General features: G+C 43.7%; 3 protein-coding genes and 2 pseudogenes across 6 annotated transcripts in view; 2 read left to right on the forward strand and 3 right to left on the reverse strand.

The window, feature by feature from the left end:
• Nucleotides 1–24,847: 24,847 nt before the first annotated feature.
• Nucleotides 24,848–82,892, reverse strand: LOC116892414 (zinc finger protein 780B-like). Of its 4 annotated transcripts, none has more exons than XM_032894094.1 (5): nucleotides 82,853–82,892; nucleotides 40,025–40,077; nucleotides 38,894–39,020; nucleotides 36,831–36,929; nucleotides 24,848–26,591 (listed from the first exon to the last, which is right to left on the reverse strand). In XM_032894094.1, exons 2-5 carry the CDS (start codon nucleotides 40,055–40,057, stop codon nucleotides 24,907–24,909), a joined length of 1,944 nt encoding a protein of 647 aa, XP_032749985.1. In that variant the 5' UTR covers nucleotides 40,058–40,077; nucleotides 82,853–82,892; the 3' UTR covers nucleotides 24,848–24,906. The 4 variants fall into 4 exon arrangements, with proteins under 4 accessions (XP_032749985.1, XP_032749983.1, XP_032749984.1 ...); XM_032894092.1 differs by lacking the exon at nucleotides 82,853–82,892 and adding an exon at nucleotides 82,812–82,852; XM_032894093.1 differs by lacking the exon at nucleotides 82,853–82,892 and adding an exon at nucleotides 42,501–42,570.
• On the reverse strand, nucleotides 63,097–73,907 carry LOC116892417 (zinc finger protein 60-like). The gene is made up of 3 exons (XM_032894098.1): nucleotides 73,814–73,907; nucleotides 63,490–65,058; nucleotides 63,097–63,236 (listed from the first exon to the last, which is right to left on the reverse strand). The coding sequence occupies exons 1-3, from the start codon at nucleotides 73,848–73,850 to the stop codon at nucleotides 63,097–63,099; spliced, it is 1,746 nt and encodes a 581-aa protein (XP_032749989.1). The 5' UTR covers nucleotides 73,851–73,907.
• Nucleotides 80,493–80,853, forward strand: LOC116892415 (annotated as a pseudogene).
• A 3,925-nt stretch (nucleotides 82,893–86,817) lies between the features above and the next one.
• Nucleotides 86,818–89,222, forward strand: LOC116893384 (annotated as a pseudogene).
• A 22,588-nt stretch (nucleotides 89,223–111,810) lies between these two features.
• The window catches only part of LOC116892416 (zinc finger protein 60-like), an 18,704-nt gene continuing 4,146 nt past the window's right edge, over nucleotides 111,811–126,368 (reverse strand). The window contains 6 exon segments of the mRNA XM_032894097.1: nucleotides 111,811–114,482; nucleotides 121,549–121,571; nucleotides 121,573–121,617; nucleotides 121,619–121,640; nucleotides 123,848–123,974; nucleotides 124,906–124,958. Of these exon segments, the coding sequence (XP_032749988.1) occupies nucleotides 112,735–114,482; nucleotides 121,549–121,571; nucleotides 121,573–121,617; nucleotides 121,619–121,640; nucleotides 123,848–123,974; nucleotides 124,906–124,938 (1,998 nt within the window). The 5' untranslated portion in view covers nucleotides 124,939–124,958 and the 3' untranslated portion in view covers nucleotides 111,811–112,734.

Genomic DNA, 126,368 nt, shown 5'->3' on the forward strand with positions numbered 1-126,368 from the left:
ATTACAGAGGGTCAGCGTGGGATTGTTTGTTTAGTTGTCTTTTGAGATAGGATCTTGTGTACCCCAGGCTAGCCCTGAACTCCTAAAGCTCCTTCCTCCATCCCCCATGCTGGGATTACAGCCATGCAATAGCATGGGCCCCTCTCAAGTACACATCTGATAATCTTATAAAACTATACAGCTTTTTTCTGCCCACAGTATTCACATACATATTTTTCCTTCTATCTTTACCCTTCCTTCCCTCCTGCCTCTGCATACACCGGGCTAGCCAGCCTGCCAGGGATTCTCTCATCCCCTCCCATCTTGCCATAGAAGGGCTGGGACTGCAGACGTGCACTGCAGCATCTGGCACTGCACAGCTCCATGCTTGTGTGCACTGCACCCCCTGAGCCATCTCCACCACACACATTTATGCATTCTACGATATTTATAATATCTATACATTGTACACACGTCCAGGAGACATCTACACTCCCGCCTTCCTTCCAGCATCATCCCACAGCTGTGATCTGCGACCCCACCAACAGACGAACGGACAACGCACATGGAGAATGAGGGTCACACAGTGAAGCACTTACTACACTATGGATGCACACGGAGAACAACAAGTGCAATGAGGTAAAGAGAAAGACAAACGCTGGGGCTGGGGCATGGCTCAGGGGCTGAGAGCTGCTATGGCTTTTCCAGAGGACAGAGCTCAGTCTCCCGAGAGCTCACAGCGCCTGCAACTCAACACCAGGGGATGCTGTATCTCTGGTTTCTGAGGGCACCTGTGCTCATGGACACATAACCCAACACACACAATTGTGAAGACAAATACTTCATCTTTAAACAAAAAGACAACACCCATGATCTCACTCACTTAGGTTTTCTCCTAGGAACAGTAAAATGCTGGTTCCTGGGGTTTGAGTGGTGGTGGCTGGGTCTGCAGCATCGGGGTGGAGAATGGAGACGTAGATCCATAAGGAGGAGACTTAGGATGATAATGATGATGATCAAGGGCTACAGGATTTTAGCTACACAAGGGAAGTTCAGAGATGTATCTTCAGACTTGGTGACTGATTAATAGTTTGGAAAAGACTAAGAGAATAGGCAGTAAGTGTATTCACTACAAAAATGTTATAGATTTAGCCATTCCAGGGTACATAAAAACTCCAAATTATCACACTGGACACAATACAAAAAAATCATCTGAAAATTGAAAAATTCTGCTCTACATTAATACATTAATCTTGTTTCCTTCTCACTGTGTAGCCCAGTCCTTCTGGAACTTGCTATGTGGATCAAGCTGACCCTTAATTTACAGGGATCCTCCTGCTGCTGCCTCCCAAATGCTGAGATTACAACGTACACTATACAGCCTAGATCTTATGAGTCATTTTCTTAAATATGCAACCAGTAGTCGAATTATTTCTAACACTCCCTTGTCCTGCAGAACACTGAAAAGAATGAACCCAAAATAACCACTATGTATAACGTAGGAAAAAGAAGTGATTTTAGGGAGAAGATATCAATGGTCATTGAAATGATAGTGTGAATACCAGGAAAGGGTAGGGACAACACAAGGGACACAATGATGAAGGTATGAATTTGCACGTTCCTCCTTCGTTTACTGACAATTCCATATTCTAGAACTGAAACCTCATTTCTCAAACAGAAGAGGAGGGCAAACTCATTCTTGAATCTTAGATGGGCAGAAATAATGTTCCCGTCCTTCTCCAGCTCTCCTTTTGAATAACAACCTATTCAGGGAGCCTGAGCCAGCATGAGATCCCAGACTGTATCAGAGAGCACCCTCACTGAGCACTTTCCTTCACTTCCCTCAACACTCACATGGGGGCTCTGAGAAAGTCTTGGAATTCAACAAGTAGCTGCCCTCTCAGGCGACCCTCAGAGGCACTTCCAGCCTCAAATGCTCCTCCCAAGCTCAAGTCTGAACCTCAGGAAAAGCTTCCCTTCAGACTCCGCACCTGACCTATCCTTACTGAAACTTGGTCCTCTGCTTCAGTCCTTGTGGCCGCGAGAGAAAGCAGGAGCAGAAAGGGACAAGTACAGAGATACAGATAATGCAGAGAGCTCAAGGTGTGTATACAGACAGACAGACACACACACACCCCTACATATACAGTCACCCTATGCCACCGTCAGCACACGCCCACTTCCAGCCGGCTGGCTCTGGCCTTACTCTGTGGAGACCTAAGCCAACCTGAAATTTCTTCCTCCGACCGGAAAGATCGGACCTTCCGGCACCAGAACACCAAAAGCCTAAGCGTTCGTTTCGGCGCAGGGGCCCTAAAAATACAGTTGACACAAGCGAAGCCCGGCTCTTCAGGGAAACCTGAAATCTGAGAGCTGCGCCCAGTGGCTTGTGGGAGTTCCCACGGGGGTGCGCGCTTAAAGGGGAGGCTCCCTCCTTTGATCAAAAGGAACTTCCGGTTCTGCGCGTAACTGAGTTTCTCTCCCCGGAGCGGGACACGGGGATCTAAGTGCCCTGTTATCCAAATAGAAAATGTGACTGAGGGCCACATCGCTATGTATCAACAGAACTGTGTGCGTTAGACAGGCTAGACGATCCTCGTAATAAAACCAATCGCATTAAAAACTCAGCTATGTGCTAACTACAGAAAACATGTTAAAGATACTCTTGCGGATTCAAAGTAACCATCTTCGCATAATCAAAAGAAAACTCAAGTCGATTATAAAATGCAGGTAGATTAATAAAGAGGATGTCATCAGGTGACAATAAGCATAGTGGAATGTGGTAGCACAGGCCAGGCACAGCCTGCTGCATGTCTGTGAGAAGAGCCACAGAGGACTCCACAGTGAAACCCTGTCTAAAAATTAAAATACACGCAGATTATCGTGGCGCACGCCTTTAACCACCGCCCTAGAGTGGCAGAGGAGGCGTCTCGAAAAACCAAAATAATTAGAAATTAACTCACAGTATACCAATACTGTCTCGAAAAAGAATTAATAAACCAAAATTCAGAGTATACTCCTAATGTCTCAAAAAACTAAATAAAAAAACAAACTCCTTTAAATATGCACACCTTTAAACATGAAAAGGGGAGAACCTGCTAGAGCAATGAGGAAGGGCAGCCAAATCCACCATCACATTCAACTGTTTTCAATCTCAGGAACTTATAAAACAAACCCAGAACAGCAACAGGCCATAGTTGATTTGGACAGCATCTCGATATGAACGCAATCAGAATAAAAAGGGAGACAGCTAAACTTTAGAGAAATCAGGGGGCCTCGCAGGAGGTCATTACCTTGAGATATTTCCGCTCAAAGTTTCCTTTTTATGATTTTTTTTGAAAATTAATACTTTATATATTTTCTACTGTACTTTTGTTGAGTTCTTCTTTTGTCTTTATTATTACCATTACAGCATTGTAAAAGCTATCGGTGAGTGTGTATGTACTTCTTTTTATAGCTCTCCATGAAATTTTTTCTCTTACTTTTATTTTTTTACAGTCCAGTTGTTATCTGCCTCCCGGTCTGCCCTCTCACAGTTCCTCATCCTATTCCTCCTTCCCATGGTCTCCAAGAGGATGTCAGATTAAAGTTAGATGTGACAGCATGGCTTGTGACCTTTCTAAAGGAGTCCGGAAGACAGCAAGCTCCATCTTTAGTCACAGGGCTAAGGCTGTTTGCTACTTCCCTGTCGAGGAGGAGTTGCGGTGGTGTCGAGCAATGCCACTCGGGCCTTGTATATCATCACAAACATGTATGCACTGTGACCTTCCAAAGAGAAAGCCCAAATGTATGAGTATTGTTAAGAGAAAATTTGTGATGACAAATTCAGGGGCCATGTCCCTCACCAGCTACAATACTCAGGGGTGGTGAAGGTGAACCTGCCTGACAGTGTGAGAGCACGAAAGCCTACAGGCTGAGCAGCTCAGATACCTCTAATGCCCACTCACCCCCAACATCAGATACCTCTAATGCCCACTCACCCCCAACATCAGATATCTCTAATGCCCACTCACCCTCAACATCAACCCCATCGATAAACTGCTGGAGTGCATGAAGTGGCCAGTCCAACAGACCCAGAATTACAGAATCTTCATGACACAGGTCAACAATGGGATATCAAAGAGGAGTCTGAGGGAGGCTCCAGTATTGACAGAGTAGCAGAAACCAGAAGCCTCAAACCAGACCAACCAGTCACTGAAACGAACATTTACAAGTGGTAAGTCTAAAAGTGCCTTATGGAGACCACCACTCACATATGCAATTGGCAAGACTGTTTCTATTTGCAAAAGCAAGAAGCCTGAATGCAGGGGTTGGCTACATACAAAAATGGTGAGGACCCCCCCAAAAGAGCACAGATCTTTATAGGGCTCTAGGGGAATTTTAGCTAGAGTTAAGTAATCTAAAACTTCATTGAAGGGTACCAGGGATGTTACTGGGGTCGGTTTTTGATTGCCTTGTGTCGAGGTGATCAGTGGACTGCTTTCCTGTGTCACAAACATTTAACCACAGGATAAGATACAAAACCATGTAAGACCACCCAACACTGAAGGCCCATCGTGAGATAAGATATTTCTGCATCCTTGTGATTATCTTTAGGGTTTTCTCTGGGTGGGGGATTTTATGGTCTTGTTTCTGGAATTTATGGTCTGTTCCTGGATCTGGTGACATATGGCCTATTTTCTGAGTCTGATGGCTTAGGAGAACTTATGACCAGTTCCTAGAAAGGAAGATTTTCCCTTTGAAGGCAGGCCTGGTGTTAAAATGGACTTTATGTCATCCTCTCATTCTCCCCCTGAGGTTATACCATGGGGTAAATTATACACCTGTTTGGGTGTCTGTCTCCTGGGTGACAGGATCGAGATGTTTCTATTGAGGCTGTAAGATCTTCAGTTGGACGATGGAGATCCGTTCTCGCACAAATCTGACTAGTACATTTACCACACAAGGTCCATAGGTGAGGACAGTGAGCAAAAGGAGGACTGGTCCTACCAGTGTTGCTATTAGCATAGTCCAGGGGACCAGGAAAATAATGATTCATAGCAGTTCTGATTCTACTATCTGAGTTTAGCTCTTTCCTCGTGAACAGCAACAAGGCCTCTCTCTGCCAAATTGACATGAGTCAGCAGGAGTGCCTAGGACCAGCCAGGACACCATGGAGAGGTTCTCTGCCATGAGTCTCTCAATGAAGCAAAGACCAGTGAAGACAAAATGCAGAATCAATGAGCAGTTGCACAGCTAGTTAGGCAAGCCCACCATCGCTGTCTGTTGAGTCCCATCTATACTTTCTCCAAACATCAAGTGTACTCCCATGGGTCTTGACTCTGATATATCCAGAAAGTTCTACTTTATATCCCCCATTTTGTTTAAAACTTATCTTTCCCCCAAATACTAACCATCTATATGCAATAAAAATAATAAGAACCATAAAATTAGAACTTTATATCACATTTTAAACAGCTTATGTACAATATAGTCTTACAAAAAATCTTAAATTTCCATTAATATTCAATAAAAGCAGAACAACCTTAAATTCCTATCAGTATTCAGCAATTTAAGCAAAACAACCTTAAATTTCTTTACTACAGGATAATTTAAAACTGTGACTCTAGATGATAACAACCACAACACATCAAACAACCAAAACCACCCATTCCAAATTCAGGGATCGGGGCAGCGGTCTTCTTATAATTGCTTCATGCTGAGTCATGAAGGAAAAAAAATAGTTAATCAAAAAAAATAGCTATGGCATTTGTTGCCCAATCTCTGTTTTTTGTCGTTGCTCTTTTTTTTTTTTTTTTTTAAGATTTCTTTCTTTCATGTATAGGAACACACTTTCGCTGTATTCAGACACACCAGAAGAGGGCATCAGATCCCATTACAGACGGTTGTGAGCCGCCATGTGGTTACTGGGAATCGAACTCAGGACCCTCTGCAAGAGCAATCGGTGCTCTTAACCGCTGAGCCGTCTCTCCAGCCCCCAATCTCTGTTTTCATCCAGTCTATGATGTGTTGTCCATTCAGTCTATGGGTTGTCTGTCAAGTCTATGTGTTGTCCAGTTTCTGTGTCATCTATCGTTTAGGCTGGCCATTTTGAAGTTGTTATGCATACATATTTTAGAAAAATCAGTAACTGAGACAGTCTGTGAGAGTGATGAAACCAGGCTTATTTCCATTATGAAGACATTCATGTCTCAGCTGATAAGAGGTTTTTCCCTGGTCAGATCTAATCTTTGTAAGTTTTGTTGGTAACCGTATTTTCTCCCTCCTTATAGATACATAAACATAACCACATCCCCAGCTTAAAACTATTGCATGTTTCCATTCTAATGTTAACACATCCTTATATCGGTTGGCCCAGTTCCTCAGTTGTTTTTCAATAAGCCAGTGTCCCTCAGCTACTGTTGTTTCTTTTTCACCAACATTAAGATAATTTAGATTTAAAAAGGCATTATTTAATCTGTCCCTAGGGTTTTTTACTCTTCATTTTTAATAATCTTCTCTTTTAAGGCACAATTGGCTCTTCCTATGACTGCTCGTCTTGTAGGATTGTGTGGTATACCTAGCATGCCTTCTATTGCAATATGTAAAGAATTGTTTCGTTTTATTGGATACATATGCAGGAACATTATCAGTTTTAGTTTGGGCTGGTATCCACATAACTGTCCTGATTTCCAATAAAGGTGTAATAATACAGTCGGCCTTTTCAGAACTTGAAGCAGGTGCCCATTGAAACCCTGAGAATATGTCAATGATATGGTGTATATACCACTGTTTTCCAAATACTGCAAAATGGGAAATATCCATCTGTCAGATGCAATTTCTTTTGGTACCCCTAGGGTTAATACCAGCAGGTAAAAGAGTTTGGTTGTATAAAGAATATGTAGGACATTTTTAAATTATGTCTTTGGCTTGTTGTCAAGAAATGGAAATTTTTTCTTTAAACCTTTCCCATTAACATGATGTTTCTCATGAAATTTGGAAGCTCTAACATGTGTTCTCTTAGTGATTGATCTTTTTTTCATTTCCTTGAGCTAAAGGACCCGGAAAATCTGTATGAGGCTGAATATGAGAAATCTATAGTGGATGGTTTGTACTTCTGATGGCCTGTTGCAATTGTATGAATAATAAGGTAAATTCTGAGTTATGAAGAACAAATTCAGCAATCTCTATATGTGAAATATCTTTTTTCCTTATCTGATACATAATTTTTAATTTTTATTAAATATTTTATTTACATTTCAAATGTTATCCCTTTTCCCGGTTTCCCATCCATAAACCCCCTATCCCATTCCCCCTCTGCCTTCTTCTATGAGGGCGTTCCCTCATCCGTCCACAAACCCCTTCCTGCCTCCCTGCCCTGACATTCCCCTACACTGGGGAATTGTGCTCTCAGATATGTAAAAGAAATGTGTTGGAATTTTTATAGAAATTACATTTAATCCATAGATTACTTTTGATAAGATGGCCATTTTCATTATGTTAATTCTACCGATCCATGAGCATGGGAGATCTTTCCCTTTTCTGATATCTTCCTAAATTTCTGTCTTCAGATAACTTGAAATATTTTTCTTTCCCTTGTTTGGTTAGAGTTATACCAAGATATTTTACATTATTTGTGGCTATTTGCAAAGTGTGGTGTTTCTCTAATTTCTTTCTCAGCTTGTTTATCATTCATATAAATGAGGGCTACTGGTTTTTCTTTTAGTTAATATTGTATCCAGCCACTTTCTTTTTTTTTATTATGATTATTAACTTGAGTATTTCTTGTATACATTTCCAGTGTTATTCCCTTTCCCGGTTTCCAGGCAAACATCCCCCCCCCCCCTTCTTTATGGGTGCTCCTCCCATCCTCCCCCATTGCCGTCCTCCCCCAACAATCTAGTTCACTGGGGGTTCAGTCTTAGCAGGACCCAGGGCTTCCCTTCCACTGGTGCTCTTACTAGGATATTCATTGCTACCTATGAGGTTAGAGTCCAGGGTCAGTCCATGTATAGTCTTTAGGTAGTGGCTTAGTCCCTGGAAGCTCTGGTTGCTTGGCATTGTTGTACATATGGGGTCTCGAGCCCCTTCAAGCTCTTCTAGTTCTTTCTCTGATTCCTTCAACGGGGGTCCTATTCTCAGTTCAGCGGTTTGCTGCTGGCATTCGCCTCTGTGTTTGCTGTATTCTGGTTGTGTCTCTCAGGAGCGATCTACATCCGGCTCCTGTCGGCCTGCACTACTTTGCTTCATCCATCTTGTCTAATTGGATGGCTGTATATGTATGGGCCACATGTGGAGCAGGCTCTGAATGGGTGTTCCTTCAGTCTCTGTTTTAATCTTTGCCTCTCTATTCCCTGCCAAGGGTATTCTTGTTCCCCTTTTATAGAAGGAGTGAAGCATTCACATTTTGATCATCTGTCTTGAGTTTCATTTGTTCTAGGCATCTAGGGTAATTCAAGCATTTGGGCTAATAGCCACTTATCAATGAGTGCATACCATGTGTGTTTTTCTGTGATTGGGTTACCTCACTCAGGATGATATTTTCCAGTTCCAACCATTTGCCTACCAAATTTCATAAAGTCATTGTTTTGATAGCTGAGTAATATTCCATTGTGTAGATGTACCACATTTTCTGTATCCATTCCTCTGTTGAAGGGCATCTGGGTTCTTTCCAGCTTCTGGCTATTATAAATAAGGCTGCGATGAACATAGTGAAGCACGTGTCTTTTTTATATGTTGGGGCATCTTTTGGGTATATGCCCAAGAGAGGTATAGCTGGATCCTCAGGCAGTTGAATGTCCAATTTTCTGAGGAACCTCCAGACTGATTTCCAGAATGGTTGTACCAGTCTACAATCCCACCAACAATGGAGGAGTGTTCCTCTTTCTCCACATCCTCTCCAGCATCTGCCGTCACCTGAGTTTTTGATCTTAGCCATTCTCACTGGTGTGAGGTGGAATCTCAGGGTTGTTTTGATTTGCATTTCCCTTATGACTAAAGATGTTGAACATTTCTTTAGGTGTTTCTCAGCCATTCAGCATTCCTCAACTGTGAATTCTTTGTTTAGCTCTGAACCCCATTTTTTAATAGGGTTATTTGTCTCCCTGTGGTCTAACTTCTTGAGTTCTTTGTATATTTTGGATATAAGGCCTCTATCTGTTGTAGGATTGGTAAAGATCTTTTCCCAATCTGTTGGTTGCCGTTTTGTCCTAACCACAGTGTCCTTTGCCTTACAGAAGCTTTGCAGTTTTATGAGATCCCATTTGTCGATTCTTGATCTTAGAGCATAAGCCATTGGTGTTTTGTTCAGGAAATTTTTTCCAGTGCCCATGTGTTCCAGATGTTTCCCTAGTTTTTCTTCTATTAGTTTGAGTGTGTCTGGTTTGATGTGGAGGTCCTTGATCCACTTGGACTTAAGCTTTGTACAGGGTGATAAGCATGGATCGATCTGCATTCTTCTACATGTTGACCTCCAGTTGAACCAGCACCATTTGCTGAAAATGCTATCTTTTTTCCATTGGATGGTTTTGGCTCCTTTGTCAAAAATCAAGTGCCCATAGGTGTGTGGGTTCATTTCTGGGTCTTCAATTCTGTTCCATTGGTCTATCTGTCTGTCTCTGTACCAATACCATGCAGTTTTTATCACTATTGCTCTGTAATACTGCTTGAGTTCAGGGATAGTGATTCCCCCTGAAGTCCTTTTATTGTTGAGGATAGTTTGAGCTATCCTGGGTTTTTGTTATTCCAGATGAATTTGCAAATTGTTCTGTCTAACTCTTTGAAGAATTGGATTGGTATTTTGATGGGGATTGCATTGAATCTGTAGATCGCTTTTTGGTAAAATGGCCATTTTTACTATATTAATCCTGCCAATCCATGAGCATGGGAGATCTTTCCATCTTCTGAGGTCTTCTTCAATTTCTTTCTTCAGAGTCTTGAAGTTCTTATTGTACAGATCTTTTACTTGCTTGGTTAAAAGTCACACCGAGGTACTTTATATTATTTGGGTCTATTATGAAGGGTGTCGTTTCCCTAATTTCTTTCTCGGCTTGTTTCTCTTTTGTGTAGAGGAAGGCTACTGATTTATTTGAGTTAATTTTATACCCAGCCACTTTGCTGAAGTTGTTTATCAGCTTTAGTAGTTCTCTGGTGGAACTTTTGGGATCACTTAAATATACTATCATATCATCTGCAAATAGTGATATTTTGACTTCTTCTTTTCAATCTGTATCCCCTTGACCTCCTTTTGTTGTCTGATTGCTCTGGCTAGAACTTCAAGAACTATATTGAATAAGTAGGGAGAGAGTGGGCAGCCTTGTCTAGTCCCTGATTTTAGTGGGATTGCTTCAAGTTTCTCTCCATTTAGTTTAATGTTAGCAACTGGTTTGCTGTATATGGCTTTTACTATGTTTAGGTATGGGCCTTGAATTCCTATTCTTTCCAGGACTTTTATCATGAAGGGGTGTTGAATTTTGTCAAATGCTTTCTCAGCATCTAATGAAATGATCATGTGGTTTTGTTCTTTCAGTTTGTTTATATAATGGATCACGTTGATGGTTTTCCATATATTAAACCATCCCTGCATGCCTGGGATGAAGCCTACTTGATCATGGTGGATGATTGTTTTGATGTGCTCTTGGATTCGGTTTGCCAGAATTTTATTGTGTATTTTTGCGTCAATATTCATAAGGGAAATTGGTCTGAAGTTCTCTTTCTTTGTTGGGTCTTTGTGTGGTTTAGGTATAAGAGTAATTGTGGCTTCATAGAAGGAATTCGGTAGTGCTCCATCTGTTTCAATTTTGTGGAATAGTTTGGATAGTATTGGTATGAGGTCTTCTATGAAGGTCTGATAGAATTCTGCACTAAACCCGCTGGACCTGGGCTCTTTTTGGTTCAGAGACCTTTAATGACTGCTTCTATTTCCTTGGGAGTTATGGGGTTGTTTAACTGGTTTATCTGTTCCTGATTTAACTTCGGTACCTGGTATCTGTCTAGGAAATTGTCCATTTCCTGCAGATTTTCAAATTTTGTTGAATATAGGCTTTTATAGTAAGATCTAATGATTTTTTTAATTTCCTCTGAATCTGTAGTTATGTCTCCCTTTTCATTTCTGATTTTGTTAATTTGGACACACTCTCTGTGTCCTCTCATTAATCTGGCTAAGGGTTTATCTATCTTGTTGATTTTCTCAAAGAACCAACTTTTGGTTCTGTTGATTCTTTCTATGGTCCTTTTAGTTTCTACTTGGTTGATTTCAGCTCTGAGTTTGATTATTTCCTGCCTTCTACTCCTCCTGGGTGTATTTGCTTCTTTTTGTTCTAGAGCTTTTAGGTGTGCTGTCAAGCTGCTGACATATGCTCTCTCCTGTTTCTTTCTGCAGACACTCAGCGCTATGAGTTTTCCTCTTAGCACAGCTTTCATTGTGTCCCATAAGTTTGGGTATGTTGTACCTTCATTTTCATTAAATTCTAAAAAGTCTTTAATTTCTTTCTTTATTTCTTCCTTGACCAGGTTATCATTGAGTAGAGCATTGTTCAATTTCCACGTATATGTAGGCATTCTTCCCTTATTGTTATTGAAGACCAGTTTTAGGCCGTGGTGGTCCGATAGCACGCATGGGATTATTTCTATCTTTCTGTACCTGTTGAGGCCCATTTTTTGACCAATTATATGGTCAATTTTGGAGAAAGTACCATGAGGAGCTGAGAAGAAGGTATATCCTTTTGCTTTAGGATAGAATGTTGTATAAATATCTGTTAAGTCCATTTGGCTCATGACCTCTCTTAGTCTGTCTACGTCTCTGTTTAATTTCTGTTTCCATGATCTGTCCATTGATGAGAGTGGGGTGTTGAAATCTCCTACTATTATTGTGTGAGGTGCAATGTGTGTTTTGAGCTTTAGTAAGGTTTCTTTTACGTATGTAGGTGCCCTTGTATTTGGGGCATAGATAATTAGGATTGAGAGTTCATCTTGGTGGATTTTTCCTTTGATGAATATGAAGTGTCCTTCCTTATCTTTTTTGATGACTTTTAGTTGAAAGTTGATTTTATTTGATATTAGAATGGCTACTCCAGCTTGTTTCTTCCGACCATTTGCTTGGAAAGTTGTTTTCCAGCCTTTCACTCTGAGGTAGTGTCTGTCTTTGTCTCTGAGGTGTGTTTCCTGTAGGCAGCAGAATGCAGGGTCCTCGTTGTGTATCCAGTTTGTTAATCTGTGTCTTTTTTTTGGGGGGGGGTTCTTTTTTTCGGAGCTGGGGACCGAACCCAGGGCCTTGCGCTTCCTAGGTAAGCGCTCTACCACTGAGCTAAATCCCCAGCCCCAATCTGTGTCTTTTTGTTGGGGAGTTGAGGCCATTGATGTTAAGAGATATTAAGGAATAGTGATTATTGCTTCCTGTTATATTCATATTTGGATATGAGGTTATGTTTGTGTGCTTTTCTTCTCTTTGTTTTGTTCCCAAGACGATTAGTTTCTTGCTTCTTCTAGGGTATAGCTTGCCTCCTTATGTTGGGCTTTTACCATTTATTATCCTTTGTAGTGCTGGATTTGTAGAAAGATATTGTGTAAATTTGGTTTTGTCATGGAATATCTTGGTTTCTCCATCTATGTTAATTGAGAGTTTTGCAGGATACAGTAACCTGGGCTGGCATTTGTGTTCTCTTAGGGTCTGTATGACATCTGTCCAGGATCTTCTGGCCTTCATAGTTTCTGGCGAAAAGTCTGGTGTGATTCTGATAGGTCTGCCTTTATATGTTACTTGACCTTTTTCCCTTACTGCTTTTAATATTCTTTCTTTATTTTGTGCGTTTGGTGTTTTGACTATTATGTGACGGGAGGTGTTTCTTTTCTGGTCCAATCTATTTGGAGTTCTGTAGGCTTCTTATATGCCTATGGGTATCTCTTTTTTTAGGTTAGGGAAGTTTTCTTCTATGATTTTGTTGAAGATATTTACTGGTCCTTTGAGCTGGGAGTCTTCACTCTCTTCTATACCTATTATCCTTAGGTTTGATCTTCTCATTGAGTCCTGAATTTCCTGTATGTTTCGGACCAGTAACTTTTTCTGCTTTACATTATCTTTGACAGTTGAGTCAATGATTTCTATGGAATCTTCTGCTCCTGAGATTCTCTCTTCCATCTCTTGTATTCTGTTGGTGAAGCTCGTATCTACAGCTCCTTGTCTCTTCTTTTGGTTTTCTATATCCAGGGTTGTTTCCATGTGTTCTTTCTTGATTGCTTCTATTTCCATTTTTAATTCCTTCAACTGTTTGATTGTGTTTTCCTGGAATTCTTTCAGGGATTTTTGTGATTCCTCTCTGTAGGCTTCTACTTGTTCTCTAAGGGAGTTCTTCATGTCTTTCTTGAAGTCCTCCAGCATCATGATCAAATATGATTTTGAGACTAGATCTTGCTTTTCTGGTGTGTTTGGATATTCCGTGTTTGCTTTGGTAGGAGAATTGGGCTCTGATGTTGCCATGTAGTCTTGGTTTCTGTTGCTTGGGTTCCTGCGCTTGCCTCTCGCCATCAGATTATCTCTAGTGTTACTTTGTTCTGCTATTTCTGACAGTGGCTAGCCTGTCCTGTGTGTCAGGAGTGCTGTAGACCTGTTTTCCTGTTTTCTTTCAGCCAGTTATGGGGACAGAGTGTTCTGCTTTCGGGCGTGTAGTTTTTTTCTATCTACAGGTCTTCAGCTGTTCCTGTGGGCCTGTGTCTGGAGTTCACCAGGCAGGTCACTTGCAGCAGAAAAGTTGGTCTTACCTGTGGTCCCGAGGCTCAAGTTTGCTCGTGGGGTGTTTTCCTCTGGCGTCAGAGATGTGTGCAGAGTGCCTTCTCTTCTGGTTTCCCAGGCGTGTCTGCCTCTCTGAAGGTTTAGCTCTCCCTCCCACAGGATTTGGGTTCAGAGAACTGTTTATCCGGTAGCTCCCTTCAGGTTATGGCGGTGTCTCAGGCGCAGCGGTCCTGCTGCTCTTGGGCCCTCCTCTATGGGAGCCCAGATCCAGCCACTTTCTTAAAGGTGCTTATCAACTGTTGGAGTTCTTTGGTCAAATTTTTGGCATTGCTTATGTATATTAATAAATCACCTGTGAATAGCAATATTTTGATGTCTTCCTTTCCAATCTGTATCCCTTTGGTTTCCTTTAGTTTCCTTATTGCTTTAGTGAGAACTTCAAGTACTGTATTTAATAATTAGGGAAAGAGTGGGGAGCAATGTCTTGTCCCTAGTTTTAGTGGAATTATTTAAAATTCCTCTCCAGTTAATTTGATGTTGGCTATAGGCTTGCTATATGTTGCTTTTATTATATTTAGGTGTTTGTCCTGTATCCCTGATCTCTCCAAGACTTTTAACATAAAGGATGTTGGATTTTGTCAAAGGCATCTAAAGAGATGATCATATAATTTTCTTTTTTTTCCAGTTTGTTTATATGGTGAATTACATTGATAGGTTTTTATATATTGAGCCATCTCTGCATCCCTAGGATGAAGCCTACTTGATCATCATGAATGATACTTTCGATGTGTTCTTGGATTTTGAGTATTTTATTGAGTATTTTTTGCATCAGTGTTCATAAGAGAAATTATTCTGAGGTTCTCTTTGTTGAGTCTTTGTGTGACTGAGGTATCAGGGTAATGATGGCCTCATAGACTAAGTTTGGCAATATTCCTTCTGTTTCTATTTTGTGGAACCCTTTGAGGAGTATTGGTATTAGCTCTTATTTGTGTGTCTGATAGATTTCTGCACTAAACCCATCTGGCTTTGAGTTTTTTCTTGGTTGGGAGACTTTTGATGACTACTTCTATTTCCTTAGAGGTTATAGGACTGTGTAAGTAGTTTACCTGATCTTAATTTAACTTTGGTAAGTAATATCTGTCTAGAAAACTATCCATCTCATTTAGATTTCCCAATTTTGGGAGTGCAGGCTTATGAAGTAAGACCTAATCACTCTGAATTCCCTTGGTGTCTGTTGTTATGTCTCCCTTTTCATTTCAGATTTCATTTATTTGAATACTGTTTCTCTGTTATTTAGTTAGTTTGGCTAAGGGTTTGTGTATCTTGTTGATTTTCTCAAAGAACCACCTCTTGGTTTCACTGATCTTTTATATCATTTTATTTGTACCTAATTGATTTCAACTATGAGTTTGATTATTTCCTGCAATCTAATCCTCTTGGGTGTGCTTGCTTTTTTCCCTAGAGCATTCAACTCTACCTTTAAACTGCTGGTATGATAACTTTCTAATTTCTTTGTGAAGGTGCTTGGTGTTATGAACTTTCCTCCTAACACTGCTTTAATTATGTGCCAAAAATTTGGGTACATTGTGCTTTTATTTTTACTAAATTATAGAAAGTCTTTAATTTCTTTATTTCTTCCCTTACCCAGTGATCATTGAGTAGAAAGTTGTTCATATTTCAGGATTTTATAGGCTTTCTGTTGTTTCTGTTGTTAGAGTCCAGCTTTAATCCATGGTGGTCTGATAAGAAAGAAAATATCTTAATTTTCTACTATTTGTTGAAGCTTTCTATGTGGCTGAAAATATGGCCAATTTTGGAGAAGGTTCTGTGAGCTGCTAAGAAGATATATTCTTTTGAATTTGAATAAAATGTTATGTAGATGTCTGTTAGGTACACTTGATTCATAACATCAGGCTCATTATTTCTCTGTTTAATTCTTGTCTGGATGTCTTGTTAATTGATAAGAGTGGGTGTTGAAGACTCCCACTATTAATGTATGGGGTTCAATGTGCAATTTAAACTTTAGCGATGTTTCTTTTACGAATACTCATGCCCTTGCATTTGGGCATAGATGTTCAGAATTGAGATGTCATCTTAGTGGACTTTTCCTTTGATGAGTATGAATTGTCCTTCCCCATCTCTTTTGATTAATTTTGGTTGAAAGTCTATTTTTATTAGATATTGGATGGTTACACCAGCTTGCTTCTTGGGTCCTTTGCTTGGAAAATTTTTTTCCAACCCTTTACTCTGAGGTAATGTCTATCTTTGTTGTTGAGATATGTTTCTTGTATGCAGCAGAAAAAGGAATCCTGTTTTTAAATCCATTCCATTAGCCTGTGTCCTGTTCTTAAGGAATTGTATCCATTGATGTTGAGAGATATTAATGACCAATAATTGCTCATTCCTATTATTTTGATGGTGGTGGTGTGTGCTTTCCTTGTTTTATTTTTGACTGTATGGAATTACTTATTTCCTTTGTTTTCTGGGGTTTAATTAACTGCCTTGGATTGGAATTTTTCTTCCAGCATTTTCTGTAGGGCTGAATTTGTGGATATATATTGTTTAAATTTGGTTTTGTCTTATAATACCTTGTTTTCTTCATCTTTTATTGAAGAGTTTTGCTGAATATAGTAGTCTAGGTTGTCCATTGTGGTTTTTTAGAGGCTGCAAGACTTGCAGAGTCCTACAAGTCCAGGACTTTCTAGCTTTTCAAGTGAGTCATTGCTGTAAAGTCAGGTGTAATTCTGATAGTTCTGTCTTTGTAGTATTTTTTTATTGGTTCTAGTTCCATGTTCAGATATTGAACAATTTTATTTCTTTCACATGTTTAACTGTATTTTCCTGTATGCCTTTGAGGGATTTATTTGTTTCCTCTTTAAAGGCACCTACCTGTTTGATTTGTATTTTCCTGTATTTCTTTAAGGAACTTATTCATTTCCTCTTTAAATGCCTTTATCATCATTATAAAGATTGAGTTTAAGATCATTTTCTTGTGTTTTGGTTAGCATATCCAGGGCGATATAAAGTTGTCATTTTGCCTTGATTTTTGTTGATTATGTTCTTATGCTGGACTTCAGTGATCTCGTTGTTTCTGGATGTTCCTGATGTAGCAGCTGTTGGGAAGGGAAACCTAACCTCAATGTTCCTGGTGCAGTAGACCTGTGGTGGATAGCCTTGGGACTCAGAGGGCAGTGCAAGTCTCCTAGCAGCAGACTGTGCCCTTGGAGACATGGCAGGTGAGGATTTGGGGCAGGGGAGACTAGTAGAGAGAGGGCAGAAAAATGGAGCTCCTTGGGAGGGGAGAACAGCATGCTGGTCTTAGCAGGTGGGCATGTCCCAAAGGACTGGGCAGCCAGGGGAATGACTGCAGAGAAGGGAGATCCCATCTATCCTGTATGCTTCCAGATCAGTAGGTCTGATGAAGGTGGGTGGAGAGGTGACAGATGAGAATATCTGGGTGTGCTGCTGGCTGTGGGAACCCAAATTAAGGATGTCAGGACTTTCTAGCTTTTCATGTGGGTAGGCTAAAGGGTGGTATAAAACCCAAGTAGAGTGAAGAAAAAAGACATGTGAGTTAGGGGGTGACAGCAAAGGATGAGTTTGGGGTTTAGGTTTAGTTTGATTTGGTTTGTTTTTTGTTAGAGAGAACAGGAATTGTTCCTGTTGTTACTGATCCAGGGATTTCGATATGAAGGCAGTAGGAACCAGGCTTCTCTGGCATAGCAATAATTATACCCAAAGAGGGGACAGTTGTGAACAAGCCTTGGGATGTCAGATTAAAGCTAGATGTGACAAGATGGCTCATGGCTATCTAAATGAGTCGATAAGAATGTATCCATGGCAGGTCCAGAGGACAGCAAGCTCTGTCTTATACTCACAGGGCTCTGGATTCTAAGGCTGCCGTCTCCTGCTGGCTGCTTCCTTGGTTAGCAGGTGTTGCCGTGCTGAACAACCCCACTAGGGCCTTGTATTCTACCACATTGAGTAGTGCCCACCATGTAGTCTCAGGGACTCTGTAACATGGCTGTTGTCCAGATGAATTAACCCATGAGGCAGAACAGCAGGCATCAAAATAAGGGGAAGCAATTAGATGAAAGGTTTTGGATATTAGACGAGATCTAGCCCCTTGTGAGTCCTTTATGTAACTAATTTTTTTCAAACCTTATTATTAATGATTTTTAAATGCTTTAAACCTCCCTTTTAGCCCACCACCCACCAGAGGTAGTGGAAAAGAAAGGATATGGGGGAAGTAGACCTGTTTAGAAAGGTTCTTTGGAGCAGCTCCTGTCGGTGTTGTCTGGAAATCAGCAGTTCAGTTCACAGGTCAGCAGCGGCAGCTCGATCCCCTCACAAACACTTCACAGATCTATCGGTTGTCTGGTCTAGTAAAGTCAGGATAACAAACAGGAATCCACAGCAGTGGGGCTACCTAGCAGGAACAGTTAGGAAGGAGGGATTTGGACCAGCAGGGACATCTGGAGTAGCTCTCGGCTGTGCCTCTCTCAGCAAAGCAAAGATCAGCAAAAATGCAAGAGCAATAAACTTTGCACAGCTAGCTCTATACACTTAGCCCAGTCTCCTCCACTGTCCATGCAGTCCTTTTTACCCTCCCTTCAAACACCACGCGTCCTCCATGGGTCTTGTCTTAGCATGTTTCTTATTTCAGCATCTGTGTCTGTCTCAACTGACATCTCTACCAATCAGCCCGAGTCTGAGGAAGCAATAAGAAATTGCAACACACCACCAGAAGGTTTTTTTTTTTTTGGTGCATTTCTCTCTGTGGAGTCCTGACAATGGAACTCAATATGCAATGTAAGGTGGGCCAATACATGCATGTGTTAGGGAAGAATCCTTTACCACAAGTCCTTTCATGTGCTTGCTTTAGTAGAACACCCTTTCTCCTGTGTCTGCTCCAGTGAGGCATTTCCTTCACGAGTTTTTCACCTGTGTCCACTTTGATGACACATTCCTTCATGTGTTTGCCCCAACAAAACAACATCCACAACTGACTTTCCAAAGAACCCCTCAGTTTCCACTTCACTCTAATGCTAATTTGGGATGTCCAGTCACAATAAGTTTTGTCAGTCAATGGGCCGACAGTCTAACTACTTCCTATCCCTGTGTAGTATGGGGACCAAGGGTCTAAGCATAGTCAGCAGCCCTGTCTGATTACTGGCTGCAAATACGTATTTTGGTAGTGGAAGAACATTTCCAAGAGTAGAAAAGAAGAATGAGGATCCCTTAAGCTTCCTTGAAAGTGGGAGGCAGGACTCTGGATCCAGGTGTGATAGGTGCTCGGAGCCTTGGTATGGGTAGGATAACTTCATAAGGATCCAAAGGTCTGGTGACCAAGAAGAGGGAGCAGTTTATTCCGGATAGAAAAGTCTATTTTAAGGGCCTTCCTGTGGCATAGAGCCTGAGTAGCCACATTTTCTGTTTCTTATATCCAGAATTTTTTTTTTTTATGTTCTTGGAAGTGAAGCATAGCACTTTGAAGAACAAGCCAAATAGCTTCTAAAAGGACCAGGATTTTGTTTTTTATGTCCTTTTCCTCTAGCATTGAGAAGCCCTCTTTCTCTATACATACCGTGGATATGCGTGGTAAGGAAGGGTATGGCCATTGGCTGTCTATGGGGTGGCAGACTTCCTTTTTCCCACATGAGAGACCAGGTAAGATGAATTAGCTCTGTTGCCTGGGCTGAGGTCCCTGGCCCTAAGGCGTGGGCCCTCATTCCAGTTAAAGCAAGTATTGAGGGCTCCACATACCCGGTATCATCTTCAAAGAAGCTGCTACCACAGGGGATGCCATCTTGAGATGATCATGGACGAGCACCCTGTAGGTCCTCATCAGACAAGAGGGTAGCAGGGTTGACGCAAGTGACATTTTCCAATTGGACACAAGGCTCCCAACATAGGGCTTGGTCTTGGGTCACACAGGCATGAATTAGACAGCCAGCATTCCGATGTTCCTCAGAGGAAGGCCTCAACCATTTAGGGCCCTATGAAGATAAGATACTGAGCAAGTTAACTTTTTTCTCCCTTTCTTTCTTAGACTAGTAGTTCCCACCTGAGTTCTTGGACAGGTGGGTGGCTACAGGGTCTAGTGGTTTGGACGGGTATGTCATAGGCTCCAAATTTTTGGAATAAACACCTCTTTGTATTTCGCTCCATGAACAAGTGAAAAGGTTTTGAGATGTCTGGATGCTAGGGCTGGAGCCCAAGTCAGCTGTTTCCAAAGCTTCCAATGCCTTTTGCTTAGCCTCAGTACAGATTGGGCACTCACTTTCCTGTTTGTTCCGGTGTATAAAGGTGTGACTATTCCCACAAACTCTGGGATCCTGAGTCAGAAATACATACAGGAACCTGGAAGCTCTCAAATCTGTTTCTTGGTGCATGGTGCTGAGATCTGAAGGGAGGTAGCAACCCCACTATAGGACAGGCTCCTTTTGCTTCCCCTTACCGGGCAGCCCCTGATGTACAATGCAGATCTTTCTGAGCTGACATGTGTAGCTCAAGTTCTGTAAGTATTATGGTATTTCAGGAGGCCCTCAGTGGCTGTTTATAATCTGTGTTTGTTTTAGAGGGTAAAAGGAAAGGGTGTGTGTGTGTGTGTGTGTGTGTGTGTATCATACATAATACACTCATAATACAAATACACACAACACACACACACACACATAATCCCAGGCAACCTCTGATGGAAAGGGAAGAGGTCAGCACTTAAGTGTCTCATCAAAGAAAGTTGGAAATCTTTTAAATCTTTGGGGCAACTTGATACAGGGTTGCCCCATCACCTACCTTTGGGTCAGTACATTCAAAAGATAAATTTACTTTCTTTTGCTATGGGAGACTGAAGAATGCATCTTTCAATTCCAAGACAGTGTACACCTGTTTCTTTGGAGGAATCAGACTCTTGAGCCTGTATGTGTTTGGGACCATAGTGTGGCTAGTAATCACCCCCATGACTATTCTTTTTCTCAGATTTTGGAAAAGTCTATGATCAGAGGTCCCAGGTTTCTTCACAGACAGGAGAGTGTGTTTCAAGTCTGTCTCAGTAAACCAGGCAATATAAACTACAATTTCCCTTTTGGTTTCCAATGTCACTGAGCACTCATCATCTGATAAGGGCAGCTGTTCTGGATAGATAAGCTTGGTGTTAGAGCAGTCCTTAGGGGTTGATTTCTACCCTCAACTCTGGGAATCTTTGTTATTAATCTGTAAGATGTATCTTCTTATCGGGAGCATGACTTTCAGTTAAGAGATATTCTTCTGAAAGAGGACAAGACACCAAATTTTGCTGTGTGTCTGTAGTCTAACTGTAACTCGTCAATAGAGAAGAGGAGGGTGGCTTTCAGTTTATCGGAAAGTTCTTGTCTCTCAGAACAAACTAGACCTTTTAATAGAGCTCTGGTACCCACCATTTCAGTCAAATGACCAACCTTAATTTCTCCAGTTATGTGACAGATGATACAAAAATGTTTCTGAACATATGGCAACAATACATCCAATCTACAATATGTTCTTACCCCAAATGATTCATCTGAACCTAATTCCCTTGGACAGAAAATACAATGGATAAGTGCTGGGAATGTAGCTGAATGAGCACATTCCAACTATGCACAATGCCTTGAGTTACAGCAACACTGAACATTTAATAAAGGACAGAGCAAAGCCAAATCTCTATATTGGAGTCTCCTCAAGATATGTACATTAAAAAACAGGACCATCTGGAGGCCAAGGGCAAATTTCTAAAAGTCATAAAAGGACAACAATTGTTAAGGACAATTGTGGTACAGATGACATGCCATCTTGGCTGATGAAGTAAGGGACAAAATGTCATATCTACATTTTTTTTTTACAAAGTTTGGGGGTTTTGTTTGTTTGTTTGTTTGTTTGTTTGTTTTTCTTTTTTTTTTTCTTTTTTTTTTCGGAGCTGGGGACCGAACCCAGGGCCTTGCGCTTGCTAGGCAAGCGCTCTACAGCTGAGCTAAATCCCCAACCCCTACATTTTTTTTAGAATAAAGGATCTCTATCAAGCAAAAGCTGAACTTGAAGTCACTATATAGCTAGGCTTGCCCCCAACTCTTGATCCTTTCACCTCGCCTTTACTATTACTAGAATTCAGGGATGCATGGCCGCACCCAGTTCTAAAAACATATTCTTAATGGAATCTAAGTGAGGATTCAGGAGTATGCTGTTGACTATTCCAAATTTTCCATGTGGATGAAAAATTTCACACATGTATTTTTAATAGGTGACTTAAATTTGACTATTTTTGTTAATGTGTTAGAGGAAGCCCAAAGAGAAGACCACTTAAACACAGTGCATAACCAACTACAGATCTTTATTCCAGCCAGCTCTGAATACATTAAAGTTTTTGGGATTCAAGTATACCCCAAAGCACTTACAATAAAACCCACATTCTGTTATTGTGCTCAGCAGCTGCAAGGGGAGCTTTTACCTAAACAGGCAGTTTAACAGAAGCCAAGATAAGCAGATAACCAGAGGGGGAGGTTTAAATACACAAGCCATTTAACTGAAGCCAGAATAATAAATCCAATTTGATCTCCGGTTCCTAGAATAGAGTTGTGCAATTTTCCACAAAATTCTCCATCAAGAAAATCAAATTCTAGTCAAACCTGAAATGGCCTCAGCAAGAATAAAAGATGGAGGATCCTGTGGACTTTCTTCTTCTATTACAAATGTATAGTTCATGTTCATGTGTAGGCAGAAGACATAAATAATAGGATTTTACCTTTTGAAATTTTAATAAATTTCAGTTAGAAAGTACTTATTCATCAATAACCGGGTTTTTTAAAAAAATCTCCACATAAATATGTAATGAATGGACTCACAATTCAAATCCTTTCATGTTCTTTTTCATCCATTAGATCTATCCAGAACAAAGTTATTTAAAATTTAATAGTGGGTGAATGCATGAGGCTTTCCTAAATTATCTAAAGTAAAATTTTGCCTTTCATGTTAGTTATACTTTTAAATCTATTTTATAGAACATTGGCATTGAACAAATACCCTCAAGGGTTTTGCTATCTATTATAATCCTCTTGCCACAACTTTGCCTGGTCCAGTGCTGCCCAATAACAAATTATGCAAAAAAAGGCAACATTCAGTCTAATATCACAACAGTCATGTGATGTTAATGGTGACAATGAAGACATCTCAGATAAACCTGGTTCCAGTAACTGCTCTCCTCAAGTTGACTGTCCTGGGTAACTATTGATGAATTCAGTTTATACAACTAACAAGAGGAGAGCAAATCAAGAACATGATCACTACCCTGTATTTCTGACATTAAAAGGCATTATCAACAGAGCATCTTCTCTGAACAACTTCCCACATTCTCATTCTAAAGGGTTTCTTAGCACCAAGAGTATGAATACTGTGATGTTCACCAGATCCTAGGACAGCTTGGTTTCCACAATTTTTTAAGTAACAGAATTTCCATGCAATGCTTTTTTAGATGCATAGGACTCCTGACGATTTGGATTTCCTGATGTTGTATAAGCTCATCATTTATAAGAAAGGCTTTTCCTGAGCCTTCCCAATCACTGGGTTTCAGACCTATATGGACTCTCTGATGAGCTGTAACAGCTTATTCTGTAAATGTCCCCACATTCCTTGCATTCATAGTGTTTAACACCAGCATGGATTCTTTTATGATGAAGAAGACCTGAACTGCAATTGAAAGCCTTTCCACATTCTTTCCAGTGATAGGGTGTCCAACCAGTATGAATTCATCACTGTGCATAAAGGCTGGACTAACTCTAAACATTTGCCCCCTTGCTTATAGTCAAAGAGTTTCTCACCAGTAGGATTACCAGGATAACTGATAGACAGTTAGCTTAGGATTACTAAAGGTCTTTCCACATTCCTTACATCTTAAGACATGTTATTAATATTAAATTCATAATGTCAAACCAAGTTTTCTATTCAACTTAAGGTCTTCCCACATTCTTAGTTAAGATTCTTCAACAGTGTGACTTCGATATATTTTATCACATGTACTTTCTGCATTCTTTATATTCATAAGGATTCTTGCCAATATGAATTCTAAACTGTCTAAGAAATTGGTAATGAGAGTGAAAAGATTCCCCACATTCCTTTTTTTTTTTTTTTTTTTTTTTTTTTTTCGGAGCTGGGGACCGAACCCAGGGCCTTGCTCTTGCTAGGCAAGCGCTCTACCACTGAGCTAAATCCCCAACCCCGATTCCCCACATTCCTTACATTGAAAGGGCTTCTTAACAATATGGATTCTCTAATGAATTCAAAGGGCTGTTCCATGAACAATGTCCTTTCCACATTCCTCACCCAGAAAGGATCTCTCACCAGAATAAATTTTGCAGTGCTGCAAAAGGTTTAAGCAATGAACAAAGGCTTTCCAACACTCAATACATTGATATGATATCACACCAGCATGAATAACCCAATGTTGAAAAAGGCTAGAATCAAGCTTGAAGGACTTCCCACATACCTTGCATTTAAAGGGTTGTGGAAAAATTCTGCTAATTAAGGTTGAAGTCCACCATGACTGGCTAGCCTCTGGGCTTGGCACACTGTGAGACACCCTTTCTTAGTAGGGATTCTCCTCTGACTTTGGGGAATTCTACATCTCTGTGCACACTTCTATCTGATGTCATGTAGCTTCAATTAGATTACAGGATCAAGTTCTTTTCTCCTGATAAAAACTGTTCAGCAAAAATCTGAGATTCCTGGAATGTTCCCCAGGCTAATGAGGCAAATTTCAGGGACCCTAAGCCCTCAGCCAATGACCTTTGCCCATCACAAGTATCATTACCCTCAGTCCCCCCAAAATTTATAAGCCTTGAATCACCCTAAGTAAAACTGATCTACTTCATAATAGCTGGTGCCAGTGTGGTCATTCACCACATGTACTCACAAGACTGTCGACTCCCCAGATCCCATTGCCTTCATGGACCACTTTGGCCTACAACAGGAGGAGGGAGACCCACAAGGGTCTTTTAATTGTAGTAACAATTTTATGGATATTAAGCTGGCTGGAGAGATGGAAGGCTTTTCCATATTCTTTATATTCAAAAGGTCTCTCATCATTGTGAGATTTCTGATGACAAATGGGAAGCATTTTAAGTCTAAAGACCTTCCCACATTCTTTATACTTGAATACTGTAACGCTCAGTAAAATCTGACCCTTCCAGCAATACTAACCCAAGTTTCTTGCACTCCTAGGGCCTTACATCGATATGAGTGAGCCGATGTTCACTAAGCTGGTACTTATGCCTGAAGACTGACTCGCACACCTTACACTTGAAAGGTTTTTCTTCAATGTGAGTTTTCTGATGATCAGAAAGGTATACCTGAAACCTAAAAGCCTTCCCACATACATTACATTCAAAAGGTTTCTCACCAGTATGAAAATGCTGGTGTTGAACGAGGTGTGAACCGGTATGGAATTTCTTGCCACATTCCTTACATTCAAATGACTTCTCTCCAGTATGAATGGTCTGGTGCTGAATGAGTTGTGCCAGAAGAATGTAGGCCTTTCCGCAGTCCTTACACTGAAAGGGTCTCACATGAGGATGAGTGCGTCGATGTAAACTAAGCTGGTACCTACTTCTGAAGGCTGACCCACACAGCTTACACTTGAAAGGTTTCTCTTCAATGTGGGTTTTCTGATGCTCAGAAAGGCATGCCCGGAGTCTAAAAGCCTTTCCACATACATTACATTCAAAGGGTTTCTCACCAGTGTGAACTCGCTGGTGCTGAACAAGGTGTGGGCCAGTATAGAATCTCTTGCCACATTCCTTACATTCAAATGGCTTCTCTCCAGTATGAATCCTCTGGTGCCTTGTGAGCTGTGGCAGAACAGTGAAGGCCTTCCCACACTCCTTACACTGAAAGGGTTTCTCACCAGAATGAATTTTCTGATGTTGTATGAGGTTTGAGCGCCGATTGAAGGCTTTCCCACACTCGCTACATTCAAATGGTTTCACATCAGCGTGAATAAGCCTATGTTGAGCAAGGTGGGAGACACACTTGAAGGACTTCCCACATTCCCTGCATTCAAATGGTTTTGTACTTGTGTGAATGGTTTTGTGATGCTTAAGCCTGTCGGGAAAGGGAAAAGCCTTTCCACATTCATTACATTTGAAAGGTTTGTCCCCACTGTGAAACTTCTGATGTCTTGTAAGTTGTTGGAGGAGTCTGAAGGCCTTCCCACACTCCTTACATGCAAATGACTTCTCTCCAGTGTGTATCATCTGGTGTCCATTGAGGTGAGCCAGAAAAATGAAGGCCTTCCCACATTCCTTACACTGAAAGGGTCTCTCACCAGAATGAATTTTCTGATGTTGCATGTAGTATGAGCGGCGTTTAAAGGCTTTCCCACACTCATTACATTTATATGGCTTTATATCAGCATGAATAATCCTGTGTGCAACAAGGTTGGAGACACGGTTGAAGGCCTTCCCACACTCCTCGCATTCAAATGTTTTCTCACGTGTATGGATGGTTTTATGGTTCTTAAGCAGGTCAGGAAGATGGAAAGCCTTTCCAGATTCATTACACTTGAAAGGTTTCTCACCACTGTGAGACATCTGATGTCTTGTAAGCTGTTGGGGGAGTCTGAAGACTTTCCCACACTCCTTACATTCATATGCTCTTTCTATATTGTGAGCAAGAGTCTGGCAGGTATAAGGAGGCGTTCCTTCCTTGTTAGTAATCCGTTGATCGTCATCATCTTCTTGAGAACTCTGTAGTCCCTTGAATGTACAGTTAGGCCCATTACTAAACCTGGAGTCCCTAAAGTCAAAAGTTTTACTTGATTGCTGTAAGCTCTGTTTAGATATATTTCTATTATAACTATGATTTTTACAAGACATATTTTCAGCATCATAATCTGCCTCCAAATCTGAAAGAAAAGGAGAAAGCAAGAAGACTTTATTTTCCTGAAACACATACAAACATAAAATATTTTCCTGTAACATAAAATCTATTAAAATAATGGCCAAACCCTAAAGTCCTTTTTTTTTGAGACGCTGAATGGGAACAAAGAAAGCAGCAGTAAGGAAAGTTTGTGTAAGACAATACTATACTACAATACTACAGTAGGAAAGGTTGGAAATGAGAAGATATGTCTGTTTAACAAGGTTATAACTGTTGAAATAATCTTATGTGCTTATTGGCATCCTACCTGAATGACACACTGGTAAAATCAGACATCTGCACCAAGCTGCCCTCAGGGACCCAGCTGCAGAAGCTTATAGCATTAACCAGAGCCACCTGGTACGCCAGGTGTGCCAGTGCAGCGAATAAAAGGTACAACCAACTCAGATGTCTCTCTCTCTCTCTCTCTCTCTCTCTCCCTCCCTCCCTATCTTATTCATCTTCTCTTTCCTCTCTCTCTCTTCCTCCCTATCTGACTCTACATACCCAGTCTGAGACAGCCTTCTACTGTCCCCAATCCCCCAATGACCTCTTACAGTAGATCAGTTGTGTGGTGTCATTTTTACTGACACGCCTTGGCACAGGGCTGCCAAATTTACCAAAATCTTACCACTTTATCCTAACACAAACCCTTTCACAATGGTTTTTGAACCAAATCATGAAGGAAAAAAAAAACAAAAACAAAAACCAACCTACACCATACAAGCACATAGCATCTGTCATGCTATAAGAAAACAGGTATGGACTCTTTACAGAAAAAAAAAAAGAGGTAAAAATCTGTCATGGTGGTGGTGATGGTGGTGGTACGCAATTGTAATCCCAGCAAAAAGTAGCCTGTGATAGAAGCATCATGAGTTCCAGGCCAGCATGAACTAGATAGGGAAACTGAGTATCAGAAAACAAAAACAAACCGAAAAGAAAATAGAAAGAAACAGGTAGGCTAACTGCAGATCTTTGCCTATCCCTCCCCTCCTCCGAATACAATTCCCTAATCTCACCCCAAGCTCTGTAGCAGATCACCTAGTGTGGCCTCTCTTTCATCCCTGCTCCTGTGTCCAGTCCATCACACAGATCCACACCTCCAAACTTCCTTCTCCCTGATCACTGCTTTATCCAGGCCCCCAACTCCAACAGGCCTTCCCTGGAAACCCAAATGCTATTTTGGTCAGTGAAACAGGTAGGCAGGCCTACTGCAGATCTTCACCTCTTTCTCATTTCTCCAAGCCCAAACCCCAGTTTCATCCACAGCTGTGTAGCAGAACATCTGAAGTAGCCTCTCTTCACTCTGTCCTCTTCCCAGGAGACTAAGCCGAGCTTAGTGGAAGACCTGTTTTCCTCCTTTTTATGGACTATTCAACACACACACACACACACACACACACACACACACACACACCCCACTCCTAGCCAATTCTGGCTCTAAGTATTAGCTGCCAATACCTAGAAGCACATTTTATCCGTGACTCCCAGTGTCTACACCATTCAGGATTCCACGAGAATTTCCGCCCGAGTAGTACACAGCTACCACACTCTCCTAAGAACCAGAGGGAGCAACAGAAACCAAGGAACAAAAAACCCACCAAAAAAGACATGACCAGATACTGGCACTTAGAATTATAGTCTCCCAAAGGCAGATGCCTAAATTTCAGGGGAGAAAAAAAATACAGATTAAAAACTAGGACAGTATATTTGCACCAGAGCCAAGAAACCTACAGCAGCCCCTGAATATAGCAACACAGCTGAAACAGAAGAAAAACATTAAAATAGCTTTTTATAAATATGATAGACATTAATTAAGAAGACGAAATCTATGAAAACACAAATCTTGGAGAAAATGAATGAAACAATTCAGGACCTAAAAGCACAAACAGTCGATAAAGGAAACCAAAACTAAGATATATCTGGAAACAAAAACCTTAGGAACTCAATCAGGAACCTCAGAGACAAGCCCCACAAACAAAATATGAGAGATAAAAAAGAAAATCTTGGTAATTGTAAATACAATAATTTCCTGTACAGGGCTAGAGAGATGGCTCAGTGGTTAAGAGCACTGACTGCTCTTCCAGAGGTCCTGAGTTCAAATCCCAGCAACCACATGGTGGCTCACAACCATCTATAATGGAATCCAATGCCCCCTTCTGGTGTGTCTGAAGACAGCCTCAGTGTACTTATATATAATAAATAAATCTTTAAAAAAAATTATTCCTGTACAAATCATCAGGAAATCTAGCACACCATGGAAAGACAAAATCTAGGAGTAAGAACAAAGGCAAGAGAAGAAACCCAGGTTAAAGGCACAGGAAATATCAACAAAATCATAGAAGAAAACTCCCCTACTCTAAAGAATAAGATGCCTTATTAAGGTACAAGAACCATGCAGAACACCAAATAGATTAGACCACAAAAGAAGATTCCCCTCAGCACATAATAATCAAAACACTAAATATTCAAGAAAAACAGGGGCTGGAGAGATGGCTCAGTGGTTAAGAGCACTGACTGCTCTTCCAGAGGTCCTGAGTTCAATTCCCAGCAACCACATGGTGGCTCACAACCATCTGTAATGGGGTCTGATGCCCTCTTCTGGTGTGTCTGAGGACAGCTACAGTGGACTCATATAAATAAATAAATCTTTAAAAAAAAAAAAAAGAAAAAAAAAGATAAACAAAGAATATGAAAAGCTACAAAGGACACAGACCAAGAATAAAGGTATACTTATTAGAGGCTTATTATTATGGAGGCTTGAAAAGTCAGAAGGGAATAGACACATACTTTACAGACTCTGAGAGATCACAGATGCCAGGCCAGACTACTATTCCCAGCAAAGCTTTCTTTTTTTTTTTGGTTCTTTTTTTCGGAGCTGGGGACTGAACCCAGGGCCTTGCGCTTCCTAGGCAAGCGCTCTACCACTGAGCTAAATCCCCAACCCCCAGCAAAGCTTTCTATCATCATAGATGGAGAAAATAAGATGTCCTGTGACAAAACCAAACTCAAGCAATACCTATCTACAAATTCAGCCCTACAGAAAGCACTAAAAGAAAAGTCCAACTAAAGAGATTAGTTATACTTAAGAAAACACAAAAAATAAATAATCCCAGATCACCGATTCAAAAGAGAGCAAATATGCACACCTTATAATAAAATAATAAGAATCAACAAACACTGCTCACTTATGATCTCAATATCAATGATCTCAATTTCCCAATAAAAATCAAAGTGACAAGGAGTGGTGGTGTATACTTTAATTCCAGCACTTGAGTGGCAAAGGTGGGCAGATCTCCAAGATTGAGGTCAGTGAGTTCAAGAACAGCCAGGTCTACAGAGAAATCCTGTCCAAAAAAAACAAAACAAAACAAAACAAAACAATAACAAAAACAAAAACAAAAAAAGAAAGAAAAGAAGAACAAAACAAAACAATACAAGCTAATAGAATGTCGTGAAAACAGGATCCATCCTTCTGATGTGCCCAATAAACACACCATAACATCAAGGACAGACATCTCAGGATAAAAGCATGGCAAATATCTTCCAATCCCAAGCAAATGGACCTACAAAGCAAGCTGGTGTAGCCTTTTTAACAGGTGACAAAACAGACCATATAAGCAAACTGAAAGTGGAGAAAATTACATGATTATCTCATTAGATACTAAACAAGCCTTTAACAAAATCTAACACCCTTCATGATAAAAGTCTTAGCGATCAGGGATACAAGTTACATACCTAAACACAATAAAGGCAATATACAGCAAACCAATAGCCAACGTCAAATTAAATGGTGAGAAATTTAAAGCAGTTTCACTAAAATCAGGGAGAAGATAAAGCTGCCCCCTCTTTCCCCATCTACTCAATATAGTACTTGAAGTTCTAGCTTGAGCAATAAAACAACTAATGGAAATCAAGGGAATAATATTGGAAAGGAAGAAGTTAAAATATCTGCAGATCATATGTTAGGTAGCCCCCAAAACTCTACCAGAGAATTTCTACAACCGATAAACACCATCAGTAAAGCAGCTGGATACAAAATTAACTAAAAAAAAAAAAAAAAAAAAAAAAAAACTTCTATACAAACAATAAAACATGCTGAAAAAGAAATAAAGGAAACAACACCCTTTATATTAACCACAAATAACATAAACTATCTTGGTGTAACTCTAACCAAGCAAGGGAAAGACCTATATGATAAAAACTTCAAGTCTCTGAAGAAAGAAACTGAAGATTTCAGAAGATAGAACGATCTCCCATCTCTTGGACTGGTAGGGTTAACACAGTGAAAACAGTTATCTTACCAAAAGCTATTTACAGACTCAATGCAATTCCCATCAAAATCCCAACAGTTTTTTTTACAAACCTTGAAAGAAAAAGTCTCAACTTCAAATGAAAAAAACAAAACAAACAAACAAAAATCCCCTCAGGGAGATAGATAAAGCAATCCAGTAGAGTAAAAGAACTTCTAGAGGCATCACCATCCCTGATTTCAAGCTGTACTACGGAGCAGTAGTAACAAAAACCACATGATACTGGCATAAAGACAGACGAGTTGATAATGGACTAGAACTGAAGATCCAGAAATGAACCCACAGAGCAAATGCCACAAGGATACAATGAAAGAAAGAATCTTCAACAAATGGTGCTGGCCTTACTGGATGTCTGCATGGAGAAGACGCCAGTGCAGTCACACTCATCACCCTGCACAGAACTCAAGCTGAGGTGGATCAAAGACCTCAACATAAGATGGGACACACTAAATCTACAGAATGGAAAGTGGGAACCGCCTTGAACACACTGGCACAGGAGACAACTTCCTGAACAGAACACCAACAGCTCAAGCTCTAAGATCAACAATAGTCAATGGGACCTCCTGAAACTGAAAAGCTTCTGTGAAGCAAAGAATGTTGTCATCAGGACAAAACACCAGACTACAGAACGGGAAGAGACCTTCACCAGTTCCACATTTGACAGAGAACTAATATCCAAAATATATAAAGAGCTCAAGAAATTAGACACCAACAAACCAGATAAGCCAACTGAAGAGTGGGGTACAGAGCTGAACAGAGAAATCCTGACAGAAGAATCTCGAATGACCGAGAAGCACTCAACGAAATGTTCAACATCCTTAGTCATTAGGAAAATGCATATCAAAATGACTGTGAAATTCTATCTTACACCTATCAGAATAGCTAAGATCAAAAACCCCAGGGACAGCACAAGCTGGTGAGAATGTGGAGCAAGGGGAAATTCCTCCATTACTGGTGGGAGGGCACTCTGGAAATCAATTTGGCAGTTTTCTCCGAAAATAGGCAAGAGTTTGTTCCTCAAGACCCAGCTATACTACTCCTGGGCATATGTCCAAATGACGCCCCAATAGACCACAAGGACACTTGCTCAACTATGTTCACAGCAGCCTTATTTGTAACGGCCAGAAACTGGGAACCACCTAAGTCTCCCTCAACTGAAGAATGGATCTGGTGCGTCTATTAAAACAAAGATATTTATTAAATGTCCTTAAAAACATTGAAGACACAGCTATAAAAAACAAAGACATCATGAGATTTACAGGTAAATGGATGGAACCAGAAAATCCTGAGTGAAGTAACCCAGACCCAGAGGAAATGCATGGTATGTTCTCACTTATACGTGGACATCAGCCATAAAGTACAGGATACCCATGCTACAATCCACAGACCCAAAGACGCTAAGGAACAAGGAGGGACCAAGGAGGATGCTTGAATCTCACTGAGAAGAGGAAACAAAATAGACATCGGAGATGAAGGGAGGGAAAGAGGGAGGAGGGAGGGAGGAGGGAGGAGAGAGAGAGAGAGAGAGGTGGGAGGGAGAGAGAAAGTGGTGGGAACAAGGGACAGGGACAGAGATCAGATGTGGGGAGCAGGGCAGGAGAAGCCCGGGAGAGAGAATGGAAATTGGTAGTGGGGGCCTCTCTGGGACTAGCTGAGGACCTAAGACGGGGAGGGTCCTAAGTCTATGGGGCTGACCCTAGTGAGACTCTAGTAGCTGGGGATATGAAGACTGAAATGGCCACCTCCTGTAGCTAGGCCAGTCTTCCAGTGAAGGTAGTGGAGCATCAACCCACCCACAAAACCTTCCTCCCAAATCTGTCCTGCGGATAAGGGGTGCAGAGATAAAGATGGAGCGGAACGTTATGGGATGGCCAACCAATGACTGGTCCAACCTGAGACCCGTCCCACGGGAGACAGCCAACCCCTGGTTATTAATGGTACTATTAATGATACTGCTACGCTTGCAGACAGGAGACTAACATAACTGTCTGAGAGGCTTCGTCCAGCAGTGGATGGAGGCAGAGGCAGAGACCCACAGCCGAACATTAGGCAGCGTTCAGGGAGTCCTGGGGAAGAGTGGGAGGTGGGATACTGAGGGAGCTGGAGGGGTCAAGGACACCACAAGAAGACCTACAGAGTCCAATCACCTGGGCCCATGGGGACTCGTGGAGAATGAACCACCAACTAAAGAGCACGCAGGGGCTGGACCTAGGCCCCTCCACATTTGTAGCAAGTGTGCAGCTTTGTTTTCATGGGGTTACCTAACAATTGGAGGGGGCAGAGCTTCTCTGACTCTGTTGCCTGCTTGTGGATCGTCTTGCCTAGCTGAGCGGCTTTGTCTGGCCTCAGTAAGAGGATGTGCCAGGGCGGGCTGGTACCGATGGAAGACTTCCTCTTCTCTAAGGAAGGCATAATGGGGGAAAGGATTCGTGAGGGTGGAACTGGGAGGAGGAGGGACTATGATTGGAATATAAAACGAATAAATAAATAAGTGGAAAAAAACTGAATATCAATACAGAAAAACACAGAGCTTAAAAACTCACGGAAATTGAACAACACACTACTCAATGAAAATTGGGTTAAGACTGAGATTCAAGACTTAGAGAGAAATTAACTGAAATACAACTGAATGAGAATGAAGACAGAACACATCCAAACTGAGGGGACGTGATGAAGGCAAGTCTAAGAGGCAAGCTCATAACCATGTGTACCTACATAAAAAGAAGTTGGAAAGATCTCACTCTAAATTACCAGAATAAAAAGCTCTAGAACAACAACAACAAAAAAAAAAACAAACAGAAAAAAAAAACAAAAAAACAACAACAAAGTACACCCAAAAGGAAGAAACCATAAGAAGTAATTAAACTCGGGGCTGAAATCAATTAAAAAAAAAAAAACAAAAAAAAACAAAGGAAAACAGATATGAGTCAGGGAAACAAAGAACTGGTTCTGAGACAATCAGTAAGACTGACAAATCCTTAGCCAAATTAACTGAAAGGCAGAGAGAGAAGATCCAAATCCACAGTGTTAGAGATGAATGGAGGACATGGTCTTTACTACTTTGTGGGTTTTTCTTTTCCCACCCTTTATCCACCCCTGATCAACTAGATGCAAAAATTCTCAATCAAATACTTGAACACTGGACTGTACAACGCTCAAGAAGAAAAGTAGGTTTGAAATACATAAATCAATAAATGTTACACATTGTATGAACAAAATAAAAGACAAAAGCCACAGGATTCTCTCATTAAATGCACAAAGCTCCTTTGACAACATACAACATTGCTTCAGGATAAAAGTCTTGGAGAGATTAGGGATACAAGGGACAGACACACTGCAACACAATAAAGGCAGTATACAGGAAGCCCAAAGACAGCATCACCTTAAACGGAGAGAACACAAAGCAATTATACTAAAATCCAGAAAGAGACAAGGCTGTCCAAACTCTCCGTACTTACCCAGGAAAGTACCTGAGATTTTACCTAGGGCAATCAAACAACTGAAGGGGATAAAAGGAATGCAAACTGGAAAGGTCAAAGTATGTTGGTGTGCAGATGATGTGACAGCATTTGTAAGTGACCCTGAAGACTCCAATGGGGAACCCCTACAGCTGATAAACACGTTCAGCAAAGCTGGATACAAAATTAACTCAACAATCAGAAACTGTCCTAGGTACAAAAGACAAATGAACTGAGAAAGAGAAAGGAATCAGAGAAACAACACATTTCACAATAGCCTCAACTAATATCCAATACCATGGGGTAGCTCTAACCAAGGAAGTGAAACATGTGTACGGTATAAAACAGTAAGACCCTGAAGAAAGAAACTGAAGAAGATATCGGAATATGGAAAGATCTTCCATGTCCAGGGATCATGAAAATTAGTTTAGTCAACTTGGCCATCCTATCAAGAACAATACACAGATTTGATGCAATCTCCATCAAAATTCCAAAACAATTCTTCACATATCACAAAAGGGCAAATTTCATCTCCATATCCAAACACAAAAGACACTCAGGATAGCCATAAATAATTCTGAATAATGAGAGAACTGTGGGAGGTGTCATCCCCAATCTCCATCTGAACTACAGAGCTACAGTAATAAAAACAGGATGGTTTTGGCACAGAAACAGACACATGGATCAAGGGAAGCAAATTGAAGACATAAATCCACACGCCTATGGACACGTGACAGTTGATACAGACATCAGAAATACACACTGGAGAAAAGACAGCATCTTCAACAAAGCACAGCTGCATCTACAAGAACGCGAAGGATCCATGCTTATCGCCCCGTACAGCTTTGCTCGAGATGGATCAAAGATCCAAACCTAAAATCCCAAACACTGAACCTGAGGAAAGAAGAGAGTGGGGAACAGACTTGAACTCATTTGCACAGGAAAATGCAGGCACGGAGAATAAAAATTACTAAATAGAGTCTTATGGAAGCGAACAGGTTCTACACAGCAGAGGACACTGTCATTTGGACAAAGGGGCAGCCTACAGAATGGAGGAAGATTTTACCAACTACACATCCAATAGAGGGCTAACATCCAAATATATACAGAACTAAGAAAACTACAGATCAAGAAAACAAGGAACTCAGGGCACAGATCCAAACAGAGAATTCTCAAAAGATGGAAGTCAAATGGCAGAGACATGCTTGAAGGAAAGGTCACCATCCTTAGCTGTCAGGGAAATGTCGATCATCCTAATTAGAGCTTACACCTTACAGCCATCAGAATGGCTAAGATCAATAAGGGACCACTCATGCTGGCGAGCCTGAGGAGCAAGGGGACACATGTCCATTACTGGTGGGGGCGCAAACCTGTACGGCTACTGCGGAAATCAGGGTGTTGGGTCTTCAGTGAGGTGAGAATCGATCGAAACAAGATGCAGGGAGGCCACTCTTGGGCATGTACCCGAAGGACATTTAGTGCTTTCACAGAGACACCCCCTCAAACATGTTTACTGCTGCTCGATTCATACTAGCAAAAAAAAAAAAAGAGGGTACCAATGAGGACTGGGCCTGCGAGGAGTAGGAGGGAAGCAGACAAAGCACAGCTTCCTTCCCATCCTTTCCACAGGCTGCACCAGAAGGTGTGGCCCAGATTTAAGGTGGATCTTCCCACCTCAGATGATTTAATTAACAAAAATCTCTCTTTGGTGTACCCAGCTGCTTGGGTTTTAGTTAATTCCAGATGTGGTCAAGCTGCCGACCAAGAAGAGCATCACAGTTCCCTGCCAAGCGAGGTAGAAGGCTGTGTGGTGTGTGTGCACGCAGGTGTTTCATCTGTTGTCTTTGAGGCAGGATCTCTCATTTACCCGGAGCTGCACAGGTAACCTAGGCCGACTCGCCAGCAAGCCCAAGGCCACCTCCCACCGCTGCAGGGAGGATACACAGTCACACCGTGTCCACAGTGACCGTGAAGACGCAGAATTAAAACACCTGGTGTGCTCCCTGTGTTACAGCTTCCACTGGTGCTGACACTGTCTTAGCTTTGGTTCAGTGGTCAACAACACTGAAAGCTCTGCCTGAGGCCCTGGGTGACAGTTCCAGCAGCCACCTACAGCTCCAGCCCAGGGGAGCTGAGCCTCTCTATGGCCTCTTTGGATGCCTGCACACATGCGTGCACACACACCACCAATGATGAAACACTTTTAAAGGTTAGAAAGAAAGACAGCACCTGCTCCAGTAGGAGGGAAGAGATTATAACAACTTAAAGGGATTCATGAGACAGAAGCCCCTCTGACAGCTTCTGCTCTGACCCCGACTTCCTTCCCAGGGCTCAGCCTTGTTTCCCACAGACCCTGGGCTCTGAAGAAGGTTGGCAGACCCAGGGTCAGCTCTGTGGAGCCTCTGACCACAGCTGTGCCTGGCAGGGCTGCAGGCTCACCTCCCTCTTACTCACCTGGGCTCGGCCTGTCTGTTTCTTCCTTCACAGCCATCCAGGGCTCTTTCTCCTGCTCTAGTAAGGTGATCAGATGTGGCTTGGAAAGGCAACTTCCCACTTAAAAAAAAAAAAAAAGAGAGAGAAATGAATCATAGTGTAGACATTTTTTCTTTTTCTAAGTCTCTCTAATTATCCCAGCATGTCCTGGAACGATATATTGACCAGGTTGGCCTTGAACTTATTTGATCTGCCTGCCTCTGCCTCCCAAATGCTGGGACTGTGGGTGTGTGCCATGATGCCCTGTCTGGGAGGATTTTAAATAAACACAGGCTTATTTATGATAGAGATCTATGCACCTGGGCATGGTAGTTCATGACTGTGAGGCCAGCACTGGGGGAACGAGCCAGGACATCAAAGCTGCATAACAACACTCTTGTCTCAGAAAAACAGATAACAAATTCTAAAGGCAAAAATGATGCTGAGGGAGGACTTCAAGGAAGGAGCACAGAGGAACCTGAGTTAAAAAAAAAAAAAAAAAACCAGCTGCTTCGGATTAGAGTTTTAATCGCAGATGGATGCTTGTCACTTAAAAGGAAAATATAATGGGGTAGCGAGAACATGGACCCGTAGGCTGTACTGTGTGGTGTAGACCCCGTCTCTGCAGCTCACCACTGATGCCACTCACTTAGGCAGGGCCCACAGGATTCTACGGGACTCAGTTTTCCCGAGTGATAACCTGGAGGCGCGGTGGTGCACACAAAAGTCATAGCTCCTGAGAGTGAAAGCAGGGAGATTACAAGTTCGAGGCTGGATTTCATAGCAAGTCCAAAGCCAGCCTGCACTACGTGAGACCCAGCCTCAAACAAACGAAATTAGGAATAATGAGAATAGCGAACAGGGTAGATGGAGTTGATGGGATCCATTCATAAGGGTTGATGCTAAGATCAGCAACTACATTCAAAGACGTCGAAGACTCTCTGACCTACACTAACACCAAATCATTATTTTTATACACTTTCATCTACTTGTGGGGGGGGAGACAGAACTAGGGTCTTGCTTCCTACCACTGCCATACGTCCCTAGCCATGAAAACGGTTATCATCATGGTCATTATGCTGCCTTTCCTCACATTCACGCCCCACTCTTACACATTTGCTCAATGAAAGAGACAAACTTCACACCCTTCGACTTCCACTACAAAGCCCGTAAAGAGGAAGCGTCCACGGAAGGAAACAGAATGTGTCTACTTCTGTTTTGAATGAGCACTACTGAGGCATTAATAAGTGAATCATAATGGGTTTTGTTTAGTTGTGTATGTACAGGGTATGTGTGTGTTGCTGAGGGTTGTGCACACGTGTGCAGGCATGCATGTATGCCTGGAGAGGCAAGAGACCGGTGTTAAGTGTCGTGGGCGATTTCACTGCACACTGGTATTTCCGACCGGGTCTCCTGCTGAGCCGAGAGCTCACTGAGACGAACAAAGGGTGGACAAAAGCAGGCTCTTTGTAAAGTTCTTAGCTTCAACCCAAGAAGTCTCTCATTCTTCCTTTGGGAAGAAAAGGGGACTCAGCTCCCTCTTTTGAAATTCTATTAATTAAAATTTATTTTATGTGTGTGTGAGGATCTCTCTGCATGGACAACTGAGCACCACATACACGCATTCTGTCCATCAGATCCCCTGGAGTTACACATGGTGTGAGTTGCCTTCTGGGGCTGGGAATCGAACCTGGATCCTCAACAAGAGCAGCTGGTTCTCTTAACCACCAAGGTATTTCTCTAACCCGTGACTCTATTTATGGATCCATCTCCTAATTTATTTCATTTTTCTCTTTATTTTGTGTTGTTTTATTTTGTTTGAAACAAGGCCTCACCCTGTAGACTATTCTAGCCTGGAATGCATCTGAGGGTGATGTCATACACAGCAATCTTCCTGCCCCAGTCTTTTCAATGACGCAGTGACAGGAATCAGCCACCATCCCAGCTTCAGCTACCACTGGGAACATAGGACTGTCTTTTAATTCAGAGTGAGGAAAGCCCACAGTGTATGGGACACATCATCATTCATGGGACACAGCCCTTACCCACTGTGACGAGGTGGCGGTAGGTCTCCAACATCGTGTCCCTGTAGAGGACCTTCTGAGTAGCATCCAGGTAGGCCCACTCCTCCTGAGAGAAGTCAACAGCCACGTCCCTAAATGTCACTGACCCCTGAAAGAGCAAACACAGTAGAGTGAAATGGGGAAGCTTTCAGGATGGAAAGACAGAAGGGAAAGGACTCAGGCAAGGGAAGGGAGCCATAAGGAAATGCTCAAGGCCCCTGACTGCATGAGCTCCCCATAAACCATGACTGTGCCCTCCCCACATATCCACTAATGCGCCTCCCACTCCAGCCACATCCTTCAGGTTACCCCACAGAAGAGAAATGTCACCTGGGGTCAGGGTGAATGACATAAGGATGCGGTGGGTCCTTAAGTTTATTCTACTATCACCTGATGTCATTGAGATTCGTTGTCATGAGAATGACTTTATACACTATGTAAGAGTTCATAAACTTACTACATAAGAGTCCACATGGGCTGGAGAGATGGCTCAGCCGTTAAAGGCTAGGCTCACAACCAAATATATGAGTCCACATAACGTGCATATTAGGTTTAACCTTCTGTACCATTAAAAAATCAAATTACTTTCCAGGTGACAATGTACCTTAGGTCTTCCCTGACTCTGGAGACTGCAATCACCTCCTGTCACAGCCTGGATGACCTTTCCTCTGATCACTGAACTCTCTCCTAAAGCAAGTCACCTCCTCACACATACACAGGGGACACTCACTCTCATGCACTGGGTCATCAACCTGACAGCACACAGATGTCAATCAGGTTTCCCAGGGCAGTCAAATGAGGCCATCAACTCAAAGCTCTGAGGCCCCCAAAGCCCCTGTTTCCCTGTGGGACAGACACCTCCGCTGCAGGGACAGTCCTCCCTGAGCACAGACCAAGCAGAGAGCACCCCTGGAGGAATGCACTCAAAGACAACCCCAGTCCCAGCTGGGAAGAGGAACCCACAGGAAGTGCTCAGACCTGCCAACCCTCACTGTAAAGGGGCAGACTGGGCTGGGGGACTCCAGATCCTTGGGAAGCTTCAAGAGGGAAAGACGGGAAGGAGTCACCTAAGCCGAAAGTCCCCCTGTGTCAAGGAGAAAAACACCAACTTACACAGGCCATGTGTTGAGAACTGGAGCTGGCCATTCTTCTTCAGGCTTCTTCCCCTGGGGACAAAAAGAAAGCCTGTCATTGGATTGTGACTTGATGTTCCAGGCTGACTTCTGTCACTGTGACTCAACAACTACATTTATTCCTCAAGCATCCCCACTCACTCTCTCCCTCCCACGATCACAGCCTCCCACACACAGATTAGCAGCACCCAGGAGTCTACACAAGCCCACCCTCTCCAACCCAGACAACGATTACAGAGGGTCAGGCGTGGGAGTGCAGGGCATACACATGTCTGCCCTGAACTTCCTCCAGGAGATGCCAGCAGCAGGGACCCCATCTTCCACCCTGAGATCCAGCCAGCCCTGCCCCTGGGCCGCTCCTCCTCCTGTGAGCAGATCTTCCTACTGGAACCCCACCTATCAAGGCTGGTGGGGCTTACAGCATCCAAATGGCGCCTCCTTTGAACACTCAGGGCTGAAGCACAGCAGGGCTGGAGGGGCTGCAGCTGCAAGGCTCAGGCAGGGCCAGCATCCTGTACCCACGTTCAGTAAATGGACTGTGCACATGCAACACTGCCCCAAGTACTTTCGCTCATCTATGTTGGGGGATCGTTTTGTACACTGTGCATTCAGATGGTGATTTCTGTGCCCAGAGATCTGGTCACTGTGGGACATTGGCATTGTCATCATTAATTGGAGCATCCCCTGACTCAATGTTTTGTAAAAACTGTTTTCCTTCAACTCTGATTGGTTAAAAAAAGAGCTGATCAGCCAATAGGTGGGCAGGAGAGGGGAGACAGAGCTTCTGTACCGAGTCAGGGGGGTCCCAAGCAGAGGGACAGAGGGACAGAGAGACGGAGGATGAAGAGAGCATTTAATAGCAAGTCGACACAGGAGTCACCATGAGAACATTGATGGAGCAGGAGCTGCTAGGACAGGACCAAGATGGCAAGTAGCAGGGCACGTGGCTGAGGGGGAAGGGGAAGGGGGTAGGCAGCCATAGGTGGGGAAAATAGATGAGAATCTGCCCAGCTACAGTGTTTAAAGCTCAGTGATTAAATATAACCTCACTCATGCAGAATCTGACACTGTTATCTCCTAGAACCAAGTTAAGATGCTGATTCCTGGGGTTTGAGAGGCTGAGGCTGGATGTGCAGCACCGTGGCTGACAGTGGGAGACAGAACCACAAGGAAGAGAGTGGGGAAGAAGCTCGACAAAGACTAGGACATTTTAGCCACACAACCAAAGTTCAAGAGAACAGGGTGACATGATTATTAGTTTGTAGAGACTAAGAGAGTAGACAGTAAGTGTACTCACTACAAAACTTATTAATTTGGTCATTCCAAAGTACATAATGAATCCAAAATATTATATGCTGTACTAATACCAACACCACACACACACACACACACACACACACACACACACACACACACACCCGAAAACCCCTAACACGAACCTCTGGAGGTTCCCATCTATAACATCTTGAGGAAAGGGAGAGATTGTAAATGTGTCAAGGGTCATTGAAAGGTCATTGAAAACAATGTAAGGGACACAGTTGTGGAGGTATGAATTTGCACGTTCCTTCTACATTTACTGACAATTCCATATTCTGAAACTACAACCTCATTTCTCAAACAGAAAGAGCAAACTTGCTCTTAAATATTAGATAGATAGCAATAATGTTCTCATGGGTCTCAAACACTCCTTTTGAATAACAACCTATTCAGGGAGCCTGAGCCAGCATGAGATCCCAGACTACATCAGAGAGCACCCTCACTGAGCACTTTCCTTCACTTCCCTCAACACTCACATGGGGCTCTGAGAAAGTCTTGGAATTCAACAAGTAGCTGCCCTCCTAGGCGACCCTCAGAGGCACTTCCAGCCTCAAATGCTCCTCCCAAGCTCAAGTCTGAACCTCAGGAAAAGCTTCCCTTCAGACTCCGCACCTGACCTCTCCTTACTGAAGTTTGGTCCTCTGCTTCAGTCTCTGTGGCCGCGAGAGAAAGCAGGAGCAGAAAGCGACACGCAGAGACAGAGATAATGCAGAGAGCTCAAGATGTGTAGACAGACAGACAGACAGACAGACAGACAGACAGACAGACAGAGACACACAACAAGTAGCTGCCCTTCTAGGCGACCCTCAGAGGCACCTCCAGCCTCAAATGCTCGTCTCAAGCTTCTCTGAAACTCAGGCAGACTCACACCTGACCTCTCCTTACTGAAGCTTGGTCCTCTGCTTCGGTCCCGGTGATCAAGAAAAAAGAAAAAAAGAAAAGAAAAACGGTGCAGAAAGCGACAAGCACAGGAAACAACAATGCAGAGAGCTCAAGGCGTGTATACACAGACAGACAGACAGACAGACAGACAGACAGACACACACACACACACACACACACACTCTTACATACTCTTACATCCATCCACCCCACACCGCCCTCCACACCCACACCCAGCCCGATTGGTCCAGCCTTACTGTGTGGAGACCTAGACCAAACAGGTTTCTTCAAAGATCATAAATGTCAATTTCCGCGGTGCCCACGCACGACACCGGAATTGGATTCGTTACTTCCGGCGCGGTGGACCCTGGGAAATACAGTTCTCGCGACTGAACTCTAGGAAGCGCAGTACTAGAAGTTCTAGGAGATCCGGTCCTGCAACTTGGACCAACCCACTTGGGAGTGCGCTGGGTGGTTTCAGCAAAAGGGCGGAGGCTTTGAAAGTCCCTGGTTTGTGCTCAAAAGATACTTCCGGTTCTGTGCGTCACTGATTTTCTCTCCTGTGGAGGACAGAGGAGCCGAAGTTTTAAATTCAGACTAGGAAGTACAATCAGATCATGATGTAACTGACTTGATTATGTTTTGCCTGAATCCCACTGTCAGGGATACAACCTCGCTGTGCTCTGGTAGGGACTATGGTAAATTTGAAAAGACTAAACTAAAGAATTGGTTAGATTAACATGTCGGAAGTATACATCAGCGATTTCAGAAAGACATGTTCAGTGTCCCTGTTAATTTAGATAGGAAAACGTTACTGAGGAACACATCGGTATGTATCAACAGAACTGTGTCCAAGAGACAGTCATTTACCCCATCTTGAAGGATAAATGAGTAGGGCATAAAGGCATTCTAAGCACACAAGTAGGTTTCGTTTGTGTAGGAAACCATTATTTTTGTTGTAACATGACACTATTAAGCTTCCAAAATCACTTGTGTTTTTTCTTATATTTACACACAACTTCTTTTTCATCCCAGAGCATGATACAAAACAAATTTCAAGATAATAGACTTTCCTACTAAGACCATTAATCATATTAAATGTATTTATTGTAAATGGTCCAAACGCTAAAGTATAGGTTGTCCGATGAGGTTTGAAAACAAGTCAGATCCAACCATGCATTAACTAGTAAAATATGTTTAAGTTAAATACACTAGCAGATTAAAAGGGACCATCCTCACAATAATCAAAAGAAGAGTCAAGTTGAGTTGATAATTGAGGCAGACTGGGACACACAACAAGTGACAATAAACTTGGCTGGGGGTGGTAGCACAGGCCTTTTAATCCCAGCAATGGGGAGGCACAGCCCGCTGCATGTCTGTGAGACTGAAGCCAGCTAGGACTATATAATAGAACCCTGTCTGAGAAGTAATATATACTCCGAGCATACTCCTAATAGCATATTTCAAACATGAAGACGGGAAACGCCTTCTAGAACAATGAGGAATGACAGCCAAATCCACAGTCACAAACAAATGTTTTTAATCTCAATAACAGAACAAACCAGGAACAGCAGCAGCGCCTACTCAAATTGCACAGCGTGTCAACCGTGAAAGCTGTCAGATTCAAAATGGAGACCATTAACCTTTAATGGCATCAGGCTGCCTTAAATGAAGTGTATCTCTGTACACACACACACACACACACACACACACACACACACACACACACACACAGAGCAGAAATGCCTGGAGATGCTTCCTTTTTTTAATTGCTTTTTTTTTCAGTGAAACTAATACTTTCATATATTTTCTACTGAACTTTTAAAAATTAAGGACTGCATCTATTTTTAAGATATTTCACGGTCTGACTACTAGAGACTGTAGGCAAGGAGTCCCTCTCCACACCCAGATGACTGCTTTTCGTTTTGTTTCATTCCCAATCTAATGACTATTAAGTAATCAATGGCCTCTGGTAATCAATGAGCCTGGGTTGCTGCCCTTTATCCCCACCAATGCCAAAAATTCTTTAAATCCCACGAGGCTCTGGATGACTTGTGACAATGCCATTTACTGAGTGAGAGCTGTTCATTCCCTTCTTTATCTTCTTCTTCCTAGTTTTCATGTGCGTGTAGTGTGCCTATTTGCATGTGTGTGGGAAGTGGTGTACATGCAGACACACACAAGCAAATAAGGTTTTATGACCAATAAGACAGAAACAAAAATGCCAAAGCGACACAAAATGAAGCAAGAGGTCAACAAAAATATCACTGAGTTTATTTTGTGTTAGCCAATTATTTCTGGAGACTGCACTGGAGAAAACTGTATTCTGTGTGAGTTCTTACTTATACACAATGAAAGAACAACCTATTTAGCTGGATATGAAGGAACCTGCAATCCCAGCATTCCAGAGCTGGAAAGTTTGAGGCGAGAGACCCAGGAGTTCGAGATCAGCCTGAGCTACAGAAAAAGACCTTTTGAAAAGCCAGCAAGCCAGCAAGCAAGAAACATAGAAAGTTAGAAAGAGGAAGAAACAGAAGGGGCTGGAGAGATGGCTCAGCATTTCAGAGTGGGCACTGCTCCTACAGAGGACCCCAGGTCAGTTCCTAGCACTCATATTGAATGGCTCTCGCTTCCTGTCACTTCACCTCCTGGAGATCCGATGCCGTCTTCTGGAATCTGTGAGTACCTGCACTCATGCAGAGACCACACACATAAACACACACATAATCTAAATGTCCCTCCTGGGGGGTCGGTTTACCATCTACGTTCAGATGTTTCATTTGTCCAATTTTCATGCAAAGTATGGAGTAGTACAAGGGACCAGAATCACATAGATAGATGTTCCAAGTGATGGAGCGGACCATATTCAAGGCAACCTGCTGTGTGCTTCAAAGTCTGATATTCTCCAGAATATCTGATCACATTGTCAACCCCTAGATTGTGAACTGGAAAAATCTCGTGTTTGTGACTCAGCCCTAACACACACCTCTAATCCCAGAGCCAAATAAAGTCAACCCTAGGTCAAGAGGCAGAGCAACCAACCAGATGACAGGGAATGAACCTAAGAAGCCGGAAAGGAGGGTCATGGAGTAGAAGGGTATTTAAGACAGCGTGGAGAAGAATAAATGGCTTTTTCCTTCTGGGACTTTGACAGAGTAGGAAAGTCAGCTAGATGCTCTCTCTGGCTCTCGGAGCTAGCAGGCCTTCAACTCAGCGTCTGGCTCCTGAGTCTTCATGGGTAAATCGAGCGTTTGGGATTTTATTTTATTCTACTTTTAAGATGTATTTATTGTGAGTGCTCTATCTGCGTGTACACCTGCATGCCAGAAGAGGGCATCGGATCCCATTATAGATGACAGTGAGCCACCGTGTGGTTGCTGGGAATTAAAATCGAAAATCATCTCCCACAAAGGGATTTCTAATACTGAGTTATTCCCATTATGAGGGAAAAACAAAAATCAGTCAAACAAAAATCAAGCAAACAACAAGAAAACTCTAAGTCCTGGGGCAGCAATGCTAGCTCATGCTGCAGCAGCCAAGCCACGCCCATCAATCAGTCTTTGGAATTCGGGTGCTGTGCTACACCTGATGAGTCCTGGGCAGAAAGAGCTGACAGGCAGCTCCAAGCCCGAGCACTCTGAGTGCCAGCTGCCATTAATCTTTTTCTACCCATAAAGCCTTTCTTCTTCCTCTATTCCTACAGCAAAGAGATTTTCTCTTCCTTTACTTTTTGATTCTAGAGGTTTTCTATTTCCAGGCCTTGAGTAAACATTTCCTCTACTTCTACTGAGGGGGGGGAAATCCCTTTTTTCTTTTTTAATTCTTTGTCTCAGGACCCTTCCTATTTATATCTGTAATATTTGCTATAATGGACAGTTAATGCTTTTCCTTTCACTTTAGTATTTTAGTAGCTGTACATAGTACTACTCCCGAGACGGGAATCCCACACGTCCCTGACAAATTCTGGAGTCTTGCTTACCCTGTGAGCGCACATTATTTCCAGTCCTGGACTTTCCCGATCTCTCTTTTCTCTGAGCCTCACAATGTTGGGCACCAAAGGTAGGAGTTCTGCGTTACCATGGATGGTTGATTGAAGGGACAGGGACACTGCAGGGTGAATTCAGGCTTCTGAGCAACAGGGTGGATTAGTAGTCTCTAAAGGAATGAACTCCAAACTGCTTCTTAGAGGCCTCTTTATTGCACAAACGGCATTTTTACCAAGTATCGAAACCTCGTTTCTCATCTAGAGCTGATCTTGAAAGAACAATTACCTAAGCAATTGAAATTTGCAGTCCCAGGAGACTTCTTGGTTTGCCAGGTGTGTCCGAGGGCTAAGTTATGCAAAGGCTCTGAGAATCCTTCAGGAAGAGCAACTCTGTAGACCTCAGATAACAATCACTGACTATTTGCCAAACTGGACTTAATTCACGCCAGATATAAGGGTTCTGCTAAAATTCAGCTACAGGCAGGAGAGAAGACCACTCAGACACAGTGCATAAGCAACTGCAGATCTTTATCCCAGCTCCCCAAGCACTTAGGCAAAACTCACATCCTGTTATTCTGCCGAGCAGCTGCAGGGGCAGCTTTAACCCAAGCAGGCCCTTTGACAGGAGCTAAGATAACTGATAGCTAGAGGGGGAGGTTTTAACACACAGGCCATTTAACAGGAGCCAGGATAAATTATCAGAGGCAATTTGACCTCCAGTTCTTAGAGAGTTGTGCAACTTTCCACAAGATTCTCCATTAAAAAAAAAAAATCAAATTCTAATCAAACCCGAAGTGGCCTCAGCAAGCATAAGAGATGGAGGATCCTGTGGACTTTCTTCTGTCACGAATGTATAGTTCATCTTCACGAGTGAGCAGAGGACATAAATAATAGGATGCTACCTTTTTAAAGTTTTACAAATTTCCTGCTGTTAGAAAGTACTTATTCAGGGCTGGAGAGATGGCTCAGGGTTAAGAGCACTGGCTGCTCTTCCAGAAATCCTGAGTTCAAATCCCAGCAACCACATGGTGGCTCACAACCATCTGTAATGGGATCCAATGCCCTCTTCAGGCGGGTGGGTGCATATGCAGCAGAGCACTCTTACATTAAATAAATTAAAAAAATTTTTAAAAAGTACTTATTCATCAATAACTGTGTTACCAAAAATCTCCACATAAATATGTAAGGAATGGACTCACAATTCAAATCCTTTCTTGTTCCTTTTTATCTATTAGAAACTGTATCAGTAAGGCTCTGGCAGAGTCTCTCAGAAGACGTCCATATCAGGCTCCTGTCAGCGAGCACTTCTTGGCATCAGCAATATTGTCTGGGTTTGGTGTCTGCAGATGGGATGGATCCCCAGGTGGGGCAGAGCACTCTTTGTCCCTGTCTTTCCTTTTTTTTTTTTTTTTTTTTTTTTTGTTCTTTTTTTTTTTTTGAGCTGGGGACCCGAACCCCAGGGCCTTACGCTCTACCACTGAGCTAAATCCCCAACCCCTGTCTTTCCTTTCAACAGGAGCAATTCTGGGTTAAAATTTTTGAGATGGGTGGATGGCCCCGTCCCTCAACCGGGGGCGGTGCCTAACATCCGTATATGGTTTCTACAGGTTCTCTCTCCCCTTTGTTGGGTATTTCAGCTAATGACATCCCTGTTGGGTCCTGGGAGCCTCTTGCTTGTCTATTAGGAAAAAAGCTCAGAATACCCACAATACAATTTACAGACCATATGAAGCTCAAGAAGAAGGAAGACCGAAATGTGGATGCTTCGATCCTACTTAGAAGGGGAAATAAAATAATCACCGGAGGTAGAGGGTGGGAGGGACTTGGGAGGAAAAGAAGAGGGGGAGGGTAAAGGGGGACAGGACCAGGTGTGGAGGAGATGAGGGAGAAGTACAGAGGATCAGGAAATTGAACAGCTGTTGTGTAGCAATGGGGGATGGGGAACCGGGGGTAGCCACCAGAAAGTCCCAGATGCCAGGAAAGCAAGAGGCTCCCAGGAACCTAAATTTTAAAGTGCAGACTAAGAAGTAAAATCAGATCGTGATTACACTTTGCCTGAGACCCACTAAGTAGGACTCCACCTCGCCGTGCTTTTGTAGGGACTATGATGAATTTGAAAATTACTCAACTATAGGATTGGTTGGTTTTAAATGTGGTAGTTTATTTACATCAGCGATTTCAGAGAGTCAGATGTTCTGACCCTTCCAAGGTTCAGTGTCCTTGTTATCTAGATAGGAAAACGTGAGTGAGGACCAGGAGGTAAATATCAGCAGAACTGTGCCCATTTTGAAGGGCGAATGACTAGCATGTGGAAGTATCTAGACAAACGTATGTCTTGTTTATGTAGGGAAAACGTACTTAGTGTAACATAATACTATTGAGCTTTCAAAACCACTTTTATTGTTCTTCATATTTACACATTTTTTTCCAGAACCTGAGAGAAAACAATCCTCAAGGTTAGTGATAATCCGACTAGGACCTTTAATCATATTAAATGCTTTGTAAATGATCTAAACACCTAAATTATAGACAGATTAAACTTGAAATAAATCGGGCTGGAGAGATGGCTCAGCGGTTAAGAGTACTAACTGCTCTTCTAGAGGTCCTGAGTTCAAATCCCAGCAACCACATGGTGGCTCACAACCATCTGTAATGGGATCTGATGCCCTCTTCTGGTGTGGCTGTAGACAGCTACAGTGTACTTATAATAAATAAATAAATCTTAAAAAAAAAGGGTTGGATTTAGCTCAGTGGTAGAGCGCTTGCCTAGGGCATAAGGCCCTGGGTTTGGTCCCCAGCTCCAAAAAAGAACCAAAAAAAAAAAAAAAAAAAAAAAAAAAAAAAAACTTGAAATAAGTCAACCCTGACCATGGGTTAGCTACAAAAAATATGTTAAAAATAAATGCTCTCCCAGCACCAGTGACCATCCTCACAATAGTCAAAAGAAAACTCAAGTCGATTATAAAATTCAGGTAGATTAATAAAGAGGGCACATCATCAAGTGACAATAAACTTGGCTGGATGTGGTAGCCTAGGCCTTTTCTCCCAGCACTGGGGAGGCACACCCCCCTGCACGTCTTGTGAGAAGAGGCCACGGAGGGCTACACAGTGAGACCCTGTCTAAGAACTAAAGTACACTCAGAGCTCACTTTTTTTTTTTTTTTTTTTTTTGGTTCTTTTTTTTCGGAGCTGGGGACCGAACCCAGGGCCTTGCGCTTCCTAGGTAAGCGCTCTACCACTGAGCTAAATCCCCAGCCCCCAGAGCTCACTTCTAACAGCACAACTTCAAACATGACCCGGAGGGGGTGGTGCGGGGAATGACAGCCCATCCATCACATACAAATGTTTTCATTTTGTTGTTACTGTTTTTCAAGACAGGATTTACTTTGTAGCCTAGGCATTCCCGGAACTCCCTCTGTTCACCCTGAACTCAGATATATACCTGCGTCCCAAGTGGGGAGATTAAAGAAAGGCATGTGCCAAACATCTTCGCTATTAATAATTGATAGAACAAGACCTGAAAAGCGACAGAGCACAGTTGATTAGGACAGCTCATCAACTATGAGGGCAGTCAAAGTAAAAATGGAGACACTTAAATGTTGATAAAATGAAGGGAGCTTGAAGGCAGGGCTTTCTTGTACACATACCTCTGGCAAAAATGCCTATTACCTGGAAATGCTTCTATTAAATGCTTCTTTAAAGACCACGTCTGATTTATGATATTCCATGGGCTGATTACTAAAATAGACACTGTAGGTAGGTGCTCTCTAATGATTTGAATAGGTTAGCCCCCCCCCCATAGACTCATTTAAATGCTTGGTCCATAGGAATGGGGAGCTATTAGCAGGTGTGGCCTTGTTGGAGTGGGTGTGGCCTTGTTGGAGTGGGTGTGGCCTTGTTGGAGGAGGCGTGCCCTCATAGGAGGATGGATGTCACTCATCCAAAAGAGGGTGGGTGTAAAGTGAGGATCCATCAGGAAGGTGGAAGGGAATGGGGAAACTTCTCAGCACAGGGCTACTGACACCTTTAGAAGCAGGAGAGTAGAATATTTGAAAAAAGATACAGATGCATCTCTTTGTAACGCAGGGATCATCTGTATGGTCCAATCATGGGGGAAAATAAAGGAGAAAGCTTCCTCGGGTGTGTTAGATTTAGTCACCATGGATTTCTGAATTCGTCATAGCAGGATAGAATGGAGACAGGAAAGAAAGGAAAAAGAGGGCATGGCAAAAGGATGATGACCGTCATCCTGTAGTCTGACATGTAATCTGAACATTTTAACTGCCACAGTCTGCACAGTATAAGTATAGGGGGCAACAGAAGTGTAGGAATGACAGACACACACCACAAAAAGCTGGGGTCTGATGGGCCAGATCATCAGGTGAAGAAGCAGCAACAGCGTCCCAGAAAAGTGTGGGGGGTCCACCAGCGAAGACTACTTGGATAGAGGTTTAAGTGAGCCCACAGTCTGTACGAGCACCCACTGACCACAGTTGGGGTTCAAGATCACATTGTAGCCCACAGCCTTTCTGAGGGTGAACTTCTTTTTTTTTGTTTTTTGTTTTTTTTTTAATATTTATTTATTATGTATACATCATACAGCTTTCTGCCTGCATGTATGCCTGCAGGTTAGAAGAGGGCATCAGATCTGAATATAGATGGTTGTAAGCTACCATGTGGTTGCTGGGAATTGAACTCAGGACCTCTGGAAGAGCAGACAGTGCTCCTAACCTCTGAGCCATCTCTCCAGCCCTAGGCTTGAGGGTGAACTTCTAAGCGCCAAACCTATATACTGGGTTGGGACACTTCAGTTAACAAGAACAGTTAGCCAGAAGTGAAACGAGAGAACCCAAAGAGCAAAGGTAGTGTATTTAGAGACTTTCCCAGAACTAAGGACTTTGACAAATACTTAGTTTTCAAGTGGCAGGTGATACCATCCATGTGCAGTTTTATGGCCTGAATGGTACTTCTATCATGGAGTCTGTTGTGATAAGACCTAAAGGCCCACTAAGGTCATGTTAAATTCTGCCTGGTCTTTTTGAATAAGAAAATGTGTGAACTCATCCTGCTCTAAAGAGATATAATTGGTCCTAAGGACTATTAATGTGAATGAACTAATCTCTATTTTACATAATTGGCCATACAGTGTAAGACTCAAAACCCCACAGTTAACCTAATTAGAATTAGAAATGCAAGCCCAGTCAGTGCTGATAGCAGTTAGCCAGGATCAAGAAAGAAGAGACTGGTGCCAATTATGTGAATTATATCTTATAATTTTCTTCTAACCATACAAGATTTTTTTAACGATGCTTTATAGGTTGGTATAGAAACAACAGGTTTCTCCTAAAGTAATAGTCTCCCTTGTTTTGTGAGAAATAAGTCTAAGTCTCTCTACCTTTGTAGAACAACTTACATAAGGGGGTTTAACAGTTGTTTCTGTTCAGAAATGGAATTTTTAACAATTCTAGGTTATTAACATTTAGTTTAATGTAATTTCTTAAAGTTTGTATCTCCCATGATAAAGGTCTTTGGAAGTTAAGCCAGCTATGCCCACTCTAGCCAGGAATGGGATGAGGTCAAACAAGAACTCTCCTTTTCTTTGGGATCTTGGTTCCATATTGTAATGTATTTTCCCTTCTTCCCTATTATATGGGTATACATGAGACAGAATGTGTACTAAGACACATGAAAGGTGGTTCACAACTTATAAGCATCAGATGAGGCACATTTAATCAAGTCATAGTACTCGCCCCTGAGGAGTCTCAGGAGCTCAGTAATATAGCTGAGGCCCTGGTGAGTTAACCCACAAGGCAGGATAGCAGGCATCAGAGTGCAGGTAACTGCCTTGATTAAAGGTTTTAGATAGTAGACAAATTCCATCCCCTTGTGAGTTATCTGCAGGGAAGCATGGATGTGGCCTGGTCTACCTGACTTGAGAGGGTTGTCTCATAGGTTTTTCAGGTTACAATCAGTGAGGAACTGTGTGCCTTTCAGCTCCTGAGAGACCAATGTCTTGAGAGACCTCAGTCAGAGAAGCATTCACAATGATTTGGGGCTTTTTCTGTATGTTTTCTTGAGAGTCAAGGAAGCAGGGAAGCTTGACACAACATTGGTCTGAGACACTGATCTTGTGGACCCTATAAAGTTTGCAAACGTCATTGTGTTCTTGCTAGTACAACTGTGTTGATCATGGCAATCACCACTCTATTTTTTTCTCATAAGAATATAAAAAGTCTGATTCCTCTCAGCAAAATTGACAGTCTTAGTCATGATGTGTAACCAAGCCAGTTCAGTCAGTCAACAGGGTCTCAAGGGAGGGAGGGAGGATTGAAAAAGAAAAACAATTAGACAAAATTATACCATGACGCCAGCCAGCACTGGGGCCAAGCAGCTTTATTCTTTCCCAGTCTGTTTTTATATCATTCTAGGTACATCCAAAAAACATGGTCAGCTCTTAGACCAAAGACAAAGTAATCAGGCGAAGACGTTAACAAGGGGATCATACAAGATAGTAAGTAATTAAGGAAAGTGGTGAGCAAAGAGATCACTTAAGGTAGTTATTCAACAAAGTCCCATGGTCACTGCTTCTGATATTCTTACCTGAGCCTACCTCCTTGTCCAAGCCCAGTGACAAATGCCAAATTTCTAGAAGTGGCGCCAAAAGCTCTCAACAGATGTGTGTTGTAGAAAGGGGGCCAATATGTTGCAGAAAAATTTTTATCCAGTCCAGGTTTTCTACCCTGGCTTGATCATTCAGTTCCCAGATAAAAAACACACACAACATATTACAATAAACCTAAACGGTGCAACAGCCGGGCAGATGTCTACCCTCTATGCCATTAAATCTACTTTCCCATCAATAACCCCAAGCTTTATTACTATGTTTTATCTGGGCTCCTCTTAACTCCAATTGGCCAGCCCTCGGGACCATGTTTTCTTGTCTTCTCCTCCCCATAATCTCTGACCCCACCGCACCCCCAAGCCTGGGAACCCTAAAGTCCACCTATGTCTCTCCTGCTCAGCTAGTGGCTGTCGAAATCTTAATTGACCAATCAGAAATAACTTGGTGGCAAGGTCACGGAGCATCACTTGGGTCTCTGTGTGGACTCTCTCTGGGGCAACCAGGTCTTGAGGAACCAGTATTAACATTAGAATACAAGTATCATCAGGCCACCCATGACAGATGTGGTCCCTCCAACCTGGTTTAACTCCTTAGGGTCATATCAGGTGACTTTGGCCCATTGAGGGTGGGCACTTACAGTCATCTAATGTTAAATTGGGCTGACCAGGCATAGTGAGGCTTGTCAGTTAAGCAGTTGATGGTCTAGTTAGTTCCTATCCCTATGTGGTATGGGGATCAGGGGTCTAAGCATTGCCAGTGATCCTGGCTGATTTCTAGCTGAGAATGATTACCTAAGAGGTAGATCTTTCCAAGAGTGGAAAATGGGAACGAGGATCCTTCAGGATCCTGAACAGTGGGAAGTAGGACCGTGACTCAGGTATGTTACGTCAGATAGTTTCTTTAGATGGGTGAATTGGCTAGAATTTTGATATATGTAGGGCTTTGTTAGGACCCAAAGGTCTGAGACCAAGAAGAGACGGCAGTTTAGTCTCTCCAGTTGGTAAGTCTATCCCAAGGGCCCCTTCCTATGTCATAGAGTCTCAGTGCCCAGGTTTTCTGTATTTTCCTCAGGAGTAAGAAACCCTCTTTCTCTATAGTTAATATTGTGTATATGCATAGTAGTAAAGGTATAGTAACTGTTTATCTATATGGTGATGAACTTGCCTTTTCCTCAGCTGACAGTCTTGGTCAGATCTATTAGTTCTGCTGTCTGGGCTGAGGTACCCAGCCCTAAAGCTTGGGCCCTCCTTCATTTCATTCAGGTTAACTACTGCAGCCACATGTGCCTGGTTTCACCTTCATTAACCTGCTCCTATCCATGTAGAGCACTGCATTGAGCTCTTTCATGGAGATGTCATCTCAAGACAGTTATAGATGACCACCTACAGGGTATCATCAGGAAAGTGTGCAGCAAGATTGTTGATCATAGATTTCTCAAGCTGGTCGTGAGAGTGGCTCAAGAGCAGAGAGCAGGGGTCATGCAATTATTAGATAGAATTCTGGTGTTCCTTGGAGGAAGGAGTCAATATGTTAGGGTTCTGTGAATATAAGATCCTGTCTCTATCTTTTTTTTCCCATCAGACTAGCAAAAGCTGCCACAGCTCTTAAACAGATGAGTCTTCCTTTAATTACCATTAGGACAGGTATGTCACAGGCCATTTTTGTGGCCTCAGTGTTTGAGTTTAAGCCTCCTCTGTAATGCCTTTTGTTCCATGAATAAACAGATGCAAAGGTTTTGAAATGTCTGGAAGTGCTAGGGCTGGAGTCAAAGCTTGTTTTAAAGCCTCAAATGCCTTTAATTAGTTTCTGTCCAAATAAGGGGTCCAGTACCCTCATTTCTGTTGGTGTAGAGAGGATTTGCTATTTGAAGAACACTGGTATTCAGAGGCAGCAATACCTAGTTGCCTGGGAGCTCCTGAACCTGTCTCCTAGTCTTTGGATTTGGGATCTGAAGGAGGGCAGAAATCCTACTCTGAGATAGGCTCCTTTTTACTCTCCGCATTAGGTACCCTCTGATGTAGAAAGTGGGGCTTTCAAATGAAACAACATTTTAAAACCCCTGGTCTATAACTCTTACAGCAGTCCCTCAGTGGGACTATAATCCATTTAGTTTTAATCTATTTTATAATAGATTGTTTGTTTATAGTCTATTTTAGTTTTGGAGGCTAGGATGAGGTCATCTATATATTGTAACAGTCCCAGGGAATATCTGATGTAAGGATGAGAGGTCAACATCGAGTGTTTCATCAAACATAGTTGGAATTTTTTTAAATTCTCACGGCAACATGGTCCAAGTAAGTTGCCCTCTCTAACCTCCCTTGGATCTGTCTATTTTAAAACAAATAAGAGTTGAGTCACCTTTGCCAATGAGAGGTTGAAGAATGCATCTTTCAGATCCAAACAATATACACCTCTTTTTCTGGAGGAATTAGACTCATGAAAGCCTATGGGTTTGAGACCATTGGGTGATCACTATTCTCTTGTTCATTTTCCTCAGATTTTGGATGAGTCTATGATCAGAGGTCTCAGGTTTCTTCACAGGAAGAAGAGGCATATTCTAAGTCTGTTTCTCTAAACCAGGCAATATGGACTGTAATTCCCTTTTTGTTTGTTTGTTTGTTTGTTTTTGTTTAGGGCAATGGTATAATTTTTTTTAATCTGGTAGATAGTAGAAATTTGTTAAATTTGGTGGTAGGCCAGTCCTACGGAATCAGTATCTCCCTAGGACTCACCCCCCAGGAATCTTTGTGGTCAATCTGAAAGATAGTCCATTGTATCTTTTGATTGGGGCAAGACTTTCAACTAGGAGATGTTCTTCTGAGAGAGGGCAAAACACCAATATTTTTTTGGGATATCTGAGGTCTAAGTGTCTCATCAATTAAGAAGGTGATTGTGGCTTTCAGTTTATGCAAAGGGTCTTTTCTCTCAGTGTTGTTTTTGTTGTTGTTTTTGAATACCTTCTGAGCTACCTCCAGGAACTGGGAACTATTTATCCCTTGAACTCTGTCTAATCATATAACCTTTTTTCTAATACCTGGGGTTGCTAGGTGGCAAGGCAGTCTTTTTAGCAGCTGAGCTTTAATCCTTCTGAAAAGAGCCTAGAGAAGATTGCCTCCTTGGTCAGTGTAGGACAGAAAGGAAAATCTTTTCTATCCTGCCTGCATTATCTGGCAATCCTTCTACCCAAGCAGTTTCTCTTCTCTTTGCAGAGAACAGTGGGTTTTAAGTTTTCCAATTCCATAGGTCACTGATTGAAAAGAAGACATGAAACATGAAAGAGGAAGGAGGGAATGTTTTTTTCTTTCTCCATCCAATGGGTGCAACAGGTGGCTTACAGCAAGTAGGGAGGAACCAAAGAGAGACTGTTCCTCCCTCCCTGTGTGCAATTCACTTAGGGTGGGTGGGGACCCTTCTGTGCCTCCATACAGAAAACAGGGCTGATCAGGGCAAAGGGCAGGAGTCAAGCAATGAACAAGCAAGTGCTCCAGGACCCTGGAGGGCTGAGAGAACTGGGGCAAGGGGAGGGGTACTTTGCGTTGGTTGGTTGGTTGGTTGGTTGGTTGGTTGGTTTTCTGGAAGACCTGGTGGAGCCTAAAGTGTTTGGGTTGCCCAACAGGAGAGTACAGAACCTAAGCTGGAGTGAGATGTCTCCCACCAGAGAAAGCCAACTACTAGTCATTATAAGGAAACTGTTCAAGGTGGCTGGGTTGCATATTGTAGGAGTGGACCATCACTGGGCCACTTGACTCCAAAAGATGGCCAAATGATTTCAAAGAAGATCCAGAGCTTTTCCATACAAGAAACAGACATGATACTGATCCTGCAAAACTCTTCTTTGGGCCAACTAGCTCAACAGCTGCCATTGCAGTCATCATCACCATAGCAACAGCAGCAGCAGCCACTGCTGCAGACAGACTGTACTGAAGGGACTAAGGGTGTGGCCCTGCATGTTAGACTGAGGGAAGTAATTCCTGGGCAGCAGTTGATGGCTACAGGAAGGATCACTCCCTCTTTCATTTTAGATATTTCTCCAATCAACAGAACTGACAGAAACACATAGGGAGATTCTCACCTAGACACACAAAGTAAAGACAACCAGTTGCCATACACCTGAATATTCATACACCTGAACAGACTAGACACTGGCTCAAGACAATGGGTGATTGACCACATCTGGCCTTTCCTTTGTGTCCTAAACAGAAGGTGCCTTAACTGGACTTATCTTTGGAGGTGACAGGACCAAGCAGTTTATTTCCTTTGGGAGTAGAGGCCTCAGACTCTTCCCAAGCGTTAGGCAGTGATTGATCAAGGGGAGTCCTGGGGACTGGAAGTCTTCAGGTTGCATACTATGTCAACACCACGCTCCTCCCTGAGAGCCTCCAAAGCCTCTGGTATCTTGAGGTTTGGTCTCGCGTGATCTTAGTGGAACCTCGTAAAGTGTTGTGACATATCCACCAGAGACTACTTGGAGGCAGGTTTGAGCCAATAGAAAGTCTTTATTAACTGGCCAGCAACTAGACTGATGGCCTGGATCTTAGTGGATCCCCAAGCCCTTCTCAGTGTGAGCTTTTAAGCACCAAAACTATATCCTGGGTCCCAAAGGGTGAAGAGATTCCTCTGGCTACTGGTGGCATTGGGTTGTATCTCCCTGCTACTGCTGACAAAATAAGTCATTTAAACTTACAGAAACTTTAGAAAACTGTTTGTTGCTTTTTAATACCTTTAACCCAGATTATTGAAATACTAAGCGATTTCAAAGGACTCTAGAATTGCAAAAATACTTCCCATTGGACAGCCATACAGCAGAACCTTAGAGAAATAAATTGAATCAGTTCCAGATAGCCATAGCCAATTATTAAATATCACCATTTTTGTAACTATATAAGCAGAGTGCACTGCATATGGAGAGAGGGCTGGGAAAATGAGTACTCATTGGTGAGCCCAAGGTGATTGCTTTCACTTTGATGAACATAACTAAAATAGAAACCTAGACACGATAGCTTGTGCAAAAGATTCACTGACATGGAATGTGGTCATGAGAATGGAATACACAAGTCCCTCCCACCCAACACCTGATGAGCACACATGGAGAACAGTTGGGCTGTCTTTGGGCTACTCTGAGTTCTATGGAATATCAACTTTCTGGCCATGCCTCTCATTGAATGGCTCTTAGAAAACAGGAACCCTGACTCGAGTTACTCTGTTGTAAGGCACTGTGAAACACACACACACACACACACACACACACACACACACACACACACACACACACACACACACACAAAAAACCAGACTCTACATCTAACACAAGTGTACGACCACCTAGCTATGGATAATTTATTTGTACCAATAACGACATCTGAAAATCTACCAAACTAAGTTGGACACATGAACTTACCAGTTGTGGAAGATGGTACCACCCCACCTTGGACCTTAAAAGGACAATCCCAAGACCAAAATGTGGTAGACATACTGAGTAGTCACCTTGTCACATGAGCTTCATTCTCAGGAAAATTACAATGAAACCACCTGCCTCTATCACCAGACTGGTCCTTGAGTGCAGTTTCTCCTGTCCTTGACACTCAGATCACTACAAACTGACCCTCAGATGACCTGCCATCTGGACTCTGCTCCTGAAAAATACCTGCGGTAACATTTTTTTTTTTTTTTCAGAGCTGGGGACCGAACCCAGGGCCTTGCCCTTGCTAGGCAAGTGCTCTACCACTGAGCTAAATCCCCAACCACATTTTTTCTGGTCTCTCCAGACTCTTCCAAAGGCCTCTATCAGCTGTGTCTGGACTTTGGATGGCCTCTTTGAATCCTGAAACCTCTTTAACCCTTTTTGAGCCATTTTGTAATCTGCACATTTGTATATTACTGTGTGTATGCTAGAGTGCAGTGGAAGACTTCCTATTGGTAATTAAGATCAGAGTAAAAAGGGAAAATGTGGTGGCATGTGCCTTTAATCTCAGCACTTAAGAGGCAGAGACATTTGGATCTCTGTGAGTTCAAGGTCACCTGGTCTACAAAGAGAGTTCCAAGACACCAAGGGATAGACAAAAACCAAACAAAACCCCAAAAAATCAAAAAATTAAAAATATTGGACTAGGGCTGGAAAAATGGCTCAGTGGTTAAGAGCACTAACTGTTCTTCTAGAGATCCTGAGTTCAAATCCCAGCAACCACATGGTGGTTCACAACATCTGTAATGGGATCTGATGCCCTCTTCTGGTGTGTCTGAAGACAGCAGCAGTGTACTTATATATAATCAATAAGTCTTTTTTAAAAAATGGACTAAAACCTATGGTCAACAACTCATTAGCAAGCAAAGTTGGGATTACATGACAAAGTACTCAGCATGACACAAGGTTGTAAATTTATTGTCGATTCAATAACTGACATTGTACAAACACATGGGTCCATATCTTTCCATTTTACCACACAGTATCCTGTAACATACATGTAATGTGTTCATCTGTGCTTCTACATAACACAAGCATGAGACCATCCATATCTTGTAGGGTGACATATCTTCTAGTTGTTGTTGGGAGTTTATTTTCTCTGGCTGGGTTGTTTGGGGGTTGGGTTTAGTTTTTGTTGTTGTTTTTGTTTTGTTTTTTTTTTTTTTGGATGGTATGATATATGTATATGTGTTCTCTCTAGTGAGAGAATCATTGTGTAAGTGCTGTGACTCAAGAGAACCCTGTTTAATACAGGGTAGAAACAATAATAAGCTCAATGTTAGCCATTATTGAATCTCCTACTGGCCAAGGTGTTTCCCCATGACGAACTTGACTGAGAGCAATCCCTCCTAAAAGGATCATACCATGAAGCTATCATTCAAGATTGGCACTAACAAAATGAGGGAAATTTTCAAGATGGCACTATAACAATATATTTTAGAATACTGTAAAATACCAAATTCAAATGATTATAGAAACCTAAATGGAGAAAAATCAGTGTAAATTTATGCTCTTGAAAGATTTTTTTCTTTTGACACTAAAATCATCATCGGGGTTGGAGAGATGGCTCAACAGTTAAGAGCACTTGTTGCACTTTGTGGCAGAGGACCCTCGTTCAGTCTCCATCACCCAAAGAGTTAACTCCAGTTACAGGTGAATCTGGCACCCTCTTCTGGATGCTCAGGCACAGAAATGTACATAAAAAGTACATTTATACTCACGTAGGTAAGACACTCGCACATTAAAAACTTTTTTAAAAAATTAAGAATGTCACCAGGTTGGTGAGGGACATGCCTTTAAAACCGCAGTCAGGAGGCAGAACTTCAAGGGTCCAAGTTCAATGCCAGCCGGGTCTACTGAGCGATTTCCAGGACAGCCTGGGCTGCATAGAGAAACCTGGCCTCAAAAAAAAAAAAAAAATTTTTTTTTTTGAAGTCTTAAAACATGAAACTATATCCTATTGCTTACTGCTGATGCCACCTTTATATTGGTTTGGGGTTTACGTGTTTCTTAGGTAGCTTCTTAAATGCTTGTTTTCAACTTTGTCAACTGCTCACGTGCTTGGACCAGTGCATGTATTGGGGCTAAAGTGCCAACAAAAACAAGGTTCCAGTCAAAAGTCTTAGCTTCCTGACCGCATGGAACAGTATTAATTTTGTACCGAGTATTGTACCAGTTTCACCTAACATACTGAATTCTTTTTTTTTTTTTTTTTTTTTGGAGCTGGGGACCGAACCCAGGGCCTTGCGCTTCCTAGGCAAGCGCTCTACCTCTGAGCTAAATCCCCAACCCCTGAATTCTTAATATTATGATGCTATTCATTCATAAGTTGACTTCAATTTTATTCATATTGGACCCAGGATTAAAGCATCCATATCTGTAAATATTTTGGAAGTCGCTACACATATTGAACTTTTTAGTGCAGCTGTGGCAGCTACCAATGATAGCTGACACCTGTGTGGTTCTGGACATGCTGGTTTTAAGACATACAATCTACAATGCATTCTTACCTCAAATGTTTCATCTGAACCTAACATCTCTTGGCTAAAAGATACGGGCAAAAAGCCAGTAATGTAGCTGGGTGACTAAGTTCATGCCTACCACATACAAGACTCTAGGTTCAATCAACCCTGAAATTTAATAAAGGCAAGAACAAAGCCAAATCTATATCTATGTTAGCTTCTTCTTAGGTCTAAACTTTTTTTTGTTAGTTTGTTTTTGTTTTTGTTTTTTGAGAAAGGCTCTCTACACAGCTAAAGTTGGACTTAAAGTCACAAGTTAAAGTCCAATTTGATCCTTCTGCCTCAGCTTTCCAAGAACTGGGTTTGAGGAATGCGCTACAACTCTCAACTCTAAAACACATTCTTAACATTACAGCCCCCAAACCCATATATACAGAAAAGCAGGGTTAACATTAACAATCTTAATCCAGGTGATGATACAGAAGTGTTCCTTCTTTTATCTATGTATGAAAATTTTTTCACATGTATTTTTATGCCTGGCTTCAAATTGGGCTATTTTTGTAATTGTTTTATGGACAGCCCACCAGAGAAAATGAGTCAGACACAAATTACAGCCAACTGAATGTCTTTATTCCAGTTGGCTAGGACTACACTCATGTATTCAGGATCTAAGTATACTCACAAGCATTTAGAGCAAGGGGCTATTAAGAACAAGAACCACATTCTCTTACCTTGCTCAGCAGCTACAGGGGTTAGCCAAGCAAGCAGTTTAACAAGTCAGGGTAAGCAGTTAGCTGAAGGGGGAAGTTTGCACATGCAGGCAGTTTAAGAGAAGTCAAGATAATTAGCAGGAACATCTTGACCTCTGGTTTATCGACTAGAGTTGGGTAAATTCCCAAGAATCTCCATCAAAAGTCAAATTCTAGGCAAACTTAAAATGGTCCCACAACATGAGATGGAAGAGACTCCACTATTTTGCTGAGTCACAAATGTATTTCATCTTAATATCTGGGCAGAGAACATAAATTACAGGATTTTACCCTTTGGAAGTTGTATGTGTTTAACCCCTTTTAAAAGTACTTATTCACCAACAGCTAGTTTTTTGACATCTCCGCACAAAAGCTAAAGAAATGGATTGTGAATAAAAATATTTTCAAGTATCCTTCCATCCTTCAGATTTTATCCAGAAGGAAATATCTGGAATTTAATACTGGAGGAATGCATGAGGCTTTTTTTTAAAACTATTTACAACACAACTTGCCATTAACAGTAATGGCAATGAAAGCAAGAATACTGCAAAAGCTACTTTAAAGAACACAAACCAAACACTCTCAAGGACTTTATATCTACTATAACCCTGTTTCCACAAGTCTGGCTGGTACTGTACTCACCATTAACTATGCAGAAAGAAAGCAAACACCCAGACTAACAGCACAGGAGCCAGGGGACATAAATGGTGGCGAGGTACCTCAAATAACACTAGTCTCAATAGCTGTCCTTCCTAAGTCAGCTGAATTGTGTTTGGTGAATTAAGTTTATGCAATTAACAGTAGTACTAAAGATAACTTAGGAACATGAAGGCTACAACATATCTTTCTGACATTCAAAGACATTCTCAACAGTATCTTCTATGAACAACGGAATTCCCAGTCTCATTCTCTAAGGATTTCTTGGTATCAGAGTATATGAATACTCAGATGTTGGTTAACTCCTATGACAGATTAAAGTTCTTGCAAGATTCTCTTCAGTCCTAGTCTTGTCCATATGACTTCTTTGATGTGTAGTAAAATTTCCACATAAAGGATCGCCCTTCTTCCCTTTCTGATGCTGTATAGGCTCAACATTTAACAGTAAAAGATTTTTCACACCTTTTACATCCTTAGGGTTTCAGACCTTTATGGACTCTTTCAGGAGCTTTCAGAGCTAATGTTTATACATTCCTTGCAGTGTTTGACAACAGCGAGGATACTTTTATGTTGAAGGCCTGAGGTCCAGTTGCAGGTTGTTCCATATTCTTTACAGTGATTTCTATGAAAACTCAGGAGCTACGTTCAAATTCTTAAAACCTCTGTGAAAAGTTGGACTTTGGCCTCCACACATGCCACACACACTGTAGAAGGACCCGAGGAAGGACCAAGTAGAAAAGGTTGAAATCTTCAGGGCCCATGGGTGGAGCAGTGTTTACAGAAGCTTAATCTGATTGAGGTTTGAATAGCATTTCACACCAATGTGAATTCTCTGATGTGCACTGAAGGCCAAACTTCACCTCAACTTTCTCATACTTCTTATATTCACAGGGTTTCAGATCAGTATGAATTCTCTATTAAACAACTAGCTTAGAATTACTGAAGGCTTTCCATATTCCTCGCATTATAAGGCCTCTCAATAATATTAAGTTTAGCATGTTAAACCAAGCTTGATTTTCAACTGAAGGCCTTTCCACATTCTTAAGATTTTTCAGCAGTATGAGTTCTTTGATGTATTTTAAGGTCTCTACCATAAGTAAAGCACTTTCCACATTCGGTACATTCATAAGGGTTCTTGCCAACATGGATTCTAAAGTGTCCAAGAAATTGGTAATGATACTGAAAGGCTTCTCCACATTCCCTACACTGAAAGGGCTTCTCACCAGTATGGATTCTTTCATGAATTCTAAGGCCTGTACTACGAACAAAGCCCTTTCCACACTCCTTGCACAGAAATGGTTTCACTTCATAATGAATTCTCTGATGTTGAGTTAGTTGATATGGGAGTCTGAAGGCTGCCGTACACTGATCACATTCATATGATTTCTTTCCAGTATGAATTGTCTGGTGCCGTGTGAGCTGAGCCAGAACAGTGAAGGCCTTCCCACAGTCCTTACACTCAAAGGGTCTCTCATCAGAATGAATTTTCTCATGTTGCATGAGGTTTGAGCGACGATTGAAGGCTCTTCCACACTCACTACATTTATATGGTTTCACACCACTGTGAATAATCCTATGCTCCACAAGGCTGGAGACACGCTTGAAGGACTTCCCACATTCCTCACAATGGAAAGGTGTCTGACCTGTATGACTGGCTTTATGGTAATTAAGCTGGCTGGAAAAATGAAAAGCCTTTCCACATTCTTTACATTCAAAAGGTTTCTCATCACTGTGAAATCTCTGGTGTCGAATGAGATGTATATTAAGCCTAAAGACCTTCCCACACTGCTTACACTCGAAGGGTTTCTTTCCAGTGTGAATACTCTGGTGCTCAGTAAAATTCGAACGTCGGCGAAAGAATTTCCCACAATCCTTGCACTGATAGGGTTTCACATCAGTATGAATTCTCTGATGTTCACTGAGCTGGTACTTACGTCTGAAGGCCGACTCACAGAGCTTACACTTGAAGGGCTTCTCATCGGTGTGAGTTTTCCGATGCTCATTAAGGTATAGATGAAGCCTAAAGGCCTTCCCACATACATTACATTCAAAGGGTTTCTCACTAGTATGAGTATCGTAGTGTCGTAAGAGATAAGAACCACTACTAAATATCTTCCCACACTGTTTACATTCAAATGATTTGTCTTCACTGTGAATGTTCTGGTGCCGAGTGAGCTGGGCCAGAACAGTGAAGGCCTTTCCACATTCCTTACAGTGAAAAGGTTTGTCACCAGAATGAATTTTCTGATGTTGCATGAGGTTTGAACGACGATTAAAGGCTTTCCCACACACACTACATTTATACGGTTTCACACCAGCATGAATGGTTCTATGCTGAAAAAGGGTAGAGATGCGGTTGAAGGACTTCCCACATTCCTCACATTGAAATGGTTTTGAACCTGTGTGAGTATTTTTATGGTACTTAAGCAGGGTAGAAAGATGAAAACCCTTTCCACATTCATCACATTCAAAAGGTCTCTCAGTACTATGAGACTTCTGATGTCTTGAAAGCAGTTGCTGGAGTCTGAAGGTTTTGCCACACTCCTTACATTTATAGGGTTTCACTCCAGTATGAATACTCTGATGTTGAATAAGATTTGACTTACAACCAAAGCATTTCCCACAATCTTTACATTTATATGGTTTTCCCATATTGTGGGCAAGAGTCTGGCTAGTATAAGTAGGTAATTTTTTCTTGTTAGTAATCTTTTGAGCAGCATCTCCTTCTTGACAATTGCGTTGCCCCTTGAATACACTACGGTGGGAGCCCTGGGCATTCAAAGTTTTACTTAATTGCTGTGTGGTTTGCTTGGGTGACTTGATATTATAATTATGATTCTCTGGAGATACATTTTCAGCTTCAAAACATGTCTCCAAACCTGAAAGAAAAGGGGAAAACAAGAATACTTTATTTTCCTATAATACAAATTCCTGTACATACAAATTCCATTAAATGAATGGCCAGACTCTAAAGTATTTTCTGAGAAGCTGAATAGGAATGAGGAGAGCAGCAACAAGGAAAGTTTACTATAAAGACAATACTCTTTATAGGAGAACAGCTTGGGCATGGGAAGTCATGTCTGCTTAATGAGATTATAATGAACTAAGCTGTAATAATCTTATGTGCTTCCTTGCATAGTACAAGAAATACGTACAAGTTAGTGAAGGTTTCTGAACCAGATCATGGCAAATAAAAAAAATCTATACCACAGAAATATGTATCTGTCACACCCTTTCTGTGGGGAAATGACAGCTGTCCCTAACCTGATGGCATTGATTTTTTTTTGCTGGTCCAGCAATGATATTTACTGCTTTATCCCAGGAATTAGAGTGCTTAGAACTGAGTAATAATATATACGAGTCTTCTGTGATGGCTAAAGAAACTTAATATGAAGCCGGGAATCCCTTACTGGCCAATGACCTTTTGCTCTAGAATATCTGCGTGATCCTAGTGGCCTGCTGGTCAGATAAAAGAAAGAACAACTGAGGGAAGTTAGACAGTCTTGCTGCCCAGATGTGGACGACAGAGAGTTGTAATGCCCACCTTCTGATGAGTAAGACTCCACCTTACCACCTCTTCCACTCGACATACTCTCTGGCTCTTGGGCTGCCTTCCCTCTGCTAGCAGTACAAATAAATTCATTTAATCTAAATTTGAATTCAGTCTGTCTTTATCCTTTCACAGTGGATTCAAATGCCACAACAAACCAAATAAAGAGGAAAAAACTATACAACATGAATATATAATATCTGTCATTCCTTAAGAAAACTGGCTTGGGGGGTTGGGGATTTAGCTCAGTGGTAGAGCGCTTGCCTAGGAAGCACAAGGTCCTGGGTTCGGTCCCCAGCTCCGAAAAAAAAAGAACCAAAAAAGAAAACAAAAACAAAAGAAAACTGGCTTGGACTTGGATTTTATTTTACTTCATTTTTGATTTTTCTAGTTAGGGTTTCTCTGTACAGCCTGGGCTGTCTTGGAACTCGATCAGTAGACAAGGATAACCTTGAACACAGATATCCACCTGACTCTTCCTCCCAAGTACTGGGATTAAAAGCATGTTCCACCAATTCCTGACCTGAACTTGGGATTCTTAAAAAAGAAAGGGGTAGAAATCTGTTGTGGTAGTGGTACACAATTGTAATACCAACGGCAAGGAGCCAGAGGTAACTGGGTCATGGATTCCAAGCTGGCTTGAACTAGAGAGTGAGACTCTGCCTAAGAAAACAAAAACAAGATAAAAAGAAAATACAAAGAAACAGGAGAAAACCCATTAGAACTTTTAAGAAGACTAGGGATATCCAGCCAGGGAAACAGGAAGGCTAACTGCAGATCTTTGCCTGCCCCTCTTCTCCTTCAAACTCAATTTCCTAGCTCTGCAGCAGATCACGAACTATAGCCTGCCATTCACCCAAGCCCCCATCTTAGTCCATCACACAGATGTACGCCTCCAGACAGCCCTCTCTCTTCTCACTGCTTTATCCCAGCCCCCAACTTCCACAGACATCCCCTGGAAACATGAAGGACACTCTGCCTAGTGAAAGACATAGGCTAACTGCAGATCCTCACCTCTCCGAGCTCTGTTCCTCCAAACCCAATCCCCACCCTCATCCCCAGCTCTGTGGCAGACCCACTAATGTAGCCTCTCCTCATTCTCTATTGACATCTATGGGGCACTAAGCAGATCCTAGTGGAAGACCTGCTTTCCTCCCTACTGTGACCCCCTCAAAACCACCCACCTATCCCACCGCCATTCCTAAGTATCAGTTCCCAATACCTAGAAACACATTTTACTTGGAACCCCAGTGGCCAAACCTATCAGGATCCCACAAGAAATTTTTACTGGGCAACATGTAGTCACCACTCTAAGAACTAAAGAGTGCAACAGAAACCAAGAAACAAAACACCCACCCAACAAAAACAAGACGAGATGTCAGCACCTAAAACTGTCCTAAATCCAAATGCCTAGATGCTAATGTAAAAACACAGTAACAGCATGTGTGCACTAGAGCCCGCAACCCTACCACAGTGGGCCCTGAGTATGCAACCCAGGGGAAGCACAAAAACGGACATGAAATTGGTCACTATAAATATGGTAGAGACTACTAAATGTTGGGAGCAATGCCCTTGAAGCCCTCCATTATTGATATTATTATGGTTAGAATTAAGTATGACTGGGTTCATAGAAAATCCCCAGCCAGCTGCAGAAGATTAATACAAATCTGGTGGTCAAGATAAATAATAATATAATAAAGTTCTCCTGCTGACTAATGATATGACAAACCTGTAACCTTTCTGAAAAACCAACATCCTGTTGACATCAGCTGACCACACGAATATTGTGTCCTTGACCTGTGTAAATGTTTCACACTTCCCCCCTCCCTCTGTTACCCCTGTTACGGTATAAATTCAGCCTTGGGAAAAATAAAATTGTCGCCTTGATCAGACTCTTGTCTTGGTGTCCTTCTTCATGTCTCTTGTCCCCCATTCTCTTCCAGGTACCCTCAGGACCCTTTGCTTACAAATACTAAAGAGGAAACAAATCCCTTAAAAAAATTTACAAAAACATAAACGAACTAAATGTGGAAATACACACACACACACACACACACACACACACACACACACACACACATAAAAACTCTGAGGGAAACCTGAAAATGAAAAGTTTAGGACCTCAAATAGGAACCCCAGAGGCAAGCCTCACCAAAAGAATTCAAGATACAAAAGAGAATCTCAAGCATTGAAGACCACTGGAGAAATGGATAACTCCATGAAAGAAAATATTAATGCTAAACACAGTCCAGAAAAAAAAAATCCAGAAAATCTGGGACGTAATGAGAAGACCGAGTCTACGAATAAGAGAAGATCAAAGGCATAGAAAATGTTTAACAAAATCATAGAAGAAAATTCACCTAATCTAAAGAATGAGATGACTATCAAGGTACAAGAACATACAGAACAGCAAACATACTGGAATATAAAAGAAAATCTGCCCCCAACCACTAGCACATAATAATCAAAACACTAAATGTAAGGACAAGAATATTAAAACCTGCAAAGGGAACAAACCAAGTAACACATAAAGAAAAACATATTAGAATAACACGTGGCTTCTCAGTGGAGACTTCGAAAACCAGAAGAGATTGGACAGGTGGTCTACAGGCTCTTAAGAGACCAAAGATACCAGCCTAAACCACTATACCCAGAGAAACTTCCAATCACCATAGATAAAGAAAATAAGACATCGTGATAAAACCAAGTTTAAATCTGGCCCTAAAGAAGCACGAAGGAAAACTCCAACCTAAAGAGATTAGCCATGCCCAAGAAAACGCAAGGAGTAATAGTCCCAGACCAGCAAATCAAAAGAGGGCAAACACACACAGACACACACACACACACACACCACCACCACCACCACCACCACCACCACCACAACAACAACAACAAAATAACAGGAATCAACAAACACTTCTCATTCATATCTCAACATCAATGGTCTCGATTCCCCAGTAAAGTCACAAACTAACAGAATGAATGCAAAAACAAGATCCATCTTTTTGCCGTATCTAAGAAGCACACCTTAACATTAATGATAGGGTAATCAATTCAGGGTAAACATGCAGAAAAAGAGCTTCTCAGTCCAAGCAAATGGACCCGATAAGCAAATAGCGTAGCTATTCTAACATCTGACAGAAGAGACTTCAAACCACAGCTAGTCAGTAGAGTTAGAGAAAGATGCTACGCTCATCGAAAGCCACCGACATCTCTGCACCAAAACCACAGGAGGCCCCAGTTCATAAGAGAAATAACACCATAGCTTAAATCACATATTGGCCCTCACACCTTCAAAATGGAAGGCTGCACTATCACACTCTCCAATAGAAGGTCATCTAGGCGAAAAATAAGCAGAGAGCTGACACTGTAAACCCAATGGACCCAACAGATTTGTAGAACATTTCACGGAAATACAAAGGAATATATATTCTTCTCAGCACATCATTGAACTTTCTCTAATTTTGACCACATACTTAGGTACAAAGCAAGTCCAAAAAGCACAAGAAAATTCAAATAACACCTCGCATTCTGTGTAATTATTAAAGCAGGAAACCAATAACCAAATACAAGAGAAAGCTCATAAACTTACAAAAACCAAACAACTCACATTGAATAAAACTGGGTCAAGACAGCTATTAAAGAAAGAAATTAAGCTCTTCCTAGCTGAATGAAAATGAAGACACAACAACCCCAAATTCATAGGTCATAATAAAGGCAGCTGTCAGGGGCAATTTCAACTATGTACCAACATAAAGAAACTGGATCTAATGCTGTCGACTTAACACCGCGCCTGAAAGCTCTAGAACACAAACGACAGAATTATACCCAAAAGGAGTAGGTGGAAAGAAATAAGTAAGTTCCGGTCTCGAATTAATAAAATAGAAACAACAAAAAGAATCAATAAAACAAAAAGTTGGTTCTTTAAGAAAATGAGTGTGGGCTGGAGAGATGGCTCAGTGGTTAAGAGCACTGACTGTTCTTCCAGAGGTCCTGAGTTCAATTCCCAGCAACCACATGGTGGCTCACAACCATCTGTAATGGGATCTGATGCCCTCTTCGGTGTATCTGATGACAGCAACCGTGTAATCATATAAATAAATAAATAAAACAAAATAAAATAAAAATTTAAAAAAAAAAGAAAATCAGTGTGAATGTCAAAATCTAAGTCAAAGGAAAAGAAAGACAACACAAAAGAAGAAAATTAGAGATGAAAGGAAGACTTAACAACAAACATTGTAGTGATTTGAATAGCCCGTAGACCTGTATGCTTTAATGCTGGTCACAGCGAGTGGCACCATTAGGAAGCGTGGCCTTATAGGAGGAAGAGTGTCAATGGGTGTGGGCTTTGAGGTCTCAGAAGCTTAAGCCAGGCCTAGAGGCTCACCAGTTCTGTTCCTGCTGCCTTTGCGTCAGGATTGTAGAACTCTCGGTAACTGCAGCCCCACGTCTGCCTGCACATTGCCATGCCTCCTGCCATGATGATAATGGCCTAAACTTCTGACAGCCTCACTTAAATGTTGCCCTTTAAAAGAGTTGCCGTGGAGGCAGTATGGGTCTGCTGGAGAAAGCCCCTCACTGCGGGTGAGCTTCGTGAGTTCACAGCATCACTCCACAACCAGGTTCTTCTCTTCCCTAGTGTTTGTGGCTCAATATGTGACCTGCTGCCTGCTGCTGTACCTCACAACCATTGTATATTCTCCTTCTGGAAACGTAAGCAAAAATAAACACTTTCTTCCTTAAAAAAAAAAAAAAAAAAAAAAGAGTTGCCGTGGTCATGGTGTCTCTTCACAGCAATAAAACTCTAACTAAAAGAGAATTGTTACCAGGGACTGGGGTATTACTATGATAGGCCTGACCAAATATTTGTTTAGACGACTGTGGACTTTGGGACTTGGGACTAGAAAAGCAGTTGGATACTTTAAGTGAAGCTTAATGGGCCACCGTAGCAGGAGCATGGGTGGGAGTCAGTGGTTCTGAGAGGAATCTGAAATGTGGTTTCAGCAGAGACTTTCGTTATGTATCCTAGACACTGCTCCTGTGATATTTTCAGGAAGAATGTGGCTGAGGCTAAAATGTGTTCTGTATTAGTGGCATTGCAAAGGGGAATCTCAAAGGAGCCCAGTATTGACTGTCATGTGGTATAAGATTCACGTTTAAGCTGATAGATCATGAAAAGGAGCAAGCTAAACAAGGGAAGACAGGAAATGTACATTTCGTGGAGGAAAGGGACATCAGGAAGTAGAATGGAGCTAAGTCCTGTGTTCAGGGAGATGAACAGGACAAGAAGTCAGATGTTAAGTAGAATAGAGGGAATGGTGGCCTCAGGGTACTACTCAGCTAAGCCTCCACCTTGTAAAAAAAAAATGCTCAGTGCTCGATGTGGTAGTGCACCTCTAATTCCTGCACTTCCAAGGCAGACGTCTACAGAGTGAGTTCCAGGACAGTCCAAGCTTAGTGAAGGAAACCCCTGAAAACAAAAAGCTAATGAAGATGCAATTTAATGAGGGGGGCTTTGGTTGCAGCCCCAGCACTGAGGAGAACTTGGCAGCCTCGGCTACTTGGTTCTGGCTTTAGAGTCAAGGACAGAAAGGGTTATGGGATCTCCCTCCACCACGAAGGGAAGCCACTGAGGCCAGACATGTTTCACAGGTGTCCCTGTATGGAGGCCGAGAGAAGCCACTGTGTGAAGCTATGAAGAGGAAGCTTGGACCGCCTTTGGAGGCTCCAAAATGTTGGAGATGGCAGAGCAGTGGGACAGCTGTCAAGGAGAACTGAAAACAGTGTAAACAGAGCAGGAGAAAGGACTGGGCTGCAGTCGACAAAGATCAAGAGCTGGAGGGCTGAAGAGCGCTTTGACGTCAGACTTGGAGACAGAGAGTTTGCAGTTATCCCAGCTGATTTCCTGTCTTTCTTGGTCCAGTATTTCCTTATAATCCTCCTTTTTGGAACGATATTGCATATCCTGTGACATTATATGTTCGAAGTATGTACTCTGCTTTTTTTCAAGGAATTAGCATTAAGAGACTATATAAGAAAAAAAACTTGAACTCATGTCTTGATTCTTTTCTATTTTTTTAAAAATTATTTATTTAATGTTTATGAGTACACTTCAGACACACCAGAAGAGGGCATCGGATCCCATTACAGATGGTTGAGAGCCACCATGTGGTTTCTGGAATTGAACTCAGGACCTCTGGAAGAGCAGTCAGTGCTCTTAACCACTGAGCCATCTCTCCAGCCCTATTTCTATTTTTTAAAAGTTTTTTTTAAATGTACATGGGTGTTTTGCCTCCATTTATGCCTATGTAACACATATATGCATACATGCAGAGCCTGCAAAAGCAAAAGGGAACATTGGGTCCCCTGGAACTAGAGTTACAGACAGCTGTGAACTGCCACTTGGGTACTTAGAATTAAAGCCAGGTCTTCTGGGGAAAGAGAGAGGGAGAGAGAGAGACAGGCAGACAGACAGACAGCATAAATCTCAGAAGAGATTTCAAACATCAGACATGTTAGCAAGTCTGAGACTGTTAGGGCTGTGGGGAATTTTGCAGTTAGACTGAACACACTATGATAAGGCTGGCTACAAGCCTACAGGGGCCAAGGTAGAATGTGGTGGTGTAAGTGGGAAAGGCTCCACTGACTGACATGTTCCAATGCTTGGTCATAGGGAAGGTGTTATAGGTCATAGGGAAGCCCTATTAGAAGGTGTGGCCTTGTTGGAGGAATGCCAAAGGGGCTGGGCTATGAGGTCTCAGAAGTTCAAGCCAGGCCTAGTGGCTCATCAGTTCTCTTCCTGAAGCCTGAGGATCAAGATGTAAAACTCTCAGCTCCATCTCCAGCACCAGCATAAGCACTTGCCATGCTTCCCACCACGATGACAATGGACTAAACCTGGAAACTATAAACCAGCACCAATTAAATGTTTTCCTTTGTAACAGCGGCCATGGTCATGGGGTTTGTCCACAGCAGTAAAAGCCTAGCTAAGACAGGCAAAGAGGAAATCCAGAGAATCCTAAGGACATACCTTAAGAGCCTGTACTCTATAGAACTGGAAAATTAAAAGGAAGTCGTAATTTTTGCAACACATACCACTTACCAGAGTTAAACCAAGATCGGAGAAGCAATTTAAACAAACCTATAACTCTTAGCGAAATACAATCTGTAATTCAAGGTCTCCCAAAAGAAGGTTTGTGGCCAGATGGTTTTAACACAGAATTCTACCAGGCTTCCAAGGAAGAGTTCATGCCAATGCTCTTCAAACTATTCCTCAACATTGTAACAGGAGGACATTATTCAATTCCATTCTCAAGGTGACATGCATCCAAATATTCACACAATATAAAGACCCAACAAAGAGAATTATAGACCCATTTCTCTGATGAACTTAAATATAAAAGTTTTCAATAAAATATTTGCAAACTAAATACAAGAACACATGAAAAATATGATCCACCGTGATCAAGTAGATTTCATCCCAGAGATTAAAGGATGGTACAATATACGTGCATCTATAAATGTATTCAACATACATAAATTGGTAAATGCAATCTACCATATAAATACGCTGACAGACAAAAGTCACAGGATCAACTCATTAAGTGTGGAAAAGACCTTTTTACAACATTCAACACCACTTCCTGATAAAAGTTCTGGAGAGATTAGGGATGCCAGGGACATACACCAATATTAATAAAGGTAGTGTACAGCAAGGCCACAGCCAGCATCGATTTTAAATGGAGAGAAACAGAAAGCAATTCCATTAAAATCTGGAGCAGGACAGGTTGTCTACTCTATCCATACTTATTCATACACATAATAAATAATACTTTTTAAAAATTATAGAAAGAGGGCACCTGCTCTACTATGAGTGAAAAAAATAAGAACTTAAAGTGATTCATGAAACAGAGGCCCCTCTGATAGTTTCTCTGTGACCCTGACTTCCTTTGAGGCCTTAGCCCTTTTTCCCACAGACCCTGGGCTCTGAAGGAAGTTTGTCAAACCCAGTGTCAGCTCTGTGGAGCCTCTCTGACCACATCCTGTGCCTGACAGGGCTGCAGGTTGACCTCACTCTTACTCACCTGGGCTCGGCCTGTCTGTTTCTTCATTCACAGCCATCCAGGGCTCTTTCTTCTGCTCTAGTAAGGTGATCAGATGTGGCTTGGAAATGCCTCTCCCCACTTTAAAAAGAGAAAGAAATGAATCATAGTGTAGACTGTTAGTCAGTTAGTTATTCTGAGACTCTGTATCTCAAATTATGCCAGGATATCATGGGAGGTGATACACAGTCCAGGCTGTCCTTTAATTCACTTGATCTGCCTGCCTCTGCCTTCCAACATGATGGGATTAAAGATGTGTGCCACCATGCCCCGCCCGTGCATTTTTATAAAGGTCTACAGAGCTTGGCGTGGTGCATCATGCCTACGAGCCCAGAGGGTGGGAGAAGGAGCCGGCTCAGTCTGGGCTCCACAAGATCCCTGTCTCAAAAGACAGATAAAAAAAATTCTACGAGCTAAAATAACAGAGGAAAGACTTCAGAGAGGGAGGAAAAAGCAACCTGGGCAAGAAACCACTCGTTTGAAATTACAGTTTTGGGTTGGGGATTTAGCTCAGTGGTAGAGCGCTTGCCTAGCAAGCACAAGGCCCTGGGTTCGGTCCCCAGCTCCGAAAAAAAGAAAAGAAAAAGTTTTGTGCAAAAAACGAAATTAGTTTTAATCTCCTTTAAATAACAACAGGCGCTTGTCACTAAGAGGAAAGTGTAATGGAGCAGTGAGAACGTGACCCCGTAGGCTGTACTGTGTGGTGTAGACCCCGTCTCTGCAGCTCACTACTGATGCCATTCATTACGGTGAGTCCCGTAGGATTCTATGCTCAATCTTCACATCTACGAATTGGGCATGGTGGCGCAGCTGAAATCACTACCCCTGAGGCGTGGAGGCGGGCAGATGAGAAGTACAATGCAGGCTTTAGTTACACACAGGTCCAAAGCCAACCTGCACGGCGCAAGACCTGGTCATCCTAAAACCAAACAATAATAACAAGTAATGTTAAAGATACCGCTGGGCTGTGGTGGCGCCTGCCTTTAATCCCAGCACCTCAGGAGGAAGAGGCAGACTACTCTCTGCTACAAACAAATACCGTGTATAGACAAAAATAATAATTTAGATTGACTTATCTATTAGATAGGATTGATGCTAAGATTACATACTATATTCAAATATGTTGCACAGTCTGACCTATAGTAACAGAAGGTGATTTTTTAAAAATTTCCATTGATTTATTTAGTAATCTTAGGGATGTATAGAGCCTTGAACATGCAGGACAAGTGTTTTACAACTGAGCTACATCCTGAGCCACAAAGACTGCTCTCGAGTGTCCTAGCCTCTTCTCCTCGCTCTCGCGAGTCCTAGTCTCTTCTCCTCGCTCTCGCGAGTCCTAGTCTCTTCTCCTCGCTCTCGCGAGTCCTAGTCTCTTCTCCGCGCTCTCGCGAGTCCTAGTCTCTTCTCCGCGCTCTCGCGAGTCCTAGTCTCTTCTCCGCGCTCTCGCGAGTCCTAGTCTCTTCTTCTCCGTGCTCTCGCGAGTCCTAGTCTCTTCTCCGCGCTCTCGCGAGTCCTAGTCTCTTCTCCGCGCTCTCGCGAGTCCTAGCCTCCTCCTCGCTCTCGCGAGTTCTAGTCTCATTCTTTCACACTTGCACTTCATTCTTACAGATTCACTTCATGAGAAAGACAAAGTCACAGCCTGAAACTTCCACTAAGAGAAAGTATTAGGGAAATAGAATGTGTCCAGTTGTTTTTAAAATTAATTCTACTGATTCATTATTAGGTATATCATGTCTTTATTAGTTGTGTATGTATGCACGTACAATGCATGTATCCATGAGGGTTTGTGTATGTGTGTGCACGCATGCATGCACGTTTGTAGGGCAGTGTGGTCGGGGACTTCATTGACTCCTCTCCGCTTTAGTATTTTAGACAGGATCTCTCACCGAACATAGAGCTCACTGAGAGGACAAGGGATGAGCAAGCAGCTGCTTCATGAAGCTCCTATTTTCAATCCTTCTTACCAAAGGAGGAACTCAGCTCCCGCTTTTAATAGTCTACTGATTAAAACATACTTTGTGTGTATGTGAGGATCTGTCTAAGTGTATGACTGAGCACACGCATGGCCATGGAGTCCAGACAAGGGCATCAGATCCCTGGGAACTGGTTTTGAGAAATGTCATGGTGGTGGAAGGTTGAGACTGGGTTTGCTGCCATGTGTTGTAATACTAAATTCTATACCTAAAGGTCTAGGCCTGGGAGTGGCTTCTCATGTTTACAAGCCTTTGCTGTACAAACCTTGTTGCTTGACTTAAAACTATTGGTTAGGGATTGGGGATTTAGCTCAGTGGTAGAGCGCTTGCCTAGGAAGCGCAAGGCCCTGGGTTCGGTCCCCAGCTCCGAAAAAAAAGAACCAAAAAAAAACCAAAACCAAAAACAAAAACAAAAAACTATTGGTTAAATAAAATTGACTACGGCCAATTACTGGAAGGATTGGAGGTGGAGAGTTTGGAGTGACCTGGTTGGAGAAGGAGAGATGAAGGGGGAGAGAGAAAGAATGAGAGTGGAGGAGGAAGCTGCTGTGAGGGGAGAGGAACCATAAGCACGGCCAGGAGAAATAGCAAGTGTCTGGGGTACACTGCTGGGGAGGTAGCCAGGCCAGCAGTTGGAAGAGTAGATAACTTACTCATTTCATTTAGATAGCTTGTTTTGTTTGAAACAGGGACTCAGCATGTGGGACCAGGCTAGCCTGGAACTCACTATGTATCTGACTGACCGGGAGCTCACAGCAATCTTCTTCCATCAGCCTTCTGAGTGAAGGAATGACAGGCATGGGACATCAAACCCAACTTCAAGTAGACATTAAAAGATGACCATGACTTTTAATCAGAGTCAGGAAAGCCCCAGTGTATGGGACACATCATCCATTCCTGGGGCACAGCCTTACCCACTGAGACGAGGTGGCGGTAGGTCTCCAACATCGTGTCCCTGTATAAGACCTTCTGAGTAGCATCCAGGCAGGCCCACTCCTCCTTAGAGAAGTCAATAGCCACATCCCTAAATGTCACTGACCCCTGAAAGAGCAAACACAGTAGAGTGAAATGGGGAAGCTTTCAGGATGGAAAGACAGAAGAGAAGGACTCAATTGTGGGAAGGGAGCCATAAGGAAATGCTCAAGGCCCCTGACTGCACGAGCTCCCCATAAACCACAACTGTGCCCTCCACACATATCCAATAATGTGCCTCCCACTCCAGCCACATCCTTCAGGTTGACAGAAGAGAAATGTCACTTGGGGTCAGGGTGAATTACATAAGGATGAGATGGGTCCTTGAGTTTATTATACTATCATCTGATGTCATTAAGATTTTTTTGTCATGAGAATGATTTTTGGCCAGGCATTGGTGGGATACACCTTTAATCCCAGACCTTGGAGGCAGGAGCAAGTGGAATCTCTCTGAGCTCCAGACCAGCATGGTCTACAGAGCTGATTCTAAGTAGCCAGGGCTACACAGAAAAAACCCTGTCTCAAACAAACAAACAAACAAACAAAACCCAAACAAACAATTTACCAAAAAGAATAACAACAACAAAAAAGCCAATTATTTTTGTGAACTATCTAAGAGTTCATATTGTTTGCATATTAGGTTTCATTTTTCTGCCTATTTTTTTAAAAAAAAAAAAATACTTTCCAGGTGACAATGTGTCTCAGGTCTTCCCTGACTCTGGAGACTGCAATCACCTCCTGTCACAGCCTGGATGACCTTTCCTCTGATCACTGAACTCTCTCCTAAAGCAAGTCACCTCCTCACACATACACAGGGGACACTCACTCTCATGCACTGGGTCATCAGCCTGACAACACACAGATGTCAATCAGGTTTCCCAGGGCAGTCAAATGAGGCCACCACCTCAAAGCTCTGAGGCCCCCAAAGCCCCTGTTTCCCTGTGGGACTGACACCTCCACTGCAGGGACAGTCCTCCCTGAGCACAGACCAAGCAGAGAGCACCCCTGGAGGAATGCACTCAAAGACAACCCCAGTCCCAGCTGGGGAGAGGAACCCACAGGAAGTGCTCAGACCTGCCAACCCTCACTGTAAAGGGGCAGACTGGGCTGGGGAGTCCAGATCCTTGGGAAGCTTCAAGAGGGAAAGACGGAAGGAGTCACCTAAGCGAAAGTCCCCCTGTGTCAAGGAGAAAAAACACCAACTTACACAGACCGTGTGTTGAGAACTGAGCTGGCCATTCTTCTTCAGGCTTCTTCCCTGGGGACAAAAAAAGAAAGCCTGTCATTGGGTTGTGACTTGATGTTCCCAGGCTGACTTCTGTCACTGTGACTCAACAACTACATTTATTCCTCAAGCATCCCCACTCACTCTCTCCCTCCCACGATCACAGCCTCCCACACACAGATTAGCAGCACCCAGGAGTCTACACAAAGCCCACCCTCTCCTAACCCAGACAACGCATTACAGAGGTCAGCGTGGGAGTGCAGGGCATACACATGTCTGCCCTGAACTTCCTCCAGGAGATGCCAGCAGCAGGGACCCCATCTTCCACCCTGAGATCCAGCCAGCCCTGCCCCTGGGCCGCTCCTCCTCCTGTGAGCAGATCTTCCTACTGGAACCCCACCTATCAAGGCTGGTGGGGCTTACAGCATCCAAATGGCGCCTCCTTTGAACACTCAGGGCTGAAGCACAGCAGGGCTGGAGGGGCTGCAGCTGCAAGGCTCAGGCAGGGCCAGCATCCTGTACCCACGTTCCGTAAATGGACTGCGTGAGGACTGCCCTGTGCTCTGTACTACACTCAGCAGCACTGACCTCTACTCACAAGCTCTGAGCAGCACACACAACCCTCAGACTCCCTGAGATGCTGCACGGGAGCAGCCATCAGCACATGGGGATCCAGTGCTCTAGCCGACAGGTCTAAGCCCTGGTTCAGTACACTGTGGGATTGTTTGTTTAGTTGTCTTTTGAGATAGGATCTTGTGTACCCCAGGCTAGCCCTGAACTCCTAAAGCTCCTTCCTCCATCCCCCATGCTGGGATTACAGCCATGCACCAGCACCTCTGAAGTACACATCTGATAATCTTATGAAATTATTTTTTTCTGCCCACAATATTCATAGACATATTTTCCCTTCAATCTTTACCCTCCCTTCCCTTCTGCCTCTGCATACACCGGGCTAGCCAGCCTGCCAGGGATTCTCTCGTCCCCTCCTCCCGTCTTGTCATAGGAGGGCTGGGACTGCAGACGTGCACTGCAGCATCTGGCACTGCACAGCTCCATGCTTGTGTGCAGTGAACCTGTCCGTGTTCAAGTTATACAGGAGACTTCTCAAAGAAAGGACGGACACTGCAGGATGAATTCAGCCTTCTCGGCAGCAGGGGATCAGCCTCTCCAGGACTGAACACTGACAGCTTCCTAGAAGCTCTTTTAATTGTTACGCAAAGGCACTTTTAGAAAGTCAATTTCTGGATATCAGAACTATTTATCTGTCATCTTGAAAGACTTATCACTATGCCAGCTTTTAGCCGTATGAGACTTTCTGGTTGGCCAGGCATATCTGGAAACTAAGTTATGAAAAGATTGTAGGAATCCATCAAAAGAACAAGCCCATAAAAATCTCAGAAAAAAGAGAAAAGGTTACTTCGGAGCCTACGTGCCATCACTAGAATTCACGCCTCATAAAAGTTCCGCTGCTGTGCCCCTTCTGTTTAAGCTATGTTTCTTTACGTTAAGGATTATTTCTATGTGGAAATAAACACAATAAATATAGCTTTTTCTCAGTCGTTTGGCCTCACCACCTTACACAAATAAACCACAGTGTATTTATCGGCAGGAAAGTTACACAGCACAAACGAGTTTAACAATGGCTAGGACAAGAGATCTGCTCAAACGGTGCATAGGAAATGAGGCTAAAATATCTGAGACTTTCCACAACATCCATTCCTGTCACTTCCGGTAACCTTTCTGAGAAAGTTTCCTTAACTTCTTACTGTCAATCATAAATCATTTGAGAAGAACTAGGGTGACTCCGTGGCCATCTCCCCTGCCCACAGTTTGACAGTCTGTGACCTCATGACACTTGTAACTGCTGATGCTTTATGAAGTTTGTGACCCCAAAGACCAATGCTAAAAGTCCAGGAAGTCTTGCTGGATATGGTACTGGGGGGGGGGGGTCAATAATTCCAGCACTGGGGAGGCAGAGACAGGAGGCTTGTTCAAAGTCCTGGGCCAACCCGGTCTACATGGATTCCAGGGCAGTGTCTGTAATGAGTGGTGCTGGCAGAAAGTCACTGGTAACATTCATGAGAATGACATTAGGCCTGCAGTCACTCCGTATGCAAACATCAACTCAAAACATTAAAATTTATCAACTGATACTACTAGAAAAAAAAATATACAGGAAAGCCTCCAGGACACTGAACCTATTGGGTATTACTCTAAAAACACAAGCGACGGAAGCAAAATGGACAAACAGGATTTACATCAAAGTATAAACCTTTACACAGCAAAGAAAACAATCGACAGGATAAAGAGATAGTGTGGAGAAAGGGAGGGGATAACTGCACACTATACATCTGACTGGGAGGTAACATCTAGACTGCCCAGTAAGGAACGCAGAGAATCCAGTGACGAGGAAACATCCTAATTAAGAAACAGGCAGGGCGGTCTGAGGTGGGCTGTTGTAGAGTCTCAGTGAGGCCAGTGCACCACAGCCATGATGGAGGCTGATGTGAACCCGAAGGCCTATCCCCTCGCAGACGCCCGCCTCACCAAGAAGCTGCTGGACCTGTATCAGCACTCGTGTAACTACAAGCAGCTTCGGAAAGGAGCCAATGAAGCCACCAAAACCCTCAACAGAGGCATCTCTGAGTTCATTGTGACGGCAGCAGATCTGAGCCCTTGGAGATCACCCTGCACCTCCCTCTGCTGTGTGAAGACAAGAAAGTCCCCTACATCTTTGTGTACTCCAAGCAGGCTATAGGTCTGGCCTGTGGAGTCTCCAGGCCGGTCATCACCTGTTCTATTGTACTACACCTGGTTTTTATATTTTTATTTTATTTTTGACTGAACAGGGCTGTTTTTCACCATCTCCTCATCCTCTTCTACCATTTTTTAGTCTCCTGTAAAATAAATGAAATGATAGCTAAGACAGGTGAAAGGCAGAATGTCACCATTCAACAGGAAGAACCAGGAGAAACTTACGCAAGGGACAGTGTATACTTTCACCTGCAAACTCCCTCCACTGTGCAGGGCAGGATGACAGTAACACTGGTCCCTTGTGCCTTTGATGTAAGATCTCCATAAATGTTACCGTGGCTGAGGAACTCTGGGTAGCAGTCCCTCCCACCCCATATCATTTGAAGAAATCTGATCATGTTAGGCCTATGTCTGGATGCCATTTATTAATGTCCTGTGTGTTTTTGATGTATGTAACCTTATGTTCTCCAGTATCTGAGGCAGTAATAGCTGAAAGGGATTCTGGGGAAATCCTGGCTATTTAGTCAGAGTTTACAGCAGAGACAGTGCTAGCACAGAACATCCTCTCCTTGGTAAACGGGGATTTCTTGTGGAGCCGGTTGACACTGTGTTGGGAGCCCTCATCCTCTTCCTCCCACAACATGGGTGAGGTATATTCTCCCTCACATGACCAAAGTGGTCACATGTTCATTACTGAGCATCCTAATAAATATGTTCATATTTCATTTAAATAAAAAACAAACAAAAAAACAAAAACAAAAACAAACAGGCAGGGCTGGAGAGATGGCTCAGTGGTTAAGAGCACTGACTGCTCTTCCAGAGGTCCTGAGTTCAATTCCCAGCAACCACATGGTGGCTCACAACCATCTGTAATGGGATCTGATGCCTTCTTCTGGTGTGTCTGAGGATAACTACATTGTACTTATATATAATAAATAAATAAATCTTTAAGAAACAGGCAAACCAGAAATAAGTATTTCCCCCAATGGAACATCAAATATGGCCTATTAATAGTTATACAAGAAATTAGCCTCAGAATGAGTCATTAAAAACCACAAAGAGAGACCCCCTCATGCCCATTAAGAGTGTCAGTTACCAGAGGCCCAGAGACATGGCAAATACTTGTTGCTCTTGCAGAGGCCAGGGTTCCATTCCCAGCACCCACATGGTGGCTCACAACCAGTTCTAACTCGAATTTCAGGGAATTTGACATCCTCTTCAGGCCTTCTAGGGGACCAGGCATGCACAAGGTGCACATAAGTCATGTAGGCACAACCCTTAGGAGTACAGAAAGGAAGGAAGGAAGGAAGGAAGGAAGGAAGGAAGGAAGGAAGGAAGGAAGGAAGGAAGGGAGAGAGAGAGAGAGAGAAAGAAAAAAATTTTTTAAAGACACTGACCATTATCAGAAAGAAAACATAATGTGGAGGATGTGGAAGAAAAAGAACATTAAGGAGGAAATGTAAATTAACAGTCATTGTAGAAAACAATGTGGCAGATTCTCAATCACAAACAGAACTCTCGCCTAATCCATCGCTCCCGCTACTGAGCGGATACACACAAAGGAAATTAAATCAGCATCTGCAAGAGACATCTACACTGCCACCTTCCTTCCAGCATCATTCCCATAGCTGTGATCTGCGACCCCACCAACAGATGAACAGACAAAGCACATGGAGAATGAGGTTCACACAGTGAAGCACTTAATACACTATGGATGCACACGGAGAACAACAAGTGCAATAAGGTAAAGACAGAAAGACAAACGCTGGGGTTGGGGGATGGCTCAGGGGCTGAGAGATGGCTCGGGGGCTGAGAGCTGCTATGGCTTTTCCAGAGGACAGAGCTCAGTCTCCCGAGAGCTCACAGCGCCTGCAACTCAAGCGACAGAAACCAGAGAAGAAAGAGACAAACACAATGATACAGATAATGCAAATAGCGCAAGGTCTGTCTACACACAGACGCGCGCACACAAGCAGCACGGTCCCTAAGCACGCAGCACTCACACACCCGCCCCACCGTCCACACCCACACCCAGCCCGCTGACTCCCGGCCTTACTCCGCGGAGACCGAAGACACAGAACAATTTTCTACTCCCACCTGAAAGATCTGATCGTCCGCGATTGCGCCGCCAGAGCACCGGAAGTTGTTTTACTTCCGCCGCGGTGTCCCCTGGGAAATGTAGTAGCCGTGTGCAGAACTCCAGGAAACCTAGCACTCTGCAGTTCAGGGAGATCCCGGCATGCAACTTGGGCCAGCGCATCTGAGAGCTGTGCCCGTGGTTTGTGGGAGTTCCCGGGGTTGGGGGTGGGAAGTGCGCCCTTGAAGGAGAGGATCAAAAGATGATCAAAAGGTACTTCCGGTTTTGCCCGTATTTGATTTTCTCTATTGTGGAGAGGACAGAGGAGCAGAATAGAAAGTAAGATCAGAACGGAATGTAACTGACTTGATTACGCTTTGCCTGAATCCCATTGAACTGGATTCCACCTCTCTGTGCTCTGGTTAGGGACTATGGTAAATTTGAAAAGACTCAACTAAAGAATTGGTTAATTTAACACGTAGGAAGTTTACATCAGCGATTTCAGAGAGCCAGACGTTCTCGACCCTTCCAGGGTTCAGCGTCCCTGCTATCTAGATAGGAAAAACGTGAGTGAGGACCAGTCGGTAAATATCGATAAAACTGCGCCCATTTTGAAAGGGGAATGACTAGCACGCGAAAGTACCTCAACAAACACAAGACATACACCTTATTTATGTAGGGAAAACCTACTTAGTGTAACATGACGCCATTGAGCTTTCAAAACCACTTTTATTATTCTTTATATTTACACATTTTTTCCAGAACGTGAGAGAAACCTAATGCCAAGGTTCTAGATGATCCTACTATGACCACTAATATTAAATGCTTTGTAAATTATCTAAACACCGAAGGTATAGACAGATTTGATTTGAATTAAGTCAGTCCCGACCATGTATTAACTACAGAAAATATGTTGATAAATATTGTAGCTGATTAAAAGTGACCATCCTCAGCCAGGCAGTGGTGGCACTCGCCTTTTAATCCCAGGAATCGGGAGGCAGAGCCAGGTGGAGGTCCGTGACATTAAGGCCAGCTCGGTTGAGAACAGCCAGGACTATATAGTGAAATTGGAAACTCCATGCAATCTATGAGAATAACCTTGCAAAGACCCCTAGTAATGGAGAACACAAGACTTTGATCAGCCATTGTCTGTAAGCAGGCAAGGCCAGAAGTGGAGGGGCTGGGACACCAGCCCAGCCACGAAGCCTTGGAACGGTTGAGGCCTGCTTTTATCATAACTCTAGCCATTGTACTCAGTCTCTAGTTTGCTCAGAAGATAAAGTTAAGTTCAGGTTCACAGACTCCGCTTCCCAGAAATAATTATCTGTAGCTGACACTGAAAAAAATCTCCTAGAAAGTCATAACACTATGGTTGTAATACTTATGCTCTGAAACTCCCCTGTTCAACACCCCTGTTACTGGCCGGTTTCATGTGCCAACTTGACACAAGCTGGAGTTACAGAGAAAGGAGCCTCCCTTGAGGAAATGCCTCCATGAGACCCAGCTGTAAGGCATTTTCTCAACTAGTGATCAAGGGAGAGGACCCAGCCCATTGTGGGTGTTGCCATCCCTGGGCTGGTGGTCTTGGGTTCTATAAGAGAGCAAGCTGAGCAAGCCAGGGGAAGCAAGCCAGGAAGTAACGTCCCTCCATGGCCTCTGCATCAGCTCCTGCTTCCTGCCCTGCTTGAGTTCCAGTCCTGACTTCCTTTGGTGATGAACAGCAATGTGAATGTGTAAGCTGAATAAACCCTTTCCTCCCCAACTTGCTTTCTGGTTGTGATGTTTTGTGCAGGACTAGACACCCTGACTAAGACAACTTCTCTTATCTCACTTAGCTTAAATCAGCTGATAATACTTTTTTTTTTTTTTTGGTTCTTTTTTTTCGGAGCTGGGGACCGAACCCAGGGCCTTGCGCTTCCTAGGCAAGCGCTCTACCAACCCCATGGCTGATAATACTTTGCCTACTTCAACCAAATGTGCCACTGCCTCCACCCTTGCCTTCTGAACGTCTGAAATTATTTTTTCCTATAAGAAGCCGGTCCTAAGAACACATTGGTATCACAGTTAGGCTCCCAAGTACTTTTTTTGTAGTACAGATTGACCAGTCTTGGGCAGGTGGGAGCGTGCATTCAATAACCTATTCTTGAATTAACTAAGATCGGTATTCATATGATTTGTGTGGCAATTCCCGAACCCCAACAGACCTACAGTTTGTCCTGCCTGCACCGTGTTCTGGGACTAGGGGAGTGGAAACTTACGGTTTCTTTGAGAAGTCAGTCGTGTAGGATGGTGTTTTGCCGGGGCAAACCCGTGAAGGAGTGTTCTCCTGAAGCAGACGCAGGAGAAAAGGGATGCTTTGCTAAAGCAGGCACGTGAAAGGACACATGATGAAGGATTCCTCCCTAGCAACATGCGTGTATTGGGTCGCCTTACGTTGCATAGCTGAGCGCTATCTGTCAGGGCTCCACAGAGAGATAGGCACCAAAGAACTTCTGGTGGTGTCCTGGCAACTTCTTGCTGCTTCCAAAGACTCTGGCCGATTGGCAGAGTGATGTCAGCTGAGTCAGACTCCTGTGCTGAGGCAAGACATGTGGTGAGGAAAGGCCTGTGGAAGACGCGGGATGTTTGAACAGAGTGTAAATAGAACTCAACGGACAGTGACAGGGTCTTGCATAGCTAGCTTTGCAACACATCCTGGGTCTCTCGTCTCCACTGATCTTCATTTCATTGAGGGAGGCACGGCTCCTGGCATCCCTGTTGGTCCTGAGTGCTCCCCAGTGATTCTGAAGGACCCTAGGGGCTTTTGCCAGCTTTACACCCACTGCCTCAGGTCAAGACTAGGCCAAGTATACCGGCTTCCCACCTTGGGTCAAGGCTAGGCCAGGTTCCATTCTCCACCTACAGTTCTCAGGAAGGAAAGGAATGTTCTTGGAAAACCACAGAATGTACTGACTGATAGTCACCTGACCCTCTGGTCCCAGATAGAGTTTGAATGCATGTCATATGCTTGCTAGACAATAGATTCAAAGCTCAATATGCTTAGCCATAAGTTTAAACTGTAACCTTGCTGATGTACCCCTAAAAAGTATAAAAACTGCTTGTTATGGCCATTCGAGGTCGCCTTCTAGTCACTTGCCACAAGGGGCTGATTGAGGGTCGATCACAACACACAGGAAAATAAACCTCTTGTGTTTGCATGGAACTCCATTTCTCTGTCTCACTTGGGGGAGTCTCCCGGTAGTTAAGACTCACTTCGAGCCTTACACTTCATGCCTGCCGGTTTCTGCTAGGTCGTGCCACTGCTGCTGACTAGTGTTTGCTATCCCAACTCTACCAAACTGGACTGCTGGTGTATTTGTGAAGTGTTTGTGAGTGGATTGAGCTGCTGACTCCTGGGAACTGAACTGCTCATTTCCTGACAACTCGGATTGGATTTGCTCCGAAGAACAATTTCTAAACAGGTCACTTCCCCAGTATCCTAATAGCCTTTCTTTTCCACTACATCTGGTGGGTGGTGGGCTAGAAGGAAGCTAAAGTGATTAAGAACCATATTAAAGGGGTTGGGGATTTAGCTCAGTGGTAGAGCGCTTGCCTAGGAAGCGCAAGGCCCTGGGTTCGGTCCCCAGCTCCGAAAAAAAAAAAAAAGAACCAAAAAAAAAAAAAAAAAAAGAACCATATTAAAGACTACTAGCAGCGTCGGGAAGTGCTCTTTCAAAGCTATTGAGTAGGTACAAACTTCTTGTTTCAGATCAAGTGCTGTATCTTCAACTTGTGTACTCTTATTTGGTGGTGTTGGTTGTTGGGGCTCTGTTCCTTGCCTGATCTGAACTTGAAGCAGCAGTTTCATGTGGTAAAGTCTGTTCCATTACACTTCATACCCAACAGCTTAGCACCCCTTCTCCAGCACCGCCATAAACAGCACGGCCCCTAGATAACAAACACACTGTGCTGTAAGTGCTCTTAACATTATGCTGTTGAAAAGGAAATGAGGGGGGAGGGAATAAAAAAAAAAAAGAAAAGGAAATGAGCTCGCTGTCCAGAAGTAGTTTGTGCCGTGATGGGGGCGTTTGGCTTTATTGAAAGAGGTGATGCTGTAAAAGAGATATTCTTTCACTATAGTGAATTTAAAGGTGACCTAGAAACCCTGCAGCCTGGAGATGACGTGGAATTCACAATCAAGGACAGAAATGGTAAAGAAGTTGCAACAGATGTCAGACTGTTGCCTCAAGGAACAGTCATTTTTTTTTTTTTTTCGGAGCTGGGGACCAAACCCAGGGCCTTGCGCTTGCTAGGCAAGCGCTCTACCACTGAGCTAAATCCCCAACCCCGGAACAGTCATTTTTGAAGATATCAGCCCTGAACATTTCGAAGGGACTGTAACCAAAGTTTTCCCAAAAGTACCCATAAAAACCAGAATGACCCATTGCCATGGTCATTGACTTTGTGATTCCTAAGGAACTTCCCTTTGGAGACAAAGACACAAAATCCAAAGTGGCCCTGCTGGAAGGTGGCCATGTTAGGTCTAATATTTTAACAGACCAACATGACAAATTAGAAGGAGGAGCAACCAACGTAGAGGCCCTATCAAATACATTTCAGTTGACTAATGAAGCCAGAGAGGCAGGAGTGACTGCTGCCATGAGAGATGGTTTGGGTTTCATCAAGTGTGTGGACCGTGATGCTGGTAAGTTCTTCCACTTCATCGCAGATGAAGTAGTTTACCGTGGTTCCAGATACGCTCTCTGCCCAAAGAAATCCTGCTGTTAGGATTAAAAACCTTCCCAAGGGCATGGCTTCATTCCATTCCCATTCAGATCATCGTTTTTCTGAGCACCGTAAAAAAGGAAGCCACTTTTTCTAGTCCTAAAACTACAAGCCCAAATAAAGGCCAAGACGAGGAGGCAGAAGATGGGGGTGTTATTATTGCTTATGATGACTGTGGGGTGAGACTGACTATTGCTTTTCAAGCCAAGGATGTGGAAGGATCTAATTCCCCTCAAATAGGAGATAAGATTGAATCTAGTATTAGTGACAAACAGAGGCCTGGACAGCAGATGGCAACTTGTGTGAAAATTTTAGGTCGTAATTCTAACTCCAACAGGCTCTTGGGTCATATGGCAGCTCTGAAAGATAATTTTGGATTTAATGAAACAGCTGATCATGATAAGGAGATAATTTTTCCATTATAGCGAGTTCTCTGGTGACGTTGATAGCCTGGAGCTGGGAGACATGGTTGAATACAGATTGTCCAAAGGCAGCAAAGTCAATGCAGAGAACGGAAACAAAGCTCACGCACTGAATGGCATTACTGAGGAAGCTAATCCCACCATCTGCCCTGGCGAAGCCATTCGTCCTCTGAGAGGCGTTGATCCAACACAGACTGAGTACCAAGGATGATTAAGATTGTGGAGGAGGAGGATATGAAAGGTGAAGTGTATCCTTTTGGCCTAGTTGGTAAGGCTAACAAAGGGGATTGCCTACAGAAAGGGAGAGTGTCAAGTTCCAGTTGCATGCACAACTGTGGCCTACAACATCACACCCCTTCATAGGGCTACTGTGGAGCATGGGAAAGACCAGTTTGACTTTATTAACTATGAAGTAGGAGATAGCCGGAAGCTCTTTTTCCATGTAAAGAAGGTCAGGATGGCACTGAGCTGCAGGCAGGAGCTGAGGCGGAATTCTCAGTGATCCTTGATCAGCGCGCTGGGAAATGCAGCGCCTGGAGTGTGAGTCAGTGAAGACCCCAAAGCTGTTGCAGCTTCTTGACCTGATTGGCTGATCAATCGCTCAGAGAACATCACCCTGGATGATGCCAGTGTTCCACATCTAATGGTTCTTCGTCAGCCAAGGGGACCAGATAACTCAGTGGGATTTGGTGCAGAAAGAAAGATCTGTCAAACTGGTGTCCTTGACTGACCACATCCACAGAGCACATCATTAATCCACTATGGTCAAGTTGGGGGGATTCTGGCGAAGGGTTCTGAATATCTTCCTCTTCATCCCTCCCAAAATCTGGAATACTTATTCTATTGAGCCATTTCACCAGTTTCAACATCTTCCTCCTGTTATGTTTAGAGAAAAAAATAAATAAATTTAAGAAGTCGTTTTAAAATTATGCACAGTTGCAGCCTGGAAAGCTTAAGGTGGCGCCTTAGAGCGTCAGTTTAAGAGCCTTATTTGGTGCATTTAATGCAACTGGTAATTGCAAATTCCACGTGGCCTGTGTAAGTGAGCAATACAGACTGTTACTTTGTTGGCCCTGTGAGATTGTGCACGCTAGTCAGTGTATACTCTACCTTCCTGACGTAACACTCAGATGCATTCTTTTCCTTTTCCCCCGTTCACTGTGCTTTAATTCTGAGGGCCATATGAAGGTAGATTATGTTACCTTTAAAAACTACAAAAATGTATTTGGCCAACGGTTTGCTTAAGTCGATGGCCAAATGTTAAAATGTTATTTTCATATCATTTATCATCTTGTCACTATCCACTTAACGACGTTTGATTTCATTGCAATAAAAATTATCTTCCAGAGTAGTTTTTTTTTCTTCTTCCTGGGATGAGGGTAAATAACTTTACCCTCATGTAAAGTATTGCATGGTGCAGAATTTCATGCAAATGAGGTGTGCCAGCAGTGTGAGCATTTAAACATATTTAAACAAAAGACGAGTGCACAAACTGCTGCTGCTTAGATCACTGCAGCTTCTAGGACCCAGTTTCTTTTACTGATGTAAAAACAAAATGAAAACAAATAATAAAAAAGTTGTGCCTGAAATGAATCCTGGTTTTTATTGAGTTTTTTTATATAAGTAGCCCCCTGGTTCCAGCACCCTGTTGAATACGGGCTCTTGATCCTTGGTGTAGCTTCTGTTCAATTTTGTATCACGGGAACCGATTGGCCTGATTTCTTGGCCTGCCTTCCTCTTTAATTGGCCCAAAACAGGGTCCCTGGCAAGTGGAGTGAAGGCATTTTGTCTAAAGATGACAAGGGTCAGCTCAGGGGTTGTGGCCGTTGTCACTTGAGGTTTTGAACTCTGGGTAAAGAGGCCGTTTATTTTTGTAAACGCAAAACAGTTTTGCTTTCTCTGGCTTTATGTTAATGGAGAAAGAATGGAAGATAATAAAGTTGGGGGGAAAAAAGAACCCTATTAAAAGTAGGTCTGTTAGAAAAATTTAAGCGACTAACTAGAGCCCAATTATCACCTGATTTTCACCAATGAGACCAGAGAGGATTCTTCCAGCTACTGATGGGAATAGAGGCACAGTGTACAGCCAAACTGTAGGTGGAGCTCAAAGGGTCCTGCAGGGGAGAGGGACGAAGCAATGGAGGAACCAGAGGGGGTTAGGGACACACAGCTCACAGAGTCACCTGACTGGGACGCATGGGAACTCGAGTGACCAGGGAACCTCTAGGTCCTCTGCCCAGACCTTAGGGCTGAGTAGTTCTGTGGTCTCGAGGGTGGTGGTTAGACTAGGTATGGCCCCCACAGGTTCATGTTTGAATGCATGGCCCACAGGGAGGGATGCTATTAGGGAAAGTGGCCTTGGAGGAGGTGTGCCCTTATTGAAGGAAGTGTGTCACTGTGAAGGCCAGCTTTGAGGTCTCCTATGCTCAAGCTCTAACCCGGGGTGGCAAAACACAGCCTCCTGGCTGCCTGTGCATCACGATGTAGAACTCTCAGCATCTCCAGCACCACGTCTGCCGCCATCTTCCCGCCGTGATGATAAGGGACTGAACCTCTGAACCTGTAAGCCAGCCCCAATTTAATGTTTTCCTTTATAAGAGTTGGCCTTGGACATGATGTCTCTTCACAGCAATAACAAACTAACTAATAATTAAAAACACTAAGACGTTGTGGAAATCCTAACAGTGAGAGTGGGGACTGACCCCGACTACATTGACTAATTGTGTGACCCTTTGTCTTGTGTGCCTTGTCTCACTGTCCCTGGTTATGCTGGGTTTCGTGGAAGAGATGGGGGTGGGGGACAGAAAGGGAGAGGTTGGGGGGAGGGAGGCTGGGGGTGGGTAGAGCGGAGAGACTGTGGTCAGAATGCAATGCACGAGAGAAAACAACGAAAATAAACTTACAGTAGACCCCTTACAGCATGTTTCAAGCATGAAGAGGGCGAGAACCTGCTACAGCAATGAGGAAGGGCAGCCGAACCCACCATCTCATTCAAGGGCTTTCAGTCTCAGTAACAGAGCAAACCCAACAGCAGCAGCGCCTACTCACATTGCACAGCGCGTCAACTGTGAAAGCTGTCAGAGTCAAAATGGAGACCGTTAACCCTTAATGGAGTCAGGGTTCCTTAAAGGGAGGACATTCCCGCACACACACCTGTAGCAGACATGGTTCCCAGTCTCCTTTCAAAGCCATGCTTGTAGAGAAGGCCACTACAACCCTACACACAAAAAACACTTCTGACTACATCGATCTGTTGGCTAAACTTCTCTTCGACGACAGTCTGATGTCATTTCCTTACTGATTCTCTCTCAGGACAGCGTTCATACTGCAGTCTTGTGCTTGTTCCTGAGTTGTCTTTAAGACATCTACTCTCCCAGTTTTTATTTTTTAACCTATTTATTTATATGTATATATGTGAGTACATTGTCTCTGTCCTCAGACACACCAGAAGAGGGCATCGGATCCCATTACAGATGGTTGTGAGCCACCATGTGGTTGCTGGGAATTGAACCCAGGACCTTTGGGAGGGCAGTCAGTGCTCTTTACCACTGAGCCTTCTCTCCATCCCTCTCCCAGTTTGTATTAATCTTGACACACAACCCACTTGGTCTCAGTTTTATGCAACAGTCTTCCCAATTACAAGAGAATTCTTACATGCACAGGAAACATTCATGGACATAAGCTGGACCATAAAACAAACCTCAATAAGTGTAAATGAATCTAAGTCATACCCATGATGTTTGAAAAATGGAATTAAATTAAAAATCAAGGACAGATGACTGAATGATAATGTACTAATTTTCCTATTTCTAGGGCAAATGTCTGGGAAAGCAACGGAAGGGAGGAAATGTTTGTCGCTGCTCTTGGTTCTAGTGTTCAACCCTTCACAGCCAGAAGAGGTCACGGTGGGAGGAGCTTGGGATTGACGTCACACCGTCTGCAGTAGCAAGGGGAGTGACATGTTAGGCCTTGACCTACTGAATACGAAGTATGCTGTACTGGCGGGTTTTGTGTGTCAACTCGACACAAGCTGGAGTATCACAGAGAGAGGAGCCTCCATTGAGGAAGTGCCTCCATGAGACCCAGCTGTAAGGCATTTTCTCAACTAGTGATCAAGGGGGAGGACCCAGCCCATTGTTGGTGGTGCCGTCCCTGGGCTGGTGGTCTTGGGTTCTATAAAAGAGCAAGCTGAGCAAGCCAGGGGAAGCAAGTCAGTAAGTAACATCCCTCCATGGCCTCTGCATCAGCTCCTGCTTCCTGCCGTGTGTGTGTGTGTGTGTGTGTGTGTGTGTGTGTCCTTTTTCATGTGTGGGGAGTGTGTGTGTTACATGTGTGTGGGGAGCGGTGAGCAGGTAGCTGTGCACAGAAAGACCAATCAGACAGGAAAAAAAAAAAAGCCCAAAAATGCAAATAAAGCATCAAGTTCACAGAAATCCGAATGGGTGAATTTTGTGTTGCTCAGCTACTCCTGCATGGGGTCTGCCTAGAGATATGGGTGTTACCATTAGTGAGATGTCATTGGAGAAAACTGAGTCTTCCTTGCCCACGAGTATTAATTACAGATAGTTCACTGGTTAGGGGTGGGAGCCCACGTCCACCTTTCCCGCTCAGTGTTGAGGCTCTGTCTGACTTGAGCCTGTGCAGGCCCTGTGTGTGTCTGAAAGACACGGTTTCCTTCCAGGCACCCATCCCCTCTGGCTTCCAATCTTTCTGCCCCCTCTCCTCTGTAGATCCCCCAGCCTTCAGGATTTCCTATGTTTTTATTAGCCTCTGTTCCCAGGCTAGCCTGGAACTCATTAGCTGTAACCCAGGCTTGCCTTAAATATTTGGCAACTCTCCTGCCCCAGCCTCTGCCAACTGGCCCCTTTCTTCCTTCTCCCCGGGGATGAGGATTGAGGAGGGGGAAGGGAGTGGACAAAACCAAACCTCGATCATCTTCTTGCCTCTCCCTCCTTTTCTGCTCAGTGATCTCTGTCAGAGGATAGAGACTGGTTTGTGGACAGCTGAGCAGCAATGGACTCTTTCTCTTTGCTTTTATCCTCGGGCTCCTGTTGCCACCTGGTGGCCAATGCGTGCAACAGCAGATTTCTAGATTTAAAAATGACAAAGCAGTAACCGTTTCTCTCGTTCATTTTAAGTGGGTCGAGTATTCAGGAGCAGATTATCTGGTGGTTCTGCTTCAAAGACATTGTCCAGATCCCCCGACATCAGAGAGCTTGACTGGTCCTAAGGGATCCCATAAGAGGGTGTCGTTCCCACACCTGGAAGACAGTGAGGTTCTTGGCCAGAGGCCTCAGTTCTGCCAGTGAAGTCCTCTCCCTAGCAGCCCAGTGCTGTGTCTGATTCCCCCAGAGCAAGAGAAAGAAGAGAGCTGACTCGCCTATGTTTAATGTAAAATGTTTAATTTAAAAATTCTCACTGGGTATGGTGTGTTTTACTTCTATTAAATATAAAAAGTACGTACACTTTTATTAAATATGTTTCTATAGCTTCCCAGGGCAAACTGGTCAAATCTAGCAATGTACTCAGGGACTCCCCCTTCAGAGACCAGCAGCATGGGGACAGAGTGCCCAGACGCACTATGCAGCCTGTAGCTCATGTCACCTGCAGGTGGTTCTTCCTCTCCATCCCGGGCAGTCTCCAAGATGGTGGGGTTGGGAAACCCTCTGATCCAGGTTTTAGGAAATTTCATTTTTAGAACATTTATTTTTTTATTTTATTATACTTATTCTAAAATTTAAATATATTTTAATATTTGTATTTTATATTACATATAAATTTATTTTATTTATATTTATTATAGAACATTTATTGTTTATTTTAGAACATTTACTTTTATTTGTGTCTCCCCTAATAAGAAATTTATTAGACCCGGTGGTGCTCTTACATACCTTTAATCCCAGCACGAGGGAGACAGAGACAGGCCTGTGAGTTTGAGGCTAGCCTGGTGTAGAGAGTAAGTTCTAGGACAGCCAGGGCTATGCAGAGAAACCCCATCTCTAAAACCAATAATGAAAAGTTTATTACAAGAATTATTTAATTTATAGGTGACGGTTTCGGAGAGTTGTGGCCTTGTTGGAGGAAGTGTGTCAATGTGGAGGAGGGTTCTGATGGATCAGGATGTGGAACAACTCTGCCTGGAGGCTGCCATGTTCCTGCCATGATGATGATGGACTGAACCTCTGAACCTGTAAGCCAGCCCCAATGAAATGTTGTCCCTTATAAGAGCTGCTTTGGGGGTTGGGGATTTAGCTCAGTGGTAGAGCGCTTGCCTAGCAAGCACGAGGCCCTGGGTTCGGTCCCCAGCTCTGAAAAAAAGAAAAAGAAAAAGAAAAAAAAAAAAGAGCTGCTTTGGTCATGGTGTCTCGTCACAGCAGTGAAACCTTAACTAAGACGGTAGCTGAGGAAGACTTTGAGCTACTGGTCCTCCTGCCTTCCCCTCTCAAGCACCGGGACTGCACACGAGATCCACCACTCTTGCTCTGGGGGAGTCAGACACAGCACTGGGCTGCTAGGGAGAGGACTTCACTGGCAGAACTGAGGCCTCTGGCCAAGAACCTCACTGTCTTCCAGGTGTGGGAACGACACCCTCTTATGGGATCCCTTAGGACCAGTCAAGCTCTCTGATGTCTGGGGATCTGGACAATGTCTTTGAAGCAGAACCACCAGATAATCTGCTCCTGAATACTCGACCCACTTAAAATGGACGAGAGAAACGGTTACTGCTTTGTCATTTTTAAATCTAGAAATCTGCTGTTGCACGTAATGGCCACCAGGTGGCAGAAGGAGCCCGAGGATAAAAGCAAAGAGAAAGGGTTCATTGCTGCTCAGCTGTCCACAAACCAGTCTCTATCCTCTGACAGAGATCACTGAGCAGAAAAGGAGGGAGAGGCAAGAAGATGATCGAGGTTTGGTTTTGTCCACTCCCTCCCCCATTCTCCATCCCCGAGGAGAAGGGAGAAGGGGGGCAGTTGGCGATGGTCAACATTTTGTTGTTTTTTGTTTTTCCTAGAACTGAAGAACTCTTCTGTGAAGTCGCTTTGTAAGGTCAATAGGGAAATCCTGGGGAAAAACAAAAGAATTAAAAAGCAACAAACAAGGTGCCTCGGGCAGATATGAAAGCAGCGAGATGGCTCAGCAGAAAATGGTGCTTGCAGTCAAGCCTGGATATCTAAATTCCATCCCTGGCACCACATGGAGGAGGAGAAAGCCCAACCCACAAGGTTGTTCTCTGATTTCCACAGGTGGGATGAGGCACATAGAAACACACACACACACACACACACACACACACACACGCACGCACGCACGCACACGCGCACACGCACGCGCGCGCACACATACACACACGCATGCACGCGTGCACACACACACGCGCGCGCACACGCACACAACACACACACGCGCATGTGCACACGCACATGCACGCATGCACGCACGCACACGCACGCATGCACGCACGCACACGCGCGCACGCGCACATATACACACACACACACGCACGCACGCACACGCACACGCACACACACGCGCGCGCACATATACACGCACGCATGCACGCACACACGCGCACTAAAACAATACCTGCTTCCAAAAGGAGCAGGGCTGGATATGGTTGTGCACGACCACCTGTAGTCTTGGCTCAGAGGAATGAGGCAAGAGAATCAGGAGTTTGAGGCTGGTCTGGGCTGGGTCTGTCTCTAAAAGTTTTAAATAACCATAACATCAATAATAGCAATTTAAAGCAAAATTAAAGGAAAGTGAAGAATCCTATTAAAAATTGGCAAGATATGGGGGGTTGGGGATTTAGCTCAGTGGTAGAGCGCTTGCCTAGAAAGCGCAAGGCCCTGGGTTCGGTCCCCATCTCCGAAAAAAAGAAAAAAGAAAAAAAGAAAAAAAATTGGCAAGATAGCCAGGCAGTGGTGGCATACCCCTTCAACCCCAGCATTGGGGAGGAAGATGCTTGTGGATCTGTGAGTTCTAAGCCAGCCTGGTCTACAGAGTGGGTTCCAGGTTAACCAAGGCTACACAGAGAAACCCTATCTCGAACCCTCTTCCCAAAACAGTGGGCAAGATTCCTGAGAATTCACACACAAAGACATGCAAATACTCTGTGTAAACACACACTTATGCACAACAGAAACACACCTGTTTAGCTGTGCATAGAAGTGCCTGCAATCCTAGAGCTAGGAAGACTGAGTCAGGAGAGACAGGAGTTCAGGGCAGGTCTGAGCTACAGAGACCTGTCTCAGGAAAAGAAAGAAGGGAAGGAAGGAAGGAAGGAAGGAAGGAAGGAAGGAAGGAAGGAAGTGGGGCTGGAGAGATGGCTCAGCATTTAAGGTGGACACCGCACTTACAGAGGACCCCAGTCTGGTTCCTAGCACTCATATTGAATGGCTCACAACTTCCTGTCACTTCACCTCCTGGAGATCCCATGCTATACTCTGGAATCTGTAAGTGCCCACACGTATGTGGAGAAACACACACACAAACATGTATACATAATTTTAAGTACCTGGGTGGTGGTGGCCCATGTCTTTAATCCCAGCTCTTGGGGTGCAAAGGCAGGAAGATCTCTGAGTTCAAGGCCAACCTGGTCTACAGAGTGAGTTCCAGGATAGCCAGGGCTACATAGTGAAACTCTGTCTCAAAAGGAGAAACGGAGGGAGAAGGAAAGACAAAAGGTAAAGATTCTCTAGGGTCTCATTTGTCTTGTCACCTGAGCTCAGCAAAAATTCTTATGCTGGGTGACACTGCTGGCTAAACCATGGGGAGGGGCTCTCCAGCCCTTCCTCCTGCCTCCATACAGACAGAAAACAAAAGAAAACCAAAAACCCATATATACCTGAGGTGATCAGTGAGCCAATTAGCCAGGTTTACTCACAGCATGCTGTGTACATGTATTGAAATGCCACACTGTGGTTGGGGACATAGCTCAGCAGTGATGCACAAACCTAGAATCCCTCAGGGAGGGACTGGGGGCGTGGCTCAGTGGTAGAGCCCCTGCCTAGAATCCACCAGTGAGGGGCTGGGGGTGTGGCTCAGTGGTAGAGCCCCTGCCTAGAATCCACCAGTGAGGGGCTGGGGGCGTGGCTCAGTGGTAGAGCCCCTGCCTAGAATCCACCAGTGAGGGGCTGGGGGCGTGGCTCAGTGGTAGAGCCCCTGCCTAGAATCCCCCAGTGAGGGGCTGGGGGCGTGGCTCAGTGGTAGAGCCCCTGCCTAGAATCCCCCAGTGAGGGGCTGGGGGCGTGGCTCAGTGGTAGAGCCCCTGCCTAGAATCCCCCAGTGAGGGACTCGGGGCATGGCTCAGTGGTAGAGCCCCTGCCTAGAATCCACCAGTGAGAGGCTGGAGGCGTGGCTCAGTGGTAGAGCCCCTGCCTAGAATCCCCCAGTGAGGGGCTGGGGGCATGGCATGAACAAGGCCTTGAGTTCCTTCCTTCCCTTGCACAAATGCATAGGAGGAGAGGAATCTGAGGATGTTACGAGGAAAGTCAGTCTCTCCTTAACTCTGGTGGCGAAAGGAGTGAGCTGGGTGAGCTAACAGAGAGGCATGTCTGGGTGGCTGGCAGATTCTATTTTTGACTTGGCTGTCACTCTGTGTGGTTGGCAACAAAATAACGCAATTCAGTTTTTTGCTAAGTTTCAGGAATTCCTATTTTAAGACCTTCCTGGGTCTGCTTTAACAAAGAAAGTCAGTGCTTGGCTTTTTACTTTTATCTTTGTTATAATTTATTTTGCTTATGTTCATTGGTGTTTTGCCTGCATGTATGTCTGTTTGAGGATGTCTGAAACCTTGTAACTGGAGTTAGGAGCAGCTGTGAGCACCATGAGGGTTCTGGGATTTGAACCCTGGTCTCCTGAAAGAGCAGCCAATGCTCTTAACCATGGAGTCAACTCTCCAAACCCTTAACTTGTTTTTTTTTTTTTTTAGAGGAAAATGTTTTTTCTTGAGTCAGGATCTCATACACCAGTACAGTTGGGGTACAGGTCAGGGTAACTGTAGCTTGCAGCAAATCTCCTGCCTCAGCCTGGCAAGTGCTGGGATTACAGGTGTGAGCCACAGGGTTTTACCACATGAAACCAGTTTACAACAGATCAGAAGGAAGAATTTGTTGCTAGGAATCGCTCTTCACCGTCAGCCATCTCTCCAGCTTGGAATTAAGTCATGGTTACTTTCCTGAGCTTCTCACATTCCGCCCATCTTCCCAAAGTGGTGTGAGTGATTTCTTTTCTTCTTTATGCCTGGATATAATGTCATGGTGAATGCATTACACACTTTCCTTGTCCATTCCTCCTGTGACAGGCATGCCAGGTGGCTCCCTAGTTTGGGTTTCATGAGTAGAGCTGAGCATGTGTCCCTCTCACCCCTGCTATGAACCTGGGAGTATAATAGACTAAATGGCAGTTGTAATTTCACCTTTTTGTAAAGTTTTTCCTTGTTCTATACGTCCTAACTGAAAGAATAAAGATTTTAAACTATCCCCCACTGACCCTGCTGTGAGGACAAGTGCATGTCACAGCAAAGAATAACATAACATGTTTTGGGGATATAGCCTGGCTATAGCCACCACAAACCATCTGGCCTCGATAAGGCCTTACTCAACAGTCCTGAGAAAAACGAGAATTAGGGTCAGCTTGCCCCAGAAGCAGGGTGGCCTAGAGTAGAACTGAGCCCAAGTTACAAACCAATGAAATTGCTTTGTGTGACTGTTGCCAACCGCCTATGTAATTTTTCCTATAAATCCCTTCCCCTAATTGGGCTCGGGGTCGACTCCTCTGTCTCCTGTGTGAGATATGTGTCGTCCCCAGAGCTCTGGTTCCTCAAATACACCTCTTGTTTATTACATCAAGACCGGTTTCTCATGAGTTCTTGGGGGGTTGCGTCGTCTAGAGACTTGAGTGGGGGTTTTCCCCACCCCGGTGGTCTTTCACTAACCAACATTGTAGAACCTTGGCACTAAGTTTGTTGGGGTCTGGGAATTTCCACACAAACCATGCACGTGCCGATCTCGGTTAAGCAAGAATAGTTTATTGAACACACAGCACAATACTGGACATCCAGGACCACAGGAAGGAAAAACTAATTGTGGCACCAGTCTGTCCCCAGGACAGGCTTTTTATAGAAAAAAAACAAAAAACAAAACAGGTTCTAAAGTTCAAAGGCAAGCATGAAGTGGAACGTTTTTAGCTAACCTGACAGAGTATTATCAGGTAACTAACCTTTAAGCCGATTGGTCCTGACTGAGGTAAGGGGTGGAGGACAGGTGGTGAACAGGGGGGTTTCAGAACACTGAGATAACAGGGTACAAGTGATTCAGCCATAACTTTTCGGTTGGTAGTAGCGTTCTTCCCTGTCAGCGGTGGATAACTACTTCTGGAAAGTGGAGTCTGAGAACCTGAATTTAAGGTCACCTTATGAGCAAAATGGAGACTGGATACAACACGGCTACAGTGATGTTATAGGAGCCGGCCTCAACAAGGGTCAAACCTTGGACAAACCGTTTAGGTGCCTAGTTAACCTGTCCTGGTTCTCCCAGCATCCCTCAGTCCCTGCGTGTTACAGGGTACAGCTTTCCTACTCCACCCTCTACCCTGAACTCTGCAGCCCAGTGCTGGGCCGCCCTTCCCTCGGAGACATTTTGATTACCCGCCTTCTGGCTGCTGCACCTGGTTCCTCTCTCTCCCTCGCCCCTCCCCACCCCTTCTCCACACATAGCTCAGGGTCCTCCTGTCCACTCTAGACGCATCCAGATGTGTCTGCCTCTGGCTGTGCTCTCCTATGGATGTTTAATAAACTTTATCCACCATGATGTCCTTTCCCATCTTTTTATTCCTCTTTCTCATGCCTCTGGTGCTGAAAGCACAGAAATGACTTAAAGGCGTTCCCACGAGGAACTCAGTTGTTCCAAACCACGCTGCTGCTCTGACTCTCTGTGTTGGTTTGTACATGCTCCGTCCAGGGGGTGGCACTATTAGGAGGCGTGGCCTTGTTGGAGTGGGTGTGTCCCTGTGGGTGTGGGCTTAAGACCCTCACCCTAGCTGCCTGGAAGCCAGTCTTCTCCTAGCAGCCTTCAGATGAAGATGTAGAACTCTCTCTCTCAGCTCCTCCTGCACCATGCCTGCCTGGACGCTGCCATGCTCCCACCTTGATGATAATGGACTGAACCTCTGAACCTGTAAGCCAGCCCCAATTCAATGTTGCCTTTCATAAGACTTGTATTGGTCATGGTGTCTGTTCACAACAGTAAAACCCTAACTAAGATACTCTTCTAAAGAATGTAGAAGTCATCTGCTTCTGTTGGTTTTTACCACCCACCAAATTTGATTCTAGAGTGGGCTCAAATCAAATTCTTCAGCACTTCTTCCCTTAACTAATCATCTCTCCTAACCTACTCAGTAAGTGTCCTCTCTCCCTGCTATGCATTTTTGGGCTTCCCACCATGTGGTCATCTACCTCCTGTACTCTTTGGACTGCCCACCACGTGGGCGTAACCCTGCTCTGCCCCATTGCAGAGCTTGCTCTCCTGAGTATCATATCCAGTGAGGCAGGGGTCAGCTCTCCCACTCTCACAACCTCAGGGCCAGCTCTCCCAGCTGCTGCGGGCAGCAAGTGATTGGGCTGGAGTGGGGGTGGGGTATTGTTGCCATCCCCGTGTCATCATGACGCAGATGGCAGGTGGAGCCACCTCTCTTGTGCTCACACACCCTTGGGGCCAGCTCACCTGCACCCAGGCCACCAAAGCCAGCTCTCCCATTGTAATAAGAAATCAAACTGAAGCCATTTTGAATAAAACTTACATTTTGAGTAAGGGTCAAATAAAGTTTAAGTTCCCAAGACCTCCCTGGGTAACAACATTTGCTTGGTAAAAAGACATGTACGTCAGTAACTGACATCCTGGTTGGCAAGTCACCCCACCGGAGTTAAAATTGCCCAACGGATGGGAATAGAATACGTATGCCACAAAGTCATGTTCCTACAAAGTCATGTTCCTACCCTAAGTCTTGATCGGTGGGAAATTATAAACTGGCAGCGATGACTGTTGTTTTCAAGTTTAAAAGCCCTGTAACATTTGGTTGTAACATGAGCCTCATACAGTGATACAGATCCTGGCTGCTACAGAACCATGGCCCCAAACTTGGGCCAGAGGTCACCATGGCCTCAGGTGTTAGTACTGGCCACTTAGATCAGCATGACTCTGGCAGCATCAGGACCCTGAGACGTCCACATGGTCTCAGGTGGCAGCCTAGACCATAGACCATAGACATCCACATAACCTTTGGTGGTGACTTGGACCACAGACCCCAACTGCAGCAGGACCACGGACTCAGACATGGTCCTCAGTGGCAGCCCAGGCCCAGGTCCCAGGAAGTCGCAGAGGGCATTCAGCTCAATTAGGTCTGGCATCAGCACAGTCCCCAAATATAGACATGGTCTCAGGTAGCAGCCCAGACCATTGACATCCAGATGGCCTTTGGTGGCCACCTGCATAGACCCCAGCTGTGATAGGGGCCATGGACCCCAGCTGTGATAGGACCATGGACCCCAGCTGTGATAGAGTCATGGACCCCAGCTGTGATAGGGCCATGGACCCCAGCTGTGATAGGACCATGGACCCCAGCTGTGATAGGACCATGGATCCCAGCTGTGATAGAGTCATGGACCCCAGCTGTGATAGGGCCCCAGCTGTGATAGGACCATGGACCCCAGCTGTGATAGAGTCATGGACCTCAGCTGTGATAGGGCCATGGATCCCAGCTGTGATAGGACCATGGACCCCAGCTGTGATAGGACCATGGACCCCAGCTGTGATAGGGCCATGGCCCCAGCTGTGATAGGACCATGGACCCCAGCTGTGATAGAGTCATGGACCCCAGCTGTGATAGGGCCATGGACCCCAGCTGTGATAGGACCATGGACCCCAGCTGTGATAGGGCCATGGACCCCAGCTGTGATAGAGTCATGGACCCCAGCTGTGATAGGGCCATGGCCCCAGCTGTGATAGGACCATGGATCCCAGCTGTGATAGGGCCATGGACCCCAGCTGTGATAGAGTCATGGACCCCAGCTGTGATAGGACCATGGACCCCAGCTGTGATAGTCATGGACCCCAGCTGTGATAGAGTCATGGACCCCAGCTGTGATAGTCATGGACCCCAGCTGTGATAGAGTCATAGACCCCAGCTGTGATAGGACCATGGACCCCAGCTGTGATAGTCATGGACCCCAGCTGTGATAGAGTCATGGACCCCAGCTGTGATAGGACCATGGACCCCAGCTGTGATAGTCATGGACCCCAGCTGTGATAGTCATGGACCCCAGCTGTGATAGTCATGGACCCCAGCTGTGATAGGGCCATGGACCCCAGCTGTGATAGGACCATGGGCCCCAGCTGTGATAGGACCATGGACTCCAGCTGTGATAGAGTCATGGATCCCAGCTGTGATAGGACCATGGATCCCAGCTGTGATAGGACCATGGACCCCAGCTGTGATAGAGCCATGGCCCCAGCTGTGATAGGGCCATAGACCCAGACATAACACTTGGCAGCTTGGCTGGGACATCATCATAGCCTCAGGTGGTTATCCGGGCTCCTCATATCTACCTGTTCCTCACCCCCATCCCTAGTTCTATCTGTCTCCATAGTGCATGAACCACTGGGCTTCACTTTCTCTCCATCTCTCCATCACATAGTCACTCATTAAAGTAAAGCCTGTCCCGGGCAGGCGCTTGGGTGCCTTTCTTCCAGCTGCCTCAGGCTGGCAGGGGCCCTGTACATAGGAATTTTACTCGGCTACAACACCTTACACACGTGGTCCAACTCCTGTCTAAATTACACTGTATATGTATGTAAGTTGCATTCAACTCTTGTTTAAAGAAATAGATGTTCTGAAATAGCAACTATGTGGCTGTCCTCCATCTTGGCTAATGTCTTCATCAAGATGTAAGCAACCACATGACTGACAACCACTTTACTAAGGTTAAAGGGTAGCATGGCATGTGTCTTCACCAGCTTAACATTACCACATACTAAAGCAACTGTTAGAAAAGTTCTTGAGGGCTGGAGAGATGGCTCAGCGGTTAAGAGCACTGACTGCTCTTCCAGAGGCCCTGAGTTCAATTCCCAGCAACCACATGGTGACTCACAACCATCTGTAATGGGATCCAATGCCCTCTTTTGGTGTGTCTGAAGACAGCTACAGTGTACTTATATATAATAAATAGCAAATCTTAAAAAATAAAAATAAAGTTCTCAGTCCTACTGAGCTCCTAGTTATCATTGTATCTCCTTTTAGACTAAGGAAATGAGTCTCTAAAATATTTTAGATTAGTATGGATTTTGTAAAATGATAAAAATTAAAAGTTATATTTGCTACAACATATTATATATGTGGTCAACTCTCGTTTAGAATATACTGTATATAGTGATAATGTTTGTTTTTTTGTTTTTTGTTTTTTTTCAGAGCTGGGGACTGAACCCAGGGCCTTGCAGTTGCTAGGCAAGTGCTCTACCACTGAGCTAAATCCCCAACCCCTTCACACACACTCTTGATAGAGACTGTGCCAGCTCCTGGCAGCACACCTAATCTCTTCCAAAGAAGATTATGGGCACAAAAGGACTCCCCTTGGAGCTTGCTTTAAATCTGGGAAAGCCAGTGACTGGGTGAATAGTTACCATTCATTCACATTTGCCAGGACCCTATCTAAACTGGACAAGCAGGACATCTGGGACTTGATTGCCCACCTTTGCGTAACAAGGTAGGTCAGTCCCCCAAATCCATACACCACAGAAAAACCCGAGATCACCTGGGCCTGGCGGTTGAACACTGACACTGCCCTGAGACCTCTGCCGCCAACAACTACAGAGGAACCTAGTGTGATTGTCCAGTAATGGGTAAGTCACTGTCATTTCTTAATGACTCCAATCATTAGGACAGGTATGTCCCAGGGCGTTTTTGTGGCCTCCGTGTTTGGGTTGATGCCCCTTTGCTATGCATGATCAAACAGATGAAAGGTTTTGAGATGTCGGGAAGCGCTAGGGCTGGAACTGAAGTCAAATGCTTTTGTTTACGCTCAGTACAGGTTAGGTACTAATAATAGAGGTCTTCCTGTTTCCACAGACTCTGATACCCCAAGTCAGAAGTGCCTAGCTGCACCTGGAAACTCTCGAACCTGTCTCTCAGTCTTAGGATTTGGGATCTGAAGGGTGGCAGAACTCCCACTAAGACAGGCTCTTTTTGACCATACCGGTTGGCTTTGTGTGTCAACTTGACACAAGATGAAGTTATCACAGAGAAAGGATCCTCAGTTGAGGAAATGCCTCCATGAGATTCAGCTGTAAGGTGTTTTCTCAACTAGTGATCTAGTGGGGAGGGCCCAGTCCATTGTGGGTGTTGCCATCCCTGGGCTGTAGTCTTGGGTTCTAGAAGAGAGCAAGCTGAGCAAGCCAGGGGAAGCAAGCCAGGAAGAAACATCCCTCCATGGCCTCTGCATCAGCTCCTGCTTCCTGCCCTGCTTGAGTTCCAGTCCTGACTTCCTTTGGTGATGAACAGCAATGTGGAAGTGTAAGCTGAATAAACCCTTTCCTCCCCAACTTGCTTCTTGGTCATGGTGTTTGTGCAGGAATAGAAACCCTGACTAAGACATTGACTTTCCTCTTTAGGTAGCCTCTGAAGTACCAGATTGGGCATGTGAAGCCCAGGTCCTATAACTCTTAAAGCAGTCCCTCAGTGGACCTTTATAATCTATTTCATTTTAGAGGCTAAGGTAGATTGTCTGTATATTACAACAGTATAGTCCCAGAAAACCTCTGATGGAAGGTCAGCACTTAGTGTGTCATCAAAGAGAGCTGTAAAATTTTAAATCCTTGGAGCAGCCTGGCCCAGGTAAGTTGCCCTCTGCATCCTCCTCTGGGTCTGTCCATTCCAAAACAAAGAAGGTTTGACTCACCTCTGACAGAGAATGCATCTTTCATATCCAAGACAATGTACACCTGTTTCTCTGCAGCAATCAGACTCATGAAAGTATATGTGTTTGAGATCTTGGGGTGCATAGTCATGACTCTCTTACTAATTTTCCTCAGACTTTGGCTGAGTCTGTAATCACAGATCCAAGGTTTTTTGTTTTGGTTTTTTTTTCTTTTCTTTTCTTTTTTTCGGAGCTGGGGACTGAACCCAGGGCCTTGCCCTTGCTAGGCAAGCGCTCTACCACTGAGCTAAATCCCCAACCCCAGATCCCAGGTTTCTTCACAGGCAGGAGAGGTGTATTCCAAGCTGACTGGCGGGGCACTCATTTAGAGATGCCAGTCTCTCTAAGCCGGGACATATGGACTGCGATTTCCCTTTTTGTTTCCAGGGTCATCAAGTATTGCTTAATCTGGCTGGGGTAGCTGAAATGGTTAGTTGGACTTGGTGTTGAACCAGTCCTGGTGGTTTGGTTTCTGCCCTCACCCCTAGCAATCTCTGTTCTTAAGCTTAAAGATAGTCCAACCCTGGGCTGGAGAAATGGCTCAGCAGTTCAGAGTACTGACTGCTCTTCTAGAGGTCATGAGTTCAATTCCCAGCCACCACATGGTGACTCACAACCATCTTTAATGGAATCTGATGCCCTCTTCTGTGTATCTGAAAAAACAGCTACAGTGTACTCATAAAGAAAGGATAGTCCAACTCTACATTTTGTTTGGGGGCAAGACTTTCAGCTAGGAGATATTATCCTGACAAAGGATAAGATGTTAAAATTTTGCTGGGTATCTAATGTCTATGTCTCAATCAAGAAGGTGATTGTGGCTTTCAGTTTATACCAAAGGTCTTATCTCTCAGTTTTGTTGCTGTTGTTGTTGTTGTTAAATATCTTTTGAGCTACCTCCTGGACCTGGGAACTATTTATACCTTGAAATTCATCTCATTTGTATAACCTTTTTTTCTAATACCTGGGGTTGATAGGTGACAAGGCAATCTTTTTAGCAGCTGTCTTTAATCCTTCTGAAAGGGGTCTAGAGAAAATCACCTCCTCAGTCAGTGTTGGACAGAAGGGGAAATCTATTCTATCCTGGCTGCATTGGAGGTTCTTCCCAGTCAGGTGTGCTTTTCTCTACTCTTTCCACAGTTTTCCAATTAAAGTGTTATTGATTGAAAAAGACATGAACCATAAAAGAGGAAATATTTTTCTTTCTCTGTCAACTGGGTGCAACAGGTTGCTTAGAGCTTGCTGGGGAGGGAATGAAGAGATTCTTACTCCCTCCCTGTGTACATGGCAAATAGGTGGCTGGGGGGCAAAGGGGTGCTGATCAGGACCAAGGACAGTTACAAGGAGCCATCAAGGAGAAGCTAAAAACTAGCAGGTGATCTTCCTGAGATGGGTCTACCATGGACTATAAAGTTAATAACAGATTTGCTGGAAGGAAAAGCTGGGAAATTTTTTTTTTTTTTTTTTGGAGCGGGGGACGGAACCCAGGGCCTGGCGCTTCCAGGCAAGCGCTCTACCACTGAGCTAAACCCCCAACCCCGGAAATTTTTATCTGAGGAAAGATTCCTTGTATTTATTAATGTTCTTTACCTGTTATTATTAAATATATATAACAACCACTAGGTATTAGCCTACCCTTTTGAGCAGATTTCTGCAGAACTATGAGGACATACTGTCTTGCAGTGATGCTACTTAGGCAAATAGACTATTTCTTAATTCCTAAGGATGATTCTACAAGAATTCCTAAAATTATATTAGTAATTATAAATTCTTTTACAATGGGACTGCTATTTAAGTCCTCTCTGATAATCAAAACTATAACAAGAGCTCTGCAAGTCTTCAAGGGTCACCAGTTAATTGTTTCTGAGACAGCAAACAGGCATCTACATATTAGAGCACATTCCAAGTGGTTGTAAATCCATTACCCAAAGGTGATAAAAAGGATTTAGTACAGGTGCAAGAACAGAAGATAAAGTATTGACTTGTGAAACTATATGAAACTTCACTATAACTTAGTCACAGAAATTATGGTTTTTAACTTTCAACGAACCCGTTGATCCTGTGTCAGATCATGAATGTTTAGGAAGACAATTGCTCCTAATGGATATACATGGAAAACATTCTCTGTTGTAAACTTCTCATTCAATTTACAATTTGAATTTATGTGTAAACTTGTAGTGAACTTTTTACCATGTGATCATGTATTCTAAAAGATGTATAAGTGCTGAGGACAAAAAAAGGAGACAGAACTGAGCTCAAGGAAAACTTAGAAGTAAAGGCATAGCATTGGGAGTGATGGTACTGAGAGTAAGGGCATCGCTGTGACATCAGAGCAGAAAGAAAGAGCAAGATTACAAGGAGAGAACAGAGAGAACTTTTTGTTTTGTTTTGTTTTGTTTTGTTTTTGGAGCTGGGGACCGAACCCAGGGCCTTGCGCTTGCTAGACAAGCACTCTACCACTGAGCCAAATCCCCAACCCAGAGAGAACTTTTTAGAGAGAACTTTTGTAGAAACTTTTTTGGACCCCCCCAGTGAACGTGATTGTTGGGGGGAGGCAGTAATGGGGGAAGGATGGGGAGGGGAACACCCATATAGAAGGGGAGGGGGAGGGGCTAGGGGGATGTTGGCCCAGAAACCGGGAAAGGGAATAACATTCGAAATGTAAATAAGAAATATTCAGGTTAATAAAAAAAAAAAAATCCTTTGAGGGGCTGGAGAGATGGCTCAAAGGTTAAGAGCATTGACTGCTCTTCCAGAGGTCCTGAGTTCAAATTCCAGCAACCACACGGTGGCTCACAACCATCTGTAATGAGATCTGATGCCCTCTTCTGGTGTGTCTGAAGACAGCGACAGTGTACTTATATATAGTAAATAAATAAATCTTTAAAAAAAAGAAACTGTTTTGGAGAACTAAAGAACTTAGAAATAAAGGCTAAAATCACTTTCAACATGTCCCTTTTCCTTCCTGCAACTTCAACTTGCAGGATGGAAGTTAGAGCCACTCAGCTCCTGCAGAGATAGAGCAAAGGCTATTTTACTTAACCCCCTGATGATTCACTATGAGGTGCTAAACACAGAGGCTGCAGTTTCTGGCCTCAAAGGAACTCAGGCAGGTCAGCTGCAGTAGTAAAATGACTTTCTAAGTGTCTTAAGATAGGTAAACGTTTTGTTATTAAACAGCAACCCTAAGACTCACCCCCAAAGAGTCAAGTGATGAAACAAGCATCTGCTCCACAAGCCGAGGGCTGAGAAAGCAAGTTTTAGGGCTTTGGGACTCGGTGGAGCCAAGCGTTTCCATCCCCAACAAGAGGAACACAGGTCTTAAGATACAAATGGGATTTCCCCTACCAGAGAAAGTGCCTAGTCAATTCATGAAAATTGGTGAGAGTGGATCCGATTTCATTTTTCAGAAGGACTAAACCATCACTGGGTCACTTGACTCCAGAAGATGGCAAATAGATTTTCACAGAAGGTCCAGAGCAGTTTTGCACAAGAATCAGAAATCATTATCTGTCCTCATCTGTAAAACTCTTCTTCAGGTCATCTACCATCATGCCTGCTATTACAGCCAGCACCACCATAGCAACAATAGCATTCACTGTAGGAAAAGATCAGAACACAGCACAGCCCCTGAGGCTCTCGGAGCTGATCTCTAGGGCAGAAGCTGCTGCCTACAGACCCAGGAGGACTTCTCTCTCTTTCACTGTAGCACCTGTAGTTTCTAGCAAATTTCTGGTCTCTCCAGGCTCTCCATCGGCCTCTATCAGCTGTGTATGGACTTCAGTATAGCCTCTTTGAATTGAAACCTCTTTAACCCTTTCTTAGCCATATTTGTATATTACTGTGTGATATGTTAATATGTAATGGAAGTCTTCACATTGGTAACGGAGATTGGAATAAAACAGTCATGGTGGCAGTGCATGCCTTTAATCCCATCATTTGGAAGACAAAGGCAGTAGGATTTCTGTGAGTTGAAGGCCTGCCTTCTCTACAAAGCCAGTCCAAGACAGCCAGACAGCCAGGGCCATTACACAGAGAAACCCTGTCTTGAAAAATAAAAACAAAAACAAAAACAGAAAAAAAAAACAGAAACAAAGAAAGACTAGAATCAAAGAACTTGTAATTGTCACCAACCAGCTATCAAGCAAAGTTGGGATTACATGACAAATTATAACCAGCAAGACAACAGTTGTAAATTTATTGTTTATTCAATTACTGACACTGAAGAAACACACATCCACCTCTTTCAACATTGCACATACTTCACCACTCAGCATCCTGAAACATACACACATGTTCACCTGTGCTTCTATGAAACAGAAGCATGACCATACAGTATCTTACAAGGTGATAGGCATCTTCCTTCCAGTTAACTTATTTTTAGTGGTGTGATTCATGGTTGTCAACTTGACTATATCAGTAATGAACTACAACACAGAAATCGAGGGCACACTTGTGAGAGATTTTCTGCTTGATTTTGATCTAAGTGAATGTACTTCTAGTCCAAATCTTTGAGGTTGGAAGACAAACACATTTGACCTGGATCTTGAGGCTGAAAGTCTCACAACTTTAATTAGGATATCGAAGGGGAAAGACACACACTTTTATCCCAGATCTTGAGGTAGAAGGCACACCTTTAATCTGGGTCATAGCTTCTGCTGGAAATCTATACAAGGACACAGAAAAAGGAAGCTTCTGCTCTTTGCCTGCTTGCCTTCACCTTGCTGCCACATCCGTGTTAAACCAGCATCGGACACTAGGTCTTTGACATTCCAGCGAATACTGAAGACCAGCTGAGACATCCAGCCTTATGGGACTGAGCAAGTACTAGATTCTTGACCTTTCCATCCACAACTAGCCACTGTTGGACTAGCTGGACTACAGCCAGGGATATCTGGAACCCTCTTCTAGACCCCTCAGGCACCAGGCACAAAGAAAGTGCACATGTAGGCAAGACACTTGTGGTTTGAATAGAAATGGCCAAATCTATATCCACACTGGCTTCTCCTTAGGATATATACATTTGTTTTAGTTTTTGCTTTGCTTATAGAGATGGCTTCTCCATGTAGCCCTGGCTGTCCTGGAACTCACTCTATAAACCAGGCTGGCCTTAAACTCAAAGAGCTGCCTTCCTCTATCTCCAAAGTGCTGGAATTAAAGGCATGCACCACCCCACCTGAAGAATATATACATTTGTAAAAATGACAGTTTGGAAGCCAATGAAATATTTCTGAAAGTTGTAAAATTCTGGATTATTTCCTTATCTCCTTGTCTTCTGGGAAAACAGACAGTATTATTAACTGCTGAGCCATCTCATATATATATATATATATATATATATATGATATCATATATATATCAACCTAGTAAATTGTTATCAATTTTGAATCCAGGTGAGGACACATACGTGTACTTTTGATTCTTCCAACTATGTATGAAAAATTTCTCACATGTATTTTTATAAGTAGTTTCAATTTTGGCTATTTTTGTTAATGTTTCATTGTGAGCCTACCAGAGAAGATCACTCAGACACAGTTTTAGCCAACTGAAAGACTTTATTCCAGTTGTCTGGGACTATACTCAGGTATTTGCAATCTAAGTATAGCTCCCAAGTGTTTAGAGTAAGGGGCTATTAAAAGCAAACAAACAAACAAACGAACAAACAAACAAAACCCCTACATTCTGTTATTTTGCTCAATAGCCGCAGGGAAGCTTTTACATAAGCAGGCTGTTTGACAGAAGCCAAGACAAGAGGCTAACTGAAAGGAGAGGTTTGCACATGCAGGCAGTTTGACAAAAGCCAAGATAAATTAGCAAGGTCATCTTGACTTCTGGTTCATAGACTAGAGTTGGGTAATTTTCCACAAACATATGAGATGGAAGAGACCGTACTGTCTAGCCCTGTCACAGATGTATTTTATCTTAATGTCTTGGCAGAAAGCATAAATTACAGGACTTTACCTTTTGAAAATTACATTTGTTTAGCTCCTTTAAAGAGTACTTATTCACCAACAGGTGTGTTTTTGAAATCTCTGCACAAAAGCTTAAGGAATGGATTAGGAATGAAGATGTATTCATGTATGTTTTCATCCATTAGATTTTATCCATAAGGAAGTATTTGGAATTTAATATTGGAGGACTGCACGAGGCTTTTTAAAAAACTATCTGCAATACCACTTGCCTTTCATATCAGTTGCATAATGCCAATGAAAGCAAGAATACTGTAACGCTACTTTACAGAACATGACCCAAATACTCTCAAGGATTTTAATCTATCACAACCCTGTTTCCATAAGTTTGGCTAGTTCTGTGCTTACCATTAACAAACTATGCAGAAATAAACATCCAGTCTACCATCGCAGGAACACTGGGATGTTAATGGTGACAAAGAAGATACCACAGATAATTCTAGTTCTAATAACTGCTCTTTCTAAATTGACTGAGTAGCGTTTGGTTAAGTTTGTAGAACTAACATGATGAGAGTAAATTAAGAACACTGTTGACAGAGTATCTTCTCTGAACAACAGACTCCCTGCAGTCTCAATTCTCAAATGGTTTCTTGGCATCAAGAATATATAAATATTCAGATGTTGACCAAAATCTAGGGCAAATTAAAGTCCTTCTTACATTCTTTTAAGTCACAATCTTGACTTATGAATTCTCTGATGATCGGTAAAATTTCCAAAGGTTTGTCCACATTTCTTACATGCATAGGACTTCTGATGAGCATGGATTTTCTGATCTTGTGTAAGCTGACTATTTACAACAAAGGCTTTTCCACAGTCTTTAAATACATGGGGTTTCAAATATATATATATATATACTTTCTGATGAGCTTTGAGAACTGAGCTAATTCTATAAATGTTGCCACATTCCATTGCAGTCATAGTGTTTGACACCAGCATGGATTATTTTATTATGAAGAACACCTGAGGTCTAATTAAAGGTCTTTCCACATTATTTACAGTGATAAGGGTTTCATACCAGTATGAATTCTCCAATGTGTAGTAAAGACTAAACTAAATCTACATATTTTTCCACATTTCTTACCTTCACAGGGTTTTCTGAGAGCCAAAGTTACATTTCAAGTTTTAATTACTGTGCCTCAAAACACATGAAACAAAATGCTGTTAACCTGTAAGCCCCTTGCCCAAGATCAAATACTTCCTGAAATGCTGGAGGCTATTGTTTATGGGCAATAACCAGTCACATGTTTTCATTCTCCTTAGTAAATTTGTTTGCCCCAAATACACCAGATGTGCTTGATCACAAGTTGGAGAGGAAGTACATGAGAAGGAAATATATCAGGATGCACCCTGGCCGCTGATTTGACATGCAGGCGGGAGGTACATAGGCAGGAAATAAGTCAGATTATATGCTTGGCCTTGCTTGTACCTGGTGGGAAATACGTGGCCTTGTGGGATTGCCTTTCTAAGCCCCTGCAACAGAGGATTCATGGTTATTTCTGGAAACCCAAAGCTGGACCTGGCCAGAGAGTCCATAACCTGGCTAGTATTTACTTAAAGCTTACTTCAAATTTGGCTTTAAACTGTGGTGTGGTGGTTCTCTCTCCACCACCAGTGACATTAACATTTTCTTATCAGTATGAATTCTTTTACATACAGCTAGCTTAGAATTACTGAAGGTCTTTCCAGATACCTTACATCATAAGGCTTCTTATTAATATGAATTTTAGCGTGTCAAACCAAGCTTGATTTTCAATTAAAGGCCTTCCCACAGTCTTAACACTAGTCTATGGTTTCTTACCAGTGTGAATTCTTTGATGTACTTTAAGGTTTCTATCACGAGCAAAGTACTTCCCACATTCATTACATTCATAAGGCTTCTTGCCAGTATGAGTTCTAGAATGTCCAAGAAATTGATAATGATATTGAAAACCTTCTCCGCATTCCTTACACAGAAAGGGCCTCTCACCAGTATGGATTCTTTCATGGATTCTAAGAGCTGTGCCACGAACAAAGCCCTTTCCACATTCCTTGCACTCGAATGGTTTCACATCAGTATGAATTCTCTGATGTTGAGTAAGTTGGTACTGGAGTCTGAAGGCTGACCCACACTGCTCACATTCAAATGATTTCTCTCCGGTATGAATTGTCTGGTGTCGTGTGAGCTGAGCCAGCACGGTGAAGCCCTTCCCACAGTCCTTACACTCAAAGGGTCTCTCACCAGAATGAATCTTCTGATGTTGCACGAGGTTTGAGCGACGATTAAAAGTTTTCCCACACTCATTGCACTCATACGGTTTCACAGCAGCATGAATAACCCTATGCTCTAAAAGGCTGCAGGCGCGCTTGAAGGACTTCCCACATTTTTCACATTCAAAAGGTGTCTGACCCGTATGAATGGTTTTATGGTAATTAAGCTGGCTGGAGAAATGAAAACCCTTTCCACATTCATTGCATTCAAAAGGTCTCTTCCCACTATGAAAACTCTGATGACGAAGGAGATGTATATTAAGCCTAAAGACCTTCCCACACTGCTTACACTCGAAGGGTTTCTTTCCGGTGTGAATACTCTGGTGCTCAGTAAAATTCGAACGTCGGCGAAAGAATTTCCCACAATCCTTGCACTGATAGGGTTTCACATTGGTATGAATTTTCTGATGTTCACTGAGCTGGTACTTACGTCTGAAGGCCGACTCACAGAGCTTACACTTGAAGGGCTTCTCATCGGTGTGTGTTTTCTGATGCTCATTAAGGTACACCTGAAGCCTAAAGGCCTTCCCACATACATTACATTCGAAGGGCCTCTCACCAGTGTGAATGCTCTGGTGTCGTACAAGGTAAAAACCACCACTAAATATCTTCCCACACTGCTTACATTCAAATTTCTCTGAAGTATGAGTGTTCTGGTGTTGAGTGAGCTGGGCCAGAACAGTGAAGGCCTTCCCACATTCCTTACACTGAAAGGGTTTGTCACCAGAATGAATTTTCTGATGCTGCATAAGGTATGAGCGACGTTTAAAGGCTTTCCCACAGTCATCACACTCATAGGGTTTCACGCCAGCATGAATGGTCCTGTGTTCAACGAGGTGGGAGACACGGTTAAAGGACTTCCCACATTCTTCACATTCAAATGTTTTCTCACGTGTATGGATGGTTTTATGGTACTTGAGCAGGCCAGGAAGATAAAACGCCTTTCCACATTCATTGCACTTGAAAGGTTTCTCACCACTGTGAGACTTCTGATGTCTTGTAAGCAGTTGCTGGAGTCTGAAGGCCTTCCCACACTCCTTACATTCATAGGCTCTTTCTACATTGTGAGCAAGAGCCTGGCAGGTGTAAGGAGGCGTTCCGTCCTTGCTATTACTCTTTTGACCAGCATCTCCTTGACAACCCTGTAGTCCACTGAGTGTCCTGTAGTTGGGGCCATCACTAAAAGTAGACTCTTTGAGGTCAAAAGTTTTACTTAAGTGCTTTGTGCTCTGTTTGTATACGTTTATATCAGAAACATTTTCAGCTTTAAAACATGTCTTCACACCTGAAAGAAAAGGAAAAGCAAGAGTACTTTATTTTCTTGTAAGATGCTTACATATTCCAGTTAATGAACAGCCAGACTCGAACGTACTTTCTGAGGACAGAGCAGAGAGAGCAGCGGTAAGGAAAAGTGTACGTAAGACAATACAGTTAACAGTGGAACAGGTTGGAAATGGGACAACATGTCTGCCTAGCGAGATTATAACACATTATGGTGAAATAATTTTATGTGCCTCTTTGTATCCTACTAGAAATACACACTGTTTGGTAAAGGTTTTCAATCTGTGGGATGTGACGGGTAGCTCTAACCTGGTGGCACTGTGCTATTGTCTGCTTGAAAATGAACTGATCTCTCTGCCACTGAAAAGGAGGGGTATGCCCTCAGGGTCCTGGGTCATTTAACTGGGACCCTCCTATGTGCCCACTGCATATTTACTGAAAAATTTGGACCATACTATCCAAGGATGGACATCTTGTATGAGAGCTTTGGCTGCAGCTGAACTTCTGTGTGAATCAACGATGTTAACCTTGACGTCACCCATTAATGCTTTCTCTCCTCGCCACCTGTCCCACCCTTTAACATGCAAAGGTCTCCAAACACCACTCCCTTAGCGTTCTCTCTTTTGAGCTAGCTTTGGTGGAGGACATGACAGTTACCTTTCAGCCATGCCCACCTTTTAACACTTCAAGTCTCCTCCCATGACCAGTCTTGGAATTCTCCCCATCGCATTCTTGCATTGAGAATATAAAAGAGTTTTTACCTTAGCCTATACACATGCGTGAGGAAGCGCTACCCCGGGCCACTTACATATGGTATACAGATGGCAGCTCCTTGAAGGCGGACAACTCTTTCAGACACCCTAGCGGTTGACATACAGGCCATTCTGCACCAAACCAGAAGCCAACAGGCCCAATTAACAGTTCTTGCCTGAACCATTTAACTGGCAAAGGGACCATGCCTAAACCTTTAGCGGACTCCAAATATGGTTTTCCCATTTTCTTGTCACAGGCAGCTAAATCAGAAGGCACAAGCTATGAGTCACAAAAGGAGGGTCCATAACCAATTCAGACCGCATTATGGTCCTGCTGGAAGCCTCCCATCTTCCCACAGCCGCGGGAACGGTCCACTGCCGACCACACCAGGCAAACATTTCCATTACCTCCCACGGAAACAACCAAGCTGATGAGGTGGCTAGAGCTGCGGCTCTCAGAAGCCTGGGTCTCTCTCACATCTGCAAGTCACTCTCATTTTACAACCCACATTTTCATCATCATCCCCAGATACTCAACCAGGTTCATCCGATCTGGACTGTAAAGGCCTAGGAGGTAACTCTTACCTGTCCAGCCTGCCACTCTGTGCTGTTACTAATGTTATAAGGAAGTTTTCTCATGGGCTGTGACTAGGAAACTTTATCGTGCCCAAGCTGGTTACATACTCTGTTATCTTCTGTGCCCTTGGAAACCAATCACAATGGAAGTCAGTAGACCTGCTTTGTATAGTTACCCACAGTGAGCTTGGACCCAAACCAACCACCCAGCAGCATTTCTTATAGATATATAGGAGCTTTAGTGGGTTTTGCTATTATAAGCTGCCCCTGGGATGGACCCAAACGTAAAGGAGACGCCTTCACCAATATAAGAAGCTATTTGTGGGGTTGGGGATTTAGCTCAGTGGTAGAGCGCTTGCCTGGGAAGCACAAGGCCCTGGGTTGGTCCCCAGCTCCGAAAAAAAGAACCAAAAAAAAAAAAAAAAAAAAAGAAGCTATTTGAAATAAGACTTCCATTTTGAATAGGGGTCGAATAAAGTTTAAGTTCCCAAGACCTCCTTGGGAACTGACATCCTACTTGGCAGAAAGAGACATGTATGTGGGTAACTGGCATTCTGGTCGGCAAGTTAAGACATGAATGTTAGACAAGTCCCCTGCCACAGTTGAATACCTCAATGGGAGGAGGATAAGTGACCAAGGACATGTTCCTAAGGAAATCTCCTAACCCTAAATCCTGATTGGTGGAATAACTTGGCCCAGATGTTTGTAGATCACAGGCTTAAAAGATCTATAGGATTTTAGCTAAGGGTGACAGCCAGCTCCTGAGTCTGGTCGATGACCTTGATCGATCGGTCCTGGGGTATATGCTCAATAAACTATCCCTGCTCGACTGAGATAAGTGTTTGCGTGGTTTGTGAGTCTACTCCTGAACCCCGACAGTACTAGACCTTTCACCCTAATAGCCAGTCTTTGTCTTGCTTTATTAAAACTTGTTTACAGCCTTCCTCCAGGGCTCTATCCTTTATAATGACTGCTGGGCGGTGGAAGCACATGACTTTACTTCCAGCATTCAGGAGGCAGAGGCAGGTGGCTCTCTGTGAGCTCTAGGACAGCCTGGTCTATGGAGAGAGAGAGAGTTCCAGACAGCCAGGGCTACATGGAGAAATGCTCTCTCGAAAAACAAACAGAAAACTATCACTGCTTATAGTTTTGCCAAACTCCTAATCCTACCTCCAGGCATCAGAGACTCCTTTCCGTTTTCACCAAGCCAGGGGATCCCTCCCTGGGTCAGCTTCACCCACCTGTCTACGGTTAGACATTTCAGGTAACCTTTCAGTCCCAGTACACACATTCTCAGGCTGGGCAGGGGCTTTCCCCGCCATGTATAAAAGATCACAGTTTCTGATCTCCTTTTTAGCGAGATCATCCCATTTCAAAGTCACAACCTCCCTTCAATCAGACAATGGTCATGAATTTACCTCTTACATTTCTCAAACTTTAGTCAAAGCCCTGAACACCCCTTGCCGTCCTCAGTCTTCAGATCAGGTCCAATGAGCAGATTGCTGGTGCAGGATGTTTGATCACACGGTGAACCCCAAGCTTGTGCCCTGGCACACACTTTTATCGGAGAGCTTTCTGTTTATTGTAAACAACTGTGGTGTGGCTCAGCCCTAGCACACATCTCTAATCCAAAGAGCTTTCTGTAAACGGGATTAAATAAAGTCAATGACAGGTCAAGAGCCAAGCAGCCAGCCAGTGGGGAGTGAACAAGTAAACAGAAAGGAGGGTCTTTGAGTTGAACGGTATTTCCGACAGCGAGGAGAAGGAGAAAGAGCTTTCTTTCTGGGACGTCTGTGGAGCAGACGGGTCAGCTGGGTGTTTTCTCTGCCCCTCTTGAGCTAGCAGGCTTTTACCCTAGCATCTGGAGTCTTCATTGGTAAAATCAAACGTTTGGGATTTGTTTTTAAAACAACAAATCAACTTTCTCAAAAACATCCTTCTCAAACTCTCCCAAGAGCTTCTTGTCGATTAAATAAAACTCCTGCTGTTGGCTTTCCTTTAATTAAAAGCCCTCATGGTGAAACCTCTCTTCATCTCTCCTTTTGAGCTCATGTATGGATGGTCAATTCTGCCTCCTGGTCTCATGGCTCAGCCCTTGCCTCTCCCGGATGAAGTTCTTACACCCTTCTCATGTTACCTTCCCTCTTTCCTTTGGAACGCATCCACCACCATTGGCCTCAGCCTTATCCTGAACCCTGTGAGAAAACTCTGCTACTTAAGTCCACCCTGGACCAGATAGCCTTCTGAGGCTTGGCACACAATGGAAGACTCCCTTCTTTCGAGGGGCTTTCCCTTCTCTGACCTTGTCTGGGGAATTCAACCCTCACGAAATGCCCTACCCCAGGAAAGTCACATAGCCTCAGATTACAGATCAACTTCCTTCCTCCTGATGAGAACCCATTCAGCCAGCACCTGAGATTCCTGAAATGCTTCCCCATGCTAATGAGGCATTCCAGTGCCCTAAGTCTTCAGCCAATGACCTTTACCCATCCTGGACGTTTCTACCCCCTACTCCCCAGATTATATAAGCCTTGAATCACCCCAAGTAAGGTTGATCTGCCTCCTTGCAGCTCGTCCTGGTGTGGTCATTTCACTGTATGTACTCACGGGCTTTCCCAGCACCCCTGTCCGCCCCATTCATCATCCTATCACCAATGATCCTGAGGGCAGGGAGAGCCACAGAACCACTTTCCTCTTCCATCAACATTGGGGACTTGGCTAGTCCTCCCTACCTTCCCAGACACAATCTCCTTTTTTTCTCCCAAACGGATAGGCCCCTTTAGGGCCATCCTTAATAGTCCAACTGCCACTACACTCAATGGCTTCCCTCACGGTACTCATATTTCTCATCTCAAGCTCTTTTTTAACAGTCCCACCCCAACTGGACCATCTCTCTTAAGTTTCAGAAGACACCAAGGTTGGCCAGCCTGCCTCCCATCTCAGCAGCCGTCTCATACACCTGCCAAGACCAAAGCCTGACCCTGTTAGGTTACGACAGACCTCTTCTCCTTCTACTTCCTCTTGCTCATACCTGTTGGTGACTTGAGGTTCAGAAAACCAATACTCAAATGTTCAACCAGACCACTCGCATGGTGGGACCTGGAGATTGCTTACCAGCAGGTTGCCAAAGAGATACTTATCCCTATGACACCTAAATCAATTTCTAAAACACCTGTCCCCGCTCTATGCTCTATGATCAAACTAGAGATTACTATCGATATTAGCCAGACACTATGGAAGCTGCCTTTATTGGTCCTGTAAGAGATATAATGTACATAGAGGAAGACATTCTACATTTACGCAGAGTGGGGAATCTTTTAAGTTCTAACTAAGGACTTTACTATAGCGTTTATCACAGCTGCCTATCAGGCAATCAAAATGCAGAAGGTAAATATCCCACCCTCTCAACCCCTAAGCATAGACAAGGTAGAAGTGGTCCAAAGCCCCTCAAAGATCCTTACGTCCCTTTCACAGGATACCAATCCCACCTTCCTGTCACGCCGTCTCTCGTTTCACACCTTAACCTCTGCGTATGAGCTACTGAATAACGCTCGCCTGACCGCTTTGGAGAATACTGGTTGTGTGTCCCTCCTGGGTCACACTCACAAATGCCATTTGTAGCTTTGCCCGTTGTACCTTGCTACTCATTAAACTACCCTAAGCCAAGTATCACTACACCCCGTCTCTCTCCCACATCTCCGTCTTCAGTACCACAGACTCCTCAGGGACATGCTTTATGGATTCCCACAGACTACATAGATTCCCACAGACTACAGTAATACCTAAACCCTTAGTACCACCATCTAGACCCCACGTCAAACATTCATGATGCCTTGATTATCTGCGGCCTTCAAGTAGACCACTGCCTACTGGCTGGGTGGTCTGGTGGTAGGGGTGGTATCTGGTGAAGAAGCCTTGCTGATGCCCATCATTGTGGCAATGCATGGCAGACGATTGTTTCCAGTCACGTGCTTTCGCCATCCTAGCAGTCCTGGGCATAAGCGCTGGCATCACTTCCATTGGGGTGGGAGGACTGACCGCCACCCGGCAATTTACCATCATTTCCTCTCAGTTTGTCTTGGATCTCCAATGGGCGGCTCAGACCATCCTTATCCTCAAGTGCCAAACAGACTCACTGGCTACCACGATGTTATAAAGATTCCCCCATAGCCTAATAACCTTTCTTTTCCACTACCTCTGGTGGGTGGTGGGCTAAAAGGAAGGTTAAAGCAATTAAGAAGCAACATTAAAAGTAGGCTTTGAAAACAGAGTTTCAGGAGCACCTCACCCTCGCACTTTCAGTCTTTAATGTGCTGTTTGCAGCACTCAATAACACAAGATGGTCGTGTTTGCCAGGACTACACTCACGCAAAGGCGGTAAAGATCCTTCAGAAAAACAAGTCTAGAAATCACAGAAAACAATCACTGCATTCTACAATGATTTCCTCAAGGTCTAAGAACTTCTAGAAAACACTACTTCATTCCATTGACCCTAGATACAATGACTGTAATTTTTCCTCTACACTGACAAACTGCAGATAATCTCAAAAAAAAAAAAAAAAAAAAAAAAAAAAGAACACCCTCCCCCTCCCCCCGACAAAAAAGAGTTTGATGCCTCTGGCCACTTCAAGAAGTGGATTACTGACAGTCCAATATGGAACTGGATACTACCCTTCTTAACCCTCCTTTCCTTTCCCTCCCTCCCTCCCTCCCTTTCTTTCTTTCCTCCTTTTTCTTAAAGGCTTATTTATTTTATATATGAATACACTGTTGCTGTCTTCAGACACACCAGAAGAGGGCATCAGATCCCATTACAGATGGTGTGAGCCACCATGTGGTTGCTGGGAATTGAACTCAGGACCTCTGGACGAGCAGTCAGTGCTCTTAACCACTGGAGCCATCTCTCCAGCCCCCCCTTTCTTAATCCTATTATCACACCCTGTCTCAGGAACTTATCTTCAACAACAGATGCAAAACATTTATAAACTGGTTTTTAATCGGTTGCTATTAAAGGCTCACTGGCTTCTACCAATGACGCCAGAGGCCTGCAGTACCCAACTGTACCCTCACTGTGAAGCTCACCCTAGTGCCAAGGACTTCAACACCCTTGTTCAACAAGAAGTAGTCTAATGATGACACCACCCCACCCAACCCCTGATTGTTCATTAGTAATAAAAATGGGGGAATGTAGAGTAAAAGGACCAGGAAAGAACACCCTGACCGTGACTTGCCTCTGACGCCAGTGAGAGCCTTCTGTGAAGACGCAGAGTTAAAACACCTGGTGTGCCTCCCTGTGTTACAGCTTCCGCTGGTGCTGACACTGTCTTAGCATCGGTTCAGTGGTCAACAACACTGAAAAGCTCTGCCTGAGGCCCTGGGGATACAGTTCCAGCAGCCACCTGCCAGCCCAGCCCAGGGAGCTGAGCCTCTCATACCTCTGATGCTCTGCACACATGCACACACACACCACCAATGTGATGGAAACACTTTTAAAGGTTACAGAGGAAGACAGTACCTGCTCCAGTAGGAGGAAGAAATTATAACAACTTTAGGGATCTTATAGACAGAAGCCCTTCTCTGACAGCTTCTGCTTTGACCCCAACTTCCTTCCCAGGGCTCAGCCTTGTTTCCCACAGACCCTGGGCTCTGAAGGAAGTATTGTCCCCAGTGTCAGCCTGTGGAGCCTCTCTGACCACAGCTGTGCCTGACAGGGCCTGCAGGCTCCACCTCCCTCTTACTCACCTGGGCTCGGCCTGTCTGTTTTCCTTCACAGCCATCCAGGCCTTTTTCCTGCCTAGTAAGGTGATCAGGTGGCTTGGAAAGGCAACTCCCCACTTTAAAAGAGAGAAAGAAATGAGTCATAGTACAAACTTTTTGATTTGAGACTGAGTCTCTCAGTTTTCCTAGCATGTCCTGGAAGGTGATGTGTAGACCGGGCTTACCTTCATCTGCCTTGCCTGTGCCTCCCAAATGCTGGGATTAATGTGTACCTTGAAAGCCAGGTAGCAGTCCACCTTAGTCCCAGAATTTTGGGCAGATCTCTGTGAGTTTGAGGCCCGTCTGATTTACAGAATGAGTTTCAGAACAGCCAGGACTACACAGAGAAACTGTATCTCAACAACAACAACAACAACAAAAAGAAACAAACAAAAAAGTGTATTCAGCCATGACCCCCAGGTCAGATTTTTAAACATACAGACTTAATTATCATAAAGGTCTATCCAGCTTGGCACAGCCCATCATGCTATAAACCCAGATGGTGGGAATGAAGCAGGCCAGTTTGAGGTGCATAACAAGAACCTTATCTTATAGAAACAGATTTAAAACAAAACGAAAAAGGCCAAATAATACTAAGGAGAGACTTCAGAGAAGAAGGGAAAAGCAACCTAGGTAAGAAACCAGCTGCTTCTGGTTTAATCTCCTTTAAATAACAGTAGGCATTTGTCACGTAAGAGGAAAGCGTAATGGAGCAGTGAGAAGGTGAACCGTAGGCTGTACTGTGTGGTGTAGACCCCGTCTCTGCGGCTCACCACTGATGCCACTCACTTAGGCAGGGCCGTAGGATTCTATGCTCGATTTTCCATCTAAAACCGGGCATGGCGGGGCACACACAGTCACAACACATGAGGAGTGGAAGCAGGCAGGTGAGAAGTTCAAGGCCACATTTAGTGTCACAGCAAGCCCAAAGCCAGGCTACAGTACATGAGACCTGGCACCACAGAACCCCAAATAATAAAAATAATAAACTAACAATAATAATAATAATAATAATAATAATAATAATAATAATAATTCAGATGGAGCTTATGGTATCTATTGGATAGAGTTGATATTAAGTTTAAATACTATATTCAAATAATTCGAGGACTGTCTTACCTATATTAACACAGAATCATTGTTTTTTACCTTTCCATGTATTTATTTACTGAGGGTGGAACTAGGGCCTTGAGCATCCCACGGGGGAAGTGTTCTACCCTGAGTTCCATCCCCAGCCATGAAGATTGTTATCATATGGTTTTTATGCTGCCTTCTTCAGTCACACCCTATTCTTACGGATGTGCTCAATGCAAATGTCAAATTCACAGCCTAAAGCCTGCTCTACAAAGCGGGTAAAGTGTTCATTGAGGGAAACAGAATGTGTCCGGTTCTTTTTTAAATCAACCTGATTGATCCATTAGTAAGAAAATCATAAAGGTTATTGGTCTTCTATTTGGCTATGTATGCACGTGTTTGTGTATATACTAATGCATGGACAACATACGTTTAGTTCACATGAGTATGCACACAAGTGTGTGTAGGTATAAATGCACTCTTGTGGTACAGGCCACAGATCCATGTCAGGGGTCTTCCTTGACTGCTCTCCCCTTTAGCATTTGAGACAGGGTCTCTCACTGAACCGAGAGCTCACTGAGAGGACCAACAAGGGGTGGGAAAGCAGGCGCTTCATGAAGCTCCTATTTTTGATCCAACAAACCTCATTCTTTCTTTGGTATGAAGGAGGAACCCAGCTCCCTCTTTTAAAATTCTATTGACTTACATTGATTTTATTTTCTTCGTATGTAATTGTCTGCATGTATGAATGAGCCCCACATGCATGCATGATGCCCATGGAGTCCAGAAGAGGACATTAGTTTTTCTCCTGGAACTGGAGTTACAGATGGTTTTAAGACGTCTTATGGTGGTGGAAATTGAACCCAGGTCCTCTGCAAAAGCAATCAGTTCTCTTAACCACCCATGTTATCTCTCTAGCCTGTAATTATGTGTATTGATTTATTTACTTACTCATTTCATTTAGATAGCTTGTTTTGTTTGAGATAGGGACTCAGCATGTGGACCAGGCTGGCCTGGAACTCACTATGTATCTGACTGACCTGGAGCTCACAGCAATCTTCTTCCATCAGTCTTCTGAGTGAAGGAATGACAGGCATGGGACACCAAACCCAACTTCAAGTAGACATTAAAAGATGACCATGACTTTTAATCAGTCAGGAAAGCCCACAGTGCATGTGACACATCCCCCATTCCTGGGGCACAGCCTTACCCACTGAGACGAGGTGGCGGTAGGTCTCCAACATCGTGTCCCTGTATAGGACCTTCTGAGTAGCATCCAGGCAGGCCCACTCCTCCTTAGAGAAGTCAATAGCCACGTCCCTAAACGTCACTGACCCCTGAAAGAGCAAACACAGTAGAGTGAAACTGGGGAAGCTTTCAGGATGGAAAGACAGAAGGGAAAGGATTCAGGCGAGGGAAGGGAGCCATAAGGAAATGCTCCAGGCCCCTGACTGCACGAGCTCCCCATAAACCACGACTGTGCCCTCCCCACATATCCAATAATGTGCCTCCTACTCCATCCATATCCTTCAGGTTACCCCACAGAAGAGAAATGTCACCTGGGGTCAGGGTGAATTACGTAAGGAATGCTGTGGGTCCTACAGTTTATGATATTAGATGATATAAAGATTTGCTGTCATGAGAATGATTTTTATAATTATGTAAGATCCATAAGCAGACTATACATATTATATGGATATTAGGTTTAACCTTTTCTGTTTATACCTTTTTAAAAATACTTTCCAGGTGACAATGTGTCTCAGGCCTTCCCTGACTCTGGAGACTGCAATCACCTCCCTGTCACAGCCTGGATGACCTTTCCCCTGATCGCTGAACTCTCTCCTAAAGCAAGTCACCTCCTCACACATACACAGGGGACACTCACTCTCATGCACTGGGTCATCAGCCTGACAACACACAGATGTCAATCAGGTTTCCCAGGGCAGTCAAATGAGGCCATCACCTCAAAGCTCTGAGGCCCCCAAAGCCCCTGTTTCCCTGTGGGACTGACACCTCCGCTGCAGGGACAGTCCTCCCTGAGCACAGACCAAGCAGAGAGCACCCCTGGAGGAATGCACTCAAAGACAACCCCAGTCCCAGCTGGGAAGAGGCACCCACAGGAAGTGCTCAGACCTGCCAACCCTCACTGTAAAGGGGCAGACTGGGCTGGGGGACTCCAGATCCTTGGGAAGCTTCAAGAGGGAAAGACGGGAAGGAGTCACCTAAGCCGAAAGTCCCCCTGTGTCAAGGAGAAAAACACCAACTTACACAGACCGTGTGTTGAGAACTGGAGCTGGCCATTCTTCTTCAGGCTTCCTCCCCTGGGGACAAAAAGAAAGCCTGTCATTGGGTTGTGACTTGATGTTCCCAGGCTGACTTCTGTCACTGTGACTCAACAACTACATTTATTCCTCAAGCATCCCCACTCACTCTCTCCCCTCCCACGATCACAGCCTCCCACACACAGATTAGCAGCACCCAGGAGTCTACACAAAGCCCACCCTCTCCTAACCCAGACAACGCATTACAGAGGGTCAGCGTGGGAGTGCAGGGCATACACATGCCTGCCCTGAACTTCCTCCAGGAGATGCCAGCAGCAGGGACCCCATCTTCCACCCTGAGATCCAGCCAGCCCTGCCCCTGGGCCGCTCCTCCTCCTGTGAGCAGATCTTCCTACTGGAACCCCACCTATCAAGGCTGGTGGGGCTTACAGCATCCAAATGGCGCCTCCTTTGAACACTCAGGGCTGAAGCACAGCAGGGCTGGAGGGGCTGCAGCTGCAAGGCTCAGGCAGGGCCAGCATCCTGTACCCACGTTCAGTAAATGGACTGCGTGAGGACTGCCCTGTGCTCTGTACTACACTCAGCAGCACTGACCTCTGCTCACAAGCCCTGAGCAGCACACACAACCCTCAGACTCCCTGAGATGCTGCACGGGAGCAGCCATCACCCAACAGGGATCCGGTGCTCTAGCCGACAGGTCTAAGCCTAGGTTCAGTACACTGTGGGATTGTTCATCTGTTTTTGAGACAGAGTCTCCTGTATGCCAGGCTGGCCTTGAACTCCTAATGCTCCTTCCTTCTTCTTCCTCTCAACCACACATCTGATAATCTTATTTTATGTTTCTATATACCCGCCCCCAAATTTTACAAAGAAAATTTCCTTCAATCTTTACCCTTCCTTCCCTCCTGCCTCTGCATACACCGGGCTAGCCAGCCTGCCAGGGATTCTCTCGTCCCCTCCCGTCTTGCCATAGGAGGGCTGGGACTGCAGACGTGCACTGCTGCATCTGGCACTGCACAGCTCCATGCTTGTATGCACTGCACCCACTGAGCCATCTCCACCACACACATTTATGCATTCTACGATATTTATAATATTTATACATTGTACACACGTCCAGGAGATATTTACACTCCCACCATCCTTCCAGCACCATTCCCACAGCCGTGATCTGCGACCCCACCAACAGACGAACGGACAAAGCACATGGACAATGAGGTCCACACACAGTGAAGCACTTAATACACTATGGATGCACACAGAGAACAACAAGTGCAACAAGGTAAAGAGAAAGACAAAGGCTGGGGCTGGGGGATGGCTCAGGGGCTGAGAGCTGCTATGGCTTTTCCAAAGGACAGAGCTCAGTCCCCTGAGAGCTCACAGCACCTGCAACTCCAGCTCCCGTGGATCCTATTCCTCAGGCCCCTGAAGTCACCTGTGCTCATGGAC

This window comes from Rattus rattus, chromosome 2, assembly GCF_011064425.1.
Source record: "Rattus rattus isolate New Zealand chromosome 2, Rrattus_CSIRO_v1, whole genome shotgun sequence".
NCBI lineage: Eukaryota > Metazoa > Chordata > Mammalia > Rodentia > Muridae > Rattus > Rattus rattus.

What these genes read in the sequence shown, in the direction of transcription:
- LOC116892414 (XM_032894094.1), bottom strand. Translation starts at nt 40,057, where the DNA reads ATGGCCAGCTCCAGTTCTCAACACATGGCCTGT. An exon ending in CCGCCACCTCGTCACAGTGG is followed by an intron (nt 36,930 to 38,893) that starts GTAAGGGCTGTG and finishes TTTTTTTTTAAG; the next exon opens with TGGGAAGTTGCCTTTCCAAG. An exon ending in AACAGACAGGCCGAGCCCAG is followed by an intron (nt 26,592 to 36,830) that starts GTGAGTAAGAGG and finishes CTTTTCTTTCAG; the next exon opens with ATTTGGAGGCAGATTATGAT.
- LOC116892417 (XM_032894098.1), bottom strand. Translation starts at nt 73,850, where the DNA reads ATGGCTGTGAATGAAGAAACAGACAGGCCGAGCCCAG. An exon ending in AACAGACAGGCCGAGCCCAG is followed by an intron (nt 65,059 to 73,813) that starts GTGAGTAAGAGT and finishes CTTTTCTTTCAG; the next exon opens with GTTTGGAGACATGTTTTGAA. An exon ending in TCAACATCAGAGAATTCATT is followed by an intron (nt 63,237 to 63,489) that starts ATGAAGTGAAAC and finishes AAGAACTCATAC; the next exon opens with TGCTGAAAAATCTTAAGAAT.